Raw genomic sequence first — 140,508 nt, 5'->3', positions numbered from 1 at the left:
TTTGGACGAAAGGTTATTAAAAATGCCACAACTGCATATGTAGCTTATATATACTGTCCTTATTACGTGATTAACTAAAAGCGAATATTTAACCCCGCCAACTACATAACTTTATGGTTTAGCATCTCTAAATAACTTCGACAAAATTGTGATTGAATGAAAATCGGATGAAAAGCGAATTAGTAAAAACATTAAAACATCCATTTAGCTACTATAATTTTGTTGTTTTGATGCAGACAAAGTTGTGGATGCCTATTATCATAGAAATGCTGTATTTATATTTACTGTAAGTAGACAATTTTAGGCTTAGTTTTTTTCTCAAAAGCGTCATTCAAAAATGGTTGTTTGTCTAACCAGAGGAAGATCTCAAAAATTCTTTTATCACGAGTTCCGACCAGATTTAATAGGCTCGACAACCACTAATGCTAAATTTAGAGACTACTATACAAAATAAACAACTCTGGGTAAAGGCAAAGAAGAAAAGTTTGATGATTTTGTGTATCTATTTAAATAATTTTTACATTTAAACAGAATATTTATTCATTGTCGTCCTCTTCCTCTTCTTCGTCGTTGTTAATTTGGAAGTATCTGAGTTCATAATCCGAATGAGTGGAAGCAACTACACGAAGCCAATCACGAAGATTGTTCTTCTTTAAGTACTTTTTCGTCAAATATTTCAAGTACCTAGAAGACAGATATAATTATTTGATTTGAAAATACGTCAACGACAGCACCTAACAAAGGTTCAAATTTTTTGGTTGTGATCAGCTGGTGGTGCATGTATATCTTCCACACCGTTTTTTCAGTACAGGTCTGTGTACATAATCATCATTTCACAACCACGAATTTATTACAATTGAAAAATTGTAGCCAATGCCAAATGCATGTTTAAAAAGTACACACTTATTACTTCTCCCTTGTTTTAATACATACGTAGCATTAACCCCAGAATATGAAACTCCACTGTTTGTGTATACAGGTAGAAACAGTTTAATTTGAGGAAGCTTAGACATAAACATTTAAGGGCAAAATGAAAAAACATGTGTCTTTTTGAAAGTAGTAAAATGCAAGCCAAAATAGTAAGTGAATTTAGGAACTTTATGCAAAGAATGCCTTTCTTTGTAAAAAAAAACCAAAACATTTCCTCAAACTAGATCATTAAATTGCTGGTGTTGTAATCAGCTGGTGGTGCATGTATATCTTCCACACAGTTTTTTCAGTACAGGTCTGTGTACATAATCATCACTTTACAACATATGTTAGACCACATATCCATTAAAGAAGTGTTAAGTTTTGTTGTGATGTTGAAATATCAACATGCAAATATTCACAAAAACTTCTTCATTTACCACTGCTCCGTTAGCATGGCGTTGTACGCCATCCTGCACACCATCAGCATGCATCAGTGGGACAAATACATATAAACTAATTTTAAACATGTCAAGACAAAGTTTTGGAAACAAAAAAACACAAAGTTTCTTGTTGAAGACGGATGCCTTTTTCAGTCTATCTCCACAAATCATCTAACTAGCACTGAGATTTAACTAATAGATGTCAAGAAGGAGAAAAGAACATAGCAAATCTACAAACCTTTTAGAAAATTGCTTTTCGCTTGTAACTGTGACTTTGGTCTTTGCAGCTTCAATGGTAAGCTGTTCCAAGTTATTTAACTTGTTGTTGACCTTGATGCGTCTCATAAGAAATTCTCTCTAAAAATAGAAAACCATGGGGTATCCATGGTTAGGATCCTTAGGGAAGTTGGCCCTAAGGCTTGGAAGTTAATACACAGTAAGATTAATTTCACACTAGTGCAATACACAGTATACAAACATCACACTTACAAGGTCATCTACTTTCATGATACCATCTTCTACTGGATGGGTACAATCAATGTTAAAAGTCAATGTAGACTTCTTTTTTGAAGCTTTCTTGGATTTCTACAGAAAAAACATAATATAAACAGAATCTGTTTTCCATGATCACACATTGTATTCTATGTATATTATGCGTTTTAATTTTTTTTTTTTAAATGCAGATTTGATCAGATCATCTGGCTTATATTTCAGCTATGTTTTTCACCACTGTCGATAAGATGGGGAAAAAAGAATAATCATCATTTCAAATCATTCTGACATTTAACATAAACCACACTGAACAAATCTATGTGTTAGTACAAAGCGACCCTGGAATTTGGGTAAGTTTAAACAGTGGCTATGTTTATGTGTGTACCATAACATTTGTGAGAAATGTTCCAGATGAGAAAGAAAAACGTACACAAATACCAATACCAAATGGTGTAATATTCTGCAAAATGGGCATTTCCATGTTTTGCAAATCAAACTAAAAAATTCTGAATTATTTAAAATCTTAAGGTACAAACTTAGTGTCCAAATGTGTGTATCTCAGGTGCTGTTCTCATCTTATTTCAGAGAGCTGGGATTAGAAAACTAGCAAATAGCTAGACATCACAGATACTTAAGTGCTTTATTTACAATTTAGTTTGGTTATTCCATAAAGCCTTGCCAGTGCAGTAGGTTGAAAAAGCAGAATTAAGAAATGTGCTCCAAGTATTGATGAGTTGTGAATGCTTATAAAGGACAGAATAGGCCAAATTCTTATTTAAATTATAGATTTTAATTTATAGATTTTTATGAATATAAGGTTAAGAATGCATTGGAATTGTTTTAACTTAATTATTATCCTTATAAATAAAATAACCAGAAGCTTAATCATTGTGAAAGTCAGAGGGATTGTTTTATTTATAATCAAGTTGTATGCCTGAAATGATATTTTTCAAATTATTATCCTGTTTTTTTAACAAACTGTACCAATGTTAACATTTTTTTTTATCGTTGGCTTGGGCACACGTCCATTGTTCTCGCTGTAACATTAAATCATTACATCACACTGCAACTTTATAGAATAATAAAGGTACAGTTATCTCAGCTGCTGTTCTCATCGGTTTATCTCAGAGAGCTGGGATTAGCAAACTAGCCACATGGCTAGGCATCATTGATACTTGTACCATCTTTATTCTTTTTGTATTTTACATTACTGTTATTACATTTATTATGGATTTCTGTCAGCATTCACATTCTTGGTGGCAATTAAAGTTCATGAATTTAGATTCCTTGTTAAACCTGGTGAGAAAGTGTATTAATTTCCTTCAATTCGGTTTCCAGGATAAATAAAGATCAAATTATGAATCCAGCTAGCAGAGTTGTGGTTTGACTTCCAGCAAATACCAATGATTTTTAAACCAATTAAAAGATTTTTTTGAATCGAGAGTAAACACTGTTTTCAGTCAGTTCTTAAATATCGCAAAATTGTAAATTTTGTTCACAAGAGTCTGAACTGATGAAATTGGCATAGTGAACAGAAAAGGAAATGCAAACAAAGTTGGTTGAGAACAAATGTCTGGTTGTACGTAATGATACTGAAGTATATCAGAGCGATATACGAAAATATAAACAGTTAGCTAGCTAACAGAAGTCGTAAAATAAAAATTATGATTTTTGGATCAGATCATCTGGCTTATATATCAGCTATGTTTTTCACCATTGTCGATAAGATGGGGAAAAAAGAATGATCATCATTTCCAATGAATGTAAAAGTTAAAATAGGGATCATTATGTACGAAACTTACCGCTGGAGCCATATTTTAGCGAACGATGCCTTCTTGTTCAGCTTCGAATGTGAAAAGAAGTATCTCGTGGAACACCACTGCTTCTGTTCGCTTGATAAAATAAATCTAATAGGGGGTTACGATTAAAAGAGATAATGGTTAAAATTGAAGATGTATTATACAAACACAAAATTTAGGTTGCTATTTTAATAAAAATTTTGTTACAAAAAATTAAAGTACAATAATAACCCCATAAAATTTAGAATCAATCCAAATTCTTTCAATTATTGTGTATGCAACCCCCTGTTAAGCTTTGAATATTACCCAGGCTCTACCCGGCTATTTTATTTATTTATTTACTACAATGATTTTGCAGTCTTTTTGTTGGCGCGAAGTCGGTCGGTCAGCGATTTTATTGAGGAGAGGAAAAGAATTGTTTTTGACTAATACTATCTAGTAATTTTCGCAGACTCAATTTTCGCGAAAATATATATTTTAGAGAAGGTATTTGAAAAATTTATTTTTCATTGCATTCAAAATAATTTTTCAAAAATTACAAATTTAGTATTAATAATCACTAGTCGATAAACCCGTGGAGAAATCCACTTACGCAAAAGGTCTAAAAAGAAAGTTGTTTTAGATGTTTTGCTGACGGCAGTGCATATCCTAACAAAAATAGTGAGATTTAGTTTATTCTTTGATTGTGATGTGTAGAGGTCGAAACGCTGATCAAAATAATGTATAGGATCATATGTTTTTGATGAGCGGTTAATAAGAGGTAAGGGTTTAAAAATTTTGCTGACTTCAGCAATGGCCCGTCAAAAACCAAAATTTTTTTTTATTAATTTGTATACCACTTGTCTTCATCGTATAGAACTTGAAACGCTGAAAAAAATGTATAGGACCATGTACTTTCGACAAACGGTTGCAGAGATATTTAGGGTTTAAAAGTTTTTTGATGACGTCATCTACCCATCAGTTCCGAAACGGATTTGAGAACGCAGGTTTGGGAAGATTACCCAAATTTGTCCCAGGTGGTCCCTAGTTACCCAAGCGGTGAAAAATCATTGACGTCACCACCTCGTTTCCAAGTTATTGACCTCAAAGTTTTAAATGCACTGTAATGGCTTCATTAATTTAATATAAGATATTAACGTTAAGTAGTGTTATTGAAAAGAAAAAAGAAAAACAGTGATGTTTATAAAACATGGAAAGCAACGCAAGTTTGTTCAATCAACCACACCAAAAGTTCGGAAGCCATGGAAAGGGTTGGCGCAGTTAAAATGTTTTCACGCTCAATAACCAAAAATAACCTAATATATAAGAGTATCTTGGGGATGGGGACACTTCTTCATTTAAAGAAGTTGTTGATTCAAATCCATACAAAAAAGAATCCATCACACCTGTGAAATTGGAATGCGTTGGTCACGTACAAAAGTGCCTGGGTACCCGCTTACGTAAAATTGTAAAAGAGTAAGACGGGAGAAGTCGATAACCAAAAAAGAATAAATCATAAAAAAAATCATCAAATTATCAGGAAAAGGGAAGTTGACAGACACTGTGATAAATTCCATTCATAATTTTTATGGTTTAGCCATAAGGAGCAATTTGTGAAACATATATGCAATGATGAAAGCTATCGGCGCAGTGCTATTTCATTGCACCTTGTTCAAATCGAAGGAATTAAGACATAGATTCTGTCCTACTGGTCCTGATTCATGGTGTAAGTTTCAACTTGTTAAGTTGAATGGTACCCAAACATATTTTGGGTACCGTTCAACAACATCAGTATCCCAAAGTGGATTCATGACGTAATTCAACCAGTTTTTATGGATTTGCGCGATGACAGCTTGTTGGAAAAATGTTTACACGGGCAAACGCAGAATGCAAACGTGGCCGTCAATCAAATTATTTGGTCAAAAATACCCAAAAATGTTTTTGTTGAAACTAGTGTGCTAAAATTGGGGGAAAATGCAGCTATTGTGGACTATAATGATGGTTCTGAAGGAGTTGAAAGTGTTTTGAAACGTCTTAGTGCATCAAGCAGTCATTTTACCCGGATCGGTACATATAAACGGAATACAAAAAAGATAGTAGATTCAGCTAGAAAATGTTCAGAACAGGGAAAAGTGCAAGAAAATCACTCAGAACAATAAAAAAGGGACTTTCTGACAAAGAAAAAGAGACTGAAAAGGATGAATCTTATGTTCCTGGTGGATTTTAGATTGATTTTTTGTTATATTTTTCATATTTTGTTGATATTTTCAAAATGATATTTTTGACCGCCATAAACAAAATATCTCAAGATGCTCTCATCTGTTTGCAAGTGTAAATTAAAGTAGTTCTTGAAATAATTATGATTAACTGTTACAAATTATGCTAAATTTGGTCAATTCCTACTTTTTTGGCTTGTAAAAATTTCTTTGTTGTTCATGTGGTCATAACTTTTTGGTCTAGTAGCCCAATCAACTTGAAACTGGGTGAATCACTTGGTCTTTATAAGCTGAATCTCTGGTTAAAATGTCAAGTCTGTGCGTTTTTGTAGAGTATAGATTTTTGTGTGAAGCTGAGCTACGTTTTTGCCAATTTTTTGCTGACTCAGCATTAGGAAATTTTCAAAATTTTAATTTTTCTAATTTTTAGCTTTCTTTGATGATTTTCGATCATTTAAGTGTAAAAGATGTTAAAGTAAATCATTATTCATCGATTTGGCCTTTTTTTATATGCTCCACCTTAATACAAGATATTGACGTTAAAGTAATGTTATTTACGTCGCGCCGTAACGTCAGAAAATTTAACATTTGAGACATTACTTTTTCGGCTATATCAAAGGAGAATGCATTTATCCACTTTGCCTGTTACAAACAGACACAGTCTCCGCATTATTATAAGAGATTATTTTTTGTCCTCTTCAAATATATCGAACGTCGTCGTGTCTAGTGCAACGCCTATAAGTGAAGTTTTTTTTATCTGGTTCGGCAAAATGAGGTAACGTGTCAAATCAGCAGCAAGCTACGCGCGTGGATCCACTTCCTTACTTTCGAGTTACTTTCGACGATACAAATTAGCCATCACCGTCAAAAGTCACGTAACGAGTGAGTGTTAAAATGATTTTCCTTGTTTAAAGAGTACCGTTGTTTTTGCCTCGCAGAAAGAATAAATAAAGTGGCACAAAGCTGCGCAGCTGCCTTAACTGACGAACCGGCCTCATGCAGATGCAGTAGGTACAGCTATTTTTAAAGAATATTAGATCATTTTTGAATGTACATGACCAACCCTCGTCCCCAGGGTTTTTTGCCTTTTTGTGATTACAGGGAAAAATATTTTTCTTCTCTTGTATCAAAAAGCCTTTGGGGCGAGGATGTACATAGCCATGCATGTTTGAACTTGACCATTATATATATAGTTTTGTAGTTTGAGCATATACACATGGCCACACATTTGACGCGCCGATGACATTAATACCAAACACTGTATAGCTATTTTCGAAAGATATGTTCAAAATGGTGTCCCCTACTTTGCAGCAAACTTTTTTAGTTGCCATATTCTCTGCAGTTTAGTTCAAAGCCCCGGTACAACAGGGCTACCTTAAGCTTTTTTTTATCTGGGAACAGCCCGCGGCCGCTTTCTACACTCGAAGATCTTGGGTGGTAAACACTGCAACATCAACACTTTTGGCAAATGTCCGGCATACTTTGACATGCGACTTCTATATGTGGAATATATTTAGTAGATATGAAAATTAAAAAAAAATAAAACAAATCAACAAGTTAAGAAATACTAGCCAATCACAAGGAACAACACTATTAATAACTACCAAATAAAATTAAAACAGCGTTGAAAAATAATCAGTAGTTTTAAGAAACCAACTGTTTTCGTAACATACTTAAAGTTCCCACAAAGTATAAGAAAGAAAAGACTTGACTTACAGGGCCAGCGACACGAAATCTTTGGACTGCTCCCCTACCACGGTGTCAAATTGCTTCCTTTTTTTTCCATTTCATATTTTCAATATTTGTCAAGCTCGACCCCAGCACCTTTTTATCAGAAAGTGCAGCGCCGTTGAGAAGCAAATAGTCCTGGGGACAAGGTTGAATATTTTCAGATAACTAATGATTATTTTAAATTTTTAGAAAAAGTAGGGGCTAGGACTCCCTTCTCCTCATCTGACGCCTACACGGCCCTGATATAAGGCACATTTAAAGGCTAAAATCCTTAAAAGAAATAAGCAACTTGAGTTCAGAGCGAAATCAATGTTTCTTCATGAAAGAAAAACGTGTATGATAGATACATAAACGAGTCGTCATGGCACCTTTTCTCCTCTCCCATTTCTCTATTTTTTGCATCATTTAAACATCAGTTCTCACAAAAAAGCTTACTACTGTTGATTTGCTTAAAATTATAATTCCCCTAAAGAAGCAATCTTTTACACGTGACGTAGTATATACACAAACAATATATTCGTTGTTTCTATACAAATCCTAGATAACACAAGAAGAAAGTTGAACTTGCCAACGTTATAGAAGGGATATTTGATTAAATCGTAAATCTTAAATTATACTACTTTTTGCTGACATCAGCATGCCCCATTTTCCGCATTAATCACGTTTTCAACGTTTTGCTTTTACAAAATCATATCAGAGCTATAAGTATTAGCAAGGTGAGCCAAAAAATATCGTCAGGGGTTGCGGTCCTAAACACTCTTTTTCGCTTTAATTTGGCTGGCGCCAATAAAATTTTATATACTCTGATTTAATAAACTTGAACGACCTGGTCCACCTTGTTTCTTCGCTTTGTGATGTGCCTGTCGCGAAAGAATCATGGTCGAGTTGCTTTAGATACAAATTTAAAACTGCATATGTGCTGCTTTAAATATGGGTAAAACAACTCCACAACTTTTCGCTGAAATAACATTGGTAGTGAAGCCTATCCTACCAGGTCAACCACAGTCAAAACATGATCGTTAACCATAATCAATGTTCAAAATAGACCTGGTCATTAAGAATTATATAACTCCGACAAAAAAGCGTGCACAAACCTAGTCATAATAGAATAAGATTTAAAGACCTTCAGTTCAAGACAAGGTGGCATAAAAGGATAACAAATGGATTTTTGTGATGTGGAAGATTTTTCATACCGTCTGACATTGTCCGACGCATTTCTTTAGTGAAATAAATAAGCGTGATGATTGGTGTTTGCATTGACAAGCTCCGAAACAAACAAAAAAACATACAAACAAAAAGTAAATTGGGCATGTAGCATACAAATGGTCTTAAAACATTCACTAATATATTCTTAATAATAATATTTAAATGATACAGTCACAAACATTTTTTTGCTACCACGCTTTTCCACCACTGTATAAGTTTGTTCCTGCAAAAAAGAGTTAAATTGTTGCCATAAGTTAATGTAAATGTGTCCTTTTTATGGCATCACATTTTCATACTGTGTAGTTTCTGCAAAGTAAAGAAAGAAAATAACCTTTAAATCCTTCTTCCAGTGCTCTTGGTTTTCCTAAAACGAATCGAGTGAGAGAGTATGTAACGTTGATAGCAGGACAAGATTTGTTAGATATTTTGCTTATATGCACCAATTTAAAAGGTGAAGTTTAGTTTCCAGGGTTTTTTCATCGTTCTGGATAGGGAGTTTGAATTAGCGTGGGTTTTAAAACTAAGTTTTTGGTGGTGTTAAATTAGTTTAAAAATGAAAATTTCTGTCATAAAAAGCATTGACACTCATTACCGAGCAACCCAAGCCTGCAATGTAATTTCTTATAATCCGGTGGTAACATTTTATAACGTACCGCAAGAAGAGTCATCGACCGATCGTTCAGCACTAGGTTCGTCAACCTGCGTAAGAAACAAATCAACCATTTTACACGATAGAATACCCCCGAAAAAAATAAGCTAACACAATCAAAACCCAAATCTACAATTTTCCATAGAACTGAACCCACAAGAATTTAATACATGAGAGGGAGGCTTCATCTACATCGTCTGATCAACGTACTAGTTCTAGACATTAAATGAGTTAAATAATCGATAAAAAATTGTTACGTTGGTAAAAGAGCAAAAAAGTGTCTAAATGTATAAAACCATAAGTTGCCGATAAAAATATCACCCAAAATTCAAAAATTTCCGAATGTCAGTCCTTAAAATTACGAAATTGCAGACTATGAACTGACCGAAAGCAAAAGATGAGTCCCTGGAGTGATACCAAGATTAACTAAGAACGCTTCGTTGTCTTGAAGAACAGTTCCATCGGGTAGCGATAACGTCTGTTCGATTGGAAGTATTGAAAATGTATTGAGCAGCTACAAATAAAATTAAAAACGTAAACACAGCTTGTATAAAAAACCATACTATCCTGCATTTTCCCGAACGAACATACGAACGAACGGTAATCCTGAAGCTACCTGAATTTTTAGTTGCTTTAAAGTTTGATCAGAATCCACGCGTACCATATATTCTCCACGTTTCGTTCGATGTCTATCATGAAAAACATAAACATAAAGAGATGAATAATCTCGAGGTATATTTGAAGATATAGATTTTAAATAAAATACAGACATGATAAGCACACTTTAAGATGATCATTTTGCGTACTAACTTGCCTAATAAACTTCAAATAAAGTATAATAAGAATGATTATTATACCTCGCTGGAAATCCAGAAGTCTATGCGCAGATGGAATTTTAATTAGGACGGGTATCATGCTCTACGTTGACTATCACCCACCCTATCCTACCCTACCTTACCCTACCCCACTACACCATACCATCCCCACTCGTCAGGGTTAAATCCTCCCTCCCAAACTAAATGGGGCGTTTTTTAGACGAACCTATTATGCCACGTTTCTTTTTTTACTCTTTTTTTGGCAATATTTTGTTAAATAAAAATCAATCCAAATTTAAAAAATCTTTTTACAATTAGAGTTCTTGAAAATATTTTACACAAAAAACTAACCTCTCACCGCACTGTCGTAAATTATAAAGTACAGGATAACAACAACGATATTTTCAGCTTTGTTGACAAGAAAATTGTATCGAATATGTTGAATTACTATGCATAGATTGGTTGTGTTCTAACGTAAGGATTGTATGAATACTTTTTAAAAAAAAACGATTAGCAGAAAATCACCTGGAACTACGTCTTCTTCCTCCTTCAGGTGATGCAGATCTTTTAATTTTTTTGGCTGAAGACTAAATAAGAAATACGCAATAAGAAATGGAATATCGCTGTTACTGTGAAGAAAGTGTCAAACAAAAACGAGAGTTAAAAACGTATACTCACTGTATAACTAGTATCTTTACTCTAAAAATACAAAATAAAATCATAAGTACAAGCCAAAAACAGTCCACTCAATGAAACTCCTTATTTTCTTGACATTTTTTGACTACAATTCCGGATATTTTCTTCACTTTTCCAGGTGCAACATTTCGATAGAACAAATTAATGCTAGTTATTTAAAAACAATTCTAAAATTTTTTCCTTGCCAATGTTTGAAGATAGTTTTGATTGACCATCTAATCCATCTTAGTTAGTTAATGATGGATGTTTCATGTGCCAAATAAATTTAAAAATAAATTGTTCCAAAGTTACTATTCAACCCAGTTTGTCTAATGCTATTCAACTTCGGTTATCTGACACGATTTAACAAGGGTTACCTGGCACCTTTCTCTTGTTAAAGTCTCACAAAAAGAAAAGTTTTTATAAAAATTTATTATCCCCAAATTTTCTAGGAGCTACCAAAAACCCAAGTTAAATTTTCTAAGCATCGCTTTTGCACATAGCCAGCATGTTCATTCGGCAAATAAACAGCAAGAAATATTTTGAACGAACGAACGAACGAACGAACGAACGAACGAACGAACGAACGAACGAACGAACGAACGAACGAACGAACGAACGAACGAACGAACGAACGAACGAACGAACGAACGAACGAACGAACGAACGAACGAACGAACGAACGAACGAACGAACGAACGAACGAACGAACGAACGAACGAACGAACGAACGAACGAACGAACGAACGAACGAACGAACATCACACAAATAAACGAACGAACGAACGAACATCACACAAATAAACAAACAACCTCTTTGCCATACAGTCCATGATTTGTATCCATTGAATCTGGCTCGTCATTTCCATCCTCCAACGGTGAGTTCTGTCCCATCACAGAACTACTCTTAACAACTCTCTTCATGACAAAGATAGGTGCACCTCGATACATCTTGGAATCATGTGCTTCTTCTGAAAGACGATTACTTCGACACTCCGGACAAAAATCTAGTGAAGAAAAATATATCACTTTTCGGTAAAATAAAAAAAGTCATCGCTTCCCTTTTTAGAATGAACGTCAAACGTCAGAAGATAGATGAGCAGGGTAAAAATGTTTAAATAAGTCTAAAACAATGAAACTGCGTAACAAAACAAATTTTCAATTTCTTCAAGATGTCTTCTGGATGGTTTGTCACACAAAACTTTAGTGGACATGTGTGTTAATAGTTTATTTCATAACATTGGCTACTACGACAGAAAAGTGTACAACAAGAAATGTTTTACTAGTCTTACCGGGTGAAACTTTGTAAACATACTTTCTTGTGTTTTGGTCATCAGTCTGTGCAACGTTGGCGGTAACAACAACACCATTGGAAATTGTAAAGAAATTAGTTATGTTGGAAAATTCTTCTTCGCTAACTAAGACCAGCTGAGGATTCCTAAAGAAGGAAAATGACACACTTTGACTCTGAGAATTGACTCCCTGTTCAATACTTTGGTTGCAACTTTAGTTTAATTACTCAGTATAAAAGAAACCTCAGCTAGCATTTTCAAAACCACCTTCCCAAAGTGAAGCAGATAAACTTTGCATCACATACATAGTCATTTGTCATTGCAGTAAATATGAATATTCACTTAAACTAAGAGTCTGCTGATTCGTATTTTTACTTACTCCACTGAAGCTTCGCTAACAATTTCTTCTGCAGAATACAACAGTAAATTGTGCTCACAGATAATTTCAGTATTATCTATATGGGTCAACAGCTTTCTACCATTCGACCTTCAATGTAAAAGACATATTTTCACAAGAGGGTAACTTTCACAGAGTTTGCAGCATTTTTACTTCGGTGATAGAGAGTGATTTTATTTTTTCTTTATCCCACCTTTAACAACAAAAAATCAAGTTTGTTATTAGTGTAGAAACACCACCAAAGGTAAACAGATGATTGCCCAGAAACACAGCTTTTCTTCAATTTAGGAGAAAATTTTTTAAAAAGGAACCAAACAAGAAATTCTCACAGCTGACAAAAAGTTCTTACTTTACACTTTTTTTCCATGTTTCGATAAAACTAGCCAGGATAACATGAAGCGTGACATGGTCCTATAATTTGCAACAACACACATACTTTAAGAGATACTTGGCTTGCTTTAAAAAAAAAACAATCAATAGTAAAACTAAGGTGAAAGTTAACAACTACAGACTTACCTCGTGTAATATTGATTTCAGCCTGTCTGCCTTCTTTTCAAGTAAGAATGAAAACATTCCCTTTTGTTCGTTTGCTAAATACTTCATCGTTTCTCGTTCCTCTTGTGAAGATTTTTCTTTACTCTGAATTGGAGAAGATAAGATTATAAAAAAGTCTTTCCTGGAAGAACTCTTCTACATTAGATTTACATGTTCTTGTTACATCTAAACAATGCTATTAACTATCAATCTATCAATTAATTCCTATTCTTCTGGCCAAGAAGAGATTAACTTTCTGATTTTTCGATTTAACTTGTCTGATTTTTAATTGTTAACATAAAAAAAAGAAATTAAAAGAGCTATCATACTTGGCATTCTTGGCAAGGCAAAATTTCATTGGAAAAACTTTGAGATCGAGGAAAGTACTCGAGCAACTTCAACCAGATGTCTTTGGAAACGAGAACACGTAAAGAAGGGTGCACACATAAATTACCTGAAAAAAATTGTTTAAACATTTTATCAAAATAAATAAATATTACTTCTAATAAAATTATAAATATTCTCTCTCTTTGCGTCCGAGTTAGTCAGAAATTTCTGCAGCTCTAAGGGAATACATGTTAAGAAAATCTAATTCAAGAAAATCTGATTAATATAATTTTCAACGAAAGAAATTCAGCAAGCTTAAAAAATTAAAAAAAAAATGTGAAGTGTAATATGCATAAAAACACAATTAAGAAACAAATATGCCATCTTTAAAATGCGTGTACCTTTAGGGCGTTTTATTTGATTAAAATTATTTAATGAATATTGATTTTTAATTTAATTTGAAATTCAAAAATTAAAGTGTTGCTAACAAAAGGAATATATCTGGCCTGCAATCTCAGGACTTCTGTAAAGTATTTGACACCGACGTTCAGCTCGCTATGAAACGCGCCTAATAAAGGACCACTGTACAGGAGTGCAGAGGGTTGGTTGAAAAGAAGCTGCAGGCTCATTGCATCATATGATTTGGTTGCGAAATTATTTTCAATTTTTGGTTTAACTTTTTTTTAAATCTTATTTTTGAGTTATAAGTTTTGGAAACTAAACTGTGTTCCAAATTACCGTTTTTGATTTTTACATTAAATTGAAAATCAAATGGTCCTAAGGGTACATGCATTATTTAACAATTTTTAATTGAAATTCTAATATATATGTATTCGAAAATTCTACTTATACTGCTAAACAGTTTTTAGAGTATGTAAGTGCAGTAGATGCAAAAGGGATTTTTTAAACACATTTTCTTTAAATGAAAATCCAGATAAATATGAAAGTTTTACCATGTTCACTGCATTGACAATCTTGATTAAATCCTGAATCAGAGTTCGCTTGCTTTAGTGTAGATAGCTGATCCTTGCTAGAGGGTCCCTCAAGTTGGTTTTCATTATTATTTTGATCATCTGTATCTTCTGGTCTGCTTGGTGAATCAGTCATTGAGATATCAGGATTTGATAAAATTCCTTCTTCTCTGTTTCGAAATTCTTGAAGGGCCAACTGCTTTACACGTTTTAGTGACTTTTTACCAACCCAGTAACCCTCGCCAGACACTCTGAAAGTAGGTCCACAAATATATTTTAGGAGTTTCTAATTTTAAGTTTTTTATATAAACAGGTTGGCTAACAGGAAAAATATGATTTAATTTGGTATGTTCGTTTTTAATCCATTAAAATCACTCAGACATCCCACATACTTTTGCTCGTATAAATAAATTAAAAAAAAAAACACAACTGGATACAATTTTGTTGAGAATTAATTATAAGATGATTTAAAAGATAATGCGGTGACCACTTCGTTAGATGCCACCTGACTTACTTGTATGACGTTTTCAAGGGCTTGACAAAAGTTTTCATATCTGCTTGTAATTGTGTTTCAAAATCCCTACCACGTTTTATGGACTCTGTGCATGCAGTGCATAAAGAATCGCTTTTTAGTCGAGGTAAACCACCGTGACGAGTATACAAAACTTCAGCTGCTTCGGCAGAGACTCTTTTCATCATGTTTAACTTTAAAGGATCTGCACATGAGTGCTTGCACATTAGACTTGTGTTATTAATGGGAGGAATATTTACTTGATCAGGATTCAACCATTGTCGCAACCAATCTGTTGATAACCATTCATAATCATCCCCTATTTCCAGAAAAGATTGAATGTTAAACATAACAACAGGCAGTTAACAACTGTCACAAAATATATCAGCATTGGAATACCCACCCTCTTTTACAGGCAGACAAGCATATATTGCTTGTATTTCTTTTTGCTTTTCAAGGCCATCAGAAATAGCACTGACCTAGGACGAACAAAAATAAAATTCATACAAAAACAAAGGTATGAGATTGTGTGTAAATATTTATCTATTACTCACTCTTTTGTTATGACTTTTTGTCCAATGATCAAGAAACAAGCTGTTATCTTTTGCAACAAATTCTTTCATTATTTCTGGTACATCTGAAACTTTATTATTTTCTAAAAAAAAAACACTTTTCTCCCAAATGGAATTTATCATCTTGCCTAACCAAAATTATGCATTAGTTATTTAGCAAGTATCACTTTGTTTTTGTAAAAATATTTAAAACTTCCCTCTAAAATACTTAATCTTATCTATTCGAACTGAGAAAGTAATGAAAAAAATAAAAAAATTGTGTTAAATTTTACAGCCCCAAAGAAGGTATTTATTTATGTCAGGTGGAAGCGAGCTAAAAATATAAAGATTTAACAACACTTGTTTTTGTGATAATAATATTTTGAGGTTTAATATTTTGATCAGGATTTTCCGCTCCAACTTGCTTTCAAATTGCAACTTTTAAAATACACTTAACTGTTATTTGCGCTCCTCTAAATTATTGCAAAAGTTAGGTAGCAATGTAAGAAACACATTTCAATAGAGTAAAAACAGATGTAGTAACCTGTATTTTTTCTACTGTAAACCAACATGTATGCATTCTTTGACGAGTGTCCTTCCGTTTTTCTAATTTTTTTTGGTTTTTGTTCAGGAAAGTCTAAATTTAATTACATTTAGGTTCCATATCATATAACAATTGAATACCGGAGCAAATAAGAACTTGCGTTTTCTTGGTAAGTGTAAAAACTACTTCTATCTTTAGCCTTTCTGATGTAAAAATTAAAGATTCATATTAACTGCATAGTCAAACGTTTTACAAAATTTTTGATGCATTCTTATGCATCTAATTATCTCTTATCTCATTTTTATAGAATTAATAAATGCAAAATTATATTGCATCAAATTCGCTGGACTTTTTCATGCCAATCTATTTAGACTTAAAGGGGCTACGAACCGGTTAAAATCCTCACATTCCGTATATCTCGCGCATAAATTAAAAATCCAGCAAACGCGTTTTGCGCAATGAACAGACCAGCGTGCTTTGCTCGCTGGTTCAATATTTTTTTTCGAAAAGTATACTACAAAGAAATATCTCAATAAGACTCATTCTGGATGAAAACATGACCAAGGCTAAAGAAGATAAAAATTCTAGATATATCTGTATATTCGAGTCTGTAAATTACATACATGCCAGAAAATTAGCCATTTTTGCTTCTCGCTGCCATCAGCTCGACTTTCGTGTAAGTCACTAAAGTCGAAAACCAACAGCCGTTCCGTAGCCTCTTTAATGAAATTGAGTGAACTAAATTGCAAGTGTCAATCAGAACACTCCTACAATAAAGTTCAATTTCAAGCACTGCATTTGATACATTAACTTAAAATACAAGTATAGACAATTCAGAATATTGCTATGCAAGTGTTGAATAAATATAATATAGGAAACAATAAATCATAAAATCACAGCACCTTCTAAATCATCTTCTTTTCCCAATTGCAGTGTCTTTCCTTTCATAATACTAACATCTTCGTCATTGAATCGACACCACACCTCACTCTAAAAGCAATATGACAAAAAATCCATTAAAGTAGAAATGACTGATTACAAAATACATATACTTTAATCACTTGCAAGTCAAATTATCTTACAGCAACTACTTATTGATCATCAAACTAACAGAAACAAAGACAAGCCCTGTTACTACGATAAGGAACAACTACTGGCATTTAAAAAATCTAACATTACCTCTTGATCAAATATATGAGCAATGTAATGTCCAGAATGTGCACTTAAACCACGATGAATCAACACAGCGGTTAAGTTGTATACACCATCCTCAGGACTTTCAAGCTTCATAAAATCATTCATATCAAGCAGATCTGGAAATTCAATTACGGAATTTAATTTCTTCTTTGTGCCTGTCTGTCTAAAACGAGAAAAGTTTGGTTTGTAGAACAGAAGGCTTAAAATCTTTAGATGGTAAAAAGACCTTCTAATATTCTTTTCTTGTTATCAAGCTCAGAAAAACATGCCCAAAATCCTTGCAGAAATTATATTTAGAATGAAATGGCAGTAAAAATAGTGCGACAACTTACATTAGATAACAATTTTGCCTAACAAGAGCAATTTACCGTTTTTTACCTTATATGGCGATGTTTTTTCAAAACAGTGTAATGCAATCAAATGAAAAAAAATTACTAATTTAATATTAGTTCAATAAGCCATCATATTCTCCAGAGAGTAAAAAGTTTCAGGAACACTGTTATCAAAATTAAAAATTAAAGATTTCTGTTAGATTGGAATATGTTGAGAGAATTTCCCGGTAATAGCAACCTTTGGAAAAAATTAACATGCACGACAAAATGTTAACATAAAGATACCTGTCAAAGACAAAACGAAGTAACTGAAGGTTTAAAACAGGTGGCAAAGTCTTTAAAACAATTCTTCGTGTTGCATTTTGTTTAGTACAACAGCTTGAACAAAAGTATTTATTATCTCCCTCCAATAATTCTTCTTTTAAAAACTCTTTCAGGCATTCTTTTAACTTGATGTGTCCTTTTATATTCAGATCCAGCTCATAAAACCTTGACGGCGTTTCAGATGCGCAATTACAAACATTGCATTTTGTTTGATATGTGTAACACCCACCAAATTGCTGATCAATGATACTTGTTGAAAAGTTGTTTTGGCCTGTCAATGCATCGTCTAGCAATGAAATAAAGAGTTTGCTAAATTCTTGAGCATCTTGTTGCTCATCGGTTTGTAGACCCAAACTTTGCACAAAACTGCTTGGATCCACATATCTAGATTACAATGACATGCTGCAAGATTGCTAGTTTAAATGTGTCCCAAGTTTCCAAGCAAAAACACAAGATGCTTAGGTTTCTTAAAACTCTTAAAAGTTTCTTAAAAATTAAAAGAATGATAATAAATCTTGTCCAGAAATTAATGCTTATATGTTTTTTAAAAAGGCCAATAACTTGTTTTCTTGTTGATTGGAAATCGGATTCACCAGAATATTTAGTTTTGTTTTGACTTATATAAAATACATGTACTGCTTGTTCTGCAAAAGCCTGTCAATTATTATTATTATTAACTACAAATTATGAACCAAATTGACTTCATTTGTTGTTCCTTTTTCTCTTCGTAAAGATTAAAGTACGAAAAAGTGGTATTTTTAACTAAGACCAAATCTAAACTGGTGGTGTGAAATCTTGTTAATTTAAGATTAATAACGATGTGCTACTAGAGGTGTATTTGTTTTAGCACCTTTTAAGCCCACTGAACCTGCTTAACCAGCTTATTTTCATTTGTTTTAGCTCTACTGCACCTTCCAATAAGACTGAGAAGGCCTTCCAAACATTCTACAAACAGAGCAAAATGTTTGGAAGGAAAAGGACAGCTGTACATTTTTTTTCATCCTTCTCGATCTTCTCACCATTTGCAAAAGCTACCATATTAAAAGCTTGTGCATAATTTGTGCAAATTATGCATTCTATATGCTAGCAACGGCATAATTTAATCAAATTTATTTGCAAATGGTAAACAAATGCTGTGTCTTCTTATGTTTATGTTGTTTTTGTTTAGACTTTTTGCGTAATTATAATTAAAGGGTGACATACGCAAAATTATATAGCTCTGCTCGCAAATTTTGTTTTAGCACAAATCATGTCGACCTTGCTTGCGTTGCTGAATATACAATTTGCTTCTGCTTAACATGCGAAAACATTTGATTCAGACCAAGAGCTGACTTGGGATGTTTGGAAGGAAACGTAGGTTTGATATAGCTGAAACAAATACGCCCCAATTAAATGATGAAGAATTGCTAAATAATCATTTTAATATGCATTAATCAATCAATTCAATAATTCAAGTAAAACAGAAAATTTGCCTTCTGAGCCTAAGAACATTATTTATTTATCTAGAATAAAATAAATAATTATGGCAGTTAACGTGACTACTGAGAATCTAAAATGATTGGTCAAGTCAACTTTTTTAGCAGTCAAAAAACAAAATTATTTCAGGGAAATATCCCCCCCTTAAGGACGTTAAAACTTCCAGTTACTTACTTACCCACTAGGTTTTAAAAGCTACACATAATCGTAAAAGCATTCTTTAACTTAGTAACAACTGGTTGGTAAAACAATTATCAAAATGTATATAAATTACGGAAAGTTAAAGGCAAATAAAAACAGCTATTCCAGGATCACCTTTTTGCAAAAAAAAATTTTGTTTAGTTGCCAGCCAATTTGACCATTCCTTGTTGTATCTTGTCAGTTAAATGTCATTGTTCAGTGGAAAGTGACTGTTGACCGGTCATTATTTTAAGCACTAAGTTTCGTAACTTTGTACCATTTTAACTCTCTCAGTATTTATGTGTTTCACTCAAAATGACATTAGCAGAAGAAGATTAGATATTTTTTGCTCCATATCTATGATTAAATGACTGGATTTTTTCATACTAACTGGTTCTTTATATGAGTCAGGTAAATTATTAAAAATTTGTACCAACCATCAAATTAATGTAAAAGTTGCATGTATAAACAAGCAACAATCATACCTTTTCTCACTGTATTGCAACAATGCAAATAAAAATTGAAGATTACCACATATGGTATTAGTAGGATTGTCACCATAATCTAATAGTATTGTTTTGGTGTACGTATTCTCAGGGTTGTGAACTAAAAAAAATATATGCTTCAAAATATTTGATCTGGTAATAACATCTAGATAGTTATAAAAAAATAATACAATATATACAGAGAAATAGGCCAAAAGTATAGACCGAGCTTGTGAGGTCAATACGCTGATGAAGGGTAATATTTCACAGAAGAGATAGATAAAACAGTTTATATTGTATTTATTAACTAAGGGCTATTTTGTTTGGGTTTGTAGAAGGTTGTAAAGACCAGGCTTTGATAAAGAAAGAAAACGTTAAATTTGAAGTTCATTGTATCAATTTTTCAAGTACATGTACTACAAAGAGAAAACAAAATATTCAAATAACCTTATATATAGAATTTTTTTAAACTTATCTTAAACCAAAGTTAATCAGCTGTTTTGCTTGTTGCGCATTGTGCTGATGAATGTTTATACTAAAAACCCATTTCTTAATCAATGAAAGGGATCTAATTCCGAAATGCGAATTAGATGGATATCATTGTTAAGAAGAGTTGAAATGGCTGTCTTTCTGGAGGAGTGATTCAAATTTCAGATTTTTGAGTCTGTAAGTATGTAGATAGCTATGTTTCAATAATTCTCTTAATTTTTATTTATAACAACAATTAAGGTTGCTATAAGGTTAATTTTTTTAGCCAATCAGCACTGATAATTTACCATATAAACTGTTTGAAAATAGCTATTAGTTAATAACTTAGGGCATGTGTGAATAAAAATTCTTGATTCATATCAGCAATTTTTTCTTCTATGGGTTTTATTTAGTTTATATGTAACTTGAACATTTTGCTCTCGTTTTCTCTTTGTGAGTGTGCAATCAAAAAACAAAATATAAATTATAAACAGAAAACACAGGTTTGTTGAAACTTTTGCAAATGTGAAATAAATTAATTTAGAAAAAATCTCTTAAAATAAAATTAAAAAAAATATAATTAGAGTAATAATATAGCCTGGTTGATTATTATAAAAAGTAGTTACTTATTTCACTAGGAATAACATTGTCTTTAGGTTTCCACTGATATACTGCAGATCGAAAAGCTTTATTCTGAAACCAAAGCTAAGATAAACAAAACCAAAATAATAGCAGTAAGTATAATACAGTGGTCGTTTGCGTCTGTAAAATATAGAATTCTATCCCCAGTAGCACTCGCATAATAAGGTGGTGTACCATATATACCATCAGCTACCAGTACCTTAGCCGACCCTATCTGTTGAACAAACTGTTGACTTTAAACAAAAAAGATGAAAAAGGGAATAAGATCTTTACATGCTCTTTGAAATTTAAAGAAAGAACAATACTATAAAAAACATGCATATGATTTTTATCATTGGCGAGTTCCAGAATGATGGCAAGTGGAAACTATTACTTAAGTAGTTGCCTTGACACAAGACGTAAACAAAATCTGAGAATTTAAAACAAAACAAGAGAACTGGCAATGCATTATTAATATGAATAATCAATTTTTAAACTATTGCTGGGAGGCATGATAATTATAAGTGTATCTTATTGTTTATAGGACTTTAAGAAGATTTTTAAAAAAATCCGACATGTGGGGGGGGGGGGGGGGGGGGTCGTGGTTTCATTTTACCTTTACATGCTTTATGAGTAGAGAAAGCCATTTATAGCTGTAAAAGCAAATATAATTTTTTAATACTAGACGCATGCTTTAGAAAAAACAAGCAAGTATTTCGCCTTCGTTGTGGAAGGTAGTGGGTTCAATCTCTGGCCAAGTCATGGCAGAGACTAAAAGAGTGAGAATCAATCCTTCCTGCTAACTTTCAACAAGAGAATAGGATTGATTTAGCTGGTTGCCTAGTTAAGCGGCTATTGTGCGTGCATGGTTTTCATAGTTAAAAAGGAGCCTTAAATGCACTAGAACCCCCTTCGCAGGACTTTCATTGACAACAGAGGAGGCTATCCTGGGTAAATAATAGTTATAATAATAAAACACTGCTTCTCTTACCTGCAAGAAAGTATTCACATAGCATGTGGCACCAAGATTCTTTAGTCCAACATGACAATCCTTAAATAGTAACAAAATTAGTGTTGCAAAAAATTGTTCCATTAATTGTAAAGATCAGAAATACTGCTTTTAATTAAAACTAGTAATTGTTTGTGGTAAGATCAACTGCATATTTTAAGCATTACTTTTTCATGCATCTCTAACACAAAGTAGTGATTTACTCTGCTTAAGTGTATATTGTAAATATTTGGATTAGCAAGGTCTGCAAAACAATGAATAAAAACAGAAAAAAATTATAACTGCTTAATAATTTAAATATGCCCTTAAACAATGACCTTCTAGTTTTATGTCTTCTGTTTTTTGCTTTGTTTTTTTTCTTGCAAAGGACATTGATATTAGCAGAAGCGATTCTTTCTTGAACCAAGATGACAAAAATCACTTGTTTATTGTTGATACTTGCGTTACAAAAAGATTCACACTAAGTATTACCTCTATTTTTCTTTCGAACTCGATATCGTCACTGCTTATCCAATGACTTTCTAACAATAAAATAGAAGGTTAAATCATTATATTATGAAGCTTTTAATGTCAACAAAAATTCATAAATTTCTGAACTACAACATTAATTTGTAGTCATGTAAGTACAATGAAAAAAATCCTCAAGCTGTAAAAGAGATATAAGAAATTAAATACTTAAATGACATTATAAATGGCATTGTATTTTTGCATGCAAAAGAAACTACAGTGATTAATATTCAATAGTATAGTTATGTATGACGAAATATATAACGAAAACATAAAAAACAAGCTGGTCCAACAAAATTATTAAAGGCTTCTAGAGGGATCCAAGAACATTTTCAAAATAGTTTTACATTTTTAAAAGCATTGAGCAATTTTATCATCCATGTGTTTCACATGAGATTCTAAGGTACTGAATTCAAGAACAATTCCAGAACAAATCTTGGAATTGTATATTTCCAATACTGAGAAAAATCCAGAATAATACAAGGAATTTAAGAACTGATTCAGCTTTTTAGAATGAAGTTACACTAAATAAAACACTAAATGAAACACTAAATAAATTTGACATATCAAATGCTTATTGTGACATCTTGACAACTTTTATTATCAAGTAAATTTTTGACAATTACAAGTTTATACAACTCTTGCCATAACTTTTGTTTATATGTTTATAACTTGTGTGGTAGACACTATAAAGAAGACTAAATAACAACCATGTTTTTCTCTCCTAGCTATTTTATAGCTGTATAATAAGGTAAGACAATCAATAAATTAAACATACAGAGTACTGTGATACGTTACGTTGGTTTACCCTTTTGTCGTGCAGCGGTAGTCGGGATATTGTTATCACACTGGATTTGAATCAGTGAATTTCTTATTTCACCAGATTTAAAATTCTGATGTTGTTGTGCTCTTCTAATAAAATGTTCAGCTGTTTTTAATCAAAACCGAGTGTTTAGTTAAAATGGAAAAAGAAGCTGTTGTTGCTGTGTAAAAAAAAAGTAAAAAAATGTTTTTTTTTAAATCAACGATTTTAGGATGACTTGAAAGGATGCTATTTTGAAGTGCTTTATTTTACAATGTGTAAATAGATTTCCTTGCAACTTGTCAGAATGTAGGTTTATGCAGGGAATTTTAAATTTTCATTTTCACCAAAACAAACAAACAAACAAACAAACAATTTTTTATTATATGTGACGATTCCAAGGAATTTCATACCAAGCTATATAGCGATAATTTTCACTTATCGATGTGCTTTATGGCTATATCGTTAACAGGAAGAGGATTAACAATAAATGTATATATCTATTGGAAATTATTGCTAATTATAGCTAAGGTTATTTATCGCTAAATTTATCGCTATATCTCTTACATATTTATAGCTGTATAAATTATAATCATAAAATGGTGGCGTTAGCTGAGAAAAACGCTAGCTATGTAGCTTTGATTTTTATTTTAGAATAAAACTATGTAGCGAGTCAGGGACTTATGTTATTTTCTTCTTTATAGATAATTATCCTCTAGATGAAGAAAGCAAACAGAAGATTCAAAAATGACCAAAAAAGGTTAGCTAGTTACTTTGATTTTTAGCTAGTTTAGTCAGGATAATTTTTATTTTTTACAGGATCATGGAAGGGGGTCTTTATTTATATTGATTTCACTGTCTTTTGGGGGAGAATAGAGGATTATACAAGTCATTTTGTTCTCAATTTACATGAGAAGCATTTTAAATGAAAATCTTGTATTTTTTATAAATTTTAGTTTGTTTTTTATCTAGGGCATTTTGCTACAAAGCTTCAAGAATTAAAGAGAATATCAAGACAGACATGGGGAGAGGATGTTACCTATGAAGCCCATGGCAACGTAGTTGTTTTTCTAAGTTAAGAAACACATTTATAAAGAAAATAATACTGACACTTTTTAATAAGTTCAGCCCACTACTCAAATATTCTTATTTTTTGACATTTTCAGCATTAACAGTGCTAAACAACAGTTGGTTTAAATTTCCATGTGCATGAAAACGTAGGCAATTAAACACGTTTTCTAACCAATGACCTCAGGCTTTGTTTCCTATAAAAATTATTTTTTAATATTTGCATTGTTTCCTCATAAAATTAATTTTGATTTTGCTATGTTTTTCTCTAATTCGCCTGTAGAACAACTAATTAAATTAGAGTCGCTTAATTATTGCTAAATAGCTATCGATAATTATAGCTTGTTATCAAATTCCATGGAATCGTCAAATATATTATATATATATATATTATATACATTGAAGAATCATAGCCAAAGATTTGTTTATTTGGTAAAAACATTGTGCAATTTTTGTCAACATAGTATGCAAGACAACAATGTAATATATTTATTTTAGCAATATATTTCGAAGTCAGTCTATAAGTAAAAGTATATAAACAGTAAAATTGCTAAATAAAAAGTATTCACATCACATATCAACATACATACACTATACACAAGTTAAAAGGTATTAAATGATTAAAACTGATTAAAACTCCCGTGAGGGATAAGTCATAATTAAACTTTTATTACTAATTCACAGCTTTTAAACTCGTCCTTTGTGTTTATTTTAGGCTTTATTTCCCGAATGAAAAGTGCCTCCAGTGTCATTAAATGATATTCCGACTTAATCGATTTTGCCATTATTTCTGCATGATTTGTTTGCTATAAAATTTGTGTTTTAACTGGACAATGTTGAACTTATATATAAAGTTTCGATTTTCTAACATATAAATATGTTTTAATGCTTTTCATTTTTCACGTGCACTCTCAAATATTTAGTTTTGCTTTGTTTTTGTATAATCTTTTGAAAAATCCTTACACACACAGGACACAGCTTGCAGTTGAACAGAAAAACCATACATTTTTGTAAAAAACACGTTGGCAGGCATGCGCTGAAATGTTTTTTCTAACGTGTGATTTCAAATCGATCATGGTTTCTTGTTTTGTATTTAAGGTTGGTTCCCACTTATCGTCTTAAGGCTCATGTTAAGAAGATCTTAATCCTTCAGACAGTTTTAACCCTATTCGGTCCAGGGGCGGATTCTGCCCCCCCCTGACAGTTTTTTTTAATAACTCCTCATTGCTATGTTATAGGGCTATGAAACTTACTGAGTTTCAATATTTATCTATTAGACACATGCATGCCAAATCTTTAGGTCCCATACCTTTCAGTGGCTTTGATATTGGCTATTACTCGAAACTACCCCTAAAAATCTCTATGAAATCCTTATAATGGGGAAAATTTAATAACTTCTGTCAGGATTATCCTTAGAACTTGAAACTTGCAACACAACTTTGTTTTATTAAGAAAAATCATTTTGCAAAATTTGGACACGTGATTATTCCGATTTCCCAATTTTTTCGGATTTTACCCTAAAATCGGAAAAAAACAGATTTTCGGGCAATTTTTGGCAATTTTTTAGGCGATTCACGTAAAAACCGAAAAATATGTTAAATAACTTTTATTTACCTTTCAGAAACTTCAAACAGAATGCAAAAATTCGCTGTGAAACAAAAGTAATTAAATTTTAAGCAGATAGTGGCATTTTAAACAAATTTGAAGCTTCTGATGACGTCACGGAAAATGTGCTGACCCAAGCAAAATTTATTGCTGCCATTTTGTTCCTTTTATGACGTACTATAAGCGTGCCAAGTTTGATTCAATTTGAACGACCCTGTCAAAAGTTATTGAGGGGGGGCGAATCTGCCCCGCGGTCATAGTATGTGTGAATCGCAAACTTCAAATTTTTTGTCTTAAGCCTTAAAACAGTGTCTTAAGCGTTAAGATGGATATCAAATTTTTAGCTACCGATTATTCAGGGCACATAGAACCATCGAAAACACTTTTGGCATATTAGCCTCTCACTGGAGAATATTCCGACGCCCTATCAAAGCTAAGGTAGAAAACGCAGAAAAATACAGTCTTGTTGCAATTACACTACCCAATTATTTACAGCAAACACATAATGCATGCTATTGCCCAAAAGATTTCATCGATTCCGAAAATTCAGATGGTTTATTTAAAGAGGGTATGTAGAGAGATATTGTTAGAAATAATGGCTCTGCAGGGTTAAAAGAAATTGCAAATGTCAGAGGTTCGAGATATAATCAAAGCGCATTGGTAAAGCGAGAAGCTTTAAAATATTATTTTATGCGTAATAATGTACTTCCATGGCAGTTAGAACATGTTCAAAGTTGTGGACCAATTTCACATTAGTGGACAGAAAAGAAAAAAAGATGTTAACAATTATGAACATTTATTTTATTGAAATTTTTCAAGCAAGGTTAACTCGTTATTTAACTGTTTAAGAGCTATTCTATTTATAACATGCAAAGGTCTCATTTCGCTTGCCACATACTTGCCAAATATATCATCTTCAGAATCCTCTTTTTCTTCTTTTGTCAAAGTTTCAGCTAATTTTTCAAATATGTGGTGTTTATTCTTTAGAAGCACTTATTTTCCCCACTTTTTGTGGTTTATTTTTTACCCACTTTTGGCGTCTAGTGACTTGTGAAATGAGGGAAGGGGTTTTAGATATGAGTGTATTTGTTGATATTGTAGAGGAATTTGTATTAGTAAAGATGAACTGGCCTTATTATCACGCATGTTTTCTGTATCTATATAATAATACGCCAGTTCCGTGTGTCTGTAACAGGCAAAGTGGATATGTTCATTTTCCTTTGATCTTACCGAAATTTTCTCTGAAGTAACCGAAAAATGCATGTCTATTATGTTAAATTTTCTGACGTTACGGCGCGACGTCAATAACACTACTTTAACGTCAATATCCTATATTAAAATAATGAAGCCATTACAGTGCATCTAAAACTTTGAGGGCAAATAACTTGGAAACGAGGTGGTGACGTCAATGATTTTTCACCGCGTGGGTAACTAGGGACCACCTAGGACCAATTTGGGTAATTTTCCCAAACCTGGGTCCCCGAATCCGTTTCGGAATGAACGGGTTAATTACGTCATCAAAAATCTTCAAACCCTAATATCTCTGTAACCGTTTACCAAAAGTACATGATCCTATACATTTTCTTAATCAGTGCTTCAAGATCTATACGATGAAGGCAACAGGTATACGAATTTCTTTAAAAAAATTTTGGGTTTTGACGGTTCATTGCTGACGTCAGCAAAATTTTTAATACCTTATATTTCCTTAGGCGTTTGTCGAAAACATATGATCCTATACATTATTTTGATCAGCGTTTTAACCTCTACACATTACAGGCAACGAATAAACTAAACTTCGCCAATTTTTTTTGTACCTGCACTGCTGACGTCAGCAAAAAATCTAAAAAAACCTATTTTCCATTGTCCCTCTGCCTAAGTGGATTACTCCACGGGCCTTATCGACTATCTCTATAATAATAGCCGTTGTCTGTCTGTCTCTGCGTGGACCCCCGCTAAGTTAGAAAATGATGTTACGGAAACACGAATATCAACAAATGCGATATATTCTTATCCACTTTGTTGCCACGGGTAAATTCAAAGGACGGGCGAACCCGTGGATTTTTCCACGGGCAACGACTAGTCTTTAATAAACGGATGTTCCATAAGGATTTTATTAGCATCAGAAGGTATTTTAGGAGTCATTTCAGCAGCTGATTCCAGCACTTCAATATCTCCTTCGGCTTGAAAGTTGCATTTGCTATTTCGTTCATATACAAAATTGTCTAACCACCCAAGAAAAGCGTACTCTTGTACATCTTTTTCTTCTTTTATCATTTTTTCGGCAGCTGTACCTGATTTCTTTGCTTCTTTCAATGCTTTTTTTCGTCTGACATACTTAGTGCGCAAGCTTTTGAAAGCCATTTTAGCAGCTGCACCCGAAAAAAAAACATACAAGTTGTGTACATCCTATGCTAAAATGTCCAGATTTTTATCTCTTTTCTGCGCAGTTAAAGTCGTTTTTATCAAAAAAGATATAAACTTTTACCTGATTCTAGTTGAAGCTTTTCATCTACCGCTTCTCAAGCGTTGTTCTTTTAATTTTCATTATGAAAAGATGCTATAGCCTTGTCAAATAGGTAAGGATAATTTTTCGCTGTAAAAGCAAGGGCTTCTTCCATTTCTTTTAATCTTTAACTGGAATGTTTTGAAAAATGCTTTACAGAACGTTTCTTAGTTCGAACGATTTTTCCTAATCCGAACATTTTTTTCCTAATTCGAACGTTCTATTTCAATCAAATTCTCGGGCTACTTAAGGCCAGTCCTTTTTTATTTCAGGGTCATTTTCAATAACTCAAGTTATAAGGATTGTGGCATAATTTATTGGCCACCATATCATTATACGTCATATCCCATAAACGCGCTTTACCCGCAGTTTTTTTCAAGCGGTTTTCCACACCATTAAAGGGTCCTTAATTTTCCGGCATAAAAGCAAGTCTTGGCATGAAGTGTCTTTCGAATACTCTGTATAAAATTGAAATATTTACATCCCGCGAAGATATGACGTCGTCAATTTCAAAAAATAGCTTTAGATTTACTAGAATGTGCGTTTTCGACATTTTGACAATTTATACAAACTTACAACAGGGTTATCCTGTAAATAGACCACGTAAGACGCGCTTTTACACCCTTTGTCACAAAAATTGTAGTTGTTCAATGACGCGGAAAACTGCTTGAAAAAAAGCATGGGAAAAGGGCGTTTTTGGCATATGATGTCATCTAGATTTCTCGGAAAAATTGAATTCTGCGTTTTACTATTCATATATATAATGATATGGTGGCCAATAAATTATGCCAGATTCTTTATAACTTGAGATATTGAAAATGACACTCGAATAAGAAAAGACTGGCCTTAAATAGCCCGAGTTCTTGACGTGTAAGGCTAAGAAAAAAAAATCAAAATTTGATATTTTGTCGCAAGCCTTAAAACAGTTACTTAAAGCTTACGACGATCACCTTAACACAAATTAGCATTCACACTTATTTGACATAACGTTTAAGATCGTCTTAACGTAAGCTTAAGACGATAAGTGAGAACCAGCCTTTAAAAACAGGTTATTATTGCATTTTTACCTTGAGTTATCCCTTAAAATTTGACCTTGTTAAGGTCCTTTGATTTAGGTTGTCGTTTTTTTTAAATTAAGGGTAAGAATCTGCATTATTTAATATAGAACTTACCTTTAATTTTACTAAACCAGAACTTTTCGCCAAGTTGTGAAAAACAATTTGGATTTTTGCGACAGTTTGTCCTAAAAAGATATCAAAAATTTATATAATAAAATGAAAAAACTGCTTTAATAAACAATGAATCAGATATCAGTATAAAAGAGGATTATTGAAAGTTATTTTTATTAAACTAGCTGAGTAACTAAGCCTTGAATGCCAGGTTGAGCTCTTAAGTGCTCTTAGGTGCTGGCAAATCATGCAGTTAGAGAGCTTTTGTACAAGTACACTATAGTTTTCTCGTTTTAGGGTGTGTGATTGCACACCTACGCTTTCATGTGTTTCTATAATCATTTTAGGTGTGTTGTTCCCTTTACTTGATCACACACCTTGATTTTTCTTTAAAATACCTTTTATTTTTCCTTTTTGATAATATAATTTTTAAAAATTGTGGTCCCCACGAAATTACAGTTGTGACCTTCACAATCTTTATTACATTGTGCCTTTTTATTAAATAAATAAAAACATAAGCAGTTACTAAATAGAACAAGAAACAGATATTAGATATAACAGATATATGTATTTGAAGTAAAAAGAATGTTCCCATAAAAATGGGATAAGAGAAGGCAAAAACATCACTTCAAGTTATTTAAAACATTTTTTGCACTTTAACCAAAATTCAGAAAAAAACGCTCTAAAAAAATAGCTTAAGATTATACTGAGAGAATTGTTTATTTCCAAAGCATTTTAAAATGTATGTGTGTATGTGTTTAAAGCTTATCTCCCACTCCCATATAAGTTAATCCTAAAATGTTCACTTTTCATCCACCATCAGGCCTATCAATAAGAGGCGCGTGATCGCTCCCGCGCACGCAAACACGCGCCTAATTCTGAAATATGAGGCCTCTGTGGAGTGATTTTTCACTCGCCTAGATTGATTCCATGTTATGTAGCTGAGCGATAATATCCTAAAATCCTGAGATTGTATTTTCTATTTTAGATAGAGTAGATCATTTTACTAATCATAAACTGACCAACCATTCACGTTAGGTGCGAAGCGAAAACATATCGTTCCAGTAATGACCTTTAGATATTCCGTTTTGTGAATCTACTTTGTTACCAGACCCCGACATGCTGAAATCGGAATCGTACGAAGATACATCGACATGAAAAAGTTAGAAGCGGATGATGTTTATAGTCACATGGTCAAACGATGTTTTTGTAACGTAACAATTATGATTGATTCTCTTTGTTTGTGAATGCAATATATTTCTTTTGTTTTCGTACTTTCAGTTATCAAATGTCGTTTTTTTCTATAGTTGTGTAACAAGACTTGTAATTTGTTTTGTTGATCACACCACGCGTATTTATGTGGAACCTGTTCTTGTAATAAACAAGAAAATGAGTAATGTATTTCTTTTGTTTTACATAACACTCCATCTCCCTGTTTCTCCATTCATTCAAAAATAGTTTTGTTATGGGAATATCCCTGGGTGAGAGCGTTCGAAACGTTATTCTAAAATAGAATAGAATACAGCAGGATCGTATGTTTTGAAAACTCGATTGCTATATTTATCTGAAATCATTATCGCGACATGTCTTCGTCAAAAAAAAGTATCAAAGGGAACAAAATCCAATTATCTACTTTCATGAAATGGGGTATTGATGATATTATCGGGCATAAAACTTTAGAAGAAAATGGAAATAGATTTGTTAACTTCGTTTGGTGCAAACTTTGTGCGAAAAACAAGCCTGCTATTCTTCAGCATCCGAATTGCAAGGGACCAGTGAAGGAAGCTGTCCTGACATATATTGATGGGACAAGTTTCGTAACAAAACACTCTGTTACGCGACATATTTCCGGCGAAGGTCATTCTCTCGCACTATCGTGTGAGAAAAGTAAACCAAAGGAAGATCGATTACCGTCAATCACATGTGTTAAGACGGAGCTAGCGTTGACAAGGTTTGTTTCTACAAAATAGGGTTTTTCAAGTTTTATTTACTTTCACTCTAACACAATTACGTTCACTTCATATTTCATAGATCCAAACGACTATTGAATCAGCAAACGCAAAATCCGCGGCTGAGGCATATACGAAGCTTATCAAATGTGCGTATCACATGGCGATGGAACCGACAATGCCACACAAACACTTTGGTGTTTTGGTAAGTTGCCCTTATAAATATGTTTAAAGTTTTCGAAATAGGTAGAAACCATGTTCTAGTATTGTTTGAGTACGACCATTATTGTTTTATCTATCTGACTTTTCAGGTTAAATGCTGCAGGGAGAATGGTGTGCGACTCATAGAGAGGAAAGAAGACCTTCATCACCGTAAAATTCCAAACTAATAAAATCAATCAAGACCATGCCATTGATGTTGTTCGAGCTCTGAAAAAAAAGTTGTGCGAGTCACTGATTAAAGTTCTCAAGGAGCGCTTTTGTGATTATAAGAGGGACAAGGAATTGTATACATCAATGAGATTCATCGACATGGAATATTGGGAATCTGATAGAGATTACGGTAATCGGGAAATAATTCTTCTACATAATCATTTCGCCAAGCCCCTTGTGTATGCAGGATTCGACTTAAACCGATCATTGGTCGAATGGAAAAAGTTCAAAATACACGCAGCGACTCACTACAATAAAATAGCAGTACGCGACATGTGGAAGTCGGTGTTGACAAACAAAAGAGAATCATTTCCCAACGTGAGCCTTCTTATCTCTTTGATTCTCAGCATATCCGGATCAAACTCCAGTGTTGAACGGTGCTTTAGTACTGTCACTTCCATTCTATCAGACCGGCGACTTTCAATGGCTCACGATACATTGGAGGATACTTTGATCATTTCTGGCAACGATAATCTGTGGTCACCTCAGGAGCGGGAAGAAATCATCGAAAGAGCGAGAGTGCTCTACATGGCAAAACGCAGGCGGCTCAAGTTGAATACGTCAGAACCAAACCGTATCGATAATATAACTGATGATGATCGCTCAGATGATGATAGTTGTTCAAGTGACGAGAGCTGGGACAGCGAGGACGATCTCTATTTGTAAAACTATAATGAAACACTTTCTATAAATAGTTATCTTCAAATATATATACGAACCTAAAAAAAAAATAGAATTTTGTTATATTAATTAAGCACCACAAGTAGATAAAAAGAGATTAACATATATACATGATACAATTTTCGTAACGAATGAAGTCAAGATAAAGGCTTTCGAGTCTCCAGTGTTCAGGGGTTCACTGGTTAAATTGTCCCCCGACTTCAGAAATTAATGTTTCTTTTCTCTTTTTGTCTTAATTTTGGAACTGTAAGATCGCTCGCGCGAACAGAATTTCCCCCTCTCAGCGCGCGCGTTTTGTCGCGCGGGAGCTTTTTTCTTACTGATAGGCCTGCACCATATTGAAATGGTTTTTTATTCGAACTTTTCAGATTTAATAAAAATTTTATGTCATTACATCACTCAGTGGTGCTCTAGTTATATGAAAGGACAAAGCGATAGGGCAAAGTTCTCTAGGGCAAGGTTCTCTAGGAGCGATTATGTTTTTTAAAAGAATTCTTCAAAGCTCTCACATAGCAAAGCGATCAAATGAAAAGTTACATACATTTGTGTACAGTTTTATTTAAAAGGATTTATTTCAGAAAGCAAATAAAAGTTAAAAAAAGTAACAAAATATCTACCCTAAATATTGGGGTCTATTAATGTCGTAATGGCTAAATAGTTAGACACAAATATTTTCTTTAATTTTTAAGTTTTTATTCGCCCACTGAATGGGGTAAAAAAAAGGTAGAAAATTAAACAATCTTTTTCTACAACTTAGAGCTTATATTTACCCTACCCTAAATATTGGGGTCGTAATGGCTAAATAGTTAGACACAATTTTTTCTTTGTAACGTGCACACCTTGTTTAATTGGAGCTTTCTCCCATTATAATAGTGTGTGGGGAGGTCACAAGCATATTTATAATATTTTTTTGGCACTTAAATTCTACCGATTCTGTATCTCATTGTGATAAAAATAAGTCTGGTCAGTCTCACATCAACTATTTGTGATGCTGCTTCATAAAAAAGGTCAAATCTGAGAATGTTTGAAAATCAATGTGTTTTTTATCCAATTTTTAGCGCCATTGGCACTTACATTAGTCCAATCCATTAGTGTACAAATGGTTCCAAAAAATAAAAAAATCAATAGTATGTTGTCAGAGTGGATTAAAATGTCATGCCCCACTCACTGTGCACAAATTTTCCCATTGGCGGAGTAGAGAAGGACAGAAAATACAGGCTGAAAATAGAAGTTCTTGCTTATTCTAAAAAAAATGTGACTTTTTCTTTTTCTGTGTGAGGCAAAAAAATGTGTTGTCCATAATGGCTTATAAATGCCATGACCTGGACTGACCCATAAATTTAACTACTTAAAGTTTTTAAAAAAGCTTAATAAAATCTAGCTATTTTTAATTCATCGCTAAACGTTAAAAGAAAATCACCTGCATTTGCCTGGTTCACAACTAGGAGCGTTAAAGTTGACTACTGCATTATTTGCAGACATACTTTTTCACTTTCGTTTCCCACAGCTACCATCTTTTCCCGCGCGTGGTACGCAATGGGAGCAAATATTCCAAAGGAGCGCTGAATATTTAAAAACAAATTGGCGCCTTGTTACGAAGAAGACGAATTAAAACAAAGATCTCAAAGCTCTTCTCGCTCGCAGACGTCTTTCAAAATGGAGGCAAATTCAACGTGTCACAAGCTTCTTTCATTTACAATTTTATCGTTTTTTACTATCTCTTTGGTATATGGGAAAACTCTTGTATTACTAGATAATCCTAGCATTAAGGAAACACATTCAATATTTTTTAATAACTTAAAAGGTGAGTTTATTCCTAGACGTTTTTAATATATTTATTATGGGGCAGTGTCCATACTCAGAGTTCGCCACCGAGGCACTTCAATATACCCTTTCTTTCTCAATCCCAGAAACGTCAATGCATGGCAACTGCAAATCACATTCTGGAAGTACAAAAAAATTGTGATAGCCAGGCCTATCAGTAAGGGAAGAGGGTACCGATAAGCCGCAATCGCCCGCATATATACGGGCGAGTTCGGGCGACTTTTCGAATAAAATTGGCGGTTGTCCCCCGAAACCGCCTGCACTTTCCCGAGCTCACCCGGAACATTCCCGAAATGCAATTCCTTGTAACAAACCATGCGGACGATAGTTGGGAAGAAGGCGCTAGAAGAGAAAGGAGTTAATAAAGTTTATATATAAGTTATTTATAAAGTAAACTTTATCAAAAACCATCAAAAACAGTTCTTTTAAGAACTTCGCTACCACATAGTAAGTTTATTTTAATTTTTATAGTTTTTATGAATCATATTAGTGTCTGTTTTTTTTTTTTTTTTCGGGCATTGTTCAGGCCTATGCTGGTTTTTTTGGGCGCATACTTGAATTTTTTTCAAAACGCCGAACTCGCCCGAAAACGCCTACAGTTTTTACGGCGTATGCGGCTTATCGGCACCCTCGTAGTAAGGAAATAGCAATTGCTTTTGTTCACGCAAAAGCTCGCCCAATTATGAAAAATGGGAAACGAGCTGAGCCGTTTATTGCTCCCCCAATTCCAAAAAAGTGTTTCTGGCTGAGAAATATTAATTCATCTCACATGGAAATCAATGCTCTCTTTTTTATTATTTATAATAAAAAAGAACAAAAAGATATAAAAAAGATAAAATAAAATAAAAAAAGACCTTGTGCGTTTATAATATTATTCTATTTATTTAGATTGCTCGCCCAGTTAAAACTATTGTAACCTTGGGGGAGCGATTTATTGCTCTGGTGTTATTTTCTTATTGATAGGCCTGCGTAGCGTACAGCAATCTGTATCTTATCCAGACCAGTGTTTTTTGTGATTCTTATTTTCCTTGCAAGAAGGGTGGTACAACTTTGCTAGATTTCACTGTGATAGATCTGGAAAGATTTTCTTTGTAAACGCAAATTTTTTACCTACATATGTCACAGAGGCTTAAGAACAGTATTGGGCTAACTTTACATTGTTTAACATGTTCAAAACCTAATAAACCTAATAAAATTGTACCTCGTATATCCAGCTTGCTAAAATTTACGAAAGCGTCAGTACTATAGTGAAAATATTGTTATTTATAAAATTTCTAATACAGCACATGAAGCATTATCTGCATCACTTTATTTTGTTTACTGCCCTGTTCCTAGATGCATGTGCCACTAAATAGTTCAGGTCAAGTTACAGAAACATTGGGTGGTTATTTTTTGATGTAATTATGAAATTTCCTGATTGGAAAGTTTTCCGTTTTATTGAAAGTTGCTTTGATTAAACACAAAAATTAATTGTGATATATTTGAAGATTTTAAGTAAAGATAGATTGTATAAATAATTTAATAAATTGTTTTTCATAAAGCAGTTCCGTTAGTACCAGAAAGTTAGAAGCTGAACTTTTTGGTTGTATTAAATTTTAAACTAAAATTAAACTAAGTAAGTATGTTTGTTAGAAATTCACAATTAAAGCAAAGAATGGAATATTATCAAACTAGCTATAAAGCCCACCTGTATAAGATGGCTGTCCACCTGTCTTAGATGACCACATTTGGGTACCCTGATTTGTTTTCTGGTTATTGCTACTCTATAGGACAACAACCTGTTTAGCACAACCAGTGGCACTATCTCGGAGAAGATAATGCCTATGTAAGACGATAGCAGAATATATCTGATATAAAAATTGATATATCTATAACATTGGTGGTGTCAAAATCAAGTAATTCCATAAAATTGCCAAACTTATGCACAAATACATTTTTAAAAATTGTTTAACAGTTTTTTTCAAGTTAAAGGGTGTTTATCTCAAAAATTAGAAAAATAAATTTTTATCCAGTGTTTCTAACTTGATTTAGTTTTATTGTTTTTTATTTAGGTCAAGGTTTCGACTTAGTTTACAAAACTGCTGATGATGCAAGTTTATCCTTGACAAAATATGGCGAGTACCTGTATAAAAATGTGATCATATTTTCACCAACAGTTGAAGGTAAGATGGAAAACATTCAAGGTTTGAATTATTTTCAGCTGTAATATGGGAGCACTCTAGCCACTTGCTATTTTTTCCTTGTTAATAATTTTTTTTTTGGTGGAACAAACTTTATAGTGATACGAAAATTTGATGAAAAAATCGGATTCACAATTTTAGCATTTTCCTCATAGAATGATTCGAAAATTGAGAATTGCTAATTCTACCCTAACAAAAGACTTTCTAATACACATGTTTTCTTTTTTCAGATGTGATTCTAATGTGACAAACTATCTGAAAGGGGTCTCAACTACAAAAAAAATTGAATTCCAACTGAAATATCAAATTATGTTAATCAGTTTCAGATCTGTTTTGCTAATATTTGTAATCATGTTGTAATTTGTTTTAGAATTTGGTGGGTCAATTGATGTAGCTGCCATAACTGATTTTATTGACAATGGTGGTAATGTTTTGGTTGCTGGCAGTTCTGCTGTTGGTATGTACTAATGTTGACAGAGAAACAAAATATTACGTAGCAGAGCCAACTTTTAAAATTGTTTGTTTCCAATTGTTTACCCAGTTTCAGAGCACACATATTGTAGCAATATTTACCTTGTGCTCTCACTTTAAAAATTTGTTGTGGCTTTGATGATTAGATTGATTTGCAGTACCGTTCTGAATAGTCTTTCACCTCAGGGAAAGTAATTGTGAAATTTCACATTTTTTCGTTCTGATTCACAAAAATTAATTATTGGAAAGAAAAAACCCTAAAACTTTGCTGTTAGTAAAAATATCACATATCTGCATCAACTGTTAAGATGGGTTAAGGCTTAGAAGATATAAGAAACTCGCACAATTGTAAAAATACTGTTATCTTTTGTTATCATTAATTACAATTGTACTAGTTACACGGTTACACCATGTTGTTGCTACTAGTTTTTGGTACTAGTTATACTTATTTTAGTCGTTTCCTCCTCAATCTAGATCAGATTGAGGAGGTCCTACCCACGGTAGCAACAAAAGATTCATGAAATTTTTTTTGTGAAATGAAATTATAGATTATAAAAATCTCCTACCTTAAAAATGATATCCCTTCAGGTAGTCTCATACACCAGTCAACATCAGAGCTTTAACACAAAATATGGGGTCTAACTTTAGGGTCCACTTACAAAAACAAATTTGTTGTAATCCAATAACCAGCCAGATTCCTTCAAGCTTTTTTTATTTATTATAATTCAATAACAATTAAGATGATTTAAACAAAAAGAATATTATTTTTGTTTTAATATAGAAAAAAAATATTGTTTACCTGAATAAGTTGTATTCCCATTAATTCCAAGGGCAAGGGTATGGTTTAGAAGTCCAGACTGTATAATTTTACAAACTTGTGTATACCATCATTTTTTTTCTAGGTACACCAATTCGTGAGTTAGGTAGTGATTGTGGAATTGAATTTGATGAAGAGAAAACATCTGTGCTGGATCATCATAATTTTGATGTATCAGATGACGGCACAGTAAGTTGTCATTTTTTTTCTCAACTTACACACACACACTTATTGGAGTTAAATCTTCCGAATCAAGTTTTGTTTATGTGTGTAACTGCTGGTTTTAGTATTGCTAAAGATACTAGTGACCATTATGACAATCTTTGTATTAAAGGCTCAAGAAAGCCTTCTGATTCAGTAAAGCCTTCTATATCACAGTAATTAATTATTACATAAAAAATATTAATTATAAAAGGACATTCTCTTTGTATTTTGAAATCAGTTTTACACCATGGTTTTATAATTCACAAATAAAACTTCAGTGTATTTATCATTAGAGACATGGATTCAAAACTATACTTAGTTTTGACCATAAACTAAGATTTTTTTGCACAATAGCTCAACATTCATTCATAAATCTTTTTTTCAGCACACCACTGTATTATCGGAAGGCAAGAATTTAATTAAATCAAAAGTCATGTTTCCTTCAACAGTCGAAGCACCCATCTTGTTTAAAGGAGTTGGAATGACCGCTGACTCTGATAACCCACTTGTGTTAGAAATATTAACAGCTTCTTCAACTGCTTATTCGTATTATCCTGATGAGAAAATCACTGAGGTGAGCGTTTACTCTGTTTTCATACAACATGTATAGACTATCCATCAGTCTGCATATTTATTCTTAAGTTCTATAACACTGTTTTTATAGTATCCACTGGCTGTTGGTAAAAACACACTTCTCATTGGTGGCCAGCAAGCTCGAAACAATGCGCGAGTGGTATTTTGTGGCTCTTTGGATTTCTTTAGTGATCAATTTTTTATGTCAGGAGCACAAAATGCTGCTCAGACTGCATCGAAATTGTGAGTCAAACAAGATACTTTTTTTCGCTTGTAACATTTTTTGGAGGTTCGTCATGTTATGGCAAATATTAGTCTTTTTTCTTTCTCTTTTTTGAAATTTTTGTTTTTGTCAAACCAAATCACTCCATGAAAACTCTTGATACACTCCTGCAATTTACTTTTCAAAAAATCTGAATTTAGCTTTCTTCTTGAATTTTCTTCTTTTAGCTTTCCTCAGTCTGGAAACATGAAAGTTGCTATTGATGTTGCCAAGTGGACCTTCCAGCAAAGCGGTCTCATTCGAGCAGTTTCAGTATCTCATCATTTGGCCGGCGAAAAAATTCCTCCTATGGCTTACACCATCGAACAGAACGTTGTTTACAACATCAAGATCGAAGAATTTGCAAATGGTAAATGGGTGCCATTCCAGGCTAGTGATGTGCAAATGGAATTCTTCCGTATCGATCCTTTTGTGCGTACTTACTTGAAGCCGTCGGCCACTGGAGTATTTAGCGTTCAATTTAAATTGCCGGATGTTTATGGTGTGTTCAAATTTAAAGTTGATTACGATCGAATTGGATATACTCATTTGTTTAGTTCAACACAGGTTAGTTGTTTGTTGTTGTTGTTGTTGTTGTTGTAATTGTTGCTTTCAAATCTTCAGTTTTTACTCTACCTGGTTCCTTGAGATAAATAACAGCCTACCCTGCTGTATATAAAATCATAAGGAGGAAGCCATGTATTTAGGAGCCAAACGCATGGCGTTCGAGATAAATTTCTGATCAAATATGATAGGCATGGTTTTTTTCGATATATCATTTGTCTGTTTTTCATCTAGGTTTCGGTCCGACCCAAGCAACACACGCAATATGAACGTTTCATTGTATCAGCCTATCCGTACTACGCATCAGCCTTCAGCATGATGATTGGTATTTGCATCTTTAGTGTTGTCTTCTTACACCATAAGGATGACAAGAAAATCAAGGACGAATAATTTTTTTGTCGATGTAATTTTTTAGCCACGCCTACATTTTTTCTACAACATTTGTGGAGTCAGTTTATGCAGTTTTTTAATAAGGAAAATTCAAAGTTTAACTACGTGTCGCTAAGTCTTAACAATGTCGTAACATCGCATTGTCTGCGTTTCGCATTTTTTCATTTGCCATTAACATATTACAAATTTAAGATTTTGAGATTTGTTTAATGTTAGGGAAGTATTTCTACAAGAATACGAAAGGTAAATATTGAAGCTGGAAAAATGTGTAAATGTCATTGATTGATCGTTTTTATGTTATTTTTTCCAACCCATTTGAGAGTCATTCAAAGAACTTTGTTGCCATTCTCATTCTTGCTGCGATTACTAGCAACCCAATGAGAACCAATAGGTAGTAGGTTAGGGGGGGGGGGGGGGGTATCTTGTCATCATAAGGTGGCAAGTTCAGGTCTACACTCTGCGCACCTTAAATTCCTGTCCTGATACTGCCGCAGATTAAGTTTCGGCAATAGTTATTTAATTTTTGGCTATATCATTCTGCCGCTAATTTCACTTTTGCGCAATACTAAAGTTATTCTATGTAGAGTTCGAACTGTTAATCAATTTGACCTTTCGACAATGAATTGTATAAACTCGTGAAAGAACATCTTATAAAGGACCAAAGCGTACTTTAAGCCATCAATATCATTGGTTCGAACTGATGAGTTTTCGTTAATCAAGTAAGAAGTAAAAAACTATTCCATGAAGTTCGAGCCCACGTTAGTTTCATTCCGCTGAAAACACGGAATGTTTTTATGCGCATGCGCAAAATTTAAATTCTGAGGTTCCTCATTTCCGCCTCCCGGGCGAGCACCAGCGTGGCTGCACAACCCCTATTTATTTACTGAATTGTAGTAAATATATATCATAGAGCCAACTCTGGATTCTTTTAAATGACGCAAGTGTGACCAGGGCATCAGAAAATAAAAAAAACATGGACTTTGAACGCTCAGGGAAATTTATAGCGCGAAATTCAAAACGAGTCTAAGAGACTGAAACAACACCAACTTTGAGGCCCCAAAACAGCACAAAAAATTTTTTTGCATATTAAAAGTGGACTTTTTAACCATAATTGATCTATTTTCTGAGCAAATCAAAAGAAATCAGGAGCCTAACAGTTTTTTTTCAAAAAATATAAGCGAAATTGAAGAGGAGGGCTAGCTACAGGATATTCAAGATGGCTGACCATACGCACACAAACAACCTAACTAAGTTTTGTCGTATTTGTGCCAAAAAATTAGGGAAAGACAAAATGGACGTACGGAAATTGAGTGAAAGAATTAAGATTGCATTCTATATAGATCCAGTAAATGACGAAACCTGTGTACATCCCACCAAATAGGTCAGCGGATTTAATAATAATGATGTAATGTTTTAAAGGGTCGATCAAGTCAGCGAAAAAAACGTTTTTTATAAACATGAGAAACGTGCGCGCGCGCCATTTTAAAATGTAACAATGAACACGTTGATTTCGCGCATGCGCATAATAACATTCCTCTGCGAAATGAACGTGAGCCCTCACTTTTGTCTGATTGATGCTGTGTCAAATTATTATTAACCCGCGTCGTTTCTTTCGACCGTAAAATAATCTTTAGATCGTAGAAATTAAATACCCACCTTTTTGGAGAACTGGGTCGATTATAGGGTAAAAAATCGCTAGTTAGCTGGCAGTCAGTCGGAAAATTTTGCTTCCTGTCAACCACCCTTGTTCTGTTAACAGTTTTGAAATGCGTAAAGAGAGTTACACGTGGAAGAAACAAAAAACACTTCAAAGCTTCCAAATTCATGTTTGTGGATGGAGAACTACCTAATAACACGAACTACATACTTAAAAAAAACTGTAATTGCAACTTTCTTTCTTCTTCTCTTGTCACAACAAACTTCTCTTTGTTGAATTGGTTATTAAGCACAAAAGAGCATGTAATTTTATTGCGAAATAAACATCGCAGGAACTTTTTTTGGTAAATAAACTTTTCGCTAGACATTTTTTGAATTAATCAATTTTGGGGCGGAGGTGTTGAAGATGAAAACTAAAGACAGGCTAAAACATAAATTTACTTATGTTCTGATTTTCTGCGCTCGGCCGAAAATAATTCGCCTGTTATTCTCTAACTTTGCGAACCGACAGAGTGATAGCCTAGTGGTAAAGCATTCGCTTCCAGTGCAGTGTGAATTTATCCTTTCTGTTTAGCGTTCAGCATAGTCTACTTTGTAGTACCAGAGCAATGTTGGCCTATTTCTTTAAATTCTCCCATGCATTCCTCACGAATCAACGAGAAAACAGTTTCTTGGTTCATTTTTATCACAAAATTTTAAATTTTAAACATGAAAAGTATTTATAGTTGCTTTTTAATCCACAATTAAGCGAGGTAGCCAACTAGTTACAGTTGTTTACACTTGAAGCTACTATTTTGATTATTTTTTCCCAAAAACTCGGGAAATCACTGCCTGGCCGAGTTACATGAATACGGCCAATAGGATTTATATCATAGGCTGTTATCTAGTTGAGTTTCGAGGACCTCCTTCGCAGGGCCTTCGATGTTAGCAGTACCAATAGGAAATGAAGAGGTTATCCTGATTAAACAGTTTTAATAATAAAACGATCACTAGAAATGTATATCTTAATTATACAAACTATGTGTTATTTGAAGCTTGTAACACAGTACAATCTAAGAGGACTTTTTCCTGATACGGGAGACACTTCGAGGTGCTCGCTTGCCTGACCCTTTAGATGACGCGACGTCTCTATAATAACCTATGTTGGAAAATTGACCAACTTGAACAAATTTTAAAACAAAGATGAAGCAAAGTATAAATAATACGAATTTATAGCTTTCAGGAATAAAAGTAACGCAGTGCGATACCAAATTACTCCAACACTGTTGTTTTCTGTTCTAATTTATTGTTAGGAAGATGTAAAAAGAAACCATGGTGTAAAAAGAAACAAGATGCCCTGGGCTGGGGATAATGATGTGAAACAAAATTCGTTACATTATCAGAGGAAACAGCAATCAGACAATTAAAAGAATTTTAAAAAAATGTTAGCTTTTGTTTTTCTCTTTGTAAAAGAAGTACTCAGGATAACCTGGCCATGTTGCAATATCGCTTTGTTTTACATAACCCGTACTATCATTTTTTTTACTGTGTTTTCTTTTAACAAACAAAAGATGTTCGTCCAAATTAGATTTTTCTGTCTCTATTTTAAAAAGTTCACCTTTCTGATACTGCAGTAGTTTTGTTCTGTTGTGATACATAGCTTGATTATTCACATTTATCGAAACACGAAACTTATCCGTTCCCTCATAGCTATATCCAAAATATTCATAAAACATTTCTTTTGTATCTAGAGATTCGATCTTGTTTTTGATTTTATACGGTTGGCGTGCTTGCCTCAATAAGTTTACCAGTCGGCATATATTTGAAGTGTAAGTGCATATTGTGTAGTTTGAATAAACGAGGAAATAAATGTCAACAAGAATTGACTCGATAACCTCGGCAGGAAAGTTTGTTTTTGTGTAAGATTTTAAACCTTCATTTCGATAAGTTCTTGGCAAAAAAATTAGCTTGAATTTTCTTGTGGGTATGAGGCTGTTTAATTTTTTTTCAATGTTTTTGTCATCACTAGCAACATATATTCGCTGAAGGGAAGTACTTGGTAGGCTCGTGTTAAAATATCGTTCTGCAGCTTTCAGAAACGTTTCTTCTTTCACGTACTTCGCTTCTCTTATCAACTTATCCCCATGCCTAATATGCATCGAGACAACTGGATACCGAAAATTGACTCTTTTACTTAAAACTTTCCAGGTGTATTTAAAATCTCTATTCGATCTTAGTAAAAGATATCCTAAAAATTGAGCTGAAAACCACATTTTAGGGTCTTCTATTCCCAACTTGAGTAAGGCTTTCTCTATTACTTTTGGTATAGCCCCCGGAACATGTCTTGGATAAGGAAACATGGGACTTGGAGAAAACTGTAGTACCTTGTATGTGTTGTTGATGTCATGCCCATTATTTTTGTAGCAGTGTGATTGGCTTAGATTACAAAAATTGGAGTATTCTGGATATTTTTTTTTCAAATAGTTGCATTTTTTAGAAAGCGGTAACAGCCATTTATTTAATCCGCCAAAATGGTCGTAATGTTTTGAGTTAATGATAACAAGTCGACCCAAACCAAAAGCAACATGCATGCACACGCCATACCGATGCACCATCGAACCCAAACCTGCAAAATGACCATCCGCATCACATACGAGTATTTTCTTTTTTCTACAATCTCCTTTTTCTTGAAGAGAATGTATTTGCCTCCAAATCAACTGATGTATTTTTTCTAATGTACTAAAATTAAACCTTTCTTCCAGCTTTTCCTTCCTCGTGCACTTCACACAAATTTGGTTAAATTCAGGCTGAGATTCAGCATTAGTGTGTTGATACAACACATAAACTATCCACATAGCGAATACAGGAATTAACAAAGCACGTTTCCATGAAGTACAATACATTTTAATCTAAAGGGAACGCAAAATCTCCATCGTCAATGTTTCAGAGTATATGCATGTAATACAAACGCTGAGCAGAAAGACAGTCTTCAAGTTAAGAAGTAAAGGACAATATATTACTTAAGGAAATTGTCAAAGTTTTCATCGAGGTTCCATCTTTATATCAAATAAAATATAAGTCACCGGATAAAGGTTGACGAAGATGTAAGAAGATAACTTTGAATGTAGACGGATTCAGACACATAAGACAAATAAATAGTAGACAAAAAAAAGATAAAATAAAATACAGTAAAAGTATAAGCCCAAAAACATTAACTTTGTGATTGATGAATGATCATTTTAGAAATGTTATTTTATCTCAGTGCCCGAAGTTTTAAGTTGGCAAGTTTTTGAAAAGCTTTTTTTTTTTTGTCTTAGATGGATTCAGGAAATAAAAAGAAGAAAGCCGTCAAAATAAATATTTAGCATGTAAATAAAAAAACAAAATTAACAGAAAAAAAATATCGAATTTCTCGCTTTAAAGAAAATATTTTGAACAAATATATCAGCGATGAGATAACTGAGGCTTCCTCATCCCTAGGATTTGTTTTTTACTCTTTTTAGTCTTTTCATGGTCTTCTTAACTTACTTAAAAAACGTCATGGGAACAAGTTGTATTGATGACACAAATATGAGAACTCCCACCTGAAGATCCAGATTCAAGATTCGTGGTTTCGGATTAAGGATCCGGTTTCGGATTGAGAAAAAAGAATCTCAGTGATCTATGCTACAATTCCGCATATAACTCCACTGCGGGTAACATCAGGCATAGTAAGAGCGTCAACATCAAGAATTTAGTGTGGGTGTAGAACTAGTTTACATTTTCCACCAACCTCATCCCCAGGGCATCTCGTATCTTTTCTGACATCGGTACGTTAGACGTCGGTGTCAAAAAAGATACAAGACGCCCTGGGGATGAGGTTGATTTCCTACCTGAACAGCGTTTTTTCATGTACTCGTTACATTTTAGACATATACTACACGATCACACCCTCCTTTATCCAACGTGACAAACCTGTATTGAATTTGTAACATACTTATTTCGCTGTAAAGTAGTAGAACTTGCAGAAGACTTGATAATGGGTGTGCTGGACAAAACGAAACGTTGTAAACACATTGTTTTTTATTGAAGATATTATTTCGGTTTGTCTGTTTAGTATTAGTATTCATATTACTATGGAAAGTTTATCATTTCTTGAACATGATAGTTTAGTAGGCGACGTTTCGGGAGATCTTTCTCCCATCATCAGGCAAAGTAAAATGATGTTGAGCATGTATTTATATAATTGCAGAGGATGATGTTCAAGAAATGATAAACTTTCCATAGTAACGTTGTTTTTTATTTAATGTCTTAAATATCCATTAAATTTGAATGTATCACATTTAACAGGTTTTTATCTAGTTTTTCATGTTCGTTAGATCTATGTCTACGAGCTTTAATATTCTAACGGAGATAAAGTGCGATTGTATATTGGTTTAGAGTGGCATGTTGTTACTAGAAGGAGTAGACCCTTGTCACTGGCATAGTTTATTGCAAAAATTAATCATACGAAAATAATAATTAAAATTTAAAGACAGTACAGCTTTTTACAGGTTAATCAATCACCACACACCAATCAGGTGCGGATCCAGGGTTAGTCAGATAAGTCGCGTGACTAAGTGTAAATTTGACGAAAAATGTTAGCCAAGCGAAGATGTCGACGATCCAGGCGTTGCAAACGGAGGGCGTTAAAAATTGTAATTTTTTTACGGCGAAAAGCCATGGTTCACAGCCCTCTCCAATTCGCCTATAGCGATGTTGACGTCAAAGTTGTGACGTCGCTACCATATAGACTGAGAGGGTTGCAAATTATAGCTTACAGATTTTGACTGATTCATTTTGACTAATCAGTCACCCAGTCAGTCAAAAATCAAATAGCTATGGCCCGCAACCCTCCCCATCTCACCTAAGGGGCCTGTGACGTCAAAATCGTGACGTAATTTTCACACTCTATGCGTAGTCCAACAATATGTGGCCCGCAGCCGGCGAAGGAAATTTAGGTTCCGTACTGCGTGGTTACTGATAACCTGTTAGGCTATAGTTTTAACTCCCATCCGCCAGGATTAGTCAAAGACTCACGCCTTTTGGCTTGGATTCTTTCCGTACTATTATTGACTAGCCATAGTTACCACTAATGCGCCCCGAATTACTAATAACGATTTCAAACATTCAAATTTAGAACGGGATTTAAAATTAAAATGGAAAATGGTGGACGTTTGAAATCTATAAAAACTGCAGTGTTAGAACTTATTATTTTCGTTATTTTCACATTTGGCTAAGGCTCTATCTATAAAGTTAGATCTTGATTAAATATATGTACACTTTAAACGCCTCTAGCCTTCTTGTTGTGTAATTTCACGTAATCATTGCTTTTGATTTTTGGTTAAAATTCGTTTAAAAGACTTACGCATACATTTTTGACTTATCAAATCTCCAAAAATTCTTGTGCTGTAATAACAAATTGTGTCTGAAAGCTATTCTGCTGAAACATTTTCCGCCAAATATGACGAATATAATAGAAATGCAGTACGGAATTGCAAAGAGGCTTGTGAATAAGCTTATTGCCCAGGGGAAAATTTTTAAATAAGAAGCCCTGCGACTTGAAGATTTCCGTCATTAGGCTAAAAGATTCTGAAATTTGAAGTAGACTTTAAAACGGAGAACAATGGGGTATATAAACACATCATAAGTATCCTAATTCTCAATTATTATTGTAATTAACGTAAAATACAACTTGATAAATAAAAAATAATTTTTTTTACATATATATAGTATATATTCTAAAACAATAGTTAAACTTTAACTGGATTTTTTTATAACTGATCTCGAAAATTCCAGGATGCAGGATTGCTATGTATGAACTTCACGATTCGAATATATATAATAACTTCTGAAAAATTTCAATGAATTATTACTCCGTTAAGTTACCAATAAAATCCTTAAAAAATTTCTCTCGTTGAAGATTTTTCGAAAATGCTGATGGTGCATGGTTTGATAACAAATGATCTGAAAAAGAAAGTATATTTAAAATTGAGAAAGAAGAATACAATTTTACCAGAACTGAATTAATACTAGGTTGTTTAATTATTGTCTACTTATCTGATTTAAAGTTAGAATTTATTAAAAAGATACAAATCAATGCCATGTTATACACAAAAGGTATACTATATAAATAAAAATATATATATAAATTTAGTCAAGCTGGCTTTGATATCATTGTTAAACAAGTATAATATTAAGCAGGCGATACAAGATTTTCAAACCTGTGGACAATACAGGACTTATTTTGTCGAAATCGATTTATTGAATTTTACAAATTTGAGTGTTTATTATCGAGGAAATTGATTGGTCATTGTTTTCGTATTGAATTCAACAAGTTGATACAAAAAAGGGTAGACACTCAATAAATTTGTCAGATTTGATAAATCAACATCATTTATAATTTCAAGAAAAAACATGAAAAAGTGAAGAAAACAAAGAAACCTGTAACATACTGTGGGTAGCGTCTAGTTGTACTGCAAGGGCTAACTATGTTATGTTATTGGTTAATTTATCAGTTCAACTTGACTGTTCCGTGCAATGAACAACAATATTTTTTCATGATTCAACAAATATCTTTTTATATATATTCTTGCGGTCGGATTCGTGTCAACCAATCACGGGCCAGTATTCCGGTTAAGCAGCCATTATGAAATGGGGTACAAATGCCGTAATTAATGTTTTTGTGGTGAAATCTTCATAAATACAATACTGGATTTTTCAAGGAATTCTTTTTTTTTTAGTCAAATCTTTAATATGTTTTAGATACTGCTTAATTTTTGCCATTTTCATCATCATCATCATCATCATCATCATCATTCTCGGCTTAACGTCCGTTTTCCATGCTAGCATGGGTTGGACGGGGTATATTAATGACCCTCTTCCAATCTGATCTAGACTGTGTTAGATCTAAACTCAACTTCTTCTCTATTAAGTCTGTCCTTATAACCTCCTGCCAAGTCTTTCTCGGTCTGCCTCTGGGCTTTGCCCCAGGAACTATCAAGTCTCTACACTTTCTTACCCAATTATCCTCCTCCATTCTTTCCAAGTGCCCCAGCCAATTCAATCTTCTTATCTGGATAACATCTTTAATTCTACAGAGACTTAGCCTGCTTCTTAGCTCATCTGAACTCTTTCTGTCTCTCAGACTGGCATTACACATCCACCTAACCATTCTCATATCATATCATTTTGCGACATTTTAACGACGTTTTACTTGTAAATTCTGTTTAAGTAAGGTTGCTACTTTGAAGGTTTGACCGTGAAAAGTCCACTTTGTTCTCCATCGGATAGCAACGAAGGAGAACATTCTGACCGCAAGAATACATGATAGCAGCCTCACAAAGGTTCCTTTAGAAGTTATTTTACTCACCCAAAACGCCTATACTTTTTACGGTGTATGTGGCTTATCAGCACCCTCGTTGATAAAATTACACAGGGCAGGATAAAAGTTTTTTGTTGCTTCTGAAAAAAGGGACTCTAATGAAAGCACTATTTTGTGCAGCTCTAGCTTGATAGCTGTAGTACAAGTGAGAGTAGTTTTACGACTATTAACTTATAAAATGCAAGAATTTAAAAATAAGTATTTAGCTCCCTAGCTACATCATTAAAGCTATTACGACAAGCCAGACCATCGGGAAGGGAAGACCAACAAAATGCAAGCAGTTTTAGTCATGGCCATACACGGAATGTTCTGTTCTTGATTGACTTTAAATTGTGATGCATTTATAAATTGCGGCCTTTGGATCAACGCCATAAACCGTTCTGAGTTTAATTTCATATAAAATATAAGTAATCCTTCTACTTACTGTTAACAAGTTTCGAAACAACTTGGACAAAGAAAAACAAACTTTTTCTTGAAGATAAATTCACGTGGGCTGCAGTGACATTTAAGCATATTAAACGAGACAATATTACAAAGCTTTAAATTAACATAACAAAAGAATCTCGATTAATATTTTTTATGGCAGTCAAATCTTCAGAGACAACAAAGAAACCGAGACAAGATAAGTTTTGCTCGATCAGTGTTATTTTTGTCTTGATGGTACCAAACACACAGGTTGTGTTATATCAAACCTAGGTTGGATGTTCGAGCCGAAGTTCCCCCGCGAAGTTGAGAGTAAGAAAAAAACTTCTCCCATACACATAAAACTAGCCATAGTTACCACTAATGCGCCCCGAATTACTAATAACGATTTCAAACATTCAAATTTAGAACGGGATTTAAAATTAAAATGGAAAATGGTGGACGTTTGAAATCTATAAAAACTGCAGTGTTAGAACTTATTATTTTCGTTATTTTCACATTTGGCTAAGGCTCTATCTATAAAGTTAGATCTTGATTAAATATATGTACACTTTAAACGCCTCTAGCCTTCTTGTTGTGTAATTTCACTTAATCATTGCTTTTGATTTTTGGTTAAAATTCGTTCAAAAGACTTACGCATACATTTTTGACTTATCAAATCTCCAAAAATTCTTGTGCTGTAATAACAAATTGTGTCTGAAAGCTATTCTGCTGAAACATTTTCCGCCAAATATGACAGAAATGCAGTACGGAATTGCATAGAGGCTTGTGAATAAGCTTATTGCCCAGGGGAAAATTTTTAAATAAGAAGCCCTGCGACTTGAAGATTTCCGTCCTTAGCCTAAAAGATTCTGAAATTTGAAGTAGACTTTAAAACGGAGAACAATGGGGTATATAAACACATCATAAGTATCCTAATTCTCAATTATTATTGCGTAAAATACAACTTGATAAATAAAAAATAATTTTTTTTTTACATATATATAGTATATATTCTAAAACAATAGTTAAAACTTTAACTGGATTTTTTTATAACTGATCTCGAAAATTCCAGGATGCAGGATTGCTATGTATGAACTTCACGATTCGAATATATATAATAACTTCTGAACAATTTCAATTTCAATGAATTATTACTCTGTTAAGTTACCAATAAAATCCTTAAAAATTTCTCTCGTTGAAGATTTTTCGAAACTGCTGATGGTGCATGGTTTCATAACAAATGATCTGAAAAAGAAAGTATATTTAAAATTGAGAAAGAAGAATACAATTTTACCAGAACTGAATTAATACTAGGTTGTTTAATTATTGTCTACTTATCTGATTTAAAGTTAGAATTTATTAAAAAGATACAAATCAATGCCATGTGATACACAAAAGGTATACTATATAAATAAAAATATATATATAAATTTAGTCAAGCTGGCTTTGATATCATTGTTAAACAAGTATAATATTGAGCAGGCGATACAAGATTTTCAAACCTGTGGACAATACAGGACTTATTTTGTTGAAATCAATTTATTGAATTTTACAAATTTGTTTGTTTATTATCGAGGAAATTGATTGGTCATTGTTTTCGAATTGAATTGAACAAGTTGATACAAAAAAGGGTAGACACTCAATTAATAAATTTGTCAGATTTGATAAATCAACAACATCATTTATAATTTCAAGAAAAAACATAAAAAAGGGAAGAAAACAAAGAAACCTGTAACATACTGTGGGTAGCGTCTAGTTGTACTGCAAGGGCTAACTATGTTATGTTATTGGTTAATTTATTAGTTCAACTTGACTGTTCCGTGCAATGAACAACAATATTTTTTCATGATTCAACAAATATCTTTTTATATATATTCTTGCGGTCTGATTCGTGTCAACCAATCACGGGCAGCCATTATGAAATGGGGTACAAATGCCGTAATTAATGTTTTTGTGGTGAAATCTTCATAAATACAATACTGGATTTTTCAAGGAATTCTTTTTTTTTTAGTCAAATCTTTAATATGTTTTAGATACTGCTTAATTTTTGCCATTTTGCGACATTTTAACGACGTTTTACATGTAAATTCTGTTTAAGTAAGGTTGCTACTTTGAAGGTTTGACCGTGAAAAGTCCACTTTGTTCTCCATCGGATAGCAACGAAGGAGAACATTCTGACCGCAAGAATACATGATAGCAGCCTCACAAAGGTTCCTTTAGAAGTTATTTTACTCACCAAAAACGCCTATACTTTTTACGGTGTATGTGGCTTATCAGCACCCTCGTTGATAAAATTACACAGGGCAGGATAAAAGTTTTTTGTTGCTTCTGAAAAAAGGGACTCTAATGAAAGCACTATTTTGTGCAGTTCTAGCTTGATAGCTGTAGTACAAGTGAGAGTAGTTTTACGACTATTAACTTATAAAATGCAAGAATTTAAAAATAAGTATTTAGCTCCCTAGCTACATCATTAAAGCTATTACGACAAGCCAGACCATCGGGAAGGGAAGACCAACAAAATGCAAGCAGTTTTAGTCATGGCCATACACGGAATGTTCTGTTCTTGATTGACTTTAAATTGTGATGCATTCATAAAATGCGGCGTTTGGATCAACGCCAGGATCCGTTCTGAGTTTAATTTCATATAAGACATAAGTATAATCCTTCTACTTACTTATTGTTAACAGGTTTGGAAACAACGTATCTCACACAAAAACAAATCTTTTCTTGAAGCTAAATTTGTTCTGCCCAGATTGCGAAAACGGCCTGTTTACAACCGGGACAGCCGGATTATGTACACATGATCCGATTATGTTTTTTTTGCACTGGTTATGTAGTGGTGACCGGATTATGAACGCTGATATAATGGCTGGCCAGGCAGGCTGTGATTGGCATTTTCTTCGAACTTTTGTGAATTAAACATTCTCTGGAAGATAGAACACCCCTAAAAACTAGAGATGGCGGAAGAAAAAGTCTCGACGTAATTCTTAGTTTAAAACTAATCTTGTAGTAAATACATTTCAGCATAATATACTTTGAAGTAACAAAATTTCACGGAACCTAAATTATTCTTTTTGAGGGAATTAAGTTTGGTGAAAAGTTATTAAACTTGCGAATCCCAAAATTTAGTATTTGCCGCGAAATTTCGTTTCATTTGAGAGCAACAACAACTTTGCCACCAGGGCTATTCGCTTGTCAGAAGTGATGACGAATGATATAAAAGCGGTCGGCCCCGATTATATTTGTTCTATAAGTCTGGAATAATATTTGACTGTCATACATAAGCCGGCCTTCCCCGATTATGTTCGTTCTATAAAAAATGAGAAATAATATTACACTGTCGTATATAAACTGGCCTGCCCTGATTATATGTCCCTTCTTTTATAAGTGCCAAATAATATTTTTTGAGTAATAAGCCGGCCTGTCCTGATTATGTTGCCCTGATTATGTATTTTCTGCCCTGTTCTTAATCGGTGCAAGCTGCCGTACTTAATCAGGCCAATGTTCATTATCCGGGCAGAACAAATTCACGTGGGCTGCAGCGACATTTAAGCACATTAAACGAGACAAACAAAGCTCCATATTACAAAGCTTCATATTAACATAACAAAAGAATCTCGATTAACATTTTTTATCGCATTCAAATCTTTAGAGACAACAAGGACACCAAGACAAAAAAAGTTTTGCTCGATGGGTGTTTTTTTTGTCTTGGTGGTACCAAACACACTGGTTGTGTTATATCAGATCCGGGTTGGATGACCGAGCAGAAGTCCCCCGCGAAGTAAAGAGTGGAAAATTTTTTTGCCATACACAACACAAACACTATATACCCGCGGTCCACTAAATGTGCGCCCCTTCGGTGGGGCGCAACAAACACTATATACCCGCGGTCCACTAAATGTGCGCCCCTTCGGCGGGGCGCAATTATGGCTGCAGCAGATATGTTGGCGCGGGTGCTTACTGATTTAAAGTGTGATAATTTTGAATCTGTTCGTAAAATGCAAAAAGAACTTTTAGAAAGTGTTTATTCTCGAGCATTTTTGTTGTCTGGGGATATTTATTCCTTGGTTGATAAAAGTCTTCATCGGAATTCAGGTCCAGATATATACCTTCCATCTGAGGCTAGGTGTGAAGATAAAGGAATTATTGCTTTAAGGTGAGAAATATGTTTTTACTCTCCAACACACCTTGCATTTATTTAAAGGTTTTCAGTATATCTGCTACAGAAAGATAGTTGGGGAGAGCTTTATACAACAGACATTAAAACCAAATACAAAAAGATTTAATTAGCTAATAGCTAAGGCTAATACACCTTTACGATAATTCGGAAAAAATAACACTCCATCGCAGCTTATTTTGCAATCAGAGGAGGTAAACATTACACTTTTATAAGAGTTTATTAAGGAGAAAACACGTTTTTTCGTGATAACTTTTCTTGCCACGTTTTGTTTTTAATGAAAAGTACACATAAGTTGTATCTTATTATTATTAACGTTTCCTGAAAATTTGAAAGAAATTAATACAACGGAAGTTAAAAAACTGGAGAAAACTTTTTTCCGATATTGTAAAACGATGGAGAGCCATAGGAACGCATGTACAATTGAATTATCATAAAGGTGTATTGTTTTTGTAATATGAGCTTTGAACAGAATTTTCAGCATTGCGGAGGAATACTTTCTCAATTAATATTTGTGTTGTTATTAGAAGCAAGAACTTGACATCTGGATAAGTAAGGTTGGTGATGAAAATAAACAACTCTTTGAATGACTATTAAGAAACAAAGTTTGTTGAGTAAAAGGTCATGGTAAAATATATTATTTTTAGATCCAATCCATCAGGAGACTGTCTATACAGCTCAGCATCGTTGGTATAGGCATAGGTGATAATTCTCTTGTTGATGTTTTGAGAATCTTGACATCCATAGAACTTTTCTTGCATCCTTCCTTTTATTCCAATCATCCTTGTTTTCAATTTGCTTTTAAAAACCAAAAGGCAAATATTTTTATATCTGAGAAAAGTTTATTCAGATTTTCCCTTTCCCATATTGTTTGTGATATGACTCTTTCTCCTGAGGAGGCAGTTAAAGCAGAAGCAATCTACAACTGTACCCCCAAGACATGGTTTCCTTTTCTATCAATACTTGCCTTGTCAACAGTAATAAAGAGAAAAATTAACACATTTTACCCACAATTCGGTTTGTTACAGTTTGTTACAACTTTCTTTACACAGTGTATATTGCCACACCCATCTATTTTACCTGATGAAGATCAGTTAAAAATTTTATTTTGTTATGAAGATATTGTTAAGTCTGGTGTAGACTTCAAGCCAAATCATTACGTTCCCCTTTTTCCAGGTTGCAACTTTCGTAACTGAAAGTTGCATTTTCCTATTTCAGCATGCAAAAAGCAGTAAAAAGCCCCTCTTAATTCTTCTTTTAAAGTTCAAACGAAACTTGAGTTTAGCCCTATGAATAAACAAATATATCTGAACAAATACATGGGTTGAGGTGTGTTTGTATCATATCACATGTACGTATATTTCATCTTCATTATCCTGATCTTTCCATATTCTTATTGTTTTTGTTATTATTGTGTTTTATTTTGCTGTCCATGGCTGGTGTGATCATTTGATGCACCTAGTCATGCTGATGAAGCCTGATATTGGCAGAAACAGCAGGAGTTTATAAATAATGAAATATATTCACAATTGTCTCACTTTATTATAGTTAATCCCTGTTAATTTTAGTGGTTTTATCTATCTAAAATAAGACGTGTAAGACGGAGATTTGATTCTTATAAAAGATGTTCTTAGCAGATTTTGTTATAGCTTAGCGTTTCTTTTGGTCAATTTTATTAATAACTAGATAAATCGGAAGACAATTTTTCGCGATTTTTGTACCCGCAAAGCTTAAAATTTAGCCCCCAGCTGCTAAATTCAAGACTCAGTCTTGACTAAGTCTTGAAAAAGTCTGGATCCGCCCCTGCCAATATATTACAAAATAAAAAATTTCATTCTTGCAGCTTTTATCTGATCCATAAAACTGTTTAAAAGAAAACAATCACCTATTTTATGAATCGATCAACATCCCTGTTAACACTCACAACACAAATAGCAGTGATCGTTGCATAAACTGCCAATCAACTCTGTGTAAACTTATTGAAAAGATACATTCAAAGCCAGTATCTTAAAATCAAGTTCTACATTTCTGTTTCTTCACGACGTCTTTATATTTAGTAAAGTTGTTTTATTTTAAGCGAGCGAATTACTCGTTGTGTCTCTGCTCCATCGACTAGTCGAACTAATGACGGTCCAGTGTAAGGTCCTAATGGAAGCCCATCATAGTTGTCTTCACTCCATAAGTAAACTCTTAGACCAGCTGGTATTCGCATGCTCTTCAGTTTCGTTGCAGCTGTATTCCAGGAACAACCGTGAATGGAGGATAAATTTTGAAAGTTCTAAAGTCAGAAGAATTCATTATCTTTATTCTCGAAAGAGGGTATTTTCGTAATCGGGGTTTCTTGAGAGACCTCGGAACTAGTTTCGAGGTCACTTGACAGAGCTCTGGTTTTTACCTAGTTTTTAACCTTAAAAGAATAGCGATAAAGAAAGCCACACGTCTGGTAAGTCAGGCACACGCACACACCCTCGTCCCCAGGGAGTTTTGCCTTTCTGATATTTGACAGAAGGAGGCCGATATCCCTCATATCAAAAAGGCAGAAATCCATGGAAACGAGGTTGGCACACGCACAATCTAATCCTCAGAGCTTCTTTATCGCCTTCTGATATGCATGCTGGCGTTAACAGCCTACCAAGCGAAAAGAAATCCTGGGATCGAAATTGTTATATGCAACTGTTGGGTAAATTGAACTTTTAAACGTCCCCACTCTCCTATTTAGTAATAAACTAATTGTTCTTGCCTTAGGTGTCAGCATATATTTTTCTATTAAAACAACTAACTCATAAGTCTAGAAACCTATAAGAGGAAAACAAAGTTCGAGTAATGAGGCATAGGATTGTAACCGAGGCAGAAAATATTTTACATTCCAAGGGAATTAAAAAAGTAATTAAATAATTTATAATTTTTTGTTTTATTAAAAAGCTTTTGATAATTTATTGCATGGCCGCGTGGCCCAATGGATAAGGCGTCCGACTTCGAATCGGAAGATTGTGGGTTCGATCCCCATCGTGGTCAAACTTTTAACTTTTTCAATCGTGGTTAGATTTGTGGAATATTTCTTAGATTTTTTATTTTTTTACTCTTAAAACGATACAGTTTTTGTTTTATTATCAGCGATACAAGCAACATCATTCCTACTCGCTGTTATAATACCATATTTTTCTTTTACCCCCCTGTAATCAATAACCGCCCCCAGGTACAAAAATAATTTTATGAGCGCGTCTTCGAAAAACAACAATTTTCTCCATCTTATCAAAACCCTAAATGTATAGTTTTTTAGGTAAAAATCGAAACATAAAAGTACGGAAGCCGATAGGTGCAAAAAATCTTTTCCGAAATTGTGTGAAAATGTTTGGCGAAATATTAAAAATGTTTTTCAAAATAGTAAAAATGTTATTCGAACTCGTGAAAATGTTTGCCGAAATAGTAAAAATGTTTGCCGAGATGGTGAAAAGGCTTCTCTAAATAGAACTGGGGCGAGTTGAGGTCCGGAAAGAAAACTATGGATAAATGTGTCTTCATTTACTATCTGATAAATATTGCGTCGACTGTGGAGCAAAAGTCTCACCCAATGGATATGATTTGATTATTTCGAAATATTTTCGAAAAGGATACCAATATCAAACAATACTTGAATATTTGCACTGTCTGTTATCAGGGATTAAAAATGTCATTGCGAACATTTTGAAATCACGATTGAAAAACTCTGGGTTTAAAACGCCGAAATTGCGTGACTCATAAGTCGTTGTTTATAATGGAAAATACTAGCAGTACATTATCAAATAACAATAAAAAAGTCATTGCACGTTATTTTTAAATGCCGTCCGAGAAATAGGTGGATGTCCCGAGAAAGTGAGGAGTGATTGTGGTACTGAAAATGTAACTCTAGCTACTATTCAAGGTTATTTGCGACGTAATCACGGTGATGAGAATGCAGGTACAAAGTCACATATATACGGTCCTCAAAATAAAGAATAACTTCTCTTTGTGTTACTTCTTTTTTAGAGTTAAATAATTGCATATTCGCCCATGTTGAATCCCTATTGACACTTTCTCCAGTAATAACTACTAGGAAGTTTAAAGGAGCGAAAAATCGTTTTTCCGTTAAAGTCTGCTTTCCAATAGGTAGCGAAGCGGTCGTTTATTTTGAAACTCTGTATTCTGATTTATTAGCGTCCTGAATCTGCGGCGTAAAAGTAAAATCTTGTTCCAACAATAGTTCGCTTGGGTGGGGCTGTGTGCACTGGGTGGAAAGGGGCAAGTCTCTAACTCTGTAATTTTGCTACAATAACTAATTTCTTATTAATTCACCTGCGAAATACCAATTCGGTTGTATTTTTTGGAGATTAAAAAGATGAGGTCTTCTACCTCGTTACCAAGCCTTTTTTACGCCTTGCGGTCATACCTTTTGATGTGTTCTTGTGGTCGATACAAGATATGAAATACCCTGGAAACGAGGTTAGGGTCATATTATTTTGAGAAATATTTTCTCTTTTTTTGGAAAACATTTTACCATTTTGAAGAAGATTTTTTTCTTTTTTAGAAGAGATTTTCACTATTTTGAAAAAGATTTTCAATCAAGACCATTTTGAAAGAGATTTTCACTTATTTCGGGAAAGATTTTTTGCACCTATCTGTATAAAATGAGTTTTCTTAAAAAAGACTTTTTTTACGATGCAATGATTTTAAAAAATAATCTTGTAACCGGCGTCCTAGGCGCTCCCTCTAAAAACCGATTCACTAAATTTCGTCCGGTGTGAAAAAAAAGCTCTGAAAATGATGTTTCGATTATATACTTTTTACTTTATGTTAAGAAGTATGAACATTTGTAAGAATATTAAGGATCAAACTTATATTTTTGTTCTTATTTTTCAGCAAGAAGGTTCAGCAAGAGGTTTAAAATTGTTATCCTAAAGAAAAATATGGATTTTTTTGAAAATACGATGTCATTTAAACTGATTTGTTGTCTGTAGCCATAGTTAAAAGTCATGTTCTAGTGTTCTTGTGAATTCATGATTTTACATTGGCGTTACTTACTTTAGTATTGTGTTTTTTTTTACCTAAACTTATTGTTTAACCCTTTCTGATACTTCTGATGTGCCCGAGCAGAAAAGAAAGGTTTAGACAGTCTTTGTTTAATATGTGCAGGGATTAATCTTAAAGGGCATTTTATAGAGTGTATTGGGTGGAGAAAGGTTATTTTTATTTTTATGTAATAAAAAATAGTGTACCGTACACTCTCGTTTAGAATTACGTACCCCTTCCTCCAGTAAATCACAATATCCATCAAAATTTTCTTCTCTGCATATTCTGATCATCTCCGATGGCTTTTTTGTCGTCCTTTCTAGCTTTAACGATTTCCATTCTCCGCTATGACATAATTTCCCGATGGTGTCTGGCCCTTGAAGCGGACCAAACATGCTTCCTTGAAAGTTAAAATCATCATAGGCTGTAACTTTCATGTTTGCAGGAATAGAAATGGAATTTATTCTGCTGCTCCAGTCGTTATCTGAGAACAATAATAAATTAGAAAGAAATTATTTTTGTAGTGATGTAAAAATGGCAGTCAATACTGCTTGATAACCTAATAGCAAAAACTTTGTAACCTCGTTTTCAGGCCAGTTTGCCTATGGACGTAAGGACTACTTTGTAATAACGGTTTAGGGCCAAGGAATCCAGGCAAACAAGATATCAATTTTCATGCGAAGCTAACCGTTTAAAGTCATTTGCAGATACAATAAGCCTGCGTATTAAGTCTTACAGGTCAAAAATACGCTGCGTTTGTTCCACTTTGTCCACAGGGCTTTTTCTCTCTCAAGGCCGTTGCGCTCCTCGCTGTCAGACAAAAAGAGACAGCTGTTTTTAGGATCCAAGGTTGACTTGTACCAGGAGGTTTTCTTCCTAGGTATGCCTTCTGCTTTTGATTAAATAAAAACATGCTCTCAGCAATGAGATACGAAGGTGGCAAGAAAATGATGTTCATTTTTTGAGTAAAATAAAAAACAAAGAAGTCTTACTGTGAACATCATCGAGTCTTTTATACAGTCCCATAGGTAACATATCACATGGACTTTTCTGTAAAGGGAAGGCGAAGATATATTAAATATACTAATTTTTCATTACATTAACCATACTGTAGCTACGAAAGGTAACAAAATTTCTCACTTGTCTCAAATTCTTTTCTTCGCATACTCTCAAATAGCGACTAGCATCTTTCTTTGTTGCCAAGACGTACATTGACTCCCATTCATTTCTTCCTGGAATAGTCCCAATCACAGTAGGACCAATAAAGGGACCAAATGTTGTACCTTTGAATTTATCTTGATCAAAACCTGTGACTTTGAGATTGCCTAAAATGAGGAGAAAGAAGTTGAATTTTGATTTATCTCGAGAAGTTGTTAATCTAAGCCTCTACTGAATTAGGTTACGCAGGACTTTCTGGAAATTTACATTGTAAGCAGTCTTTATCACGTAATTTCTGGGCAACAGGTGTTGTGTGGTAGGTGCAGAGATACAATATTTGGAGAAAAACTAATTGTTAGGGAGGATTATCCTCAAGGACGTAGATCTTCACGTTATTTACTTCACCTTTTGGCCAAACATGCTTAAAATACGGCAAAGAGAGTAAATCGTCTTTTGAATTGAAAGACTGGTCCTCACCTCCAATGTATATAGAACTAATCGAACTCCTCCATCCCATCAAATCATTTGTTGTGTATTTCCCCATCATCATTTGGAAACATTCTCCTTGAAGCTGCTGCTTCGAACACACAATCACATGCGCGCGAAGGTATTTGCCGTTCGTCATCACATCCAGTCGATGGATGTACGCTTTCAAAGTTGGCCATCTTTCTGGACTTGCATAAAAATAACTGACTGCGTATCTTTCACCTCTGCAATAAAATAATTATTAATTTGGAATATAAAAAGGAATTATTTTGTATTCTTGATACAGCGGACACTCTCTCTTTATGTCGAACTCCCAAAGAACTAAAAAAATTGATTTATAGAGAGAAAGTTCGAGATGGAGCGTTGTCGAGATGGAGAGATTCCACTGTAGTTTAAATCATTCTACCCTGAAATATCTCGGAAAACAAGCTTGTTTATGATCAATATCTTTGCATCTTTTCTGGCATCGAAAATTACCGTCCCCGTGTGAAAAATGATACTAGATGTCCTGGCAATAAGGTTGCTCGAAAGAAATTGTACCCCCAAAAAAATATCAACATTTTGAAAATATACTAGAAGGACTTACATGAAATTAATAGGGTCAACAATAAAGTTCAAGATGTTTTTGTTAATTTCTTGTTTCTTTCTCACTAACTTCAATAAATATAAAGCAGTACTGTTTAAACCAGCCTCGCCAACTAAACTAGCCATATCAGTGATCAAAAGTTGGCGGATAATACTCAAACTACTGTATAGGTTTAAAAATTCTAAACATTTTTCTGTTTGTTCGTTTAGTTCATTTTCATCTTCGTATTTAGTGATGTCACCAATGTAACATGAGGATGAGATGACTTCTTCCACTTTTCCAAAGATAGCCATTTCCTGTGTAATAAAAATAACATCGTAAAAAAGATACCAAAGGTTACTTACCATTCTCGCTCTAGGGATGAGAATGGTTCCTTACACCTTGCTGTATAACATATCGTACGCTGTTGAGAATGAGGATGATAAAAGAATCAAAGTGTATTGTAACCAGCCATAATAAAGTCGCACTGTTTTAGTTTTTGTTACAAGTAGGCCAAGAAAAATACACAATTCAACCTCGTTCCCAAGCAATTTTACCATCTTGATCTCTGAATAACGGTTGAAGGACCAAGAAACCTTGGAGACAAGGATGCACACAGTCAAGAATTAGTTGGTTTTCTGATTACTTTCAGAAATCTAAGAGCTTTGATGTCTACTTTGTTGCTAAGTGTTTGACTGGTATACGGGTGAAATAATCCCTCACAGACGTACCTCAAATGCTTGATTGAAAAACTCCATTGCCTGGTTTTTATTAATACTCCCTCCATCTCGGAGCTGCAAGATATTATTACTTAATGAACTGTATAATCTTTTTGTGCTTGAAACATCCAAGTCTAGTTGAGTTGCGTTAGCACGGTCTAATGCAAATAGAATAATGCGTTGGATCATTCGTTCCGTTTTGATTTCTCCTCCTAAGCAAGTATAATATGAAAAGTACAATAGAAGCACTAGACAGGTCTGACAAAACCAGGACGGGACAGCATGTTCCACCCAACGTTTTTCAAAGATAGCTTAGCTGACTTTAAAAACACTATTTCTCCGTTCTAACGAAATAAATTCGAAGAGCGTTTTAGACAGTTTGGAGTTCACAAAATTTTCCAACTCAACAACAACAACCTGTGAAGACTCCCTTTTCGTCCACTATTTTGAACCCTTCACGTTTAAAGCAGATTCGTTGACCCTGGGTTACGAAATAGACATCATTAAGATAAATTTAGTAGCGGAAGAAAAAATAATTATTTGAGGAAACAAATATTATTGTTCTTTCGTTTCTTGTTTGTTACATATCTTCGTTTTATCTTATATTTACCAAGCGTAAATCGTACATTAATTTGTTAAATTTATGTTTGCGAAATAACGAATAGATTTTCCGTGTCTTTCCTTAAAACAAAGAAGTATAAGGTTAGCGCTTACTCAACGGTACTCGCCCTCAACGACAAAAAGGCAAAAATTCCTGGGACGAGGTTGGCTCTGTATATAAATTAATTTCTTTAATCGGTAAAACTTTCATCGTGTTAACGATAGGAAAAAATGTTAAGCTGAATTTCCACTCGATAGAAAAACAAAATGAAACGGAACAAGCGAAATACATATTCGGCTGGTTATTATGTTTACATTTTGTTATATATATATACATATATATATATATACTTTTTTGTTTTGTTCTTGTCCGCAATTAATCAATTAGATTCCAAATCACAATTGTCCGTTTCATTTTGTATTTGGGTGGAAACTCTCGAATGTGTATACCTGTGCTACCGCCGAAAGTGTCAAACACGGAGGATACGAGTGATAGAATTACTTCTGTTAAAGGATCATTTAAATCTGCCATTGTTGCTAATGGAACTGCAATTTCTAGACCTCCTAACACTAATTCTTGCCAGCTGCCTCTGTGAATTCCATTTGTTAAAACTTCTAGTCCAGATAATATATCGTAAATATTCCCTAAACAAGGTCAAGAGGTTTTACAAAATAACAGGGGTGGAGGAGAGAAAACAAGGAAATTGTGAAGAAAAGAATTTTTGCGGAAGCTTTATTCACGTAAATGAATATGAAAATGATGTCACTGATATATAACATCAGTCTTGGTTCTTTTTTCAGACTACAGTTGTATTCTAATATACTCTTTTAGTTTGATGACAGACAAAACTAAATAGGCTTTTCAAATTGAAAAGGGGGAGAGAAAAAATCAGAATAAATTACTTTTAGAGCATGTGTCTTCGACATTAGCTGGACAACTTCTTTAAGTTTTAATATGCTTCAGCACTTTTGTAATTATTTTTTAGTCATTTCAATAATTGGAAGAATTTTTGCGCATTTTGCATTCGACGCAGAAAAAACCCCGAAACGTTTACAATACTTTTAAAAACCCTTGAAGCTTATTGTGTAAATGTATGTACCAATTAAATCTTTGTCTCGCTCATCTTTCTCCGATAATTCAATTTCTTTTTCAACTTCATCTACAACCACGGCTAACTGAGTCAACTTTTCTTTAATCGATGGTATAGCTCCTAGTACGCCTGCATTCGACATGTCCACTGCAATCTAAAAAGAGTGGATAAAAAGAATGATCATTGTATTTATACCGCTTGTTAGCCAGTGAAAAATCCACTAAATCATTAGAATTAAATCCCATTTGCCTCTTCGGCGAAAAGTATTTCGTGCATTCTTAACACGAAATCGACCTATTTGACACACATAATACGGGTAATTAACTTATAAGAGACTAGTCGTTAACCCGTGGTTTCGTCCGTGCTTAAAATTCAGCAGCAAATTCAACAAAAATATATCGCATTTGCTAATACAGAGATAACGAGTTAACATCGTCTCCAGGGTCTTGTGACCGCAGAGCCGTTATTACGGAAATAACATATTTCTCAAACGAGCCTCCCTTAAGTTAATGCAAAACTTTAGGGGTCTTTTTATCCATTCCACAAAATAAATCAACCGCCATATTTGTTGTATTCTTGTTTACATAAAAATCCCGCGTAGAAGAAAAAATTAATTTTTGAAGGGTAATAACTATTCATAAATTATTTTTCGTGTAAAATTACCATAAATTAGAACCTGTTCGCCGCTATCAACTTCATCAACAAGGCAAAATGCCCTGGGAACGGTTTTTCAGCGATGTAACTCACAACAATGTTACCTGTGACAATGTAAGCAATCCATTGTCTTTAAACTTCTTAAAATCTTCTAAATCACTTCGACCATGCGAAAATTGCCACAAAAAAAATTGTAAAAGAAACACCAGTTTGAAACAATTGGATTGCATCTTTCCTACAAAAAAACATTAAATCCTGAAGAATATCTATACCTTAACTAGAAGAAAAAAATCAAAATTACCAATCAGAAAGAGGTGATTTTTCGACACTATTTTTCTCTTCTAGATAAAATACTCTATAGAAATATATGTGGATAAAAATATATACAAAACACCAGAATATGTGCGAACTAACTTTATTTTTTTGATTTCACATACTTTTATTATGCTCAATGTGCTTTCGAAGAGAGTAAAATTTAACATACCGTTTCGAACTGCGCAACAGTTAGTGCAACATACTGGGCACATTTGCTTTGAACAAGCAAACAAAATGTCGTGTTTCATCTCTCTCTTTCTTTTTTAAAACTTTAAAAGAAGCAATAGAAGTTCAGATGACGGAGAGTTATTTTATAACGACTTAATTGGTTCGGTCTTTTCGAAGATCGGGGTAGGATTGCCCTTCCTAACTCCCATTAGAAATTGCGGAATAAGACCAATCACATATCAATACATGGGAGCCCTTAATACGAGGATTTCAGCATACATCTACTTAAAGACAAATTATTTAATAGCAAACTATACTATTTTTAAAATAAATAAATTTTTAAAATAAACTCGTATCAATAAATGCATTTTTTTATATAAAATTTATTATCAAAATGCTGATATCAAATTTGGGACGAGCATGTACTTTTGAAATATAATATTTTATTTAATATTTTTCCATCCTCTGTTAGAGCTTTAGCTAGTGGTGAAAATAGATTTGATAGAGACACTTTAAAATTACCACTTGTACACCGCGCTAAATCAGTCTGCAAACCTCCCAACAAAATTTTACCATCATTAATGAAACAAAGCCAGTTTTTTCATCATTTTTCAGACACAGACAAAAGGGTGGAGTTGTCACTACTCTGCAGGCGACAGGCTGAAAAGTCCCTACCTGATAGAGAGCGTGTGAAATTTGCTATTAGCATTCTTTAGCGCGTCATAACAGCGAAATAAATCCATGTCGCAGCTCATAAAGATCGTGTAAATTTGGGATGCCTATTTGTCTGCACTATTAATACTAAGAATTTAAATATGTTGATATTTTTTATTTTTAAAACAAACAAACACGCAACTATCAAAATTACAGATAAAAAGTTCTGCACATACATAAGTACAAGCGTAGATTTTTCCAGTGAGTAAATACAAATATCTGGTACAAAAAAATGAAAGAAAATGGCAGGTATAAGTAGAAGACTATGGAATCTTTCATTATACACCTTATTAGGCCGTCATTAAAAGAGCTATCAAACAGAAATTAAGTGTAAAATTTTGATATATATGAAACGTTAATTACTACGTGTTGGCTTGTCTCTTTTTGCAACAGCTAATTAATTTATGTAATTTTTAGTTGATTTGCACATGGGATGTTTGTCGTGTCATCTTTTAGAATGATACTCAAAAGTTCTGGAACCCGGATTGATATTGAAAAATGCTAGATATGAATTTTGCTGAACAAGTTACCTGAAATATTGATGTTTCTGTTGAACTTTCTTAGACAACGTGGTGAATATATTTGGTGCTATCAAATTTGAATGCGCTTAATAAAGAGGATAATACATTAGCACGAGGATGATACGTTAGTACCGAGGATGATACATTAGCACAAGGATGATACGTTAGTACCGAGGATGATACGTTAGTACCGAGGATGATACGTTAGTACCGAGGATGATACATTAGTACCGAGAATGATACATTAGCACGAGGATGATACGTTAGTACCGAGGATGATACGTTAGTACCGAGGATGATACATTAGTACCGAGGATGATACATTAGCACGAGGATGATACGTTAGCATGAGGATGATACGTTAGTACCGAGGATGATACGTTAGTACCGAGGATGATACATTAGTACCGAGGATGATACATTAGCACGAGGATGATACGTTAGTACCGAGGATGATACGTTAGTACCGAGGATGATACATTAGTACCGAGGATGATACATTAGCACGAGGATGATACGTTAGTACCGAGGATGATACGTTAGTACCGAGGATGATACATTAGTACCGAGGATGATACATTAGCACGAGGATGATACGTTAGCATGAGGATGATACGTTAGTACCGAGGATGATACGTTAGTACCGAGGATGATACGTTAGTACCGAGGATGATACATTAGTACCGAGGATGATAAATTAGCACGAGGATGATACGTTAGTACCGAGGATGATACGTTAGTACCGAGGATGATACATTAGTATGAGGATGATACGTTAGTACCGAAGATGATACGTTAGTACCGAAGATGATACGTTAGTACCGAGGATGATACGTTAGTACGAGGATGATACGTTAGTAGCGAAGATGATATCTTTTAATGATAGCCGCTAAGCGTGACAAGAAGGTTAAGGGTGTCTTATATATTGAACAGTAACTGGGCGACGTCTGTATAACAATGACCAGTATTCTGTATGTTCAAAATCACTGTAGGCAGCTTTATTCTGTCCCCCCTCCCCCCCGTCCTGCGCAGAAGAATCCAATTACTTTCTGCTAACAGGTGATGGATGTACGAAATATAAATGCGGAAATATACACGACGTGCTGATTTCCGTTAAAATTACCACGGGTTAACGACTAGTGTCTTTTCTAATGAGACCGTCGCCATTTCTTTTAACAGGGTTGCGCCGCAGCTGTATTTTAGCACCCTCATTTCAGCACCCCCTTCATTATTTCATGCTAACAAGCGAATAAGGATTCAGAAAATAGCGATTCCCGGGACATGTAGCTGCGATGGCCAAAAATGTAAAAACTTAAATATGGAAGACGGGCTAATTTCCGGGATAACGAATTTTTAAAAACAAGTGGCATGATACAGAAATAGCCATTGCAAATTCCACGAGTTATTCTAAAAGTAGGGTTTTCTTCTATTTGAGAAAGTCATATAGGAATGTAGGGAATATGATTTCATCCGATATAAGTAAAGGGCATTTTTTTTTTTTTTTTTTTTTTTTTTGACATTTGTTCGGGTTCCATTATACAATGGTTCTTATCCCTATAATAACATAATAATAACAACAATAAGAATAAAAAGTTTAGAACAAAAATGATACAAGAAGCATGGAGATCTAGGTTTCAATAAGAGTTGTACATTTAGGTTTTGTTAAATGGATGTTGATAGATTAAATAGAGGAAAGGCATAGGCTATAGTTTTATATCGGCGGAAGGTCTCATTCGACTCTGAAAGACTTCGTTAGAGATAAAACGTTGGCTGTGTTGAAATAAACAGCTCATTGAAACCGTAGCAGCCAGCACTTATTGCATAATAAGGATTTTTTTATTTTTTTTTATTTTTTAGAAATGTGATAACTATATATATATATATATAAAAAAAAAAAAAAAAAAATTCTATAATATAAAACCCAAGCATAGGAAGGCTCACTGTGGAGGCTCAGAGATTATCGTATGGTTCGATATGTCTAAACGAGATTTGGATTTGGAAATAAGAAAATCTTGGTAACTTGGTGGAGGTTGAAAAATATGGAAACTCGGACTCGCGCTTGATAGAGTTGGTTTAGCAGAAATTGATAAGGAAATGCTTATACAATCGGAGAACCTAGCCTTCCCTTGCTAAGGCAATGGCGATTGATTTATCTAATAAATATTTTTTCGTTTGACTGTAAAATGTTGAAATTGAATCTAGGTTACGTATATTTTTTGGCAAATCATTAAAAACTTTAGACACTTGGTTGTTGAAAGTGCCATTTTCACCAGGTTCAATCATTATTCCATTATCAATAGATCGGAGAGTCCTTTTCGGCATACTACCCACCCAAGCTCGTTTCCAGGGTCTTTTTCGTGTTTTGATACCTCACCGACTTCGATATAAAAAGCAGAACAAGGGTCTAGGACAACGCCTATCCAAGTATCGCCCTGCATTTTTTTGGGAACATACCTATCACGCAAAAATCTTTATAGTTGTGCAATCTCGTATATCTTGAGCGCCTTTTTTGATGATTAGGAGAGGTGAAAACGTTCTGAGTCATGAAAATAATTTGAGTCTAAAGCTGTTTTTCTTTCGGAAAGCTTATGTTTTTATAAAAAGGTTGATTCACATTCCTCATTTAAATGAAAGATCTCACTCATAAGCATATGTCGTTTTTGGTTGTTTTTTACAAACTGTAAAACAAAAGCTTCAGTTATCCAAAAAATCAGGTGTATTATATCACAAATCTCATTCTCCTTCCCAGGGCTTCTTTTTCGCTTTATGCATGCATTCAGCTCGCACATCAGAAAGCTCTGGGGACAAAATTGCCTGAAAGTCAGTAAATTTCTTTGTTTATAGTTGATTCTTACCAGTTAAAAAGTTTCAAATATGTACATGCAGTAATTTTCACTTTAAATATCATAGTTAATATTCCAAGTAAATTATTACCTGGTCTACCTAACCAAGTTTTGTATTTAATTTTCTTAACAAAAGCTCTCTGAGAATAAACTTTAACTCCTCCTAATAGAGAGTACCGAGTTAAAAAAAATATTTAAATTATTATGAGAGAAAAAGATCGATTCTAAGTCTATTGATGCCTCTTAGCAATGTGTAACAAGCGATAACTTTACAATACAATGTATATATATACATTTCGATGTTATACACAATCTAACGTAGCACTTTTTAAATTAGTGTTGTTTTTGTATTTTGATACTTGCAATAGGAAAGAAAACATCCTCACAACAGGGCTTCTTTTTCGCTCTTGATACGTGTTAGCGGTATCCCACATATCCAAAAAGAGATAAGAAACCTTGGGAACGAAATTGCGAGGAAAAAACGCTAGAGCCAACTTTATTTCTACGGTTTACACGCCTAAAAGGTGCTGGAAGCGTGCTGTACAGAACACTTTGTTAGTTTGATTTAGCTGTAGGAAAAGCCGTGAGGACGAAAATGACGTTAGAGCACAAATTCTCACCCAGTGTTACTTAAGTTTTTATATTGAGACGAAACTAGGATTTCCTCAGGTTCCGTGTCAATATAAAAACCGCCCTTGAGGCAAGGTTAACGAAACGATTACGATTTAATTTTGCGTTGCATGCCTACACTTATCATACCAAGTTTTGGTTTAATGTTTATTTATCAAACAGGACAAGAGCTGTTCCTCACCCAGTGTTACTTAAGTTTTTATATTGAGACGAAACTAGGATTTCCTCAGGTTCCGTGTCAATATAAAAACCGCCCTTGAGGCAAGGTTAACGAAACGATTACGATTTAATTTTGCGTTGCATGCCTACACTTATCATACCAAGTTTTGGTTTAATGTTTATTTATCAAACAGGACAAGAGCTGTTCCTTTTGCTAGACTTTTTCATCAATACCCATTAAGTGTTACTGCACACGAATTTTGTTGACCTGCTCTTCCTCCATGTGAACAGCCATGATGGCAAGTTGGACGTTATGAAGCTTTGCGGCTGCCTCTTCTTTGTACCAATTCGTTTCAACATCTTCCCCGCGACAGGTTAAAATACATAACCGATAAACGAGCAAAATAGACACAATCGCGTTCTTACAAGTAAAAAATATGTGCATTTCACTAGTGACGTTGTATTGTATGATCAAGTAAAGACGCAGAATAAGAAACGGGCCATCTTGCATAAGTAGAGTCACTAAAATTTGAAAGACCTCTCCATGCAACGCTCGACGTCGTACCTTCTCATCCAACTGTTGGGATGAACTTGCATTAATAATTTTCGATTCCTTCATATTAGAGTATCCCTTTCGGCCTCTTCCACGACCTCCTTTTATCTCATTGGATGATTTTCTTGTTCGTATTTCTTCGATATATTTTGTTTTGATGTCAATCTCTTTCTTTTCTTCACGGCCATACAACTTTTGGCTAGGAGCAATCTATAATCGTAAAGAAATAATTTGTGTACTGCCGCTGACAATAACTAACTGTTATATATAAGATACCGAAACAAAGTTGTCCCGTTTGCTACACAACTGACTGAATCATAACCAAAAATGAAATTTTGCATTTAGTCAAAAACAAAGTCGTGTGACACAGCTCGAAAATTTGTAACCATTGCGATTTTTGCAAGATTTCTTCCAGTTGTACAAAAATCCACTATCCTATAAGCGCCTGACCAAATTTGTCCCGAGTAGGTTTGTCTTACACCTCTAATCGACTAATTTGTCATTATTTGGTACATTTTAGACATTGGCTAGCTTGGACTATGCATGTCACTTGTCAAGGACATGCATGTCATCTGTCGAAGACACGTTTAAGACATTAGTTTAACCTTTGCAGTCTGGGGAAAAGTCGTGAATTTTTAAAATGAAGTAATTCACAAGTTACAACTTAAAAGTTCCGTCCTAATTCCATCCCAAATAGTTTTTTGCGTAGTATCATTTTTCAAAGTGTTTTTTTTTCAAATTTTGTACTCTTTAACATTAAAGTCCGAAAAAGTCGTGCAATTATCGAAGAAAAGTAATTCGCTGCGTCTTTATGTACAAGATAAATCAATACCTTCGTCCTAGAATTTTTATAAATTTTTAACAACGATTTTTTAACAATCTTACCCTATTCTTCTTAGGTGATAATTTTTTCTCCAGATCATCTTCTAGCATTTTCTTGTCCTTAATAGTTGCCGTGGTAACTAATGTAAACTGGAAAATTGACCACGTGTACACTGCAATGACGGCCGAAGTGACAGACCGTTCATATATTATACCAGGCTCTTCGAACGTCTCAAACAACTCTAAAACAAAAAAATGAGGGATCATTACAACTTTGTTTTCAGGGAATTTTGCTGTGATAAAAACTCTAGGTATGATAAAAACTCTAGGCAAGAGATCCTAAGGACTACTCTACTTAATACCCAAAAAATACTACCAAAAAAGGTTCCTGAAAAACTCATCTTCTTCATCATCAAAAAGCGTTGTATCAGCAATACTGTCTTTTTAAAAAAAGGATTGATATTTACAGGGACATGAATACAGGGTACAGTTTACTATATTCGTCCCAAGGTTTAGCTGCATAAGGTCTTTATAGGAAAAATGCTACACGGAGGAAGTAGTATTTATTTCATAATGTGAACTTTGTTAGCGCCCCGCTTACTGTTTCAATGACCGCCTCTCCCAATAGTGAAATAAAGCGCCCATGGCGTTAATTAGAACAAAAATTAAAAAGCGTCCCTGAGGTTAATAAAAAATGTTTGAAAATTGTTTTTGTTATGTGTTGTGCTTAACACAGAGAAGTGCTTGAATTTATTTAATTTAGAGTTTGGTAAAAACTGCATTCAAACCCCTAGTTATGGTCAAAAGTAGGCAATATGGAAAAGCTATAAGATTAATTACGCGACTATTCAAACTCTTACCTATTATATCGGCGGCATTTCCGACGTACCCTAGCAACAAAGCAGACAACTGATCACGTGTTATATTTCCTCTTGGCATTAGCCAACGTCCTGTAATCAAAACAATTATCAAACCTAACTCGCAAATTTTTTTTCCAATTTCCTCGTTATCTAACTTGAAAGCGTTCAAGTAAGCAGTTGGCTTATCCTCCCCTTTTTCTTCGTTAATTCTTTCTTCAAGAAGGTCAAACTCCATAAACCAAATAATCGGTATCATGGTCATGATATATAAGAAACCACTAGGCCAAAAATAACGATATTCCATTCCTCTACGGTATCCAATTGTGTATGCTATTTCAACAAGTAAAAATACCAGGGGTGTCGCAATTGCCCAGTATTCAACCTTCCTAGTGTTGCTGTACAAAAGGTAAACAGAAATCATTCCGTGGATGAAAAAAATTAATCGCGAAAATAAAGATTTTAATAACTGTCCCACTTTCATCTTGAAATATTACAGTCACAAATGTTCCTCGTTTTCCATCGTGAGTAACGAAATTGCAAAGTTGTGCAGGATGAATACGGTATAATAAAAAAAAAAAAGAATTATTTTTTGTTATTTTTCATATTAGCGAGATATTCTTACAAAACTATCGTGGTAATTTTGAATACCTCGAAGGAATTCGAGATCAATAAAACTATTCAAAATCAATAAAATTTTTTAAATAACAATGTTGCTTAGCAACAGTTAAATATTCTGTTCCCCTTTAAACGTCGTCTCTTGGCCCCGATTTGGGTGTCACTTTTCAAGCTTTTTCCAGGACGAGGGGTGTGGGTTTGCACTTTTTATTTCCGTAAGCCCGAAAAAAGATCAATCGCGAAACGGAAAACCCGGTCAAAAATGTAAACAAAATTTTAAAAACAGTAGTGGAAGCCTGCAGACTGAAAGAAGCAAGGATTGTTGTAAGACAGAAATGTAATGTTATGTATAACTAGCTATACTGCTTTCTAAGTTATTACTAATTTTACTGAGGAAAAATTACTAATTTGTTCTTTTATAGTTGAATTATACTTGGGATGGCCCACTGCGACATAAATTACTAAAAGCTTTAGCTAGCTAGCCTACCTACATGGAAAGCTAAAAGAGAAAAGTTAGGCGCAAAAGGTCAGGCTGGTAGGCCCCACCAGACAACAATGGTCTTATTGTAGGTATTTTGGGATGTAAAAAGAGCTCCACCACTGTGCTAAAGTCCATCAGATACAAAATTTGGCAATAAAACAATTGATTTTCAGAAATTGCTCACATGAACTTGATTTGTGACAACAAAACTATTCTCCTGGTCGATAAATGTTACATAATACTTTGAAACCAATAACAGATCCATGTATATACTTGCAGTTCTTCTGTAATCAAAACTTAGTCTGCGTGAATTGTCTGTGTTTTCTCTTTAAAGGGATTCCTGCATTGAAAATGATATTTTTGTATGTTATAGAGGATAAAAAGTTGTTTATCTAGTTTTTTGGAATTTTTTAAAAAAAATCTTGTTCCATTCTTAAGATATCAAGCTTAAAAAATATCCGGCTGACCTAATGACGTCATTATTGATGATGTAATAAGGTAGTTATAGCATAAATAATTAATTAAATTATCTTGCAATTTTTAACTTGTCACCAATGACAAGTTAAAAATGCTTGTTACAGACAAAGGTCTTAAAAAAGCAGAACCATACAAAGAGCTAGTCTCTTGACACAATCCCTCTTTTTAAAACTAAGGTTGGTCTTTACTTTTTGCCATCTTTATGGTGCTCATGCTTGACATTTATATATATATGCAATGGCAGAATTTGAAACCTGTGTTTTTCTCTTATTTTTAGTTTCACTTAATGTTAGAAGCCTAAAATATAATCTATGAATATTCTGGGTGATGGTTTTTTTGACAAACCATACTACTTGTTCGTAATTCTAATAAAGCTAAAGTTTGAGTAAAAATATTTTGATTATTTTGCTAGAAATACAGCATTGCTGTATATAAATATACTTTATTTTTGATTTGCTAAAATTGTGGGAATGTTATTAAGGTGTAAGATAAGCTATATATTTCCATATATACCTAGCTATTTACAAGCGAGGTATAGAGATAGCTCTTTGGTTCTTGGAAAACTTACAATGTTTCTATAAGTTTTCACAGAAAATTATTTATATTTATAATTTTAGCTATAACTACATATTCATGAACAATTGAATTATAAATATTTTATGAAGGCTTGTTGTAAAATTAGAAGGATGTGAGCTTAAAGAAGAATACAATCTTGTGGAATAAGCATGGCCTCAGTGCCTACACAAAACGTATGGATACCTCGGCTCCAGTCACAAAGGGAAATGACGATTGAGGAAATAGAAGTTGATGTATGATTTATTTACTTTTTCTTCAAAAATCAGCAAGTGGTATATAAATGTGATAAAATGTTCAATTTCTGGTATCATTTATCAACTAGACTTGGTTGGGACTCCAGTAAAAAAATTTGCTCTTAATAACAAGATTTATACTACTACAGGTTTCTTGTTGTTATAGCCTAATTGACAAAAACAATTTGGTGGCAAACGCCTGCTAAACAACAGGGAATTTTTAGGATATTATTAAATGCACTACTACAAGTAAGAGAAGGTTTGACAAAATCATAAGACAAGATTTGACAAAAATGCATGTGAAATTTGTATACTATATACTATTTTTAAGTTTTTGTAAATATAGTTTGAAAATCATACAATCAAATTATGGAAAATTTTAAATCTCTTTATCATAGAAAATCAAAATTTATCCTTTTTTTGAGACTTTTATTTTGCAAGCAAAAATGTGTCTTTCTGTTTTTCCTAAAATTTACAAAAAACTGGCCGATCAAAATGTTGTCTGTGATTTACTTATAAAAAAAGCATACAATAAAATTCAAATTGTTAGTTGAAACTGTTTTTTCATTTTAGAAGTACTATCGCAACATTCGAAGCATACTTAACAAGATCACTCCACAAAAGTTTAAAAAACTTTTGCATAGTCTTACTAATCTCGATATTGACACTGACTTCAAGATGGAGAAATTAGCAGAATTTATTATTGTGAAAGCTGTTGATGAACCACTGTATGGTAAAGTATATGCAAGGATGTGCTCATACTTAATAAATCATGTAAGTGCAGAGAAAATAAGTTTAAAATTAGTATTTATCTGCTTACTCAATTAAGCGCCCACTCAAATAAGTGCCCCTCTTGAATAAACACCCCCTTATTTTAAATGCATTTCTACAGCCAAAGAAAAAAATCTTTTGCACAAAAACAGCTTTCTTTTGTTTATATTTACCTTTTCGATTAAGCAGTTTTGCTATTAAGAAGACTTAGTATTTCTTTATGCAAACTTTACACCCAGAGACATGTTATTTAAACCTGTTAGATATTGTATCTTCTGTTTTTAATATTTATAGGTTCTAAAATGAAAACTTTTACATAACACAAAAATAAGGTTTTTTTACAAACGACCCCCTTAAATTTGCGCCTCTCTAAAAGGCCAAAATTTTTAAAAGTATCCAAGGCAGAGCGTTTACAGAACTTTTAGAATTTAAATTAGAAGTTGTAATCCGGAAATCTATAATAGGACCATTAAATCTAAAATGGGAATTTAATCAAAATAGTGTGACATTATAATGAACTCTTATTTCTTCACAACTTGTATGAAGTGTTCCCAATTCGTTAGTTTCTCTAGCGAATTTGGAAATTTTGAATAAATTTAAGTTGGGAAATAGCTGATGGATTACATTCTAAAAAAGGAATAAACTGAAATAACATTGTTAAGAAAAACTATTTTTTATCAGATTTGCACAAATTTGGCGGATGGAAAAAAACTGTTAGCCTACCAAATAAAATCAGAAAAGATAACTCCATGCCTTTTATCTGTCTTAAAATATACAATTTTTTGTATTATCATTTTATCCATCATGAGTATACATTAACCATCCGGAATTACTTTGTATTTTCTTTAACGCAAATCAACAACAAGTGAAAGAATTTTTTTGATTCATGTCTTTTTTAATAGATGCTTTTAAATTTGCGAGATCCTGAAGCAAATATTTGTGTTCTAAAAATCCCTTATAGAGTGTGTATATTGTATTTTATGTTTATTGTAGATGAAAGAGAAGAACAGTACTAGAAGTGTTGATTGCTTCAAAAAGTATCTGCTTGATGGTTGTCAGAAGTTTTTCATGAAAATTATAGAGTGCCAAGAAGATGTAAACGTTGTAAGAGAACTTTTCTATTACTTTAATCATTGTTTTTGTTACTATTTTAAAATCTATATAAATTTCTGGACTAAGCATTTTGATTTTGTTCCAGCCTGGTAATGAATCTTGGTATAAGGAATTTGTAAATCGTCAAGAAATGTTTGGAAGTGTGATGTTCATTGGAGAATTGTATAAAACAAAGGTACATTTTTGTACATTCTGTCTGTAATGCTAATTTGTACAGTCAATTCTCGATATTTCAACCTTTACGCGACTCCAACTTTTTTCCCAGTCTCTTGGACACTACACAATCATTTGGCCGAAATCCTCTTGATATCCCAAACTCACAAATGTGCGTATAGTGTGATTACCGATTTAATCTTGTTATCCAAAAATTTCCCTAAACCCTAAACGGATATTCTTGGTGACATTTCAAAGTATTCTTTTGAAATATAAATTGATTGTCAAATGAAAATGGTAAAGTTAGAAAAATGCAGGTGACCAGAGAGTTTAAGATATTGAGGGTATGTTTTATTAATCTTGTCGTTGATTCTCTTCTAAAATATAAACTATTTTGTTTTAAGGTAATATCTGGACTTGCGATGCACGATTACGTTATGTTACTTTTAAAAAAAGAAAACACTCGGAAGTTGGAATTGAAACTAGAATGTCTGTGTAAACTTTTACGCACGATAGGTTTTCATTTGGAAAATGAAATGCAAAAGAAGGTAAAATTATTGAAATATAAAAATATAAATGAAAAGTTAAGTCCAATATTGTTCAAATCTTATTCAGTCATGCTTGACAAAACTTCTGACAAGTTTGTTGCTGGCAATAATCTGTATTGGAATTATTAAAGGGGATATGATTGAAATTTGAATTCATGCGAAATTAAAATATCTATTATACACAAAAATACTTGTACGGTTTTCTACCTGTAACATCCATTTAAAGCCTTTATAGAAAGTGTTATCTTTAGACGATAAGATAAAGGGGATAAGTAAGTAGCAGGAAGTTAAACGTCCGTAAGGTATACAAAAATAATTTAACAGAACGCCTTCAAACGAAAGCGTACGTATGCCAAAGGCATTCTAGCTGACACAAAAAAGAAATTGTTTTGCGATTACATTTTTATTATTTATCCGGGTGTGAAAATAAATTAACATGAAATGAAAAGTTTCGGTATTTTGAAAAGCACAGCTGCTGAGAATGTGTATGTTATAACAAAACTTGTTTTTAACTGTTTAGCGTCCTGATATGCAAGACTTTAGAGCTGAATTACCTTAGTTTTTGAATATAAACTGTTCGAGGATAGGCTCAGCATTTTGTTAGCTATAATACATAAAAAAAACATTTAGAATCTTTGTGCATATTGAAAAAAAAACATACTTTATCAGTAACAAAAGGGTTATGATTTTCACCCCAAGGAAAAGTCAACCGAAATTACGTTTTAACGCAGTTTGTGTATATTAACATAATATAATTTTTGGCCTCTTTATATGCTTAACCTTCCCCTGCTTGACAAAATTTCTTAAACGTGGACGGTCACTTAGGTACCTGAAAATGTAATTGCAACCGAAAATCTAGATAAAGAACAAGTTAAACGGAGTATCATGCATAAATCAAAAGATTGAAGGATTATAGACGAAATTATTTCCTTTATACTTCAAAAAGTTCATCCATCGCTCAAATTATCTTGCACTTAATTTTATCCCACCAACCGCCCCCTATTTAACACCTCAGCATGACCTAACCAATTTCAAATTATTACCGCCCTTCCAACTATGGATTTCACACTTACTACAATTAGGTTCCAATAAATCGCTAATGGAATGTTGATTCGAATCTGTGACGATTGTATAACAGAACGAATGGGATTACACGTTCTTTATTTTATAAGGATATGCTTTTTAAGAATATCAGGCTGAGATTTTAGGTTAACGAAACAATAGGTCTGTTGTTTAGAACAATTTAGGAATGAAAGTAATAATCAGCCTGGTTAGAATTTTGAAATTGTTTAAAAAAGAAGCAAGTACCACTACTTCTCAGCTTGATATAATTGTTGCCGTTGTTGTGTTTATCCTTTACAACTAATGTATCTCTCATCTTTATATATACGATGTACCTTCTTTTAAGTTTAAATTTGATGTGTATTGTTTGTGTATAGGACGAGATGGATACATATTTCACTGAGATAGAACGACTTCGTAATCATCACATATTCTGTTCTCGTGTCAAATTTGCCTTGCTTGATTTATGTGAACTTAGGGCGAACAACTGGTGCGACAGAAGAACGCGAGAAGTTCCGACCACTATTGATCAAATACATTCTCAGCACGGTATGTGAGCTGGTTAAGTGGGCGAGGGTCACAAGGTGGCCGCAAGTCCTAGAAAGCCCAGAAGTCATGGATAAATTATAGACTGGTTTGGTCTTGAAAAAGTCTTTATAATCTTTTCTTAAGAAAAGCGTAACTCTTTTTTTTCTCATATGTTGTTGATTAACTATTTCCATTTTCAGCCAATTTTAGCAAAAGATTGGTGATGGCTATGTACTCGTTTTTTGTCATTTGTTCACTTGACTTGCAATGGGTTGCAATTGCATAAATGATTAGAAATTGATAGCCATTGTGATTGTAATTAATTTTCTTAAAAAAAAGTCGAAAAAGTGGAAAAGTCACTTTCAAAATTTCTAATAATCGTTAAATTTTTAATTTTTTATATACTTCTGTATTTTTGCAGGTGGATAAAACGTGAAAAAAAGAACAGCGATTATTTAAATCAACAACCCAAATGTGCGCACTGCAGCACTTCCTATCTGAAGATGCGTAACAGCTTGACAGAAGTGATGTCGAACTCGTTTCATATTTTTATATATTACTATGCATTTTTACAGTTGCACTTATGCTGGACTGGAAGTATCTACGCACTGTTTTTGTTGTAATTATAAACCATCATCGAAAATATATAATTATATAACAAAGGAGAGACATATCGGAGAGTTTTCAAATTATTTTGAATGAATTACTTTTTGTTAGAAGTTTTCAGCTTCAGGGCGACAATGCTGACTTTAGAGCGGTGTTTAGCAATTTTTAAAAAAAGGACATTTTGCAACTTCTTGTTAACACTCTTTCGCAGCAGTTTGAAGCTGTGATTAACAATTGAAGAGGATTGACAAACCAATGTCGTATTGAAATTTTCGGTCTTTCTTTTGTCCAAAAAAATCATTGCGAAACTTCTTAACGAAATGCGAATATCAAAATACTGTAAAGTTAAATCGCCAAATGAGAAAAATACCTTGGTTCTAGTAACATAAGCTCAACGATTTTAAATCCAAGAAATTTTTCATATTTCTAGCTACGTAATTTTTTAATGGTTGAAAATGTGATTCAAGAATTTTAATGACAAGAAAAATCAAGTTCGTTTAGGTTACATGTATCACGTAATTAAAATCGTGAGTTGGGCTAGGCTGACTTAGCCAGCTAGGCTGACTTACTTTCTGGTGCCTGACAGTTTCAAACTTTCGTCTGTTAAGGTCGATTCCCACCGTTGGTTTACCAGCGTTTATGAGCGTTATTATTGGAGCATTGAAATTTAAAGCCTAGTGAGAATCACTTTGGTACCTGTTATTAAAACACCTAAAAACGCGTATAAATCCAGGGTTTTAAAATCAAATTTTTTTGATATTTTGACGCTGATAAACGCTGATAAACGATCACTTCAAAGACAATAAGAGTATAAGAAACAGAACTACCCCTGTTTATATAACAACGCATGCTAGGAGTATAAGAAACAGAACTACCCCTGTTTATATAACAATGCATGCAAGGAGTATAAGAAACATAACTACCCCTGTTTATATAACAAGGCATGCAAGGAGTATAAGAAACAGAACTACCCCTGTTTATATAACAAGGCATGCTAGGAGTATAAGAAACAGAACTACCCCTGTTTATATAACAATGCATGCAAGGAGTATAAGAAACATAACTACCCCTGTTTATATAACAATGCATGCTAGGAGTATAAGAAACAGAAATACCCCTGTTTATATAACAAGGCATGTGATGTTATTATACGTGATGTTATTATTAACGCTAGGAATGACGTCGTTGGGCAATTGGATTTTTTAGAAGATGGTGAGATTTTCTGATATTTTTTGTGTTTTGATTTCACAAAATTTGTATTCATACTATTACATATTATATTTAGTTGATCGTGTCAAGTCTGCCTTCAGTAATCTAAAGAAACGTTACCTAAAAAAGAAAAATGATTTGAAAAAATCACAACGTTCAGGAACTTCGCGAGAGGCTGTTAAAAAAGCGGAAAAATATTTCCAACCGTATATGTGAGACGAAACGAAACGAAAACCAACATAGTGTCACCAGAGGAACCTGCTTTGGCAGGTGATACTTGGAGTCCCCAACTGAATTCTGTTGAAGATGATGACAGTGCTGACAATGAAACAGAGTCTGTTGCCAGCAACGTTTTTCCTGGTCGTGTATCAAATCCTTTGCCTAAGAAAAAAAGATTGATATTCTACAATACTCTGTATCTGCTGATGAAGAACTTTCTTTATTGAAGAAAATTAATTCAAGAATAGAAAATCGCTGCGAAGAATCGATCGAGGAGCTGTTTGGAAAACAAATTCCAAAAGAACTTGTAGCATTGCCGCCTCAAAGTAGGTGCATGGCACAACACGAGATACAAAATCTCAGCATATTAACAGCATATTATATATTGTGGAGCACTGAAATTATATTACTGATTGTGCATTTCTCCATGCTGAATGAAAAGCTGAGCCATTGTTGGGATTTTCCTGAAGCTAAAAATCGTAATGTCAGAACAAGAAGCTCTTGTGCACTGATTGACTTACGCATCTGAGTGTCCTGCTTTTTTATTAAGGGTCCAACTGAACTCAGAAGATGCTCCGGTCTTCCTAGTGACAAGCGCAAATACCTACAGTCAAAAGGACCTGAGCAAAAATTTATTAAGAATTTATTAAGAATTATTTGTGAGTCAAAATATATGACAGAGCATCTAACCTGAAATAATACTCGCGGTCTGCCAACCGTAATTCTTAAACCAGGGAATGAAGCCATGTGTACTTCTTTTCTGATATATTTCACAAACCCAAAACCTCTTCTTTCTATTTTCTACATCACGTCTTCGTCTCCTTCTCAACAAAACTGCTACTAACAAGTAATCCACGTCTTCTTCGTCCATTTTTCCAACCGACCAGCTTAAGTTTGTAACTTCTAAGTTACAGTGAGAACGTCTGTGACGTACGGAGTGTGGTTTATATGCGGAGTAATACTCCGTATAGCTGCTATACAGAGTTTGGTTTAGCTATACGTAGTCTGCCAACGAATGTTCTTAAAGTGAAATATTGCAATATATGACTGTTTAAAACTATTAAAAAAAATATAAAATGATCACCATAAAGAACAAGTTATAAAGACAAGCACATCATTTTCCTACTTTATTATCCATCGTAAACACACGAAGTATATTGTAGCTATATTGTAGTGTGGAAACGTTTGAATTTTGTTGTTAATTTGGTGTGGTTTTAATGGTATATGGTTAAATATGTTAAATTTAACGTGGATTTATTTCGCGTATTTATAAAAAAAATTTATTTTCTTTAAAATTTCTGTGCTGAAATTGCTTTCCAAAGTATAGCAGAAACGATCCACGATCCCAATATTTCGGCAGAGGGCTTCTCGAAATGACCAAACGCAATCAATCAATTCCACAACGTCCGCATTATGATCCGAACGGTTCTCTCCATTGCTTCTGGTTACAGGCCCAGATTTCAATCTTTTGTTACGCGTTCCTCAATACAAGGTATTGTAAGCACATAGCACGAATAGCACAGAGTAGTACGAATTTTTAATAAGAAAATTCTATCCTTATATTTTTAGACTACTTCAAAATAATTACTCGTGACGTGTCACCGGCACCCAAAACCACGGTCAAATCATAATTCTTTCTAAACAGCGGACTTTCATGGATGACATTTTCGGTTTCAGGCCTCTTTTCAGATAGGTTATATTTCGGGATACAACATGATTCCAATTTTTTATTTGTTTTGTCGGTATAACTCAAATAAAAAACTTAAGGGGAAGAGGTTTCCTACATAAATGCTCTGATAAAGAAAAAGAATGACCAAAATGTGTAAAGAAACATTTATTCTAGAAAAATTAGCGAAAATTATCCTTTCAATCTCACATAGCTAAAACCAAAAAAATCATACAAAAGATTATCACCTATCGTTAAAATACATTTTACACAACCTTGTACCCACACTCCACACGACTTCTCTTTCTTTGCCTCAAAAACAGTGGTGTAAGATCTGTCATCGAAAATAACTTTTATAAATACAATAAAAGAAGCAAGTATATATGTATAAAAATAATAGACGTCTTTTTTTAAAGAACCTGTGTATTCCTTATGGAGGTCTTATACCCCTAAAATTAGCAAGATCCCTGTCAATTTTTAAAACTCAGCCTCAGTTAAAAAACATTTTTTCTTATAAAAAAGACGTGTAGAATAAGGTGTAACTTTTTGTCTTAAAGCTGTCTTTAAACCATGCACACACAAATATGTAATAAGTGGTAATATACTGATGTCAAACTTTCCATAGACAAAAAGGTTTAATCAAAACATGAAAGAACTCGAATTTGGGTAAAAAGTTGGATTCGAAATCAAAAATAAAATAAACTACTGTTACAATACATGTATCTACAAAAAACAACAAGTTTTCAAAACATCTCATTCCCTGAGATAAGAATGTTCATGGCTTACGAAACGATAGAAAAGTGTTTTAGTAAACATTATGCGTTGTTAAAAAGACTGATGGACCAAGCCAATGACCTAAATGGTAATAATTTTCGCAGGTAGATAAACCGTGGGTCAAAAATATTTATATTACGCGGGCATCAATTTCATTTTTTTTTTAAACAGAATTTTTTCACATTTACACAAGCGCAAAAATCGACAGCCGCAAAAATTAGTAACATTAGAAAACACCTCAAATCCGCAAACAAAGTCAAAATTGAAAGTGTTTTTTTCCCGTAAATTTTACGGACAAAAAAATTTACTGTTTCTCCAAGGTTGTACAAATATAAGGTTTAAGCCTGGTTGCAGTTAGCCAAACTTGGACTGAAATTTTATACATAAAGGTTAATTGTTTATAAATTGTCTTACTATTTAGACCGTGCATTAACTTCCCATATCGTACAAAGTTAATAAACTTTTGTGGTTAAATCCGTCAGGACTGCAGTTATCAAAGAAAAAAACGTGAAAGCAACACCACCCCATCCAATACCATAAGACCATCTTAACCACGACTCAATTTTAAATTTATTGCCAACCACGACAACCTCTTCAGCGACTTCGGTCCAATATTGAGGAAAAAATGTGTTTCCAGCATATTCGAACTGTACGGTGGCCTTGGAGTGCACAGTAAAGATCGACAAGCCAATCAATGCACACAAACCTAATAAAAACATAAAAATATGTTTCAAGCACATCTTAAACTCGCATAAGATGCACAAATCGGTTTAAGATCAGGCACATTTTGGGTAAAGAAAAAGAACATGGGGAGAGAAAAACTAAAGATATTAGAATATTAGTACGCAGCAGTTCGATATACGGAAATATTCCAGAAAAAAATGGTATATTACTCGTATTAAAATTTCGTGCAACGAGGTTTTGGACACATTCTATGTTTGCATACCCTTACAGGTGTTATAAAAAAAGCTTAAAGGACCTGATACATTTGTATAACATCACTGAAATATACCTTATAATATCAATATGTGCGTCATAACCTCACAATTTGCTGCATGGATATAATACTTGAATAAAATCAAACGAGTTTGATTTTAATAATATCGTTGGTGATCTGGTTCCTTTTTTTGCGTGACAATAGATCTATTATCTGCCAGCGTTGTTGTGGCAACGATGTTATGAAATTAAATGAAATTTTAACAAATTATAAGTATATTGTAAAAAGATTATAGTGTAATATAGAATATATTTACTGATATTATACAAGTGTATCTTGGCCTTTATATTAATTTACTGTGGAGCGGAAACAAATCTATTTCACACCTACAACAATGTGAACGAATTTCGTGAAATAATTTTCGCGAAAACTTAAATTTTTCTGCAAATAACAAGAAAAAAAACCAGTAAAACTATAGATAAAATACATAAAAAAATTTATATAAAATTGAAGTATCATAGTGTCCACTCCAAAGTTGACCTCGATTCTTCTGACATTTTTGTAGCTAAAAATCCTTGGACACCGTGGATAATATTTTTACCTCCAAAAAATATGATGGCTGCACAAGGCCAGTACTTGCTTCCAGTTTTTTTGCTGTTATCAGTGATAATCGCCACAAAGAAGAAAAAGATTCCAAATCCAGTTCCAATACAAGAGAGCAACATCAGTGCACGGACAGAGTTAAACCAGGCTACACAAAAAAGAAAGGGTTTTAATGGTTAACAAGGTGTCTCCAACCAATTATTTTTTTAATTATTTTTTAACACAAGGTTTTTTAAAGAGGCAAACATCCTAACTCAAAGAAAGCAATTGAATAGTGCAAGGACAAAGTCAAGACATGCTACAACAAACAAATTCACAGACGCATGGAATTTTAAGTCATAACAAAAAAAAGTTTACGAGTTCACTTACACGGAGGTTCTACCAAATGAGGACGCAGGAAATCTTTATCACAAGTTATATCGAATTCAGGGTAACCTACATAATCCTTTCCCTCAGATTCAAAGCAAGCTTGCCATAAGCCAATATAAACTGTTGTTCCTCTGTAAGAGTCAATGTCTTCTTTCCAACGTCTTGTAGAAGTACTTATACAAAGAAAAAACCAGCCAATAAAGCCTAGAATCATGGCGGTAATAGCCAAAATGTTCATGATGACGCAAGGAGTGAACCTATAAAATGTTGTCATATAAAATATAAACAAATACGCAAGTTTATTTTACAAAACATAAAGATACTACTAGCTGTTGAGCATTAAAAGTTTTTTTAAAAAAATTATTTTGCTGCTCCAAAATAATGTTACCCTAATGTCTTTATGTTGATGTTATCAACCCATCAATTACAAACAGGTTGGTATGGTTCGGATTAAGGAAACTGAATTTGTTTTTGTTCTAGTCTTCAGTTAGTTACACCACAAAAGGAGGAGGAGCCATTTGTTTCCAAAAATAAGTTCTGCCAGACCTAATGTCAGTAAACAAACATTTTATGATGCATCTAATTTTTAATTTTTTCGTGCCATCTTTAAAGAAACTTATGACCAAAACAACTGGCAGCTCAAGTGTAGAGTAAGGCAACCTCAAAAATATGAGAAAAAAGGGAAGAATCTAGTGACTAAAGAAATTTGAAGACTTTGCAAAGGGATTAATTATTTTGAAACTTTAGAGTGACACAATTTAATGCTTGAAAACAAGAAGACGGAGATGCTAAATTGACTTTAGAACAAGCAGTATGTAGAGCTGACATAAAAGTGGTGGACGGAGTAGATGACAGCAAAGAAGTCAATTATAGACATGGTAAACAAAAAAAATCTTAAAAAAGGTACAAAGAGTAATTTTCCTAGTCGTGCAATACAGTGTAAATTTTGTTACTGTGAACATGCGTTTGGTAAAAAACATTGTCTAGCCTGGATAAACAATAAGTTTGAAATGCGGAACAGTGAATCATTTTGCAAAAAGTAGACTAAAAAAAATAAGCAAATACAGCGATAATAAGGGGGCAACAAAATGAAAACCCTTGGAAAGAGACAATTAAATCAATAACAAAAACATTCAAATGAAATTGATACAGGTGCAGATCACAATTGGGTTACCGATTGGATCAAGTGAAAGCTGCCAATATTCGGACTTACATCCTTGCTAGAAATTTTTAACAAACGTATTGATAGAATCGTAGCAGGCAAAATGGAATAGCCAAACATTTTTGTGGACATGATCAAAAACAGCATGATCAACAGTTGAAAAAATTAGGAATCATCTCCAAGATCATTTAAGAAAAAAAAAGTTAAAATAGGGCAATGTTTATGTTCGTAGGGATGTTTTCTTGTGATTTTAGAAGAAAGTATGGCAACTTTTATGCTTCCTAGGGACATTTTCTCGTCATATTCGAGTTCCACAGCATATGTTCTCGACATTATAGAACGAAATACGGCGATATGTAAGGTTCACAGGGACGTTTTCTCTTCATTTTAGAACAAATACGGATATTTTTATTAATCATAGGGACACTTTCTCGTCATCTTAAAAGGAAGTATGGCAACGCTACATGGGGACGTTTTCTTGCCATTTTAGAATGAATTACGGCAATTATTAATGTTTGTAGGGATGTTTTCTCATCAATGTAGAAATAATTATGGTGATATTTAATCTTTGTGGGGACGTTTTTTATTTTATTTTAGAACAAGCTATGGCAATATAAGCTTTGAAGAAATGCGTTCTTTGTAATTAAGAATGAAACACTGGGACATTAAGTTTTGTAGCAACATGTTTTAAAAATTATAACATGAAATACAGCATCCGCCAGGAAATGTTACCATCAAAACCAAATGCGCCGTTATTGCCACATCCTGCACAAACATTTGCCTAGCAGAAAGTTTATTAATATGGGGATAAATAATATTTGATTGTAGCAGTTTTTCATTATGGGCAGAAGTTTACTTCTCAACTGAATAAATGCTGGGTGTGTTATACATGTCATAAAACAAGCCTTCTTGTACCATTGTATTCATGATACAGTGATTTCTGATAATGGCAGCCAATATAAATTTTCTTCAAATATAAAAAACTTTGTGGAAGAAAGGCTTTTAGTCACATCACTAGTAGTCCAATGTATCCTGGAAGCAATGGTTAATGAAATATTTAGTCAAGAAAACTTAACAGTCCAGTAATGATTTTTATGTTAGACTTTTGTCAATTGGATCCATAAGCAAAAGGACAAGTGAAGATGTTGAGGTGTTCAGGCCTATCAATAAGAAAATAACACTCAAGCAATAAATCACTACCCCAAGTTTACAATAATTTAAACTGGGTGAGCAATCTGAATAAATAGTATATACGTTTATAAACCTATTTTATCACAAAGTCTTCTTTATCTATTTTACTTTATCTTTTTTTTATATATTTTGGTTCTTTTTTACTGTAAATAATAAGAAAGAGAACATTGATTTCCATGTGAGATGAATTGATATTGCTCAGCCAAAAAACTTTTTTTAGAATTGAGGGAGCAATTAACAGGTTATGAAAATAGGAATGTGGAAGGTGAAAGAATATTGGAATTTGCAAATGCTAATAACTTGATTGTCACCAACTCTCACTATGTGAAAAGGGAAAGTCATATTGTTACATTTGAGTCTGGAGGTAACAAAAATCAGATAGATTTCATATTGGTGCGGAAAAAAGATCTTAAACTAATTAGAAATTATAAAGTGATTCCTACTTTTGGATGTGGATTCGAACAAGTAAATTAGTACTACAAAGCTCCTGCAGTTCTCCAATTAAAATTTTTTGACACAATTCTGAAAGTTAACTGCCTGCTATGTTTGGACATGTGAAAAATGATACAGGTATTCGGCTATGCCGAGTTAAAAAATATGTTTTTTTAATGTTGACAGTGCATGGAACGTTTTTATATATAAATATATACTTCTTTGAGGAAAACTGTATATTTACTAAGCTGTTATGTTAGGCTGCCTTTGCACCTTTTTTATGTTAGTATTGAAGTGCGTTCAGCACCTCTTTTCAATTTCTTACATTGAAACAAAAAGTGAAATATAGTTGCATTCTGTTGGGATAAATTTAAAGCTTACCTCCCGAGAAAAATTAAGTTGACCTAAATTGGCTCATATTCATACGTGATTTACGAACATAAAGTTTATTTTCCTTTATTCGCACTTATAAGTTAATAATGCCTATTCAAAGATTCAAAAATTCACCTCTGACACGAGGTAAAACATCCACAATGTTGTTTTATAAATTTCTTCACCTTGAGTGCTCTGACGTCACCTGTTAGAAGATCGTAAATCATCTTCTGCCTTGAAATTTTTTACTCAAACTTTAATAGTGAAATTCATTGGTAATGAGTATGTTTACCCCCGTGAAAATATCAGGAAACTTTGAAAATGAATACTAACTTCGGTTGAGAAATCATCATTCAATTGCAATACCGAGAAGCTGTGACGCAAAAAAAGAAAAAAAGAGCGACAGGGAAAATGTTGTAGAATTTCAATATGAGCAGGCGAAATACTAGACCAAGCACTGACTCGGATTTCAGTTGGGAGAGCTGTGATGAGGATACTATTCAAGAAGAAGCTTCACGTGTTGCTGTTGATGTTGCTGTAAGGACATGGTGCAAGTGTGGAAAGTGTAAGATAATAACGAGCGAAGCGGAGTGTCGTTGCTATTGCGGGTTAGAATCCGCGAATATTTTTAATTTGATCAGTGAGTTTTGATATGTAAACGTATTCGAATTAGATAATAGCGCATGAGTTCGATGAATGACGATAAAAAAAAAAAATAATCTAATCTTCTTCTTTTTGTTTTTTTCTTTCAAACTCAGTTCTAAAGTCAAAGAACTCGGAAGTAAAATGAGCTTCGCAGATCTTAAAATTCTTTGGAAGCGTATCCTCTCTCTTGATCAGTTTGATCCATATAGTTTGTTGTTTTGGATCTTTGGGAAAGTTGAAAAAAATTACACCTTGTTTCTTTTGGTGGTTAAGACAACTAGGTAAGTGGGCAAGAAGCCATATTACTATTTAAAAAAAGGATTTGTCCTTATTCATCAACGTGTGGAACTTTTTTTTACAAAACCCATCATATCACATCCGCAAAGTTTCGCCTCTCATCCCGGGGGTCCGAATGTGAGCTTCTAACTAGTAACGTCAGGCGCATAATTATACTCTTAAATGCTCACTTGCAAAATGGCGAAAAAGTGAGGTGAAGGCTTAAAAACATGAGGTTAACATTGTCTGGTTTCTTGAGTACTGTAGTGATTTTAATAAAATAAACGTTAAATTGTTTTTTCTGAAGATGTTATGAATCGATTTAGGTCAACTTGATTTTTCTCGGGAGGTAAGCTTTAACTCTAAGAATTGCTTCATCCTGCGCCAGGTGCCTAATTACTTTTTCATCTTACTCCTAATTTGGAGTATCAACTCAATCAGGTTGATGTTGCAAATATTAGGTGTTAGTCCCTCAACTGAACCTTATTTTTAAATCACAATTGTTGACATTTAGAGTCAAAAGAACTAGTGCGACAAAAATATTCTATGCTTGTTGTCTCCACAATGCTCACCATTACTATCGTGCTTTACTTTAAAATTTTGACCGTGAGTGCAAAGGGTACTGAAAACTAGTTTAAAATTGTATGTGAAAGCTCCAATCAAACAGGCTGCAAAGTTCTCATTGAAAACATTTAATGCTGGTGGACCAACAGTTCACCACAGGTTAATTGCGGTTCCTGAAGTAAGTTCTTATACCTTGTTGAGAGGCTTGGCTATGATTGGCAAGGATTTCTTGGTATCCAATTTGGCTACTTGTGATTGCCAAGTTTTTTGTTTAGAGGTAGAAGCACTGTTGACCCGCGATGGTGGGGATGTTGGGCTGCGCTGGTGGGGATGCGTTTGTTATCCTAACAAATAAGTTGCATCCATGAGACGCGCCATAGCAGGTAGTAGGCATTTCCACGAGATTTGTTGAGATGTAGGCGTTTCCACGAGATTCACTGAGGGTTGCGTTTCCACGAGATAAGCATGTGTTTCCACGAGATACACCCCAGGTGAGTTAGCGTTTCCACGAGATACACAGACATTTCCACGAGATACCCCTTGCTAAGGGTAAGGATGGAAACACATGCATCTGGTTTGGGCCCCCCTAATACCAAACCTTACATCCCCCCCTTTCCCCAAACTCAAGTGTAGTTATGAGATGAAACAAGAGAAATATACTTCTAACATTATCTGTCATTGTTGCTGTTTACTTTTGCGTTGTTGCTTCAGAACCATAGCAATCAATGGCTGGATAGATTGACACAATTTTTTTCAAATTTATGTTTTAATTCTCCGACTGACTAACCAACTCTATTTTTAGAACTCAAATGACTACAAGGGTGCTGACTCGCCGAAAACGCTGTATATGTAAGGGCGGCCGGTTTTTTTCAGGGTTTTCAATTGAAACCGCCCGAATTGCACCCAAAATGCAATATAGGCGAGCTCGTTGTTCTCATTTAAATTTTGTTGAGAAAAAGGAAGGTGATATTTTGTCGTTGTACTTAGAGTTTATTATTTGTAGGATTTTATTACAGCTATTTATCGAATTAATGATAAAAAAACAGTATTTTACTACCACTGCTTGACATTAAAAGAATAAGTTATACGTGAAAATAAATGATTAAAAAAATGTTGTTTTGGGTTGATTCGGGTTTCTCCAGGGGAAATTTTAAATTTTTTTAAAAACGCCGGAAGTCGTCCGACAACCCTTGGTTTTTGCGGCGTTTCCGGTGAAGCAGGACCCTCTTAAATGACTCAGACACTGCATATTTGTGACGCCGTCAGCAACACACTCAGTTAGCTAGCAGTCCCCCCTAATGACTGACTGTCGTATACAAGATAGAAAAGTGATGGTTTTACTACAACGAAAAAGTTTTTATTTTAATTTTTAAATAGAGTTCATTTCAATTCTCCCAAACTTGCAAAAATACTTAATAGTTTTTGTAGTGTTTTTGGATAGTTTATTTTCTCTTGCTGTGTTGGGTCATAAATATAATGCTGAAATAAATTTAATAACTAGATAGTCATCAATTTAGTTAGTTAGCTAGTATGGTAACGAGAAAAAAAAGACAACGCTAACTAACTGGAGAAAAAAGCAAACACATAGCTAAGCTACTTCAAATAAAATGAATGACTGGGACTGGGATTCGTCATTCCATAAAAGTATTACAACGTTTTGTACTTAAAACATTAATAAAAAATAAATTTGCAACAAGTGAAATACTTTATTTACCTTTTAAAAATTTAAATTTTAGTTAAGACTTCTTTTTTAATATGTCAAAATCTCCGTCTGATGCATTCAGCACTTATTTTTCGGCATAAATTATTAGAATCTTACTCATTTCCATATATTTACTCCTTAATATAAATTACAGACCAGAATTTTTGACCAAGAATTTATAGAATTGAAATGCAAAAATAAGTTTGGAATAAAATTAATGACTAAAGGATGAAATCTATTGTAATATTACTTAGTCAGAATGCGAATTATGGTTAAAATTGATGTTAAATTTAGAATCCAAAAATAAAGTTATAATCTGTGTTTTGTGTTGGTTTGAATCTGGTTTGTAAATGTAAATAAAAATTAAACAAAGTCGAAATGGAGTTATGAATAAAACAGGCGCTCGTTTGAGAGAGGGTGCACTCAATTCGAAGTAGGCTATATACAAACAAATACAATTTAATTGTATGTAATATTTTGGCTTTATTAAATAATTCCCCAATAAGACGCCCCTGACCATTATTTTTATCGAATATAAGTGTTTTTTGTCTAATAGCGGGGCGTTCATTCCAGGATAGCGCTCCGTTAACAATTTTATCAAATGGAGGGCGATGACCATTCCACTCACATTTCATGCTTAACAGAAAATACACTAAATTGCGATGATTGATGGTAACTACATTTTTGTACCATGATTACTCATAGTAACTAGCTATATATTTCAAACAAATATCCCCAACTTATCCCCAAGACTTTTAGGGGTTTTGGGCGGCAGGGGCGGAAGATTTTACTGAGGTTTGCGTGGTAGTGTTCCAGTTAAACGTTAAAAAATTGCCTAACAGTTTTTTTAGAAAAAGACAAAGAGGCTTAAAAGATTTTAATAAGGTCTGATAAGAGTTAACAGAATTTAAAGGTTTAAAAGAAATCTCTAAGAACCAATCTCGTACCCAGAGCTTCTTTTCGCTCTTTGATATATACGATACAGGTGTTGGCGCGAAAGAACCAATGTTTGAAGATTCAACGTGCTATGGATCCTTATATTCAGTGCTGCTCAAAGCTTTATTATTGACGACGACACTGAAAATGTAAACGATGATATAGAAATTATGTAGAAATTTTGTATTCCATTGTCAAGAGAAAGAAAAAACTCTTTAATACTCCCTCGCGCCCTCCAAAGAAAATTTAATGGGCGTTTCTCGTAGTGGCTTACGGCAAACGCCGCTAATAGAAAACGAAAGCACTTCTCGTGAGACTAGGCAGGTATCAATTTGATCTTTTTCCCCTCTTTATAAACTCACATTTATAGCCCAATCAACATTTGTCTTTCAATTTTTTTTCTCTCAGATAGTAGATCGTCAGGACTCCTGACTGCAACGTTAGCTACCCAATGTGGTAGCTTCTTCACTGCCCCTAGCCGTGCTGTGTGTGGCGTGCCCTCTCACACTTAAACTCAGAGTCCCAATCCTTCTGTCCAACTGAAATCCCCCCCCCCCCCCCATAAACTTCTCGTTTATGGTGGATTTCAGTTGGACAGCAAATTTATCATTCAATGAGTTTCAAAGTCACACAAATATTTCTGTAGTTTTCAGAGTTTTTTAAGCATTAATTGGTAATGTGCAATCCTCTGTGATGCTGCCCAATCTTAGGACACTGCCCAATCTTTGGACATAAAAATGCCTGGTCTTAAGAATGACTGGCCGGTCTTAAGACTGTGTGGGCCGTTAAAAGATTAGGGAGGAGACCATGCTAGGCCTGCCCATCTTTAGACGCCTTTTAGATTTTAAAGAAGGGATGTGTCAGCTTTGTTGCTTGCAAGACCCTACAAACATTCTCAGGTACATTAAAAAATTATATTTCGGGTATGTACACAAAAAACGAATTTGCCAGTACTGTTGAATTGGGAAGATGCTTTATCCAAAATGCCATTCCGTGGTTTAAAATTAACTCTTATTCAAAATACTTCGGCATTAAATATGGCTTCCTTTAGCCGCACTTATTACCCAGATCCCCGATTTACCCAGATTTTATTGTGGAAGTAGATATTTGGGTAAAACAGGAAAGAAATGTTGAATGATGATGTGTTTTTTTGGAAGAAATTTATTTACATTTTTTACAAAACCATTTCCTTCGTGACAAAGCTTGGACATTCGCAATGTTTGCACTTTTATCGTGAAACCACTCCATGCACTTTGAACATTCCACCATTTCATTGTCCGTATTGTATGGCATACGGCAATCGTAATATATTTCTACCAAATTTTTTTTTCGGCCTTAAAGTTCTCTTTCTTGCGCGTAGCTTACTTGGAAAGGGAGTCATTTGACCAGCATCTAGACATGACAGAAGGTGTGGACGAAGAGAATCATTGCCATATATCTTATCGCATGCGTTTTCACCGAATGCTAATGAAGTAGCAAAAGCAATCGAAAACAGGCCGCAGTCAACTCCATTTTTCTGTTGCTGAACAGGCATAACATCGATAACAAGTTCTTCTGATTGGCAGTAAGAAAAAGCGGTAATTTGATTTGCAACATCTACGGAAACGTTTCCACTTGTCAAGCTATCAAAAATTTGGCAATACCTGTTGTCAATTTTGTTGTTGTTGACATTTGCCATGCATATCCAGTGCAAAGAACCAGCATGAAGCAACTGGATGTAATTTTCTTCGTATTTCACGATGTCAAAACTTTGCGTCTTCCCTACAACCGTGTCTTGAAATCCTCCTATGGTAGGGAATTGGGACACCAAAAGACTCTGTGCGATGTTTATTGATTCGTCAGTTAACATTTGTTTGTTAACAATGGCACTTCTTTCTTCTTTAGAGAAAAGTAACTTCCTTCTTTTCGGCAAAGGAGTGTCACACTCAGACACATGTGTTATCATAACTTCGTCATCTTCAGGAGTGTCTTCGTCCTGTGGTAGTTAGATAGATGAGCAGAAAATGGTCAGACTAAAACGGCAAAACGAGTAATGGAAAAATAAATGCGCTTACTTTGAAGTCTGGGAAAAAGGCGATGTCACGAATTATCATTTTTGCTGGACAACCAAGTTTTTTCGAATTTTGAACCATAAACCGAGCCTTACTGTATACCTTGCGATGTGTTTGAGAATCCTATAGATAAGAGAAAGGTTATTATTTTTCCTTTCTTTTTCCTTTTCAGATTTCAAAGCAAAGGTAAAACATACTTTTCCTTTGATTTTTTCATCCTGTATTTTCTTCTTTTTTAATATGCCATGATCTACGCCGTGCGTGCAATCTAGCGACTTTTTTCCAACAATCACAAAAGGAGTTCCGGACCAAAGGATTTGTTGGGGTGACTCCTTGTTCTTGATATCTTCGAAGAGAATCTTGTGATTTTTTAAATTAATATCTAAAAAATTAAGTTAGTAACACACACAAAGATTTTCTTTTTTAAAGAAGACTACTGCTTTTTGTTTCTCTTGGTCAAAAGATCAATTTTTTTTATTATAACTTAAAACTCACCATCAACTCCGAATGATTTATCTTTTTGATAAACAGAGAAATGGGATAATGATTTTATCTCGAGATTTCTAACTGCTATATCGACATCTTCCATGGATTCGAATATATATTTCTGTTTTTCTTTACAATCTACAAAGTATCCGGTGGAAAAAAATTTTCGATTTTGATTTATTTCTAGCTTTTATTTTTTCTTTATAATATCCAAGAGTAATAAAAAAAAAACTTTGACAACTTACCATCTAGATTTTCATTATTCGTTTTATTTATTTCCATTATTGAACGATGATTACAGTTCGAAAGGTTTTATTTTAGTTGAAAACTTCAACGGTATACAAAATCTCAAAAACACGTGCGTGTGCCTCCAGCAGGCTTTTTCCGCGAACTCCTGCTAAATGCGCACCCAATGCATTTCGGTGTATTACGCAACAATACGTCATATTTGAATTTTGGACACAGTAAAAGTCGTAGCTAGCTAGCTGTAGCTAGCACTTATTATACATTTAGCATTTATATACAGTTTGTAGTAGCCAAATTTTAAGATTTTTCCCCAGTATCAATGTTTAAACGTCGTGCTAACACGTTTCCAAACATTGATAATGGGGGAGAAGGGAAGTAGGAAAGGATTATACTGTACTTTTTGTAGCTTTCTGCAAATGTTTATTGACTGGGATTGTAGCTGGTAACTTCATTGGATGAGAAGTTTAGCCAGCTAGCTAATATGGTGCATAGTTTACATCGTATAATTTTTTGGCCTTTCGATTTGCCAAAATTTTCATTGTTCTCTTTGTTTTTCACAGTTGTTCTAAGATTGGACATGTACGTCCATAGATTGGGCAGTCCAGTCTTAAGATTTGTCACTGTCAGAAGATTGGCCTGGCCATCGTATTCTGCAACAGTTAATTTGGTAGGGCTTGGGAGTTATGTATCCTTTATGTAACACCATCATCTTCATCATATAAAATTATTGCATCGCTAATATTGTCAATCTTCAAAAACCAAAGGGTTCGGTGTGGCAGCTTTGAATATGTCACTGTTCCCAAGATCAATGAAGTCCAAGGAGGATTCCTGAACTTTGTAGTCATAAAGCGGTTGGTAGTGACCATTATTGTGCATCATTTTATGATCTCTTTGCAGCTGAACAGCATAACCTACTACAACCTCTTTGCCTTGGCGCACCTGTGTGGTCGAGTAATTTGATGTGGGTGACTGTTGAGTAGTGTTGGAACGCTTTTGTTTCGCAGCTTGTCTTGTTTTTTCCTGCTAAACAATGGCCAGCTGGTGAAATTCTGGATGTGGAGTATAGTGTAGCTCTATATGACAGAAAAAAGTTCTCCAAAGCTTTCTTTCCATTACAACCATCCACAATGGTGGTTTAAATGGCTTTCTTGAGAGAGCGGTTGAACTGCTTTTCCTCGCCATTGGGTTGTGGGTGATATGGTGTTACTCTTTGATGCCTGATTTTAAATTCAACAATCTGGTGCTTAAAATAATAACTTGTTATTTGTGGGACATTATCTTTAGCAAGCTTGTTTGAAGGACAACATCCACAGAATAGTTTTTACATTTTTTGATATATAATTGTGGCAGAATCAACTTGATGTAATAATTCGACCTTCAGATGTAATAATTGACACATACTAACAAATTTTCTTCTGGTGGGAATGATCCACATAAATCACTACAGATTATTAATCATGATTGGTTTGGCATCATGGACATGACCAGCAGTGTGTGTTTTTCAGTGGGCTTAACCATTTGAAAGGCATGGCATGACTTAAAAAAATTGTTTTGTATTATTGTTCAGGCCAGGCCATTAAAATTCTGAGTGTAATGGTTTTTTTTATTATAGATACATCAGGAAACATCGCCATAAAATTTAAAAAAACACATACAGACACATTGAAATACAACTAAAAAATTTTTAGTTTTTTTTCACCGGGAGGTTTTATTGTCAATCAGGTTGGTGCACTTTGCAAATCTGCTTTTTGGAGACTGTCTGTTAGTTGTCCAAGTTTTTTCTGCATTGTCAAAGCTATAATGATGCAGAAATAATATTGGTCAAGTAAATTTTGTTGCAAACACATAAAACATGCAAAGTTACAAAAAATGTTGCAAAAACTCTGCAGCAGGAATTTTTGCAACATTTTTTTGCAGCAAAAGTGTAGATGGCAACATGTCGATGGTCATGGGCTCAAGCAACATTTTTTACTGCAACAACATTTTGTTTGCACCTAAAAAATCTTGCAGGTTTGGGAATCTTGATTTAAATTTTAACAATTTTTAATATGTTAGTACAAATTTTTTGTAAAATATGCATCACAATTATATAGGTGACCATAAAGAATACTTGGGCGGGAAAGTGTATTCAGACTTGGAGTAGACTAATAAAGACTAATAAAAACTTGAACCAGGCAATTTTGAGTTCAGAATTAACATTTCAAGATTAGATTAGAAGAAGGTCATTAAATACCCTGTTCATTCAATTCTTTGGAATGGAAAATAGATGTTAAGCTGAGAATGAGGATTATACAATGATTAGGATGATGATAAAAAGTGTTTTGATGCAATGGGTTAAATAATTCTTCAAATTTGTTAATTTTAGTGATAATTTTAATTCATGATGAGTAGAGCACAAATTCGTATGAAGCAAGAGTTACAAATGTTGAGCAATGATCCACCGCCTGGAATTTTTTGTTATAGCGTTGACAACAAAACTACTCACCTTAAAGCTGGTACATTTTATATTTTACATTTTATATATGTATATGTTCTACTCCACATATTAACTAACTTAGTATTGTTGTTTTTCTTTTTCTTTCCATACCATTTTAGGTATCATTGGCACTAGTGACACTCCTTTCGAAGGTGGATTGTTTATGCTAGATATTGTAATTCCTGAAAGGTACATTGTTTCTTTTATTATATTCATATATTCTTCTTTTTTATATTCCTCCAGACTCAATTGATTTTTCTTTTTTTGCTGGGTTCACATGGACAAAAAAATGGTTTGAGGGTCTTAAAACCAAAACGAGAATGCGTAGCTCTCTTTAGACCCTGTATATATATATTTAAGTATGTTTTAATAAACATATTTAATATTCACAGAATAAGAAAAGATGAAGAGAATAGCTCTCTTTTTTTCTTATTGTGCCCCATGTTTGGCTGCAAATACACATAAATTATCCCTTTAGAATAAGTAACACTATAATTTTCCTGCTTTTAAAGCCAATACTCATGACTAAAAATATAACAGGCTGCATTTAGCTTAATAAAAAAGATTAAGAATCAAAGGCAGAATTGTCTTTAGACGTTAAAGATAAATAAAACCTGTTCACATTAAAGTAAAACTATATTTTGTATTTTAGCACCAAGTCCTTAAAACGTTGTCCATATGTAAAAGCAGCTTTCCAATTTTAACTACCCCTATAATCTACCATTTTAATCTTGCCTGAAGTTTCTATTGTTTTTGGTCAAAATTTCTTATCTTTGAACCTATCTAGCCACCTTCTACCTCAAGGTTGGGGAACTTGAGCACTGCTGGATAATTAATTTAAATCTCTTTTATATGGACCCATTTTGATATCTTAAAGTTGAGTGATCATTAGTTATGGCCATTTGATGCCATATCATTAGTTCACCTTCGCTGCATCACCAGTTTGGGTCCCTCAGAGTCTATAGGGTCAAGAAGTTCTTTTTCAATAATTTACTTTAAGCCATAAACAACCAAGTAGATTTATTATTTTTTTTTAACTATTACGCTGAGAAATTTAAAAATTTTTCCTTAATGTTCAAGTCTCACAGTTAATTTCCATTATTAAAGTCTTCTTGGTAAATTTGAACCTTACTAAAAATAAATTAGAATTTTACAACTTGCCATGTGGAAAAGAAAGAGACTGCAATTTATTTTAGTCTATTATATTGAATATTGAAGTACTAAAAAAGTCAAGAGTTTTCAAAAACAGCAATTCCTGCTTACAAAAAACTAAAAAGACTCTTAGCTTTATTTCCGAACAAAAGCAGACCAATTCTGGTAGCTCAAGGTTAATGCATATATTTCACATTTGGAATATTTATTTAGTCTCTAAATGCTTTAAAAATACACCATTTTATTAATAGGCCTGGAAAAAAAAGACCTTTGAAACATCTCTGTCAATACTTTGCACTTTCCCTTATGCTGACTTCTAATAGTTTAGTGGGATTTTTTTAAGTACTGGCTCATGATTTATTATGTCTATTCCTTTATTTGCAAACATTTTTTTTGAAAGTAATCTTTGAAAATCGCAAAACATACCTGGACTTTTTAGTTAATATGTTTAAAAAAGACCTGGACAGACCTTGAAATTTGTATTTAAAATTTGCTGACCACTCTCAATCAGGTTTTTAAACCGTGACATAACATTAAGATAACAGACATTTCAAATAATAAACACGTTTATAATGCTACTATCCCTGCCAAAAATTAGTGCGAAAATTGAAAAAAAAAGGAAAAATTGCCTATCCTTATTTCCTCACATTTTGTTGTTGGGAATATTGACCATGTTGGTTGGTTTTAGACTGCGCATGCCTTAGCAAGGACATTGAAACCTGGTAAGGAACATGGAAATTCAGCTATTGGCAGAGATAGTGTGTCAAGAATTGCAGCTTACTACGATTCTTACTATCTCAGTTTTAAGCAGTTTTTTAACGTTAAACTTCTCTCTACTGCTGTGTTTTTTTTTGTACTTCATTTTTTAACTGTTTCCTAACATTGCAAGAAAAATTGAAAGAACTCCTCTCTACCGCTATATGTATGAATACTGTAGAAATTTAGCACTAAAATACTCAGTTTCAGGCCTTTTTATCCCTATGATTTATTATTACTTCAGTTGTAAGATTTACCATCTTCCACCATGTAAAAAAAAACCCGTAGTTATAAGTCAGATTTTTTTTGAGAGTAAAAGATAACCAATTTTTTTTTTAGATATCCATTTGAACCACCTCTGATGAAATTCATCACACCTATCTATCATCCCAACATTGATTCTAATGGACGAATATGTTTAGATTTGCTGAAGATGCCACCAAAGGTATACTTCATAGGTTTACAAATTTTTTCACCAGGAAGAAGTTTGCTTCTTTTTTTGGCACTTTGATGAGTGTATATGGTCTTGCATGTGCAGTGACCAGAGCGAGATTATACAATTAGAATCAACGAATTGGCCTTTTTTCTGATTTTAAAATAGTAAACATTCTAATTTCGGAGTGGATACGTCTCGATTTTTCCTCCTAAATTGTCCTGAATACTCCTGGTTCATGTGTCTCATTGACTCATTACAGTGGCATATTCTTGTTCTCATAGGGAGATTGGAAGCCCGCTTTGAATATTTCAACGTTGTTAAAATCTATCCAGTTACTGATGAGCAATCCAAATTTTGACGATCCTCTGATGGTGGATATAGTAAGATATTTAAATGGTTTTTTTGTATTTTGCTTCTTTCTTTTCAGCAACGTAGAGAAAAATCTTCTCTTATGTTGTGTTTTTTTGTGAATTGGTTAATTCTAAAAAAAGACCCGTCAATTTTAGGACATTTTTTGGACTTCCTGAATTCATGTGGATTTTTAACGTATAATACAATATAAATGTCTTTGTCTCTAGTATTATTAGTTTAGCAAAAGGATCATTCAAAAAGGTTTTGACAAGCTATTGATCCAATTTCCCGGTTTTTTGGATTTCACCCAAAAATCAGGAAGAATCGGGTTTTCGACGTTCTTGCCTACGATATATGTAAAAATCGGAAGATATGTTAAACAACTTTTATTAGGATACGCGAAACTTCAAACAGAATGTCAAAATCTGATTAGAGCTAATGTAAGCAGATTTTCCTTTCGAAAAATATTGTAACGGTTTGGTTCTGCTTGGGAAAACCTGTCAAACGTTAGGGCGGCGGCAGGATTTGCCCCACCCTAGGTCATAATATTTGTGAAAAATCCAGGACCGAATTAAGAGCTTTAAATTTAATTGAAAACACATTAACACATCGCACTGTATTGCGTTTTAGGCAAACGAGTTTCGAAGCGATAAGCGTTTCTTTAGAGAGAATGCGAAACTTTGGACGCAAAAACATGCCATGGAAGACATTACTAATACGGTGAGTTTACAAGAGTGGGAATTTTCCCAATTTCTTTGTTTGTCTCTCTAGTAAAGCTTTTCTGATTTTTAAACTTTCCATGTTGTCAGTAAACAGCGTCCTTGGAAATACTACAAACAAAGCATGCTTCGTTGTTTTGTTGCTTTTACATGTTCTTTAGTTGCTGTTCTTTCTTGGATTTGTGGCGAAAAGTTGTGTGATCCCATTGAACGCCTTTTAAAATTTAAAATATGACTATTCGCTAAATATTCACGCCAAAAATTCTCAAATAATTAAAAGATGTGAAATATTTAGTTTACAATGTAACTTATAAGATATCCCTATATGTTTTTGCGTGTAACACTTTCTATCCCAGGGTGAACATCGCTTTCGCTTTATAAAGTTTCTACAATCATAATAAGATTTCGTTAGGCGAATGTTTCGTATATATTTGTCGTGCTGTTATTTTTGTTTGGCTTTTGGGTCAACCTATTAAGCAGTTTGAAGTTGGGGTTGAACTTTCAATTTGCTACACATCCTGCTAACAATTCCTGTAATCTTGCTACTTTTCCTTTATCATTGTTTTTTTATGTATGCAACATCCATATCATTAGGAATGCAGAACGCTACGCATTGTGAGTTGCAGGGACTAGTAGTTGAGCATATAAATAATACTGCCTTTTACAAGTGACGTATCTAACGTTCAAAATTTTAGTAGCAAGAATAGATGCCTAATCCACTTTGCTCTTGTTTCTATCTACATTCAACATGACTTACTGTTGTTTTTGTTTGTTTAGGAGAACAAGTCTCGTAAAAGAGTATCCAATGAAATAGAGGATCCAACTGTAGCAAAAGCGAGAATGATAAACGATCCTAACGGTTGATAATTCATTTACACAAAATGACCGTTATTACAGAAATTATATTTATGTATAAATATGGTTTTGTAAATAGTTCTTACGTGTACAAAGCGATGTTTTCACTCGGTGCGGTAAACAATGATTACAACCAATTTTGCGGTGGCCCGCTACACATGAAAAGTAGGATGAACAGACGTATAAACAATAAAGGAACAACTGTGGTTGAGAGGAACAAAGGTGCGGATAATACAAACAAAAAGTCGTTTTATAGATAAAATTTCGAAATGTGCAACGGCGGTTAGTCGGAAAAAGAAAGCACACTGGCCGCATAGACACAAAAGAGATACCGTAAATGGCTAAAACACAACCTACGCGCATCAAAATGAAGATAGTTCAGAAAAGATTGCTAGAACGAAGGAGGCTAAATACTCGCAGTAATAAGGCTTTTTAAGAATAGATTGATATTCCACTAGGTAATTTTTCTTATTATCAATTATAGACTTTCTATATATCTATTTTTTTCTTTAGAATATCAAAAGAAAGTTTTAAAAAAATCCTAAATCTCGAATTTTATAAGAATTTGTGAAGTCTCTAATCTCAATCCAAAAACTAAGTCAATCGAAAACAGTGCAAATTAAAAATTTTATTCTGCCATCATGAAAGGGCTAAATTTGCTCTTTAAAGAATTTTAAACTCCATAAGAAATTTGAACAGCTTGTGTTTTACATTGCCTATTAAATTACAAAGATTGATGGTTTTAGTTGACTTCATTCAAATCTGGTAAAAATGCTTAGCTAACTCTCAAAAAAAGAACAGTGCTAATGAACATGTCAAAAGCTTACGATTGTTTCCCTCGTAATCCTTTGATTGCAAAATTTGCTGCCTATGGGATATCAAAGTTTGAAGTTTTTGCATAGTTACCTTTCAGATAGAAAAGAAAGTTTGTGTTAACTCGTCTATTACTAATACACCTTTCCCGAATTTAAAATTATAATAATTATGACGTCATCCAAAATTTTATAATGGTTCTGTGCTCTTCAAATAAGGATATTTCGATAGAATATCAAATTATCATGAAAAAATTGAAGTTTTTAGAGCAATATAATATTCTGGTTGGATTTTATTTAGATTTGAAGAAATTTATTATTTTAAAAACGAGGCTATTCTTAGAAAGCTCGGCTATATAAGGGGTTTGACCGTAACTTTCAATTCGCAATTAAGGCACTTAACGAACAGAAATATTTATGAAATTAGGTAATTTGTTCTACCTTTTGCTGAGGAACTTAGGGATAAGAATCATTTTTAGTATCGACCTCTTTATTTGATATAGGTGAATATTTATCATAGCACATCCGTATTTCATTCTCCACAGAGAATGGTTCACCATGATCAGACCTCTGATCATGACGGGCGAGTATAATGCGTGTAAGTCATATTGAAGAAGAACTACTTTGTTCATCACTAACATACTGCCAAGCAGCGAGCGGGATTCATATGTATACACACCATCCGGATAAACTATCTGAGTTTATCACTAACATATTGCCGCACGTGGTGTAGTGGGTTCGTCTGCGGCTCCCAGTTCTGGGGACCGCGGATCGAATCCCGCTCGCTGCTTGGCAGTATGTTAGTGATGAACAAAGTAGTTCTTCTTCAATATGACTCTTTATTTGAGTTTAACATAATTAGGACATTCAGGAAAGGTCAATTGGTTGAGAATTTTATAGGTGTTCCTCAAGGCTACATTCTCGCACCTATATTATTCAATGTATTTATAAAACAAGATCTTCTGTAATTTGCGGACGATAACCCAATGTCACATGAGGTTCAACCATTGAAAACGTTCTTCTTTAGCTAAACTCTGACATTCCTTTATTGTGCATTGGTTTAGAAGTAACAAGATGGCGGTAAATCCAGTTAAACCTTAGTTAATTTTTCTTGAGATTTGGGATAGAAAAAATATACATGTAGATATTGTTTCTATTTCTAAGGCTGTTCGGTTTAATTATTGATAAAAAATGAAATTTCCAACCGTATGCTCTTGATATTTGTAAAAGGTCAAACAAGCTCGTACAAATACGACAGTATCCTGATTTAGCTAAAGCTGAATTGATTAACAATTCGTATATTATCTTATGCTTTAACCCATTAATTAGAATGTTGTTTAGCAAAGATGTCAATAGTCTTGTCACATCTACTCAGGAGGTCCTAGCATCTACTTGTTGCAGAGCACTGCGTACTGTCTAGACGACATTTTCAGCTTCTTATGAGGATCTTCCTAATGTTAATACAGCAATACCTATCCATCAGAAAAGCCTACGTATTTCCATGACTGAAGTATTTAAGTCCTTAAACGGCCCCAATCCTGAATTTATGAAGGAGTGTATCTCCCATCATCAAGATATATTACCGTGTTAAATGATTTAATATTCAGCCAAGTCTCGTCTGGTTCGGAACAATCTTTCTCAGACTCTAAAAAGTGCGCTACGTCGTTATAGGAATTTTACAAAATATTCATTTATTGGATTTTAATTTATTTTATAAACTAAGCAAATTTTATTTATTTACGTTTTTTTGTTGGACTTGATTTACATTTAGTTTTAAATAAACTTACTGATGTAATCTGCTTCAACGTGTTTTAAATAAAAGTTGCTACTATTACTACTACTTTTGCGAAAAGAAGAGAAATTACCGAAGTCGCGAAATTTAATTCTGCGAAAGACAAGAACCTTCGCAACTTTGCCCCCATGGCTAGCTTTTTTTGATTTGGAGAGAACCCAAAAAACTTCCGGTGTTCTCCTGGTGTATGTTCTGTGTGCCTGCCGATGTAAAAACCCGAAAATCACTGGGGAAGAAGTTAGAGGTTGTGTCGTAGATTACGGAAAAAGGATTTCCGATTAAATCTTAGTAAGAGTTTAATAATATGGACTATGGTAACAAGAAAGAATGAAAAAAAGTATGAAAGCAGATTTTTTGCGACTAAACATCCTAAGTCCCTGGTGACGAAGCTGTTCTAACATGCCAAGACGGGCACATTCACGTGCCTGTCTGTCACCTATTTAATTTTCGTGCAGTGGTACTAGGAACCACAATTTGATGTCATAAACAAATTCGAGAAAATTCGTTTCACCGTCTAGTTTTAGCAGCTGCACTATACTTTCGTTTTGTAACTTTAAAACCCTACAAATAGCTGGCAGTTATTTAACTTTTCATCGTTAATGATGTTTGGAAGCTCTATCTTTCGAGACGATCCATTCTTTAGGTAACTCTTTTTTTAATATTAACCCTTTTTGTTTACTGGATTTTTTGGCTACGTTTCTCTCATTTACCGTCGTTTTTGAACCACGGATAGCTAAATACCAAGTGGAAAATTTTTTATTTCATTATCCATTTTTAGCTTCTGCACCTTTGGGTGCCTTTCGTATTTGTGTTACACTTTAAAGGCCTAAAGCCTGCTAAACTATCATGTTCAAGAAATGATAAACTTTCCACAGTAACTTTAAAGGTTGTTTTAAATAACCTTGTTCCACACAAAGCCGCCATCAAAAATATGTTGTGTTCATGTCCTGAAGACCACGCAAAAATGAGTCGGTCAGGCGGTCGGGCGTATTTTTTCCCGGTTTTTTTAGGTTGAGCAAGGAAATTCGTTCCTAGGGCCAAGTCAGTATAGCACCACTCGACATCGTTTGTAGACCATTTTTTGGCGCCCTGTAAACTGTCAGTAGCCACAGGAGTGCCCTAAAGGAATTAATTTTTACCGAAATTAATTTTTGCTATTTGTCAATTTTGCATAAATTAGTTCTGGCGAAAAAAATTTTCTTTTTAAAAAATATTTCTCAAAATGTTTTCCCGGTCTTTTTCCAACTTACCGACTCGGGGTTTTATTACCAAAAGTGAGTCGGTCGCTGGACGCAAACACAACATATTTTTGATGACGGCCCAACACATCTATCTGCTCTAGTGTGTGGGGCACGCAAGACAAGGAAGGTATCTTTTATGCCAATCAGTTACAATGATGTGATAATTAAAGACATCATAACTTCTTTATCAGGTTCACTCTGCGAAGCTACCATTTTCTTTGTTTTACATTGTCTTGCTCGCCAAGTAAAGAAATAAAAGCAAGGCCCACACAACGAGGGTGCCGAAAAGCCGCATACGCGGTAAAAAGTGCGGGTGTGTTCGGGTGAGTTCGGCGTTTTGAAAAAAATTAATTATTTGCTGGAAAAACCCAGCATAGACCCAAACAATGCCCGAAAAAGACACTAATGATTCAAAAAACTATGAAAATTAAAATAATATACTATGTGGTATCATAGTATATTATTTTAATTAGTTCTTAAAACAACTGTTTTTGATAGTTTATAACAAGATTTACTTGGTAAATAACTTATATATAAACTTTATTAACTCCTTTATCTTTAAGCGCCATCTTCCAATTTATTGTCCACATGGTATGTTACAAGGAATTGCATTTCCGGAATGTTCCGGGCGAGTTCGGGAAAGTGCGGGCGGTTTTGAATGACAGCTGCCAATTTAATTCGAAAAGTTGCCTGAACTCACCCTTATATAATGCGGGCGTTTACAACTTATCAGCACCCTCTTCCCACACAGCCCTAGAACAATGCCTGTAAAGCATGTACAGAGTTGGAGAGGAGTTGCAATTGTTCAGTATTGTATCAAAATAGAGTGTAAAAATGTAAAATTTGATGCGGTGTTGAGTGAAATATTTCAGAAGGCTCATTTTAGAAATAATTTGGGTATAAATGAGTTGTAAATGTTAAATCACCAGCTTTTTATTCGTCATTTCTATGTTTTTTCAAAATGTCAGCAAAAATAGGGAAACTGTAGTCTAGTCGTAAGATCCCACAGACTTAATTGTTAGAAAACCTCAAAATTTCTTGTATAAAAACACAAATTGCAGAGAGCTTTGAGAAAAAAAGAACAAAATAAGACTTAATTCTAAAGTTGTTTTCTTATCGTTAAGAACAAAATAAAAACAAATTAGGCTAAAAATAGTGTAAAAAATAAAGCACCAAGCTTAAGATCAGATTTTGTGGGTCAGCAAAAATATATAGTGGGAAATTATTTAATTTTTAGCAACAATGACATTATGTCCGACTTTCACAATATGGACAGAATGATGTCAGAGTTTCGTTCTTCATTCGGTATGCCTCAGATGATGATTGGCGGTAGTAGACTCCCTAATCGCAGGTCTAACGAACTAACACCTTTTGGTGGAAACATGTTTTCTGGAAACATGTTTGGAAATATGCAGACAATGATGGTGAGCACATTGTTTTTTATTTTATTTTCTATTTGATCATTTGTAGGTTTTTTAACTTTTTTTTGTAAATTAGGAAAATTTAACTATATATAAGGGTTGAAACAAGAAATACCTTGAAGTGTGTGATTTCACTCTTGTAATTTTTAATTATGTGTAGTACTTACTCAAGTGAAAACCAATGTTACTTAGGAGGTTCTTGCAGTCAGAAATAGACTGTAAGTTAGTAAAGTACTCCTAGGTTGGCTGACTGAAAAACGGTATAAGCCTAAAACATATCCAATTAGCTTTTATTTTCAAATTATGTAATTAAATTAATGTTAGTTTCAATATGCTAATTAATATTTTTATGGAAAATCATTTCTAGAAATCACTGCAATAATGTTTTGTTTCAATTTCATGATGCGATAATAATTAATTAGTATCATTAAGATCCCCACCTGCCACTTCTTGTGGTTATAAATAATAAAAAAAATATGAGTGTAATTTATTTTCAAGTGAAATTATGTTAGAAATATATTGGCTGCCATTGTGGGTTTATTTCTGTTTCTTGTTTATTATTAATATAAGCAATCTAATTAATTTCAAAACGTGGAATATCAAATAAAAATTAAAATATGTTTTTATGTTTTTTTTTGTGAAATTAATAGTATCCTGCAATCGTGTAGTCTTGAGTCCTTTTTTTATACAAAATTATTTAACAACCTGGGTGCTTATACTTGAAACTGCCACACAAACTGAGAAAATAATTTAAACTCATCCTCTCCGCTCACATCAATCAGGCATTACTATCAAACATCCTGTTGTAAGCTGCTAAAAAGTATATATGTATATTAACATTTTGTAATTAATATCCAGAAAGAATATATCAATTTGACTAAAGGCTAGCCTACAAAACGATTTGCGTTGTCTAGACCACAAGAGATTAGCCCATGATGAAAAATATACTTCAAATTCTCCTAAAAAAAGAGGTAAATTCACACCATTTTAAATTGTATTTGTTGCCTTGTTCATTTTGCCTGAACTTTTTTTCTTAGTCTGAAATGTCAAACAATCCTTCTGCCCATTCATTCTCTTCGTCTCGAGTTATTTCATATTCAAGTAATGGAAATGGAGAACCTAAATACTACGAAGCTGCATCAGAAACTACGCAAGGACCAAATGGAGTGAGACAAACCCGACGCAGTGAGAGAAACTCTCAAACTGGTTTGAATAAATTGGCTATTGGGCACCACATATGTAAGTTTCTTTTTTTCCCTAATGTTTATATTCGCAAATTAGTTTAAATTTTGATCAAAATGCGCCGGCGTTTTTTAGAAGACCCTTTTTGACACCCCTCCTCTCAAAAAAAATAATAATTTGCTTTCCAAAATTGAAGTTACCATTGGCGACTGAGGAAAACATGAAGTAAAAAGTGATCACAACCTACTCCTCAGGAGTTATGGTGCTCTTACTGTCAAATTGTTGTTTTCGCCCAATTTTTGCCGTATATCTACGTGTTTTGCGAGCTAAGGGTTAAAATGCTCTACAAATTAATCCTCATGCAAAAAGAAAAAAAATCCAAAAAAAAATCTATGAAAGTGTCTGCTGCTGATGCATATGAAGGAATTATTTTTAATTTGCATCAATGTAAATACACTAGTAAAGCAAGAAGAACCATTTCTCTAGATGATCGTGGCCATGTTGTTGAGAGGAGCGTTAATCGAAGAACAAACGAAAGAGAAGAAAAACACGATTATCTCAACATGGATGAAGGTAAGTTTGCAACTTCATGTTTAAATAACCAATGTATAAGATTCCAGAAAGCTTCAGCTATCCTTGTGCTATAAATTAGTACTAGAGATAAGACAGGAATAAGAAGGATAAGAAAGCGAAATGTGTACTTTTAAAATGATTTAGTTGCGGTGTATTTTTCAGATGTTTAAGCTACGTAAACATGGGGTTTGTGTTAAACGGTGTTTTGTGGTGACATATTTGTTTTTTTAAATAGATGAGAAAGATAGTTTTCATCAAGAGTGGAGAAGCAAGGCCCGTTCGACCATGCATCAAGCAGGGGCAGACAGAATTCATCATAATCGACGTGAACCGAGAGCTTTAAATAGTAGGTGGCTTACCTTGCACAATTAACGGATCAGTAAAACAGAGAAAAGCATTTTTACTTAACGGCGAAAATTATTGTTCTACAGTCGACGCTCGTTACCTCGACCTTTCACGGGACTGGTGAAAAAGGTCGAGATAAGGAAAGTTTGTCAATATCATGCGCACATTAGAAAAATTATTTAAATTTTTAAACCTGATCGGGGATGGACTATTAATCAGAAGAATCAATTATTACTATTCGCATGCTCTATGTTTTTAAGAAAGTTTGAGAAATTCGAACGCTCAAATGTTTTCCTGATCGAATTTTTTTGTGTGATGAAATTCGAAAAATTACTGATTGTATTCTATATGTTATTTTGATTTTGCGTCAAGAACAATGTCGACGCGCTGGCATTTTTGCAGGTGGGATATAAGTTAAAAAAAAGCTTATGATGAAGTTAGTAAAACATGATCTAAAAAACAGTTGATAAAGATCAGTGTCTATGAGCCTTTTGTTTTCTTGTGGTAAGGACCGCCTTTTGTCCTTTTTGCCGTCTTGGGTGCGCGTGCGTGTATAGAACTTTGTAAACAACACGCCTATTTATTTCCCGCTTTGTTGTGCTAACCTTTGTTTATTTTTAAATAGGTTCAGAATACCACCGACAAAATCTGGAACGATCAAGACGACACAGGGAGCGACAAAATCACGACGAAAATCCCCGCCACTCGGATGTTCGTTTTAACAGCCATCTTGATGAAATATAACTTCAGACGACATTTTGAAGTTTTCTTGTGTGAATTAAGTATTGTGAAAAGAATGAAATTTATTTATTAAAACATTTTTTGAGTAAAAAGATATATGTCTAGTGTAGCGAAGTTGTTATGTTTTGAACATTTCCGGTGTATGCAATACAGAGCTTTGGTTTGTATAGTATGTTATATGATATATCTTATAGTTTGCTGTGCTATGCTATATGCTATGCTATGCTATGATATATAATATAAAATATTATATACAACGCGATAGGTAACTTATATGTTAAAGCTTTTAAGTATTTTTTGAAAGTAAAGTTTCTGTTTTTTAATTTTTGTTCACAGCTGTATTTAACCAAGTCCTATGCATAACAATTAGTTTTCAAATCACTGTTAATTGCGAAATATTAGTACGGTTACCCGCAAAACTTATTACAACCAACCGACATTTTTTTTTATGTATTTAGCATGCTACAACATCAGATTGTATGGTTTACAGAATTCGTTCTGTGCAAATATCTTCTTGTGTTGTTCCGTTTTCGTAAGACAAGTGTCAATTTCGTGTACATTTTTTTTGCCAAAGTGGACTTCTTATGCTGGTTTTTTATAGAGCATTTACCTAGATTTATGTATATACACGTGTGATGATCGACTGTTAAGCAAACTTGTTTTCTTGGTTAAGTTTGAGGTTTTTTCTTCTCAAATGTCCCTTCCGTTGAATTGTTCGCCCCTTTTTTCGCTCTTTTTAGTTCGACAACTTTTCGTCCCTATACCCCTCCCAAAAAATCATATTCCATGTTAAATTGTTGAACGCTTAACATGATAGCTTGCTCTTTGTTTTCGTTTATACTAGACTTATGGTGACCACAGTCCTGGAAAATTCTGAAAGTTTTTTCTGGAAAGTTTTTAAATTTTGACCAAAGGTTTAAGTTGATCCAGACATCACAATCATTTTGTAAGTCGAATTTTTACAAATAACATTAAGGTAACAGTAAGGTCCTGGAAATTTCGCATAATAGCAATTTTTTCTGCAGTTGTCCAACCTCGACAACAGGCTTTTTTCTCTTTTTGATATCAGGACAGCGTGCTCCGAGTATAATAAAATCTCAAACAATATTGTCCGGGAAAGGTAAGATTACCAATTTTAAATTTTTGTGGCCAACATGTCGAACGAAGAATTGTAACGCTTTTAATAGCCAACAAAATTTTGGGTCGGACTCGATGTTGCTCACGGTTTACTCATTGATAGCCATGTTGTTTTTTGACGTCATTAACATTTCTTTTCGTGAAGCGTCCCATGCATAGTAGTAGAAGGATAGAAAGGAGCGTATTCATATGTTTATGTAACAGATAAACTAAAAAACACAAGTTATAAGTTTTTAAAGCTGGTTACAGAACGAAAAATATTGATTGCCGTTTCTACAGGAGCCCGCGTTTAAGCGAGTGATTTAGGCAAGTCATTTCAGCGAGGGATTTAATCTAAAGAAGATATCACCTGCGAGTTATTAATACTTTCACGATTTTATTCAAAAAAATTTTCATGGAAAAATCCTTGAAAGAGGTCGCGAATAGATGTTTGATTTTTATTTCAATGTATTTTCTTTTTGTGATAAAAGTGTTTTTTGTTGCTCTTTGTTTAGCCGGCAAATATAATTAAAAACTGAAATATTGTGTTTATGTTTTCATCATTTTTTCCCAGTGTTTTTATATTCTTGGTTGCCACGGGCAAGTAAATGAAAAACAAGAAGAAGAGAAACTCATATAATTTTTAATACATTTCAATTATTTTTTGTTATAACATATATTGAATTCTTTTGTTTATACCAATATTAAGAAGTGATTGGAAAAAAACAATAAAAATCGAAGAGAATTTCATTTTTATTTTTCTACCAAGAATTATCATGAAAGAAGATGAAATCTAAAGTTAAGCGTGGTCATACGAGCTGTTAAGTTTGTGCTATGGGCAGTGCTTGCTCTAGCCATGGTATACAAATACACAACTCTATTGGGTTGGGAAAGGAAATGGCTACAGCTTTGTAAGAAAATACTAAATTTGTATAATATTCACACAGACGGAATTCTTTCTCATTACTGTTATACGTGTAACTTTTTTTAAAAGAAGGTGACGTTCGAAAGGAAAACATTCCACATTATTTTTGCAGCTAACTTATTAAACAACATCTCGCAAGAACTGTGTGTATATATGTTAATGCGTAAAATGATAACTTTTGTTTGGTTCTTGAGAATTACTTAATGTTCACCGCAATGGCGAGCACAGTGTGGTCCTCTTTTAACCTCGTTCCCAGGGCACTTTGTTTTGTTGATGAAGTTAATAGCGGCGAAAAAACTCCGTAATAACGGCTCAGGGGACACAAGATCCTGGGAACCAGGTTTGTCCTCTTTAGTTAATTATAAATTTTTGTGACTTAACAGAGCGATAACAAGAGAATGACCGATTTTATCTCTTTGTAACCCTTTACATAACGTGCGATAAACATACAGACTATCTACTTCACAGGGTCTAAAAAGTAAGACACCCTGGATGCATGGAGATAAAGACGGTACAAAGGATATTTCTTTTGAAGTTTCTTTTTGCAGTTCAGGTTAAATATGTAACACATCGGATGGCTTATCGTGTTTCAAGCTTGCATGCGTAAACACCGTAATAAATCCATGAAAAAAGCCATTTTTCCTATTTTTCTCAAGCCACAAATGGAAAAAAGGAAGAACAGTTCTTGGATAGTTTTTTTAAAACACAAATTATCAAAAATTTTACATAAAATCTACATTCGTCAAACAATAGTAAATCTTTCCTAGAGTATTTCTGTTCTGTTGTTTACTTTCTTTCAGACTTTCTCCATTTCGCTTCAGTCGGGACGATGCCGAAAAACTACTGGAATCAGCACACGTTGGTTCATATCTCTTTTCATACGATGTAGCCTCTGAGCGTTTCGTTTCTGTCAGGTACAACTTTGTTTCCAGTGCTTTGTTAGTATTCATCCAATAAAAACCTCAAATAAAATATACAAATAAAAAGACGAAGTTCTCAGAAAATCGTTTTTGTTCAGAGCTTGTATTGTACTATTTTTATATCATTACCAAAAACACAATTTTCGTTATAGTGCAGGCGGGTACGTTTGCCATCATGCGATATCCAAACAAGGCTCTGTTTACATTGTTGGTGGGGAATGCTTCTCCAATATGGATAAAGCCATAGAACACTATCGGAACCATCCGTTGGGTTCTGTCAAACTTACCCGACAAGTATGTTTGTTAAGTGTACCTTATCTCCTCATCTACTACCCCAATTCACTCACTTAACCCGCCCATTCAGCACCCTATTCTGGACCCCATTCAGCACCTCATTCTGATAATCATTAATACCAACTGTCGAGGAGAAAATTGATAACGATTCCTTCGTCCGTTCTTTCATGCATAACATATCATAAGAAAAAATAGCGTTGATGGAACTTAATTTTGATTATGTAATCAGCGAACATTTATATTATAGCTACACCGATCTCAATTGTCATAAATTATTACATTACGGAAAAGCTTCAAAACCCTGGACATCTGTTTTTAACATTTTTAAATATCAACACAGTTGGTATAGCAAAAGTATATAAAACCAAACAGTCCCTAACGTTTTTTGTTTACATGTGTCTGAAAAATTGACAATTCCCGTCTACAAAAATCACGTGATCTCTTCGTTATTCCATTTCTGATGCATCTCTTTCACGTTAGTTTACCGACATCAATACTGTAACAACAGCAACTTCAAAACCATCACCAACAAATGAAATCAGCAAAAATTCATCTCTCAGCAATTCAAAGTACGTAGAGAATCAAAATGAAACTTGGAAGAAACAGCGAAAGGTATCTTTTAAAGAAATGACTCCTGATAATTCTGGCGTTGAAAATGGAGTAGCAGAAACAGAGTTGGAAACAACTTTGATGAAAAATGATAATATAGTGAAACAGAACTCTGTTTCCTCGGCAGGTATATTGTCTAATATTTTCCCTAATAACCGTCAACATGGTTATTATGAATTTCAAATTTTGATCGCAGTGTTTAGAAGGCGCCTTCTCTTTAAAAAGATGAGCAGTAATAAAGAAAATATATTTTTAATTAAAACCAGAACATGCAGATAATTTGTTTTCATAATGTTTCTTTAAACTGAAAAACCAGGGGTTCTTTTTTCTAATAAACATCATTATATAACGTGGGGAGTTTATGAGAGCGGGTTTTTTTTCAATGCTTCGCTGATACGTGGCGCGTTTTATTACAAGTAGGCTTTTATTTTTCGATAAAAAGATTTCTAGAGAAACTATGCCAAAGATATTACATTTAATTTCGTACGCAATAATTGTTTCAACAATAATTTTGCATGCGAGAATTTTTGTGGTTTGTCTCACGTTGATAAATTTTATATGAGCAAGGAAATTTTGATTTATTTTCAAACATTTCCCATTTTAATTTTAGACGAGGAGGAAGAAGAAATTTTGCTCGACGAACCTATACCAATCTTGCCGGGACCCAGTGGTGTTCGACCGCCTCCGTTATTCCCACGGTTTTCAAACCTTGCTGAGGAGCTGGCAGAGTTTCCATTTGACTCCGACTCAGTGTACGATTCAAAACAAACATTGTTTCAGTTGTACAAAGGAAATCCGAAGCTCAGTTACACGCCACGATTGGACATGGTGAAATTAATTGTCACTGGACAATCCGGTAGGTGTTTTTGTGTTATGCGCCTGCTTGGTGTCCATTTCATTTTAAAATATTCTTGAAGATTGACTTTACGGATATTAAAACGCATTTAAGAGATCGTTTTGAATTGATGGTATTTTTATTTATTTACTCGGTTCCAGTTTTAAATTTCACAATCTCGTTCCAGGACAGTTTTTTGTCAATTTGACTGCTTCGTGATAACATCTGTCAAAAGATCTCGTTCACAGTTCTTGTTGAGTTTTTTATATTTGGAAGAAAAATAAACCCTGTGTGGAATAAGACTGCGAGAGATACCCTGGGAACGAGGGTGTTATAAAGTTAGAATAAATAAATAAAAAATAGTTAACTATTTGATTTTTAGACACTTACCAAGAAAGAAAATACTTTCAATTTAACCTATTAAAACCGTTACAGCTGTTTGCTGAGCAGAACAACGTGCACTTTGAGTATGTTGACCTCATGTTACAGTACACGAATTCAGAATTACATAAACAACAGTCATGGTCACACGAAGACATGTGTGAAGGTGTTAGTAAAGAAATAAATGAATGCAGATTGCACAAAATTCCGTATATTTTATTGGTACGTCTAAATTCACTATCTAAGCATGGCATGGTTTCACTTACCCAAACAAATATAATTAATTCTTGTATTATTAAAGGGGATAAGATGTTAACACGCCGGCTGTGTGCTTATAGGTTGATTTTGATACTAGGTTTGCTCTGAAGTGGATTTAAATTTTAGGGATTTGCTCTAACATATTTGTTTGCGTCTAAGCTTTTGTATGAGATGAGAGAAACTCACTTTATTAACCTCGAAAAAAGCTTAGTTAATTAGGCTAAAGTGACTTCTCTTTGTTTAGGTGTACTCGGGCCACCGCTTTGGGCCGCTTTTAGTTCCTGACCACATTGGATTGAATGATTTTGAAACTATTTTAAATCACCTGGAAGGAGTAAAGAAGACCAAACTGGAAGAATACTATTCAGTGGATGACAACTGCACTCCCCCTCTGTTTGTTTTGGATGAAGCGTCTGCGTCAGATGTAAAAGTGAAGTCAAACCTTACCGAAATATTCCATACAAGTGAAAACCTCTTAAAAGAAGAAACACTCTGGAAGTACTTCGCCCCTGGTAAGTACTTTACCCTATCCTTATCCCCGGGGTTTTTTCCCTGATTTCAAAGCCGCTAGCGCTTTCCTGACGATCTTGATGTCAAAGAGGCAAGCATGGGGACAAGGTTGACTTTACCCTTGGTATATATAAAATGGAATCTTCTTCCATTACATTTATCTATTTAATCTTTTCACATTATCATAACCCTATGCCTGGTGCTTTAGCTTTCTCTTTGAAAGTCGTTTCATGAGAAAGGAAGAATCCCTGGGAACTATATTGTTATCAGTTGTCATCTGATCTTATATTGTGTTTAAAAGTCCGGGGGGACAAAGTAAATATCATTATTATGTCAGCCAGTAAACCTGACAACGGCATTGAGCCTTAAAAGGCTACCTATTTGCGTATCTTAAGGGAAAATATACCTTGCACTTATGAACGTTAACAGGTCTTTCAATTTGGTCAAGGGAAAGTTAAGTGTGCAAAGAAGACAAAAAATGCAATATGGTTAGTTTGCAACCTCCTTTCCACTGCTTCAGTAGTTTGTAGATTATACTAATTTATAGGGTGCGAACGTCATCTAAAAGAGGCTTTGTGCGATCCTCGCTCTGTTGTCATTTTTATCGAACGGAAATTTTATGATCTCGATGACTACCTTGATGACCCAGCTTTTAGAAATATTAGAGAAGTTCAATATAAAGACAAAGTTTGTAGTTTAATCAGGGAAAAGTGGACGCAAACTTTTAACGAAGTTGAAAATATGGAACGTTATTACGGAGATCAGGAGTCTGTTGCCATGACTACATCCGTCAAGGTACTTCAGGACGAAGAGAAATTTCAGGCTTACTGTAAAGAGATAATAAAGCTGATTAATGACAGAGTCAAAAACAGGTTAGCTTATGTAAGTTTCATTAAGGTAAGGTCTGCTCTACACAAATTAAGTAAATGTTCAACCTCGTTCCCAGCGTCTTTGTCTCTTATCATCCCTGATAATGACGAGACAACTCCACATCGCAACATAAAAAAATGATATTAAGCGTTGGGAACGAGGTTGATAATAAATTTTTATAAAACAGTTTTGAGAGCGAATCTAGAAAAAGAGTAAATCGAGGTAATAAACTTTTGGAAATCTTTTTCAGCATTCTCTCCATTCAATCCTCGTTGAAATTAAAGACAGTAAATGACACCGATTATGACGAGGTTTTGTATCACCTTTTAACGTCATGTCGGATATCTTCCGAGTCAACTTTGGATGAAAATTCTTATTGCGATGTTAATAAATATATACGTGGTAAGTTGAGGTCTTCAAAACGAAAAACTAAGGGGATCTTCTGCAAAGAATAATATCTTAGCAGCATCAAAAATTTTGGTTTTGTACAATTATAGGCAATACAGATAAACCGCTTATCATTTACGGTTCAAAATGGTCTGGAAAATCATCATTATTATCACGTGTTCCAAGCATTGCAGCTGGTTGGTTTAATAGCGCCTGCTGCATTGTTTGTAGATTTATTGGACATACCCAGGACTCAAGTTCCCTGAAATTGTTGTTAAGAAACATTTGCGTACAAATAAGTTACGCGTACAGTACTGACCCAACAGTCATACCACAGGTAACTTTCTTTCTAATGTTTTAAAAAACAGTAATGCTTACGTTATTTCAATGTTTAATATGCACATATATATTCTATATTCCAATTAAAGACATAAATAATGAAGAAATGAAAAAAAAAAAAGAAAAATGAGATCAACTGTGGAATTTTACTGTACTTATTTAACACCATTTAACATGAAGCACTGACAGGCCAAATCGGAACGGCCGAATAAGGGCCGTTGTAAAAGGAGCCGTCGGTGATTAGGGTTGGCGTAAAAAATGTGGAGGTTAATTAGAGTCGGCGTGAAAAAAACCGATGAGGTATTCAAGTAGTATCTAAGAGCTTTTTGTTGCACTACTAATTTTGAATGTAATTGTTGTTTTAGGATCTAGACGAAATCATCAAATTTTTCAAATGTTTGCTTGATCTGCCAACCGATTCTCTACCACTGGTTCTTGCTCTTGATTCACTGGATCTATTGAACTGTAGCGATACTGTTAATCCAATTTCAGTGATTCCAACTAAGTTGCAAGCATATGTAAAAATAGTTGTGACGTTAGATTCAGAAAACAGGGCAAGTAAATATTTTTACAGTCACCCCACTAAGAGTTGGATAATTATAGAAGATTCTCTATATAACACACAAAAATAAGCAAAAATTCTAGTTAAGGAAAAGCTTTTCGTTGCACGGAATGTATTTTATAGAGAAAATAAAATGCAAAGTTCTATTAAGATAGCCGCTTTAATTAGCCGAGAGAAAGTAATTACACCAAAAGTGTCCGCTGTTTAAGGAGTCGACTGTATTTGTAACTTATCCTAAGCTTTTGCTTCATGATTTAAACCAGACCTCACTATGAGTTGCTTATAATCGCTTCTAGTCGGTGGCCCAAATCAACGGGTCCGCCCATTTTCCGTGACAGCAGGCGTATACGTATATTATTACAAAGATGTAGCACTAGCGAAGGGTGCTGACCTGTGCTCTAAGTTGTCAAACTATCACCTGTATAGATTGGTCAGTCTTTGTTGGGTACGACGTTTTTTTTTATCATGTGATAAATTACAAAGTTTTCTTCTCATAGAACACACGCGACAACGACATAGTCAGAATAACTCTACCAAATTTCACCTCATACAGAGCACTCGAATATCTCGATCAGCTATTAGTAAAGGAAGATAGAACTCTAAACAGCGAACAACAAAAAATCGTCGCTGAGACTATTGAGAAATCAAACGATCCGACGTTTGTACGAATTTTGTTGACGGAGCTGGTGTCACAGAGGTCGTCAGATGAGACGTGTACGTGCAGTGTAAGTCGAAATATATTTCATTCATATTCTAGTTATTTTAATTGTAGCAGAACAAATAATTAAAAAAGCGCAAAGCGTTAATTTTTCAAATGTATTTTCCATCCTCGTCCCCAGAGTCTCTCGTGTCCTGAGCCGTTATGACGGATAGGCTAATAATTTTCACAGCTGTCGAATTCACCAAAAAAAGCAAAATGGCCTGGGAATGTGGTTGCTGTATTTTCTTCATTTTCTTTTATCTCATAACTTCATGTTAAATTTTTATTTTAGGCAAATACATCAGAAGGTTTGGGTAAAATATTTGAGCGAATGGAAGAAACAGTCGGTTTTACCTTTATATCAGCTTTTTGTTTTGCAGTATCTTTAGATCAGTTTGGAATTCCAAAGCCGCTACTGTCAACTTTTCTGAAAACTGTTATGAATGAACTTGATCAGGTTGGCACACAGACTAAAATCCGATTTGTTATGGAGCAACTCAATGTCGTGTGCGTATACCAAGTAAAGTTTGGACAAATATACATATGTTGTCGGGATAGATTACTTGCTAACTTGGTTCATCCAAAATATGCACAGGGTCATTTAGACTACGTAGACGTATTTAAGAATATTTCCGAAGAATATTTTACAGAACAGAAATCTAAAGCATGGTTAACTCTGAAACAAGATCTCGATGTGTTTAAGTATTACGAGCCTCAGTATTCGTTCCTTCAACGATTTATCCTCCGCTACGGAGATCTAGCGCAACTGAAAAAAAACTTCCTTCTCAACTATGCTTTTGTTTACAACAAACTAAACTGTGTGTCTTTATTTCACGTTCGATTCGATTTTGCAGAAGCTCTTATGAAGTACCCTGACGATTACGAACTAACCGTTTTGAACGAACTGTTAGAGCTATCAAAAGAAGTGCTACTAACAGATCCGAGTCAGCTTTGTTTGCAAACGGTCTGTCGTCTTGATAGATGCATAAAAGAAGCATGTCGAACCGACGAAATTATTGAAGAACAGCCTGAAAAGATTTGCGAAAGCACATCACTACAAACCTTTATCACGGAGGCGGCTAAACGGTGTGACACGTTGAAACCACACAGACAGTGCCTCACTATCCCAAACAAATGTAGTAATGCCACAAAGGACGAGCAGAGTAAATGGAGTGTAAAGGATTTAAAATTGATGTTTGTTTTATCAAAGCAATATGAATTTGTGGGCTGGAGTTTCGAAAGAGGAGAATTATATTTCTACAATTTCGAGAAAATTTTAGTCAAATCTAAAACTGTAGAAAATTTTCAAAAGGTTGTGTTGTGTATGGAGGAGCAGCTAGTGGTGGAAGTTTCTCATAACGAGTCTGAGAGTAAATTTGTCGCTTTTAACATGTGCAGTGAAGAATGGCTGAATATATATCCAGAGGGGGTCTCTTTCACCGACATTTTTCACGTGTTTGCTACTGACCATAAAAACTTGCTGTTCTGTTTAAACGAACAAATGAATGCGTTACGTATAGTCAATGTTAAAGACTTGACTGTTGTGTGGAAATACGAAACCGATGCAGTCTTCCATAACATCGTTTTGTGCAAGGATGCGAGTACCGCCATTTGTTACATTGACAGAAGCTATGAAACAAGTAAGGTTAATTTTACTGAAGATGACCACGAAGATGAAAATAAAGAGGAAGAGGACATTGACCAGCCAGTCCATGTTCAGACATACTATGAAGAAATTGTAGTACTCGACTGCACAAACCACCAACAGGTAATGTGCTTAAGTTCTCCTTCAGATCATTATTGCGGCAAAGTATTCGCTCTATCTGAAGATGGTCAGTACTTTGTACGCGTAACAGAAGTCGATATTCATCTTCTGGTCTGGAATATACATAAAGGAAAATTGATGCATGATATTAACACTTCATCGTGTAGACTCACTAGATTGTTGGTTTCTACTCGTGGAAATTGTATCGTATCGGCTGCCTCCGATTCCTCAATATGGGTGTATAATTTAGCAGACGGCAGTTTACGATTCAAGTTGACCGAGCCAGTTCGCGCTATTCGTGGAGGATACATGGATGATGCACACAATCTATGCTTATCCGACGACGGGAATATCGCAGTACATTCTGTGAAATCAAACTTTCATCCCAGTTTCATTGTAGTTTGGAATCTAGTGACTGGTACACGGCTCTCTTCTCTTACAACTGACTATTATGGTTCCAATTACTACCTATCTCCAACAGGACAATCTTTGATAGGTACATTCCCAGTAGGCGTGGTCGCATTTGATATTACCCAATCATAAGCAATATCTCACAGCGTATTGATTTTTTTTAAAAATAACTTTAAATGGTTTAAATTATATTTTGATTAAAAAAACGAGACTTTAGTTAATTACTGTTCTCCATCACTGATGTTTAGATCACTTCAACTTAATCGTTTTGCAAGTGAAATCTTAAAAGCTATAGGAAACACCGTGTGAAATAAACTCCTTTTTGTAATAACGCGTTTTATAAGCCACATGAGGCTTAATCCTTCACAACTGAAGCAATTGCTAAGAAAAAGTCCAGCTTTGATAAAAGAGGAGAGGCAAGGGAGAGAAACAAGACTTAAAAGTCAGCAATAATTTCCGAGACAAACCTAGTTCTAACGGTTATGTAAGCACGTATAAAAAAGGTAAGGGTTGATTGAAGCAGTAGACTAGTTGAAAAAAAAAACACGTGAATTTGGTCTTTCTAAGCAGATCATTCAACAAGTACAAAGTAAGCAGCTGTTGAGACTGTAAAATTACCGAAACAAAAGCAACATAGAGTACTAGCTAAAATTTTTTGCTACTGATAAGAAAGTGCAAAGAATTATACAATACCAGGCGTTAGGTAGCACAAAATCCACGAGGAATTCGCCAGTCGCAGCAAAGTCGCTAAAATTATATCGCATTTAGTCTTCGCAACTTGAAGATTTCATACGTGGTTAAGACGACTCGCTTTTCGAAATTATCGGTCATGTACAAGTGTCAGGCTTGGCTGTGTTTAAAGAAAGGGGGAAGATTTTTTATTTTTGACGTAAGAAACTGTCTTACGTGTGATAAAGTATTTTTATATCATTCAAAGGGTCATCGGGTGAAGTAGCAATTTAATTACCCTCTCCAAATAAAACAACTTTTCAACACTTCAAAGTAATACTTGATGTAATGTTTGTTCATCACAATCACAACACGTCTTATTGAAGGAGTTAAGAACAGTTGATTGGAGCAAACATTATATTTATACACATTCTCATCACATACAAACCAACCTCTGCCCAGGCTCTTTTTTTAACACAACAGAGTTGTTTTCGCATGTAGCAACATTTATTGTTTTAAAAGATTTTTAATTTTTTAGTCACAATACCCAATGTCAATTTGACACATTATTTTTCGCTATTCCATAGATGTCGGATTAAATGTTTTATTTTGTCTTTGAAACCATGACAACACGTCTATGTGAATTCTTTTCATTTCCTGAACCAGCCGTGTGGTAGAAATTATGGGAGAAATTCCTTCTGCCCACTTGTAAGTTTAAATATTATTGATTGTATTCTTGTGGTCGGTATTATACCATTCGACATGCGTCATGCTATTAGTCATAATTTAAAGTCCCGCTAATAGTACACATTGTCAGCGGGATCAACCACAACAGCATCATCGATGTGGTTCCTTGGAATACCATGTTTGAAAAGTTCAGCCTCTTTTTGGAGCGAAGGGTTTTCTTTGAAGTTGATGATTTTTCGTAATATTTTTCTTTCTTCTTGAAGCAGATCTTTCTTATGTTTTGGAACATCTGGTTTCTGTATATGCAGAAGGGTAGGAACAACATGTGGTTTTAGGTTTACAGACGGCGTTGCTGCTAGCGTAGGCTTTAACATTGGTACTAGAAAAATGAACATGACGTCATTAGAAATTTGTAAAAATCAAACATTTCCCGTTTTTAAAAGGACTATTTCATACATTACTTTGATAAGATTTTTTTAGGTTTAGAAGAAACACGTTGAGTGGATTTTTGCAGGAGCATTCCACTAGGTTTTTACTACTTTAACAATCTCTGACCAACCTCGAGTCCAGGGCTTTTTTTCTTTTTTGATATAAGGGACAGCGCGAAAAAGCCCTGGGATCGATGTTGCTTTCTGATGAAAAACCAACAACGTATCATTTAATGGAAGGTGTGTTTGAAATGCGATAGTGAGAATAAAATCTAATAGATCAAGTTATATAAAAAATTGGAAAGAAAGGATAATAATATTGTTAGAAAACTGAAAACAATATAAACTCACCACATATTCCATTGAAGAACGGATTTTTCTTTTCGGTTTCTTTTACCGGTTTGCATTCCAGATTTTTATCACATCTTCCTTTAATCATAAAGATACCTCCGCATTTCTCGTTTTCAACTTTTGCGCATACATCACAACAACCACATACGGATTTTGAAAGTCCTCCTAAAGAATGAGTTGTTAATGTATAGAGAACAAAATGGCAACTGCGCTTCAATTTTGAACAAAATTTTACAAATCCGTGTGATGAAATCTACGAAAATTCACCTCTTTTTCCTGTCGTTACTCCCAGCTACTAAATTTGGCTCACAGACAGAAAGTTGAATATCTGTAAATAATTCTACTAAATACCTACAATTTTTTTCAACTATTAAATTACGTTTTATTTCTTAGTTGCGCCCAGCCATTGCATGTTGCATATTTGATAATTAAATTTCCCGGGAAAAAAATTATCCCAGGAAGTTAATTACATTCGAACTTAACTTGAAGAATCTCACAACGCAACGCTACTCGATATTAATGTTTAAATTTGTTTTTAATATTGTGATTGGTTTACTATACAGTCCACTAGTCGCTTAATTTGGGATGAAAGAATCGAATAGTATGGAAAGAGATTTGAAATCTCTATATTATTAATACCCGTATTCTGTGTGCGTGCGCGAGAAAAAAGTCACACAACACAACACAAAAAACACAAAATAGTTTAAAGAACGGGCGATTTTTCCACGGTTAAAGACTAATTTCGATAAGAATAGTTGTATTCTGTTTGTCTCTGCGCAAAATGGGACCTCACCTAACTAGATACACGAAATGCGGTATATAAAGGACGAGCGATCCCGTGGACTTATCCACGTGCCACCGAAAAAATAAAAAAATATGTTACATCTAAAACGCTGCATCGCTGTGAGTGTTTCACTGGATTTACCATACACCGTATTCCTGTACTAAAGCCCTTCTCCCAGATGTGTGGCTGCACTTTAGCGTTTAACCTGACTTTAATTGTGAATACGAACACTAAATAAAACGATATTCCCTGAACTTCCTTGTTAGCCTGAGTCTGTAAACAAAATCACAACAGATGTTATTTCACCAAATAACATCAATTTACCTTTGCATTCTCCTGCTGGTCTGCACTTTGCTATGTTTTCCAAAGTTCCATTTGATAACAGTTTTAAACAGGGATTACAGCTGAGCGCAGTGGTGTTTGAAGCAATCCAGCTCAGGATGGCAAAGCAGGTCACGTAGAAAAATATCATATTCCTCATTGTGTTCACAACAGACAGAAAATCATTCGTACATCCGCTCGCAATGAAATCAACAACAAACTGACAACCGATCAAACAGTTCAAATATTATCAATGGAATTATGTAATCACGTATGTCTTCTTTGGTTTCAGTGTATAAAAATAATAGGTCTAACGTACAGTTATAGTAACTGCCTTTGTTGTAGATTTTTGACAACTGTGACTTGAAGTGTATATGTCCGCAATGTATTTTCGTGGGATTGACGTTCGCAATTGACATTCCATTCTACAACATTGTTGACACAGAATCAGAATTGACAACTTGTCTAAACAAAAGGGGTAAATGAAACTATCTTGGTGATCTGAAAGTCATACATGTTGTAGCCTAGCAACACAGCAACAACAGCTCTAAGGTTATTAAACAATGCTTTATAGACACCACGAGGCTTAAATTCTCCAAAGAACGAAGCAACTGGTAAGCAACAATCAGGCCTGTAGCAGGTAAATACGAAAGTGAAAACAGCAAAAACAGATGTTCTCTAAATGTGATGCAAGTTCTATACAAAAAAACCCGTCTCAAAACTATCTTTGATCTTCATGAGCGCACCAGAACTGATCAAGCAAATACAGGCTTCCATCTTCTTAAGTAGACACAACCTTATTATGAGCATCATCTGTTAAGAAACATTAGGCTCCAATATTTCCAAAAAAAAACAAGTAATTTATAAGCATCATCAATTACAGAAACTTAAACAACGTTGAGCGCTAGCCAAAATTTTGTGTTGCCTTTGAAAAGCAGTTTGTAACTAACGAGGAACAAGTAAGAAACATGTGACTCTAAGGATGAGAATATTCACAGCCAAAATTTTGTGTTATTCAAAAAATGCTTGTGTAAATCGAAGAGCTTATGACGGAACATACAGACGTCTTTTTGTTACACAACCTCTTTACCACGGCTTCTTCTACGAATTACAGCCGCCCTGTCAGAATTTCATAGGGACAAGGTTGTTTGTTACATTTTTTTATGGACATAATGAAGTTTTATGTTGCCTACTTTGTATACTTCTTCCTTTGTTAAAAACCATAAATACCTACCCTGAATGCCATGCATAATTTTTTCTATTATTAAAACATAACATCAAGTTTTGAAATATAAAAAAGTTTAGAATCATGTTTGTTCGCAGAAACTTTTGCCTAAAGCTGTTATCACTGTTGGTCAAACTCAATGCAAATTGTACCTGAAACAAATTTGGTTTAGAACAACCTAAGACATTGCTTTTGAAACTACTAAGGCTAAAAACCTGGAAACGAGGTAGTTGTAAACTATACTCCATGAAAATAGACGAAATAATAAATTTTGATGAAAACTGAATATCCCAGGTGGAGTCTGAAAGATTTTTGTGGTGGAGGGTTCTTAGGGTCAATTAAAACGAAAAAATATCTCAAAAACACAACAAAAAAAACTACCAGGCTCAGCTCCAAATTTACTTGTTCTTATAAAAAACTCCGTTTATTGTGCTAGTCTCCACCAGTATGTGATTCACGGACTTTAAACCCCCACAGATGGTGAAAGTACTCTTAAAAAGCCCTGGGGAAGAAAGCGGTTTTTCTTATTCTTTTATCTGGTGACTTTAACAATTAAGATACTAACCTCAAATATGGCTGACTCAGTCGTACAGAGGTCAATAAACAATACAATATTTATCCTTCGATAAAAGCAAAGAAGATAAACTTACGAAAATTTTGTACAATTTTATTTTTCTTGAGTGTACTTCTGACGCACAGAGGACGTTCACTGCGCCTAAAAAAAGTTTAGTTAAAAGTTAATTCAATTCGATGAAAAAAAAAAATGATTTGCGCCTTGCAATAAATGAATTAAGTTTGTTCTTCAAGTGGTTGACCATTGTGTGGGTTAAATATCTCTCTCTTTTAGCTAAAAATAATTTATTCATTTATTTCAAGATTTGGGCGTGTGCAAAATGAGTTTCTATTTTAAAACAAATCCATTGTTAATCTTGAGGGGGCGAAGTTTAAATACGCAATGAAGAATATTGCGGTTTGCCCGTTTTACCAGCCCACTTGTGATGTTTGTACGTCCACGTGGCCGAAAGAATTTCTTGACATTTTTATTTTTTTTAGTATTTACTTGTTTTTTTTTGTGTGTTTTACTTTTAAAATGGGTTGAAATGCAATGGATTGTTTTACTAAGTCCAGCCATAGCTTTTTAGCGATTTGTTAAAAATACAACTATGAAAAATATTAGGGTGACTTTGTAGAGATTACACATTACGGGACGAAATTTTAGGCTTACTTAAAGGGTCGTTTCCATTTGATTGCATTTTTTAGCTATAGCGCGAAAAGCTCCCGAGTTTTTTGTTGCGCGTGCGCAATTTGACAAAAAATTGAAGATTTGTCTAAGTGCGCACGCCTTACCAAATAAAAAACTCGTGCCATTTCCGCGCTATAGCGAAAAATAAAGTATAATGGAAACGAGCCTTCGTTTACACAGAGAACTTTGTTTTATATGAATACTTTTTTTGTAAAATAATGTTTTGCGAAATTAATAATATCTTTTACCATAAAAACTTTATTGTGTGTTTTTTTAGAACTTTAGAAGTACTGAGGGTGGTCCATATATCTTTTAAAAACATAAACACTAAAAATTCTAAGTAGGCATTTTAGCGACGAACAAGAAAAATAAAGAGTGGGAACAGCAAATCTTTCTCCTCATAAAGTTTCCCTAAAACTTAAAAAGCGGCGTCGTCGGATTTTGGTCTGCTGAATATTTTTTTGTTAGAAATTATTTTTCAAGTTTACTCAGGGCATACCTGTGATTTTTTTTAAACATTTTTATGGGCTTATAATTTATACTTGACACTATAGCCATTAGACGAAGCATGAGAGCAAAACAAGTGGTGTGAACAAGAGAGATGTATGAAGCTAGTCAAAGGTTGTTATTTTGAGCAAATTGTTAAAAGAGATAGTAATAATAAGTTTGTTATTACAGCTTCCGATGTTTATAAATATGTTTGTTTTTTAAGTTTTATTTCATTTTGTTTGCTTATTCAGCTACTTAAAAACTTAGGATTAAAATGGTTTTCACTGTTTCAAAAATTTTAATGACTGTTTTCATGTCTTGTTCTTAGGATTGTGAACTCAGCAGCAGAAGGTATTGCACAGTAAATATTTGTGTTTGGCAGAAACAGTTCACACGATTGGGTAAAATAAATAAATAAATTATAAAATAAATAAGTAAAGATTTTGCACAGCGAATGTTTAAAATAATGTTGTTGTGACCGAGTTCGTTTACTCCTTTGCACGAGGAAACCTCCCCTACAAGACCTTTTTTTATATTGGGACGGAACTCTTAAGGATAAAGGTAACATATGATCCACCTTTTCACTGAACCAATCAAATTAGCAACACTAAAAGATTTGTGACTGCAAACTGATTAATACTTTGTTGCAAGACTCAAGTCGCAGATCACATGCTTTTGACACAATTTCTGCAAAATTTTTGCGTTTGCTTGCAAATAGATATTTTTTGTTGCTAAGGAAGCTCTTTTGTGTTTATTGACAATCAAGTCAGGGAAAAGAAATGACCACAAGCTATAGTTAGCTTGAGAGGTTATTAAAAGAGAATTCAAAACCAGGGATGTTCTTTTTTTATGTCAAAATTCTAATTCAGATTGTTCTAAGTTATGAAAACAATTAATTGATGCCTTAAACTGTTCTTTTTTTGTTCTTTTCGGCAAAACCTTAAACTTGTGTTCTTACAATAAAGGGTGTAAAGTAAGAGAAAACTGTTACCAAAAAAATAAAGGGGTTAAATTTATAATTTAAATATGGTCATTTAGCAAACGCCTTTGACTTTTAACGCTATTCGGCTTCTTTTAATCAAGTAAATTGTTTGCTAGCCAAGTGACTGACTTTGTTGTGTTATTTGTTGATAAAGAGAAAAAAGGGCCAATTTAATTGGAACATAATAAAAATGATAGAGTAGACCTTTCTAAAGCAGACACGTCCTAGATAACAGCACAGTTTCATTTGTCCCGGACGAACTTTAAAAGCGCAAGTCCATTAAATGTCTAAAGAGGACACAAAATTTTCGCTCTTGTTCTAATGAACCAGAATCCTTTAACGAGTTAGGGAGTAGCCCAATTGAAAGAAAATCGATAAAATGAAATTTAATAGATATTTTCGTATTCTCCACTTCAACAACTGTTTACGTCTCGCTGTAAGAACTCTCTTCAAACAGTACCTCCTATTTCCCATGACCTGATCTGTACTTCCAAAAAATAATTTCTCGCACTTTTCAGAAAGCGTCTATTGCAGGATGTTACAGCCACGCCCTAACAAACCAATCACAACACCCTCAACGTATCACAAAAACAAAATTTTTTCTGCTGTTTTTTCTTCATTCCATTTCTTACCTTGATTTTTATGCTTTAAAGTAAATATGTTTTAGGATTTTAGGATACAGAAAAAGTGGTGAATTTGCAACAAACTACCCACAAATATAAACACGAAACTAAAGTGCTCTCAAATGTCTGATAGAAGTTGATAAACACACACTTGCTTCAGATTACGTTAAAGAGAAGCTACTGACATGTGGTGTCCGGTTGTAGAGGTATGAAGGTCGTTGGTCCAAACAATATAGCGATTACTGAAGGATCAATAAGTTTCGCGTAAAGAAACTTTTATGAAGCTAAAAGCTCCCTCATATGTACTAAAACAAAGGTTTTCTGTGTCGTCACGAACTTTCACAATTAAACTAGTAAATTTTTGTGTGTTAGGCGCGACTCACAAATTAAAGAGTGAACATTAAATTCGCATCTGAGGGTACGAAAAATCCTTTACCGTAGTTGAAACTAATCTGTCGTCTACATGCTCCACAAGAGAGTCTCTTTGAGTGCTTGTGATACTATGGATTGACTGCTTTGAATTGTGGCTTTGATGTTTACAGAAGAAGAGGGGATTGGAAGAGAGAGGCTAAATCTAAACGTCAGATTGAGGTGTAGATCATTCAGGTAAATAATTATGCGCTATTATACGCACGGCAAGTTTACGGAGGGTTATCGTAATACACCTGGGTACTAGGCTGAGATAAGAGTTTTATCTTCTTTTTACAGTAAAAGAAAAGCGCAAGTAAACAAATACTTCTACAACCTCAATCGACAATGTATCATTGTATATAACAACATCGTCTCCAGGCAATCTTGTATCTTTTCTGACGCCGGGACCGTATTGGTATAAAAAAGAGATAAAAGACGCTGGGAACGAGGTTGACCATATGTACATTAAAAAACTCAGAAATAAAAAAAAGAATATTCTCGCTTTTTCTTATTTTCTAATCTCGGAAAAGGTTATCAGACGAAAGAGAGCAATAAAGTGGTTTGAGGAACAGTTTGAGACTAAGTTTGAATTAATCCTTTTCAAAGAAAAGCCGTTAAGGAGGGGGGAGAGGGGGGGGGGGTGGGGTTATTATAAAATTTAACTTAAGGCTTTTAGTAAATTGTATTTAAGGAGAGGAGTGGAATCGAAACAATGACAAGCGTTTCTTTAAAGATATTTTTGTTGTTGTTTGTCTTCCAGAAAAAAAAACAGCAGCCACCTGATTCAGATACTTAAATACTCATCAACCGCGTTCGCCCAAATTTACCATAACAGTTTCTATAACGAGCTTTTATTTCTCTTTCTTATTTGTTGTTTAGATTCGTTGCTGTTATTGCTATTTTATTCGCCATTTTGTTTTTGTGGTAGTGTGTTTTTGTTTTTGTTATTGTGGTATGTTGTCACAACATGTGTCATGTTGGTTGTTGATATTATGTTACCATTTTTGGGAAGTTGATGTACACAACAAATAATATATAAACAGAATAGAAACAAACATGGAGCTAAAAATAGCAAAATCCAACAAAATGATTGATTGTAGTGTTTGAGCGAAAAGTAATTTAAATATGCGAAAAATTTCAAAATTTGATTTACAAGTTTTTTGCATTCGTAATTTCTTCGAACGAAAATCGTACCACATTTCTCTGTATCGATCAACGCATCAAAATCATTTATAATAAACAGTTTTGATAGTATGGTCATATCTCATTGACAGTAAATGCTAAGGAACCCATGTTCTATGCTTTAACCAAAAGCCCTATCTAACAAGAAGTATGAAATACTAAAATCAAAGCTTGTAATAAAGCGATATCTCACCACATCTATCATCAAAAAATGGATCGATTTGACTATATAAATTGTTTTTAATCCGCATCGCTCATTGCTTATACGTCTTCGTCCTCCATAACATTCCTGTATGTTCTTATTTCTTCAAGTTATAATATTCCAAATGTACCATCTATGTACAACCGACTAGGCAATCTATTTTCTTAGTGCTGAGTTCATGGTGAATCTAGTGAAGTTGAAACCCCGAGTTGGCACAATCCCTTGGTAGACATCTCAGTGGCAAGGTTCTCGCTACTGGGGATAAATCTTCATAAAAAAAAAACAATTTTTTTGACTAATTTTACTTTTACTGAATGTCCGTGTACAGAACAGCAGATCTATCTTGTTGTTATTTTTAAATTTTTGAATTCCGAATAGTTAGTGGTGAAGACCAGCTATAATGCGTTCGTTGTTGAGTTTATTATAATTTATTATAAAAAGGTACCGGAGTAAAAAATCTACTAACAAATTCCTAACACAGCGCAGAGAGAATGCAGAAGTTGTTCATCATATTATAGGCTAAAGTCCGAAACACTGGCCATTTAGGCTGTAACTAGCAACATTGGGATAAAAAGAGTGCTTATTTTAAATATTTTTATCACAAGTGTGGTAAAATGATATATTTATAAAAATAATACGTAAAAATATTCTCGTAAAAAGTAACCGGAATTTTTAAAATAATCAAGTTATTAAATATTTTACAGATTTATTTTATTTTGCAATTTTTTTCTTATTTAACAATTTCTATTTCTATATAAATAAATATATACAATTAATATAGAATTTATACAAATAAATAAAATTCAAATATATATATATATAAAAACAATGTAAAAGTCTTGTGTCTTTAATTCTTCATCTGTGTAAATCTAAAAACGCAAGTAAAAAAAATAAATCTTGAAGGCTCGTTTTCGTTCGACTGCATTTCCTGCTAAAGTGCAAAAATCTCACGAGCTTATAGCGGAGAATGCAAAACCGCCTGAAACAGGTACTGGTGCGAAAATATTGTCCCAGCAATGACGTGTTAAGGAGGGGATATCCTTGCGTGAAGCACCCTTTCAAAATCCCTGTGTTGGTTATTATAGAAGTAAAACCTAATTTTATCTAGCAAATACAGCGTTACTCAAAACAGTAGGATTTGACCTCTCTCACCTGTTGGATCCTTCATAAAGGTCAAAGTTTCCATCACTTCTTGAAGACTTGGACGTGCACATGGATCAGCTGACCAGCAACGAGTGGTCAAATCTTTATACGAAGGATCAATCGGTTTATCCTTGTTAAATTCTGGTCTTAAGTTGGATTTGACGACTCGAAAGATAACAGCGTGTTGTTGCATACCAGAGAATGGAAATTCGCGACTCCAAAATTGCCATAAACAAATTCCTGAAAAAAAATACAACCTTGATTTGTAAGGATATATTTATCAGTCTCAGTATGCTTATGGAAACTCTTATCTCGGCTTTAAAATATTATTACAATATGCCCTTATATTGTTGGTCAACCTGGTTCATTTTTGTACCGCTCGCGTCGTTTTGCCAACATTTAATTTCGAAAATATAGAATGGGTTTTTTAATATATTTAAAGCACAAATTAATGTGGCCAATAATTTTGTTTTTCAAATCTGATGCTAAATATCTTTAGGCGTTAAAATAACCTACCCAAGGCATACACATCACATTTTGCAGACGGCGACCCACCTCTCAAAAGTTCAGGAGCCCTATACGCAAATGTCCCAGTTAAACAGGACCTGGTGGGAGTAACTGGATCTTCTTCTATGTATTGCGAGCACCCAAAGTCAGCAAGTTTGCACAGCCCATCAGGAGTGACCATAACATTCGCTGGTTTCAAGTCTAAGTGAGCTATATGAAAGCCATTCACGTAATCCAGGGCTGACGCAATTTCATGTCCAAATCTTAACATCTCTGATGCACCAATGTCTTCTTCGTGATCGTCTAATAGTGACTGCAAATTTCTTCCTTCAATAAATTCAAACACCATAACAAGATCAGCGACTACAGCATCTGTGCTCAATAAATTTGCTGGAGATGCTGCTAGAAGCTTTACAATGTTAGGATGGCTAAAGTTAAAGAATTCTTCTTTGGTTTCAGCTTGGAAACTCTGTGTAGCGGCCTTCTTCTTGGATGTACGGTCAAGTTTTTTCACGCAGACGTGAGTGGTTTTGTATTTTGCTTCGTAACACGTCCCAAAGCCACCTGAACCTAGGGTACTTAAAATTTCGAAATCGGTAAAAGAAAAATCTTCTTGAACAACTTTCCAATTTATTGTCATTATTTATGTATAATGTAACAATCATTTTACACTTCTAATGATCAGTTTATTATTTAAAATTACGAGAACACTAATAACGGTAAAAGTTTGTTTCTGTAACCAACGCCTGATAAAATTCTCAAGTATTTATATATGAGAAGTATTAACAAAACCCCAGAGGGATATTCTCTTTTGTAAAAAATGGTCTCCAGGGACAGGGGATATTTACCCGAGCGTTGCGAATATTTATGCATAATTGAGTAGATAGAATTACCGATTCAAAACTTTAACAAAACGGGAAAATAATTCGTAACCTATTCAGCAAACCGCTTTCCTTCATAAATATTTTATGCAGCTATTTTTCACGTGAAAAATATTTGCGTTGAGATAACTCGTTTGGAATAAACATGAAGGTAAAATTACAAACGTTACCGTTTTAAACTTTGTAACAATAACATTGTGTAGCAACCATAGGACAGAGGCCTCAAAAATTCTGTTCGTCCTATTCTTGACCCGAAAAGCATTTTGAGATAAGCCTGAGGTTTTATTCCCAAAGAACTCTGGTGACGAGAATGTATTTGTCCGTTATTCCGAAAAAAAGTTTATATTCTGGCTTATTTTGCTTCTTGAAATTATTTGTTTGTTTATATCTAGAAGGTTAAAACAGATTGATGTATTTTTCTATCCTTCTCCATGTTATACTTCTTCCGTTCACCGCTACATGCTTTTCTAATAAATAAATAAAGACGGCGCGAGACTTCGCTTAGGGAGCGATTTTCACGCGCAGTAGAGAAGACATCAGTATACAATTCACAAAAGTTTCTTTTATAGTATCCATAGAAACCACAAAAACAAACAAAAAAACAGTCCAGAAACAAGTTGATCATCTAACACCAACATACAGCTTTTAATTGTAAGTCATGTATTTCGGCGTTGCACTAAATTTCGCGTACGCTTTGATTACTTTTTGTATCGCGTCTAAGAAATCTTTTTCTGTTGCAACCTAAAAAATGTCAATGTAAATGAGACCTTTAGTAAGTATTTGCGGAGACGAGAATTTAGCATGCACACAAAATGAATAAGACTCAGTTCACACCATAACATTACACTTACTTTTCTCCTTTCTCTTATAGCGTACATACCAGCTTCAGTACAGACACTTCGAATCTCAGCACCTTGAAAAGAATAAGTACTTATATTATATATCACGTCACGTCACATACGCAGAAGAAGTCACAAAAAAATATTGTTTGAAATTACAAACCAGCTTCAACATGTAGCGGTACGAATAGCTACACTTCTCCATAGAAAATTAAAAAAAAAAAACACCTTCCCTTGAATTCTCTCAAAATACCTTAAACTCTTCGGCATTTTATTGCATGCACGAAGCAAGAAACTTTTAATAGAAAAATCTATTCCTAGAATACGCGTCTTTTTTTTTCTTTGCCTCGAAGAAGATTTTTCAGGAGAAATAATTTTGGTGGCTACGAATTTAAAACTTTTAGGTTAAATTTGAGAAGAAAACACCGAAAAATATTTAAAAACCATTTCGTATTTTGAAAAACTTTGCTAAAACTTTAGAAAGGAAATGAGATTACTACCAATCAAGCTTTCCTTATTTCAATGCCAGAAAAACGTTTTTAAATCGTAGTTATCATGTTAATGTAATTCAGCAGTCCTATTGCAAGATAAACAAGTATATATGCTCAATTTTTTGTCGCATAAAACTTCATAACGAAAAGGTAGCTACTATTCAAAAAAAGTTTTTTAGGACATGTCAAGAGGAATCAATATTTTTAAGTCCAAATTTCAAGTCATTTAGAAGATCTTAAGAAAGTTTCCATTTTTTTCATTATGTTATTTAAGAGATTTTAGAAGGTGTGGCCAATCTTAAAACCCTGTATTTGGTTAGGCGCTAACCAAGCTAAAATTAAAAGACTGCTATAACCCATAAACACAGCTAGATAATATATGTGGTATATTCTTATAAGATATAGTGAATATAGTTGTGTTTTCCAGTTTTTCAGTGTGTCTTACTACTGCTGTTAACATTTTGTTTGACAGACAGACAGAAAGACAGACAGACAGACAGACAGACAGACAGACAGACAGACAGACAGACAGACAAAAAAATAAGAAACCATATTATGAATTTTTTTGAGAAATTTAAAAATTGGGGTTATCATGGAAGAAGAATACAATTTCTAAGATTTTTCGGAAGAGATGACCACTGTGCCACTCATGGTCACACTTTCTACTGTAAAAATAATAAAAAAAACAAAACAAGCTTCTTTACCTGTACTGTTAGGACATAAGCGAGCTAGTAATTCGTAACGAATATCTCGTTCGACACTCATTGAACGAGCGTGAATTTTAAATATATGTGAACGACCCTAAAAAAGCGACAGACATACTTTGTTGAACAAATAACAGCATAGTCACGGTTAGTACTGGAACCCAACTTAAATTATAATACATAAATACTTGAAAGTAACTGCAGACAGGAATTAATTTAACATTTTATTTTGTCTGTAAAATTCTGGATAATACTGTCACGTTTAAGAGTTATTACCTCAAGTTCAGGTAGAGAGAATTCAATTTTTCTATCAAGTCTTCCAGGCCGTGTTAATGCAGGGTCGAGAGTATCAGGTCTAAAAACAAACAGATTTTACTTAACACGAGCAACATAAAAAGTATTCTGTGAGCACACAATTCAAAAAGACGAGACTAGTTGGAAAGAAAGACGTACACAACAGTACAAGTTAACCAGAACAATAAAAAAAGCAAGTAGTCTCCAAGAAATGTTGGTAAATTAAATGAAACGTTGAAAGAGCCTGAAAGTAAATATAATAAATATTTACATGGATTGAATATTCCCAGGAACAAGTAGCCTAAACAATATTTTCTGTCAGGAACTTTTAAAACTGGTTTTCTCCGGATTTTCGGATAGTATGATTACTTTTACAAAACAAAAGTAATTTTAAAACGCACCCATGGTATTTCAGGCCATGACTACTATGGTACTGCTGCGGTACAGTATACAGTTACCTCACCAGATATTAATTTTTAAATTTTGGAAACAGCTAAAACTATTCCCCTTATTCTTCAACATAATGTATTTTAACTTTAAATCCTATCAGTGAAAAAAGTAGCTTTAAAGTAACCAAACTTCAAATTGATCTCTGGCCAAAAAGATAAAATAAAAATGGTTAGAAAGAGGCATACTTGTTTTCAAAACCTTACATGAATAAACAAAATTTCCTTACCTATTTGTGGCCATGAGAACTTTAATGTTTCCCCTGGGGTCGAAACCATCTAGCTGATTAATTAACTCCAACATCGTTCTCTGTACTTCATTGTCACCACCAGCACCATCATCAAATCGAGCACCTACGAAGGAGACAGTATTAGTTTAGAGTTTACGAAGCCTAGAACCAAATATCCCAAGTTACAACGACGTTACAAAACCTCGTACCTCCAACGGCGTCGATTTCGTCGAAAAATATAATACAAGCTTTTTTGCTACGTGCCATTTCGAACAATTCTCGAACCATCCTGGCGCCCTAACAAAAAAAAGATGAATATTTTACTAACTAACAACATAAGTTAAAGCAAAGTTAAAATTATTATCAAAAATGCAAATTGTGAGTATAAAGCTCACCTCTCCAACATATTTCTGTACAAGTTCTGATCCAATCACCCGAATAAAACATGCATCCGTTCGATTCGCCACAGCACGTGCACATAATGTTTTGCCAGTTCCAGGTGGACCAAATAAAAGAACACCTTTGGGTGGGTCGATACCAAGATTTACGAAACGTTCAGGCTGAAAAATATAATTTGATTTAACTAATTTTCTAGACTGTTTGTGCGACAAATCGATAAGTTGTATTATCCAAGATTTTTTATTTTAAAAAAAAATCCTGCAATGCCAAAACTAATGTGATTATTGGAACTTTTCGGAGTTTCCTGGAGGTATGGTCAAATCCCTTTGAATACTTAGCCTCTGTAGATATGTTTTAATATACCGACTTACATGTAGCAGTGGAGTTTCGACAACTTCGCGTAATTTGTCGATCTGTTCTTTACAGCCACCAACATCGGAATATGTGACATCTGGTTTTTCTTCAACCTGAACCAAGCAACAACAAAAAAAATACATATTGCAGCATATAGTAGAAACAATGAACAAAGAAAAAATAATTAACGTTAGAGCTGGAATCCTTTCATAATGGCACAATTTTTTTTTTTAGGGGGGGGGGGTAATTTAATTTTGTGGATGTGCTTTTTATCTTTAATAAAAACAAGTTTAAAGAAAATTTTTTTGACATTTTCTTGGACAGTCCAAGAAAATGTCATTTTTTTTTACTTTGAACAAACAAGAACCAAAACAATACGTGAAAAAACAAGAAAAAATAAAGTAATCATTTAAAAATTTATTCAGACTTAATTTCGTGGATTTTGGATTTGGATTTGGATTTGGATTTTGTAAAACACTTAGAATAAACATATTGGTATTAACTGCAAGATTCGAAGAAGATCTTGACCGTTTAGAAAGCAATGATATGAGAATGGTTAGGTGGATGTGTAATGCCAGTCTGAGAGTCAGAAAGAGTTCAGATGAGCTAAGAAGCAGGCTAAGTATCCGTAGAATTAAAGATGTTATCCAGATAAGAAGATTGCATTGACTGGGGCACTTGGAAATAATGGAGGAGGATAATTGGGTAAGAAAGTGTAGAGACTTGATAGTTCCTGGGGCAAAGCCCAGAGGCAGACCGAGAAAGACTTGGCAGGAGGTTATAAGGACAGACTTGATACAGAGGAAGTTGAGTTTAGATCTAACACAGTCTAGATCAGATTGGATGAGGGTCATTGATATACCCCGTCCAACCCATGCTAGCATGAAAAACGGACGTTAAGTCGAGAATGATGATGATGACCAGAACATAGGACCAGGATAAAAGTGTTTTCCCTGTTTTCAACCTACCTGCATCATGGTGACGGTGGGATCAATCTTGGGTGGTAATGGAATATGAATCTGATACTTGTTTCTGTCTACACCAACTCTCATCCCTTCCTCAATATCAGTAGGAGCTACTTGATCACCAAGGTCGACGACAAATTTCGCAAACTGTTTAACATTTATTATATATTTGGGGTCATCAGAATCTGCATTTATTATTTTCGTACAACGAGCAACCTAAAAGAACAGAAGATTTTCAAACAATGCCTATCCAATGAGGCAGTTTTAACATTTAAATATTGATTTTTACATTGTGATACGATCGTCATACCTGCAATGGCTGTTCCGAATGTAATGTTTGTTTATCAGCAGCTAAATCCCACATCGCAGGCGGAGCAAGTCCGGTATCTGATTCTTTAATACCTACATAGAGACAATGCAGTTGTAAAAATTTTAAATTAGAATTTAAAATTTTTACACCTAAAGCAATAAAAATAATTCCAAAGTTACCTGCCAGCTCGTCTACTCGTTTTGTGATTTTTTTGATATCCTCTTCTACAGTTTTAATTGACTTGCTGTACGAACCAGCACCCTAAAATATCAATTATAATAATACATTCATCTGTTTGCATATTATGTTTCCTAGTATTGGATGACAAAGGGGTCATTTACATGTACCGGAAGGTAATTCATGCTGACCTGAAAATTCATGCCAGCCAAATTTTTTGTTTGTTTAAATTGTAAGATTGTCAATGTGGTGAAATGATCTTTATTTTATGCTGGTGCAAAATCTTTTGCTAGCATTTGCTATTTTTTTTTCTCAATTTTGTATTTTCATAACTTGTGATTTTTTATATTATTTCTTATATATATATATATATTATACAAATAATAATTTATAATTTTTTTCGCATATTATGCCAGAGTGAAATAAATTTCCATTTACACAGTAAAACCATGCTAATCCGAAGTAAAATTTCTTTTGGGTGTTACCTGTAAATAGACAAAAGTGAGTTTTTGTTAGCATTTGCTAAATCATGTGTAGATCATTGCACGTTGGCCAAGCGTGGATTAAAACTAAAAATTTGCAAAATGACGACAAAATCAAAAATAATTTGCAAATTTACCATTGCTTTTGCGCTTTATTATGAAAGTTGCCGAATTTTTATCTGCACCTATCTTAAATTTTATGTCTTTTACACTGCAGGGTTCTATTTTGCATTTATCCTAAAGTTTGTATGTTGAATACTAGCTTGATTAACGTTAAATAGCACTAAACATAAACTAACAACAATTACACAACTTACATATGTCTTTAAAACAGCTATGTCACCTTCGTCTAATGCTAAAAAGGAGATTGATAAATAAAAAACAAAAAACAAAGTATAAAGCTGAATTACATTTTGTTTTGTAACATATTAAAACAGTGCTTCTTCGGTCCAAACCTCTCTAAAATTTAAATTTTGGAACTTCCATAAAACACTTTTGCAAATAAGGCTATTCTTAAATGAAATTATTAACTTCATGATGGCTCACAAAGTAAGAAAAAACATTGAAAGGAAAACGAAACGGAAATTCTATACACAGTAACAGTATATCGTTGTATTACCCATATCATCTCTATTATGGATGGGTTTTTAAATCACTCAAAAAATAAAGGAGGCTAGGCATATTCTGAATGCTGAGCACATTCAATAGATAAAATATATACCTTGAATTGGTTTATCTTCTTTCTCCTCATCTTTTCGTACTTTTCTTTGGTCTGCTCCTAAATAATCTGGCATTATTCTGAATTGTTTATTCTATTCTCTAAATGATGCATAAAATAATTTCACAATAAAACTTTGAGGTAGTGGTGTTTATTAACTTGATCTTGAGTTTAGCCGTATAAAACTGAGGTAACAATGCATGATGTTTATTTTGGTCATAACCAAAGAATGATTATGACCAATATTTAGATTTTGGCTCTGCATTTAAACTTAATCAGTGCATATTATATTATAAAAGCAAATTAACTCATGAAAAATTATGCCAAAATGGTACTCATTGTCTTGTCACACGCCTCTTAAATGTTTGCTTTCAACTTCACAACTGTGAAGCTGTATGCCCGTTTGCCATGAAGTATGTATATACATTTTGATTGGTAAGTCCTACAGATGTGGCAAGAGAAATTACATCACAGTTTCTTGTTGTAGACATAATAAAGCACATGCAGAAATATTTTACTCTTTATTACACATTATTCATTTTGTTCCCAACTAACATTTGTACAATCAGGCAGGTAAAAGAAAAATAATTATACGTTATATGTCTATTGCCTATAGTATGGTTTAGTAATTGATCGAATCATAGCACAACACAAGGATACAGTAAGTACACAATTACACAAATAAAATAAGTACTTGACTTCTTTCCCAAGCAGTACAGCACTTTACCCCAATAGAGTAGTATTGCCTGATCAGATAAACTTGTTTTAATAACATGATCTTGTAATAACCTGATCCAGTCTCTTTACCTTGCACAATCACCCAAATGGAGCATACTTTTGTCTGATATTATTGTAGTCCTCTTTCACCTTCTTTTCATATGTAAAAAAATGTGTCAAACACCTTTTTTCATGTGTTTCAAAATTTAATGTGCTTAAAACATAAACTCTAATCCGTGATTTTTTTTTAAAAAAACCTTTTTTTGACCTGAGGCTCAATTTTCTTAGTAAAATACCTAAATATAGGCTTTTCTTTGTAAAATACCTGAATATAGGCTCAAATTTTATTCATTTTTTTCGTAATTTTTATTTCATTATTTTCTTTGTTTTGCTACATTTTTTGGGAAAAATCTTGTTTAATTATATATTTGAGTGAAAAAAAGAAACTTGATTGTGTGGTGTTTTAAAATTATGGTGATTTAGCAACTGTAATGTTAGTATCAAGGTCTCGAAGTTTAGATCTCAGCATAAAGCTGGGGATTTTCTTAAGATTTTGAGGCTTTTGAGGCCCATTTCCGTATAAAATTTTTTTATAAATAAAAAATGTGTATTAAAGGATATCATTACTTTAGATATATAATATCTGAAAACACAAAAAGAGTTTAGCAAGCTAAATAAAGTTACCGCCCATATCACCAGCACATTTTAGACATTGCATGGTGCTTAAACACAGACAGGCAGTGGATGAGGAACTGTGTTATAATTTTCCTAGGTCTTATCAACTGGAAATGTTTAGCGTGCATTGTCCGTATTACTTGGAGGTCGAAATTATGTGATTTCCCTATGCATTGAGAGACAAGTCAGCAGGAATATTAGCCTAT

At 33.8% G+C, this 140,508-nt stretch overlaps 14 protein-coding genes, 1 long non-coding RNA gene and 3 other non-coding genes across 22 annotated transcripts; 6 read left to right on the top strand and 12 right to left on the bottom strand.

The window, feature by feature from the left end:
• Positions 1 to 484: 484 nt before the first annotated feature.
• On the bottom strand, positions 485 to 3,783 carry LOC130641439 (60S ribosomal protein L22-like). The gene is made up of 4 exons (XM_057448243.1): positions 3,647 to 3,783; positions 1,842 to 1,937; positions 1,591 to 1,709; positions 485 to 684 (listed from the first exon to the last, which is right to left on the bottom strand). The coding sequence occupies exons 1-4, from the start codon at positions 3,656 to 3,658 to the stop codon at positions 537 to 539; spliced, it is 375 nt and encodes a 124-aa protein (XP_057304226.1). The 5' UTR covers positions 3,659 to 3,783; the 3' UTR covers positions 485 to 536.
• On the bottom strand, positions 2,033 to 2,127 carry LOC130642434 (small nucleolar SNORD12/SNORD106). Its single transcript, XR_008982571.1, has one exon. It is a non-coding gene; the product is annotated as a small nucleolar SNORD12/SNORD106 (small nucleolar RNA).
• On the bottom strand, positions 3,512 to 3,606 carry LOC130642435 (small nucleolar SNORD12/SNORD106). Its single transcript, XR_008982572.1, has one exon. It is a non-coding gene; the product is annotated as a small nucleolar SNORD12/SNORD106 (small nucleolar RNA).
• Positions 3,784 to 8,897: 5,114 nt separating the features above from the next.
• LOC130641428 (ubiquitin carboxyl-terminal hydrolase 48-like) lies at positions 8,898 to 34,415 on the bottom strand. 2 transcript variants are annotated; one of them, XM_057448230.1, is made up of 27 exons: positions 34,270 to 34,415; positions 29,791 to 29,861; positions 22,605 to 22,654; positions 22,116 to 22,175; positions 21,130 to 21,208; positions 20,036 to 20,156; positions 17,856 to 18,278; positions 17,221 to 17,401; positions 16,944 to 17,031; positions 16,042 to 16,134; positions 15,501 to 15,601; positions 15,350 to 15,425; positions 14,950 to 15,265; positions 14,418 to 14,686; positions 13,467 to 13,591; positions 13,120 to 13,242; positions 12,953 to 13,014; positions 12,586 to 12,693; positions 12,207 to 12,352; positions 11,728 to 11,921; positions 10,918 to 10,938; positions 10,765 to 10,826; positions 10,041 to 10,113; positions 9,810 to 9,938; positions 9,429 to 9,474; positions 9,107 to 9,139; positions 8,898 to 8,998 (listed from the first exon to the last, which is right to left on the bottom strand). In XM_057448230.1, exons 1-27 carry the CDS (start codon positions 34,329 to 34,331, stop codon positions 8,964 to 8,966), a joined length of 3,147 nt encoding a protein of 1,048 aa, XP_057304213.1. In that variant the 5' UTR covers positions 34,332 to 34,415; the 3' UTR covers positions 8,898 to 8,963. The 2 variants fall into 2 exon arrangements, with proteins under 2 accessions (XP_057304213.1, XP_057304214.1); XM_057448231.1 differs by lacking the exons at positions 22,605 to 22,654; positions 29,791 to 29,861; positions 34,270 to 34,415 and having other exon boundaries at positions 17,856 to 18,180.
• Positions 34,416 to 34,465: 50 nt separating this feature from the next.
• On the top strand, positions 34,466 to 40,416 carry LOC130641432 (dolichyl-diphosphooligosaccharide--protein glycosyltransferase 48 kDa subunit-like). The gene is made up of 8 exons (XM_057448235.1): positions 34,466 to 34,653; positions 36,725 to 36,835; positions 37,224 to 37,310; positions 38,227 to 38,330; positions 38,731 to 38,919; positions 39,010 to 39,161; positions 39,369 to 39,747; positions 39,979 to 40,416. The coding sequence occupies exons 1-8, from the start codon at positions 34,506 to 34,508 to the stop codon at positions 40,132 to 40,134; spliced, it is 1,326 nt and encodes a 441-aa protein (XP_057304218.1). The 5' UTR covers positions 34,466 to 34,505; the 3' UTR covers positions 40,135 to 40,416.
• A 2,798-nt stretch (positions 40,417 to 43,214) lies between these two features.
• On the bottom strand, positions 43,215 to 44,672 carry LOC130642253 (alpha-(1,6)-fucosyltransferase-like). Its single transcript, XM_057449342.1, has one exon. The coding sequence runs from the start codon at positions 44,670 to 44,672 to the stop codon at positions 43,215 to 43,217; it is 1,458 nt and encodes a 485-aa protein (XP_057305325.1).
• A 2,766-nt stretch (positions 44,673 to 47,438) lies between these two features.
• LOC130641441 (uncharacterized) lies at positions 47,439 to 50,421 on the bottom strand. Its single transcript, XR_008982458.1, has 2 exons — positions 49,596 to 50,421; positions 47,439 to 47,754 (listed from the first exon to the last, which is right to left on the bottom strand). It is a non-coding gene; the product is annotated as an uncharacterized LOC130641441 (long non-coding RNA).
• Positions 50,422 to 50,504: 83 nt separating this feature from the next.
• Positions 50,505 to 64,509, bottom strand: LOC130641429 (uncharacterized). Its single transcript, XM_057448232.1, has 12 exons — positions 64,466 to 64,509; positions 64,156 to 64,286; positions 63,407 to 63,551; positions 62,757 to 62,951; positions 61,719 to 61,918; positions 61,009 to 61,304; positions 60,414 to 60,646; positions 59,919 to 60,103; positions 59,771 to 59,828; positions 59,012 to 59,262; positions 52,251 to 56,031; positions 50,505 to 50,821 (listed from the first exon to the last, which is right to left on the bottom strand). The coding sequence occupies exons 2-11, from the start codon at positions 64,279 to 64,281 to the stop codon at positions 55,807 to 55,809; spliced, it is 1,914 nt and encodes a 637-aa protein (XP_057304215.1). The 5' UTR covers positions 64,282 to 64,286; positions 64,466 to 64,509; the 3' UTR covers positions 50,505 to 50,821; positions 52,251 to 55,806.
• Positions 52,205 to 101,841, top strand: LOC130641438 (ubiquitin-conjugating enzyme E2 T-like). 2 transcript variants are annotated; one of them, XM_057448242.1, is made up of 7 exons: positions 52,205 to 52,214; positions 97,004 to 97,134; positions 97,235 to 97,304; positions 99,363 to 99,468; positions 99,741 to 99,839; positions 100,441 to 100,530; positions 101,307 to 101,841. In XM_057448242.1, exons 2-7 carry the CDS (start codon positions 97,020 to 97,022, stop codon positions 101,391 to 101,393), a joined length of 567 nt encoding a protein of 188 aa, XP_057304225.1. In that variant the 5' UTR covers positions 52,205 to 52,214; positions 97,004 to 97,019; the 3' UTR covers positions 101,394 to 101,841. The 2 variants fall into 2 exon arrangements, with proteins under 2 accessions (XP_057304225.1, XP_057304224.1); XM_057448241.1 differs by lacking the exon at positions 52,205 to 52,214 and adding an exon at positions 92,524 to 92,779 and having other exon boundaries at positions 97,103 to 97,134.
• Positions 56,696 to 56,768, top strand: Trnar-ucg (transfer RNA arginine (anticodon UCG)). Its single transcript has one exon. It is a non-coding gene; the product is annotated as a tRNA-Arg (tRNA).
• On the bottom strand, positions 68,838 to 72,229 carry LOC130641434 (transmembrane protein 26-like). Its single transcript, XM_057448237.1, has 3 exons — positions 71,637 to 72,229; positions 70,840 to 71,018; positions 68,838 to 70,164 (listed from the first exon to the last, which is right to left on the bottom strand). Exons 1-3 carry the CDS (start codon positions 72,115 to 72,117, stop codon positions 69,646 to 69,648), a joined length of 1,179 nt encoding a protein of 392 aa, XP_057304220.1. The 5' UTR covers positions 72,118 to 72,229; the 3' UTR covers positions 68,838 to 69,645.
• LOC130641436 (eukaryotic translation initiation factor 4 gamma 3-like) lies at positions 73,642 to 78,864 on the top strand. The gene is made up of 7 exons (XM_057448239.1): positions 73,642 to 74,018; positions 74,592 to 74,792; positions 75,783 to 75,893; positions 75,988 to 76,077; positions 76,460 to 76,603; positions 78,043 to 78,214; positions 78,615 to 78,864. Exons 1-7 carry the CDS (start codon positions 73,935 to 73,937, stop codon positions 78,620 to 78,622), a joined length of 810 nt encoding a protein of 269 aa, XP_057304222.1. The 5' UTR covers positions 73,642 to 73,934; the 3' UTR covers positions 78,623 to 78,864.
• On the bottom strand, positions 82,049 to 91,047 carry LOC130641437 (uncharacterized). Its single transcript, XM_057448240.1, has 4 exons — positions 90,933 to 91,047; positions 84,577 to 84,833; positions 84,206 to 84,355; positions 82,049 to 83,373 (listed from the first exon to the last, which is right to left on the bottom strand). Exons 2-4 carry the CDS (start codon positions 84,812 to 84,814, stop codon positions 83,120 to 83,122), a joined length of 642 nt encoding a protein of 213 aa, XP_057304223.1. The 5' UTR covers positions 84,815 to 84,833; positions 90,933 to 91,047; the 3' UTR covers positions 82,049 to 83,119.
• Positions 101,842 to 104,452: 2,611 nt separating the features above from the next.
• On the top strand, positions 104,453 to 110,163 carry LOC130641424 (myeloid leukemia factor 1-like). Its single transcript, XM_057448225.1, has 6 exons — positions 104,453 to 104,631; positions 106,467 to 106,653; positions 107,688 to 107,889; positions 108,319 to 108,405; positions 108,641 to 108,751; positions 109,376 to 110,163. The coding sequence occupies exons 1-6, from the start codon at positions 104,588 to 104,590 to the stop codon at positions 109,492 to 109,494; spliced, it is 750 nt and encodes a 249-aa protein (XP_057304208.1). The 5' UTR covers positions 104,453 to 104,587; the 3' UTR covers positions 109,495 to 110,163.
• A 151-nt stretch (positions 110,164 to 110,314) lies between these two features.
• Positions 110,315 to 120,594, top strand: LOC130641423 (uncharacterized). Of its 2 annotated transcripts, none has more exons than XM_057448224.1 (13): positions 110,315 to 111,518; positions 112,354 to 112,446; positions 112,605 to 112,746; positions 113,227 to 113,482; positions 113,966 to 114,211; positions 114,573 to 114,793; positions 115,074 to 115,341; positions 115,887 to 116,211; positions 116,460 to 116,611; positions 116,707 to 116,933; positions 117,301 to 117,489; positions 117,995 to 118,222; positions 118,490 to 120,594. In XM_057448224.1, the coding sequence occupies exons 1-13, from the start codon at positions 111,442 to 111,444 to the stop codon at positions 120,503 to 120,505; spliced, it is 4,440 nt and encodes a 1,479-aa protein (XP_057304207.1). In that variant the 5' UTR covers positions 110,315 to 111,441; the 3' UTR covers positions 120,506 to 120,594. The 2 variants fall into 2 exon arrangements, with proteins under 2 accessions (XP_057304207.1, XP_057304206.1); XM_057448223.1 differs by having other exon boundaries at positions 110,317 to 111,518; positions 112,333 to 112,446.
• A 661-nt stretch (positions 120,595 to 121,255) lies between these two features.
• Positions 121,256 to 123,914, bottom strand: LOC130641425 (uncharacterized). Its single transcript, XM_057448226.1, has 3 exons — positions 123,617 to 123,914; positions 122,509 to 122,673; positions 121,256 to 122,108 (listed from the first exon to the last, which is right to left on the bottom strand). The coding sequence occupies exons 1-3, from the start codon at positions 123,771 to 123,773 to the stop codon at positions 121,840 to 121,842; spliced, it is 591 nt and encodes a 196-aa protein (XP_057304209.1). The 5' UTR covers positions 123,774 to 123,914; the 3' UTR covers positions 121,256 to 121,839.
• A 6,011-nt stretch (positions 123,915 to 129,925) lies between these two features.
• LOC130641422 (serine/threonine-protein kinase mos-like) lies at positions 129,926 to 132,899 on the bottom strand. Of its 2 annotated transcripts, none has more exons than XM_057448222.1 (3): positions 131,669 to 132,899; positions 131,123 to 131,353; positions 129,926 to 130,839 (listed from the first exon to the last, which is right to left on the bottom strand). In XM_057448222.1, exons 1-3 carry the CDS (start codon positions 132,258 to 132,260, stop codon positions 130,826 to 130,828), a joined length of 837 nt encoding a protein of 278 aa, XP_057304205.1. In that variant the 5' UTR covers positions 132,261 to 132,899; the 3' UTR covers positions 129,926 to 130,825. The 2 variants fall into 2 exon arrangements, with proteins under 2 accessions (XP_057304205.1, XP_057304204.1); XM_057448221.1 differs by having other exon boundaries at positions 129,934 to 130,839; positions 131,630 to 132,899.
• Positions 132,900 to 133,043: 144 nt separating this feature from the next.
• Positions 133,044 to 139,048, bottom strand: LOC130641421 (26S proteasome regulatory subunit 7). The gene is made up of 13 exons (XM_057448220.1): positions 138,914 to 139,048; positions 138,510 to 138,547; positions 137,713 to 137,794; positions 137,534 to 137,625; positions 137,227 to 137,439; positions 136,276 to 136,371; positions 135,901 to 136,065; positions 135,715 to 135,802; positions 135,506 to 135,629; positions 134,812 to 134,890; positions 134,536 to 134,632; positions 133,353 to 133,414; positions 133,044 to 133,242 (listed from the first exon to the last, which is right to left on the bottom strand). The coding sequence occupies exons 1-13, from the start codon at positions 138,984 to 138,986 to the stop codon at positions 133,147 to 133,149; spliced, it is 1,305 nt and encodes a 434-aa protein (XP_057304203.1). The 5' UTR covers positions 138,987 to 139,048; the 3' UTR covers positions 133,044 to 133,146.
• Between the last annotated feature and the right edge of the window lie 1,460 nt (positions 139,049 to 140,508).

Source organism: Hydractinia symbiolongicarpus, chromosome 4 (assembly GCF_029227915.1).
Source record: "Hydractinia symbiolongicarpus strain clone_291-10 chromosome 4, HSymV2.1, whole genome shotgun sequence".
NCBI lineage: Eukaryota > Metazoa > Cnidaria > Hydrozoa > Anthoathecata > Hydractiniidae > Hydractinia > Hydractinia symbiolongicarpus.
The sequence above is the reverse complement of the archived record's forward strand: the minus strand, read 5'-3'. Positions and strand labels throughout refer to the sequence as shown.

Bases quoted from the DNA above. Each gene is read 5' to 3' on its own strand.
- LOC130641439 (XM_057448243.1), bottom strand. The intron at 1,710-1,841 runs GTAAGTGTGATG...TTCTATTTTTAG, and splicing joins TCATGAAAGTAGATGACCTT to AGAGAATTTCTTATGAGACG. The intron at 685-1,590 runs GTTTGTAGATTT...TCTGTCTTCTAG, and splicing joins GAAAAGCAATTTTCTAAAAG to GTACTTGAAATATTTGACGA.
- LOC130641428 (XM_057448230.1), bottom strand. From the start codon at position 34,331: ATGTCTGCAAATAATGCAGTAGTCAACTTTAACGCTCCTAGTTGTGAA. The intron at 17,402-17,855 runs GTATCTTTATGT...TTCTCGTTTTAG, and splicing joins CTTCGTTTTGTCTTTGACAG to ACAGACAGGCACAAAGAAGA. The intron at 15,266-15,349 runs GTGGGTATTCCA...TTCTGGAAATAG, and splicing joins TTGTCTGCCTGTAAAAGAGG to GGGATGATTATGAATGGTTA.
- LOC130641432 (XM_057448235.1), top strand. From the start codon at position 34,506: ATGGAGGCAAATTCAACGTGTCACAAGCTTCTTTCATTTACAATTTTA. The intron at 37,311-38,226 runs GTATGTACTAAT...TTTTTTTTCTAG, and splicing joins TGCTGGCAGTTCTGCTGTTG to GTACACCAATTCGTGAGTTA. The intron at 39,748-39,978 runs GTTAGTTGTTTG...TTTTTCATCTAG, and splicing joins ATTTGTTTAGTTCAACACAG to GTTTCGGTCCGACCCAAGCA.
- LOC130642253 (XM_057449342.1), bottom strand. From the start codon at position 44,672: ATGTATTGTACTTCATGGAAACGTGCTTTGTTAATTCCTGTATTCGCT.
- LOC130641429 (XM_057448232.1), bottom strand. From the start codon at position 64,281: ATGCAATCCAATTGTTTCAAACTGGTGTTTCTTTTACAATTTTTTTTG. The intron at 62,952-63,406 runs GTACATACATTT...GACCTTGTTTAG, and splicing joins GCGAGACAAAGATTTAATTG to GGAATATTTACGATATATTA. The intron at 61,919-62,756 runs GTATACACATTC...ATACTTGCTTAG, and splicing joins CACTTTCGGCGGTAGCACAG to GAGGAGAAATCAAAACGGAA.
- LOC130641434 (XM_057448237.1), bottom strand. From the start codon at position 72,117: ATGAAAGTGGGACAGTTATTAAAATCTTTATTTTCGCGATTAATTTTT. The intron at 71,019-71,636 runs GTAAGAGTTTGA...TTTTTGTTTTAG, and splicing joins AAATGCCGCCGATATAATAG to AGTTGTTTGAGACGTTCGAA. The intron at 70,165-70,839 runs GTAAGATTGTTA...TTACGATTATAG, and splicing joins TATCACCTAAGAAGAATAGG to ATTGCTCCTAGCCAAAAGTT.
- LOC130641436 (XM_057448239.1), top strand. From the start codon at position 73,935: ATGGCCTCAGTGCCTACACAAAACGTATGGATACCTCGGCTCCAGTCA. The intron at 74,019-74,591 runs GTATGATTTATT...TTTTCATTTTAG, and splicing joins TTGAGGAAATAGAAGTTGAT to AAGTACTATCGCAACATTCG. The intron at 76,078-76,459 runs GTACATTTTTGT...TTTTGTTTTAAG, and splicing joins GAGAATTGTATAAAACAAAG to GTAATATCTGGACTTGCGAT.
- LOC130641437 (XM_057448240.1), bottom strand. From the start codon at position 84,814: ATGAACATTTTGGCTATTACCGCCATGATTCTAGGCTTTATTGGCTGG. The intron at 84,356-84,576 runs GTAAGTGAACTC...TTTTTTGTGTAG, and splicing joins TCATTTGGTAGAACCTCCGT to CCTGGTTTAACTCTGTCCGT. The intron at 83,374-84,205 runs GTAAAAATATTA...TGTTTTTATTAG, and splicing joins AGCCATCATATTTTTTGGAG to GTTTGTGTGCATTGATTGGC.
- LOC130641438 (XM_057448241.1), top strand. From the start codon at position 92,664: ATGCTAGGCCTGCCCATCTTTAGACGCCTTTTAGATTTTAAAGAAGGG. The intron at 92,780-97,102 runs GTATGTACACAA...TTTTTGTTATAG, and splicing joins ATTAAAAAATTATATTTCGG to CGTTGACAACAAAACTACTC. The intron at 97,305-99,362 runs GTACATTGTTTC...TTTTTTTTTTAG, and splicing joins GATATTGTAATTCCTGAAAG to ATATCCATTTGAACCACCTC.
- LOC130641424 (XM_057448225.1), top strand. From the start codon at position 104,588: ATGATGTTTGGAAGCTCTATCTTTCGAGACGATCCATTCTTTAG. The intron at 104,632-106,466 runs GTAACTCTTTTT...TTTAATTTTTAG, and splicing joins CGAGACGATCCATTCTTTAG to CAACAATGACATTATGTCCG. The intron at 108,406-108,640 runs GTAAGTTTGCAA...TTTTTTAAATAG, and splicing joins TTATCTCAACATGGATGAAG to ATGAGAAAGATAGTTTTCAT.
- LOC130641423 (XM_057448223.1), top strand. From the start codon at position 111,442: ATGGGCAGTGCTTGCTCTAGCCATGGTATACAAATACACAACTCTATT. The intron at 114,212-114,572 runs GTAGGTGTTTTT...TTTGATTTTTAG, and splicing joins AATTGTCACTGGACAATCCG to ACACTTACCAAGAAAGAAAA. The intron at 114,794-115,073 runs GTACGTCTAAAT...CTCTTTGTTTAG, and splicing joins AAATTCCGTATATTTTATTG to GTGTACTCGGGCCACCGCTT.
- LOC130641425 (XM_057448226.1), bottom strand. From the start codon at position 123,773: ATGAGGAATATGATATTTTTCTACGTGACCTGCTTTGCCATCCTGAGC. The intron at 122,674-123,616 runs GTAAATTGATGT...CTCATTCTTTAG, and splicing joins ACCAGCAGGAGAATGCAAAG to GAGGACTTTCAAAATCCGTA. The intron at 122,109-122,508 runs GTGAGTTTATAT...TCATTTTTCTAG, and splicing joins GTTCTTCAATGGAATATGTG to TACCAATGTTAAAGCCTACG.
- LOC130641422 (XM_057448221.1), bottom strand. From the start codon at position 132,260: ATGACAATAAATTGGAAAGTTGTTCAAGAAGATTTTTCTTTTACCGAT. The intron at 131,354-131,629 runs GTAGGTTATTTT...ATTTTTTTTCAG, and splicing joins ATGTGATGTGTATGCCTTGG to GAATTTGTTTATGGCAATTT.
- LOC130641421 (XM_057448220.1), bottom strand. From the start codon at position 138,986: ATGCCAGATTATTTAGGAGCAGACCAAAGAAAAGTACGAAAAGATGAG. The intron at 136,372-137,226 runs GTAGGTTGAAAA...TGCTTGGTTCAG, and splicing joins CCACCGTCACCATGATGCAG to GTTGAAGAAAAACCAGATGT. The intron at 133,415-134,535 runs GTAAAGAAGCTT...ATTCTTTTCAAG, and splicing joins CTTATGTCCTAACAGTACAG to GTGCTGAGATTCGAAGTGTC.